Raw genomic sequence first — 118,468 nt, forward strand, 5'->3', positions numbered from 1 at the left:
TCTCTTTCCCTTGTACTTTCACCATGCCTTGCCCAAAGGGTGACCAATCATCCCAGTGGACCCAGGACTGAGGAGACATGGGACTTTCAGAGCTAAAAGTGCAGAAATCCTGAGCAAACCAGGATGAGTCAGTCACCCTCCCTGCCCAAGAGATGGGCGCATTGTACCTGCTTGTTGATGGCTCACTATGGTAGACATTGCTGCTGTTCACCAGTGTTTCTCGTTCTCCTCTCCTTCTGGGTACACATTGTCCTTTCCCATCCCCCTTAAGTTGAGCATGACCATGTGACTTGCTTTGGCCAATAAATGTGAGTGGACTTAATGTGTGTCACCTCTGAGTGGATGCATTTTAGACCCTTTGCATCATTCTCTGTACACGCTCTTCTGGTGCCCTGGCAAAACTTGAAGGCCTAGTGCTGAGATGCGTGCTTCACAGGCTGGTGTAGAATGCCTGTGTGCAGCAGAGTCCCCTGCCTCCCCATGCTGGACATGTAGTGGGAGCAAAACTTAGCTTCACTCATGATAAGTCACTGCATATTTGATGTTACGTTACCTCAGCAAAACCTAACCTAACCTGACTGGTACATCAACCACTGAACATGTCATTAGCCACTTACTCAAACTCAAGTTACTTTAAAAAAAAAAACAAAAAACAAAAAAAAAACCCACCTCTTTAGAGTTTTTTCTTAGACAGGAGCTTTAAAGCATATCACCAAAAAGCCAGTTGTTGTATGAAAGTGGGAAATCTGAGCCCGGGTCTCCCAGGAAGCTCAAAGAAGCTGGAGGCAGGAGCTCTTGAGAACAGAGGCTCCAGGAATAGAATTTGCCTTCCTAGTTCCTACCCACCAGCCCAAGCCACCGATTTCAATTGTTGGCACTAAAATTTCAGATCCATTTTGGAAAGTGCAACTCTTCAGTGTTCAGATGGGAAACTCTCCAAAAGGGGAGGCAACTGGTTGAGGATCAAACAGGGCACTTGTGGTTATGATCTCCCCACACATTTTTGGCTGTTTTGCCCTTTATTTATTTTTTTTCTTTTCTACCTAGTTAATTTTACAACGTCCGTTGTCCCTTTCTTTGGGATTTCATATATTAACCAATGTAGTCACTTGGTGGTGAAAAACTAGTCTCAGTCTTATGAATGGATTTAGAGACATTTTTTTTAAACTTTTCTTCTCACAATAGTGATCTTACAACAATAGTCATAAGTATATACTCATTTTTTAAAATATCTAAAATCTCACCTCTACAGAGGTAATCACTATTAATACTTTTTAAAAATAAGAGTGGATTTGTTATTTCTTTTAATTAAAAGAAAATTCATCCTCATCAGTATTTTTACTGGTTACATGACTTTGTGTTTTTATAGATATGCCCTAATTTATTTAAACAAGCTCCTTTTTCTTGGATATTTTGATTTTTTTGGGTTTTGCCTGTTAGTTCATTTAATTTGTTTTTAAATCCTGAGCACTGTTTCAATAAACATTGTAAATTGAAGGGGATACTCTTTCCTCATTATCTGTTTAGCACATCCTACGCAGTGGTTTTCAAACTTTAGCAGGGGTCAGAATCACCCGCCAGGCTTGTGAAACTAGATTCCTTAGCTCCATCCCGAGTCTGGGATCTGTAGATTTGGGTGGGGCCTGATAATCTGTATTTCGAACAGAGCTGTCCCCGTAGTGCAGATGCTGTTGATTTGGGGACCACACTTTGTAGCCTATATTTGTAGCCACACTTTGTCCTATATTATTCTTCCTTCCAAGGACCTCATATCATCTGTGTCCTTGGTTTCCTTCCTTAGAAAGTGCTACAATTGGTCTTACACTCTGTGGAGGAGGAAGTTCCCTTGTAGTCTCATACTCTTTCCTTATTCATGACTGTAAGTCCCTCTCGAATTTGCATACCTTCCCAAATGTCTCTGGCCTGGTATCATTTGCTAATAGACACACAGATACACATGCACACTGATTTTCAAAGATAGGTGTGTTTTTGCTGCATTGCCACTCTCAGAAACCTCAGCTAGTAAGAGAGTGAGGGTAAATAAAAGTTCTCTTCCCCAGGCAGTGACATGTCCCTTATTCCCAGGGCATCTGTTGTCTGCTTGGCAAGGTGTTGTAATGGGTAACAACTATCCAAGGTGGACAGAGTGTTACAGATGCTTGTGAGCTGGAAAGAACTACTCACCCAGAAGTGAAGAGGCATTACAATTAAACTAAGTATCATTATGTATTTGTAGGGAAGTGGTTCAAAGCTTCGTTTCTGGAGTGAGAATTGGAATTTATTTGGGCACTGGTTCTCACTAGCAATGCGAACTTAGGCAAATCATGTCTCTGAGCCTCATCTTCCTGACTTGTAATGTGGAAGGAATAATACCTTTGTTGCAAAGAGATGGAAAAAGATAAAGTAATATGTACAATGTAGCCGGCACAGAAACAGCTCTAAAGAAATGGTAGCTGTTGTGTTTTCCAAGTAACTGTTTTAATTTTTTTCCTGGCCTTTTCTCTGCCAAGGGCCTGGAAAAGCAGCCGTTGTTTCTAGGGATCTCTTCTGCCCCGGCCCAAGGTTGTTATCTTTTACAGAGGTTCTGGTCACCTGCCTCGGGCGGCGGCACCGCGAACCCCGCGGGCTTCGCGGAGGCCCTGCTCTTCGGGTATTTACGGCGCGCGGCCGCCCCAGCTCCGGCTCAAGTCTGCGCTTCCAGGTTCAGTTTCAGGGTCTCGCCGGCAGCCCCGGCCGGCGGGCGGGCAGCGTTCAGCGGGGCCGCGACGGCTGGGTCCTCCGGGGGCGTCCCCGGAGTTGGGAGGCGGCGTCCGGGAGTCCCCGGAGGAGGATGGGCTGCAGACACAGCCGGCTGAGCTGCTGCAAAGCCCCCAAAAAGGTAAAGGGCTCGGGCGGCGAAGTTTGCCTCGGGAGGGGAGGAGGGTGCGGAACCGCTCCGCCGCAGGGACTCTGGGCGCCGCGGGCCCCCTCCGGTCGTCCCGGGGTGCCGCGCGGAGGACGGCGAGAGGCCGGCGCGGAGGGAGGCGGGGAAAGCTCGGCCGGGCGGCGCTCTTAGCCCCGGCCCCGGGCTGAGCGGTGCGGGGCAGCCGAGTTTACCGACACGGCCCCGGGGCCGGGGGAGCGCAGCTCATTCCGGCTGCCCGAATGGGGAAATGTCTAGTGCTATGGCAGGTGCCCTTTTCCTTCCGTCTGGGGCTGCTCGCTGTGTGGCCACGGATGAGTGACTTGACCTCTCTGGGCCTTCCGCTTTTCCCACCGCTCTGAGGCACACAATCTCTGAGGCGGCTGCTCGCAGAATGGTCCACGGATTTACGGCAGCGGCACCACCCGGGACCTGTTTGCAATGCAGAATCTCAGGCTCTGCCCCGGACATGCTAAAATAAAACCTGCCTTTTAACGAGATGTCCAGGTGATTACAACAGGCTCTAAAGTTTGCGACGCGCGGGTCTCGAGCCTCTTCAGGCCCCAGAGCCGGTGCCTGTGGGCTGTCCTGGGGGTAGCTGGGAGGGGCCAAAGAGGGAGGAGATCTACCGCCTGCTGCTGCCCTTCCTTTCCTTCCTGCCCCTCCCCCGAGGGGCCTCGGAGCTGGGTTAGGGCCCAGGGGACTCTACTCGGGTTTCTGACAGTGGGACCAGGTGCCCCTTGGGTTCTGACCAGCACAGAAGGTCAGATCCTGGAGCCAGAGGACAGCTTCCTCGGGGGACACCCGAGGCGCAGAGAGGGAAGGGAGGACCCTCCACTTCTAACCCTTCTTCCTACTACTCCCTGCTTTTCAGCCAGGTGGGAGTAGGTGGTCCCATAAACTTGATGAGCAGTCCTCTAGAGACCCCGAGAGGTGCCACACTGCAACCAAATGTAGTTATTTTTCATAAAACTTGAATCTCTCTCTCTCTCTCTCTCTCTCTCTCTCTCCCTCCCTCTCCCTCTCCTTCTCCCTCTCCCTCTCCCTCTCCTTCTCCCTCTCCCTCTCCCTCTCCCTTTCTCTCTCTTGCTTTACTGGGGCCAAGGCAAGCTTTCCCCGCCCTGTGCCAGTTCAGGGAGCGTTTTCACCCCAAGTACAATGCCTCTTGCTCCTCCTTTATTCCTAGTTCCAAAAACCTCACCAAGCTCTGACCAGGAAACCCTCCTGTCTTCCCTTACTCCAACAGGGAAACTGAGCCTTGCCTGCAGCAGTGGGAGCAGGGGGCTGGCTGACAGGGATGGTGAGCAGAGAAAGCTGAGCCTGGCTTGAGACCCAGAATGGAGCCAGTGATGATTTCTAAGGGTCTGAGAGTCTGTGTTCTCTGTCCCTGTGTCAACGTCTCTTTCTGCAAAGTGGGCCAAGAGTGAATTCCAGGCCTGACCGTTCCACAGTGAGCATGGGTTCCCCTGCCTCCTTGCCCTTCCACGAGCCTTACCAGCTGTCCCTGTCTGTTCTTGGCACAGCCTGAACTGGACGACCCCCCCCCCACCGCCAAGCTGTGAAAGGCCAGTAAAGCCCACACAGACTCTCCCAGTGGGAAAGGGCCCTGGGTACCACCTGGGCTGATGCACAGATCAGAGGGTAAGGCCTGGAGATGGGAAGGGTTTTGACTGAGGTCACAAAGTAACTTAGAGTGGAACCCAGGTATCCAGCCCCCTGGTCCAGTGCTCTTTGTCTCTACCTCTACTCTGTGCTTCTAGTGGCTTCTTATTGATTCCAAAGCCCTTTGGCATTAAAGCCTTCAGTCTGTTGCCTCAGGGCAATCTGGCATGTCTTCCCTGCCCCAGCAATGCCAGGCCCCTGCCCCTGTGTGGCAGGATTTATAAGCCAGTTCATTTAAAGTTCACGCCTGTTTCCATCCCTCCGGTCTGTGCTTCTGCCCAGTTTCTCATCCAGGTGCCAAACCCCGGAAGGCCTAAGCTCCCAAGGCCAACCCCGCCAGCTGTCAGTCCCCCAGGGGACACAGGGCTGTAAGGATGGGATGTACAGAAATGAGCTCACACCACGGAAGGATTAGGTCACGGCAATAGTGACTCACCCTGAGTGGCCGTGTACAGAGAGTTTTCACATCCCACGGGCCTTACAAAAGCCCTGGAAGCTAGGCTGGGCTGCCGAATCTTCGCCCCTCCACAGGTGAGGACACAGAGGTTCAGGGAGGAGTGACGTGCCCAAAGTCATAAAGCCAGTTGATGACAAAGCTGTTCAACGGAGCCTGGTTTTCTGCACCCCTGTCTGGTGCTCATCGCCTCCTACAGACCAGGTGTGCGGAACTATTTGAGTGAGCAAATGAGGGCCAAACAGCCAGGCTAGGGGTGAGCCCGGGGTGGGGTGAGACAGCAGTACCTCAGCCAGCCTCAAGAGATACAGGAAGACTCCTTGGACGGGGGAGGAGGGGCTGTGGGGATGTCTCGACTGCATGTTGAAGGTTTGGGAGGAGTTACAGTCGAGGCAGAGAGAAGAGCCCGAGGGGAGGCTGAGTCAGAGAAAGTGCGGGATTTGGGGGCTCATTGTGGAAAGGGGAGGTGGCAGGCAGCAAGGAATGAGCCCGGAGTTTTCAGCAGGGACTACCCTGGCTACGGACAGAGGCTTGACCAGTAGGACCTCTCAGTCCTTCCAAGTTCAAGGATTAGAGGGTTTGCTGAGTTCTGTAGTCTACTGTGCCTGGTGGCCTTAGCCAAGAGACCCAACCTGAGGCTAAGTCACCGCCTTATTGGGATCAGTTGAAATCCTGATGGGTGCTTGAGTGGGGTCCCTGGCAGGTGGGTGCTCAGGAAGCCATCCGCACTGTCTGGTCCTTCCTAAACCTGTATTGACTGAGACCATGGGTGATGTGCTCATGTCCCCAGGAGGACCTGGGAGGAGGATGGACAGAGAGGGGAGGGGCCGAGGAAACAAACTTGCCATGAATTTGCCTGCAGGAGTGACATGAGAGTCCAGAGGGGCCTTCCATCCCCAGTAGCTTACTAGGCTCCCCTGGGCAGGGGTGGGGAGGGGCACCTAGTGCCTCACCGTCAGCCCCCTGTGTGTGCGCCTGGTATGACGTCTGAACTCCCCAGTCCCCAGGACTTTGGCTCTGGCCACGACACCACAGCCCTGAGCAGAGAGTCAGAACCCACACAGCACTGCTCCCACAGCTGGCCTCAGGCAACGAGCTCTCAATGGGTCCGTCTTTCGGGGAGCCCTTCATGAGCACTTCCAGGTAGCAGGCCAGGGGAGAGAGAGGGAGGGATGCAGAAGTGAATGAGCCGGAAGAGCCCGGCATAGGCGTGCAGAATTCTGAAACAAGCCACGGACACTGAAGGTGTGGGCCTTAGAGCTGGGGTCCTGCATTCAGTTACTCACGGGGCACAGAGGGCTCGGTGCCGCTTCAGTCCTCGCTTGATCGCACTTCCGTTAAGTGACGGTGGAAAGAACTTGGCTTCTGCATGCTTCACTTTCCTCATCTGTGAGACAGGTGTGAGATTAGCTCCTGGGTCATAGGGTTGTTGTAGAGATTAGTTGAAAGAAGGCCTGCAGCATTGCCCCGATACACTGGCAATCGCCTGCCCTCGATAAAATGTAATGTGGGTAATGCCACGGAGACATAATTATACTTTCCAGACATCACTGCCTGGGTTGTACCCAAGGAAAGCAAACAGTGATGTGGGAGACAGGGGGACACTAATGTCCTCTGAAGGCTGTTGGGGTTAGGGACGTGAAGCCTGGAGCCTGGCCGTTGCCTCCAAACTTCTGAAGTGTTGCCAAGGGGACGTGGGAAGCAGCCTTGTTCTCTGTTGTCCAGAAGGCGGAACTGTGGCCTGTGAGGGGAGCTAGAGGAGGCCAGATTCCACTTCTCATGAGGAAGAAAGGTAGCAAGTTCCCCATCTCCGGAAGAGTTCAAGCAGAGGTCAGGTGACATTTTGGCAAGAATAGAAGAGGGGATGCAGCCCTAGGACTAGTAAATATTAGGATTCCACTTAAGAAATCTAATTCTGAAAAAAAAAAAAAGAAATCTAATTCTGATTATTATAATGTTTGAGGCAAAATTTCAGAACTTGGAAAAATATAAAGAAGTTTATTCTTTTTTTTAAGATTTTATTTATTTATTTGACAGACAGCCAGTGAGAGAGGGAACACAGCAGGGGGAGTGAGAGGAAGAAGCAGGCTCCTAGCGGAGGAGCCTGATGTGGGGCTCGATCCCAGAACGCCAGGATCACGCCCTGAGCCGAAGGCAGACGCTTAACGACTGCACCACCCAGGCGCCCCGGAAAAATATAAAGAAGTTTAAAAATCACCATTAAGACATAGCCTCCGTGCACATTTCAGTGTCCCCCTGTTTTTCCTACATATATAACATACATGAGGGTGACTATTTTTACGTGATTGGGACTATATTTTAAAGTGGTTATGTTCTAGTTAATCTTTTGCTAGGGGCACTCCTCTTCCGTAGTTCATGGAAACGTGATTTTTAATGGCCACCTAGTATTCTGTGCATGCTCCATGGCTTATGGAACCAATTTGGACGCTTGGTTGTTTGCATTCCCCACTCCTACCCTCATTTTGCATGAGCATCCTCATGTTTTCAGCCTAATGGGTGCGGGAGGGGTGGCTTTGAGCTCAGAGGGGAGCGGAGGGGCTGAGGGAAGGCCTCCAGAGAGATCTGGCCTCTTGGCTGGGTTTTGAAGGTTGGTGGGGTGGGGCTAGAAAGTTGTGTTGGGGGGAGTGGGATATAGGGACGTCCAGGCTCCTGACACCTGGGCCATAGGAACAGGGCAAATCTGACCTTTGAGCCTGGTTTGCCGAGGGTGGGATGGTTGCGGAACCTGAGAGGAAGCTGACTTTCTGGGCGCTGAGCCCTCTGCCCCAAGCACTGTGGAGACATGGGTGTGTATGCAGCCTCTGAGCTGGTGATTTTTGCCCAGCCCATAAAATCATCACAGCTAAAGCCAATCTTGTGAGGTTGAAAGCCAGATTTCTATTTTATGAAGGGACATCTGTACCCAGTGACCTAAGACCATTCGAAAACTTTCTAATAACCCTTGCCTTAGAGACACAATCTTTGGCCACACATTTTCTGCACATGTATGTGGTTTTAGTTCTGTTCTTTTCCTTTGTAGTTGAGCTCCCAGGCCGTTAGTGTAGATCCCTCAAGGGCAGGATATGCCCCCAGCCACCCGAAGACTTCCATCCTTGCCTCCATTGGGCGTGGCATTTGGGGCCCATGCTTCACGTCTTTTTTGTTGTAAAGAGGGCAGAAAAGATACAACTTCAAATGAGTTGCCCGGAAGCAGGCTGCTATGTAAGCCAAGTTGGTGACGGTCCTGGGGGTGGGGGCGCTGCCACATGTGCTCTCGGGCCGGATGGTTGGCCCGAGTTCTGGCTCTGACATCTCGAGGGCACTTGCGTTCCCATCTTTGTCCCCTCAGTGTCCTCCACCCTCAGAGCGCTGTGAGCCCTGCTGGACGATCAGGGAGAGCAGGACCCATAGGTGGGGGAGGAGGAGCGCCTGTGAGCCTGCCATGGGCAGAGACTAGGAGCAAGAAAAAAAATCCATCCATCTTTAGCACGTATAGATCTAAATCTGTCCATTACCTGAAGACAAGTCATCCTGCTTCTCTTGCCAGGTGAATTTTAATCCCTAAAAATCGTTTATCTTGTCACTTTATTTTCAAACCTGAATCTTCCAGAACATCTAGGCCAAACACCTTACAATACATAAAACATCCATCCTGTGTCCATGCCTTCCCCCAGATAAGTGATGTACAACCTGACCTACTTCCACTTCGCCCTCTCCCCCAGTGGTGGAACTCTTCTTTCCCTGAGTATACGAGGGAACTTGAAGACCTGCTTGCCATTTCTCCATGGCTCCGCACAACCCTACCCGCTGCTCACTCCTTAAGGATGAAGCCCTGACATTAGATGAGGAAAGTGATCTGTACTGGGGTGAATAGTGCGTGCACCCCCCCCAAACTCACATACAGCCAGAACCTATGAATGTGACCTTATTTGAAATAGGTTTTTTGGAGATGGAATCCAGTTAAGATGAGGTCCTACTGGATTAGGGTGGGCCTTAATCCAATGACTGTTGTCCTTATAAGAATAGGACACTTTGGACAGGGAGAAGGCCATGTGATAACAGAAGCAGAGATCGGTGGACTGCAGGTACATGAGCCAAAAAACACCAAGGATTGTGGCACCTGCCAGTAGCTAGGAGACAGGGATCGAACAGATTCTCCCTCAGAACCTCCAGAATGAGCCAACTCTCCCAACACCTTGATTTTGGACTTCTAGCCTCCAGAACTGTGAGAGAATACATTTCTGTTTGGGGGCTCCAACTCTATGGTAATTTGTTACGGCAGCCCTGGGAAACTTCTAGATCTTCAGGTTAATGACTCCCACCCCCGCTCTCATCCTCCACCATCAGTCAAGGTGGGCAGCAAGAACCCAAGGCCTCCCGTTTGGACCCATGGCTCCCCAGGACAGTAGGGAGCATGGCAAGCAAGGAGGCACGTGGACAAGGCCCAGAGGCTTTTGGCCACCAGCCTTGGCATCCGTGGAAGAAAGCACCACCCTGGGAGTCAACCATGGTCTGACTCCTGCCTCTTCCATTAACTTGTTGGGGGGTCTCTCCCTGGGCCTTGATGTCCCCATCTGTAGAATGACTGCCTTGGCTGCTTTTAGATTTCAAGAGAGGTCTTTCTTCTTGCTGTTGTTAATTTCTTTGCACACAAGTAAAACTTGAGTACATCACTGTTTAAGAAATTCTGAGAATCCAGGTAACACTAAAGCTCTCCCTCCTTGGCTACAACGATCTCAGTCCTTTCTCTAAAAATGACAAGTGCCATCGGTCTGTGCTTTTCTACGTACTTTTCTCTGTTCGTTTGTGTGCATTTAAGTACCAAGAAAAATAGTTGATTTTGCATATTGGCCTCCTACCAAATGCCTTTCCCACTTTGCATGTAAAATGTACTTCATTTTTTATATGACGAGTGACCTTGCATGGTATTATGTCCCTTCGTGTATCGAGCCAGGCTCCAGTCAGACCTGAGGCTGGTTTCCGGTGTCTCGCTATTACAAACGACTCTGCCCTGAGCCCCCTGGGGAGGTGCCGCTGTCCTCACTAACGGGTGTCTCTCTGCTAGCGGTGCGACTGCGGGGTGGTGGGGCATGCTGCCTATAACCTGGGGGGGTAGCTACTGACTCCCTGTCACCCTCTGTTCCAGGCAACTACTGCCTCCCCTTAGGGGCCGCTCGAGAACAGAGGGTGGTGTGAAGGGCTCAGGACATCTACCCGGGGCCCTCCTGAGCAAGGGCGTGTCTTTTCTTCTCCTCTGAGAAGCCCTCTTCACGCAGGGGTTGACAGCTGAGTGTGTCAGATCGCCCGCCCTGCTCTGCCCGGCGCAAGCGAGCATGACAGGATTGATACAGGATGAGGGGGCCGGATGACCTCACTCTGCCTCTTCTACATCTGAAGCATTTCAACACTAGAAGGACTCTGATGTATGGCATTGCCCAACTCCAGGCCATAGAGAAGAGGAAACAGAAGCCCAGAGAGGGTCGGGTACTATCCCAAGGTCACACAGCAAGTGGCAAGCCGGGATTTTGACTCTAGACCCCCACTGGGGAGTTTGCCATTGGGGTGGGGAGACCGGTGGGTGTCTGGCATATTATCTGTGCCCTCAGCATATCTCTTCCTCTGCCCCAGCCACTGACCTCATTTTCTGTCCCACTGCTTCAGGGTCTCGGGCTGACCCAAATGCCGAGGTGGTGCTGAGTGCTTTTGCCAGCTCCAGGCCCTCGAAGTTGACCAGAACCGCGGACACCCTGGGAAGCTGGAAGGGGATGGGAAAACGTGGGTTCTGGGGAGAAAGACAAGGAATATTGTGCACTGGAAAGCCTTTCTCTAGGCCTCACCTCTCCGTCTGTGCACGAGGCCGGCCCGTGCTCAGGGCCTCCCTCAGGGGCTCCCCCACGGTCTGCCACGGCCCGGCTGGGAGGTGCTGAAGAGGGAAGTGGTCCTGTCCTCCTCTGAGATGTCATTCCTCAGTCGATCAGATAGCAGCCCTAGAGGCCACATCCGCCCCTGACTGTGGCGCTGGGTGGGGGTGGGGGGCATCGCTGGTGTTCTGAGAAGGGCCCGCGCCCCCCAGCACAGCCCAGTGGTGCCGGCTGGCCCTCCCACCGTGAGGCCACACGGATCTCATAGCCACGCGGATCTTTCCCCGGGCAGGCAGTGGGCGATGCCCACGCCGCACTCCGTAGTATGAATGAGATGAACTGAATCTTGAGGGTCCTTGGCACGGTGAAAATGCAGTCAAATTCAGGCATTACTTGGCCAGAATCCTTCTGTCCGTCCGTCGTGGAGCTAGGCCAGCGGAGCCTGGTGTTCGGCGCTCTTCCGTTGGAACCTCTGTGATTTGGGTGTGAACGCTCCGATTTCTCAACAGCCCTGAACATTGAGGCCCTGCCTTTCCTCCCCCTTCTGGAGGGGCCCTTTGGGCCTCCACCCCCACCTCCTTCCTGCCTCTACCGTCAGCCAATAGGCTCTGCCAGTGGTGGTTAAGATTCTGAAACTACTAGTACGGGGCCCCACCCGTGCCGAGTCCAGACACCGGAAAGGCAGCTCTGATACTGCAGAGGGGTGTGACCTGAGTCCTGGGAGGCCCAGAATCAGTGTCCCCTACACTTCGGCTACTGGGATCAATCTGGTGTATGCAGAAAGGAAAGGAAACGGAAGGGCCTCCAGGCGCCACCTTGCATCTGGATTCTCATTAGGGCGCTGCTCCCCTGCTGTCTGGCCTCTGACAAGTGTTGTCCATTCCACCTCTGGGCCTCAGTTTCTCCATCTGGAGATAGGAGGTGGGGATTGGAATAAACTGTCTCCAGGGGCCCTTCCAACCCTGCCTGCTGGGTCCCAGGAAGCATTCCTGAGCCAGAACGGGTATGATAGAACTCTGTGGCCAAGGGAAGCCAGGGAACAGGAAAGGAACTAGGTAACTTTTTTTTTCTAAGATTGTATTTATTTATTATTTGAGAGAGAGAGAGATTCAGAGAATGAATAGGAGGAGGGGCAGAGGGAGAAGCACTCTCCCCACAGAGCAGGGAGCCCCACATGAGGCTCGATCCTAGGACCCCGGGATCATGACCTGAGCCAAAGGCAGATGCTTAACCAACTGAGCCACTTAGGTGCTCAGGAGCTAGGTGACTCTTAAGGGTCCTTTGATTACTAAATTCTCTAAGTGAAGCAGGAATAATGAGGACACAAATGATACCACTCGATCAGAAATACACAAAGCCCAAAGGCCGGAGGAAGGCATGGAGTGATGGCCCTACAGCGAGGTGAGACCAAGTGTGGTCAGGAAAGGCTGAGCCATCCTCAGGGCTGCTCTTGGCTCCCATCCTAGCGGGAGCCCCAGCATAAGGAAGAGCCGAGCACCTTCCGTCTGGGCTGCTTCTGCCTTACTCGCCCTTGCCTGATACGGCTCACAATTGAGGGAAATTGAGGAGTCTGCCCCAAAGGCTTTAGTACAGGACTACAGAAATTCACCCCATGGGGCGCCTGGGTGACTCAATCGTTAAGCATTGGCCTTCAGCCCAGGGCATGATCCCAGGGTCCTGGGATCGAGCCCCGCATCAGGCTCCCTGCTCCACTGGGAGCCTGTTTCTTCCTCTCCCACTCCCTCAGCTTGTGTTCCCTCTCCCGCTGTCTCTCTCTCTCTCTGTCAAATAAATAAATAAATAACCTTAAAAAAAAAAAAGAAAGAAATTCACCTTCAACCTGGGGAGTACTCAACAGAGCCCTCCAAGACCGTGTTCATGCTGGTGGCTTTCACAGACCTCCTGCACTTTAGGCTTACCAGAGGGCTTAACTTGCTGAACATCAAGGATACTTTATAGAATTATAGACTGTGGGAGTTGAAGGTCCTCTGTGATCCCTCCTGCGGAATGAAGTTTGCCTCTTCTTGCATGCTACCAGTGACAGAGAACTCACTACCACCACCAAGCCCCCACCTCTAGTAAGGCAGCTTATCTCTGGGACAGTTCTGAAATTCTTCTTCATGTTGAACTGAAACTTCGTAAAACTTCTGGTCTTTAGACACAAGCCTGCCCTCGAAGGCTGTGGGCCACACACTAGCAGCTACTTCATGACAGTCCTGCAGGGGTTTGAAGGCAGTGGCCAGGTGTTCTTGCCTGTTCTTGAGGCTGACCAACTGTTGTTAACAGTACCTCCTATAATTTGGTTTGGGGTCTCCTTCCACTTCATGTCATCTCCTTTTGGTACCTTTTAGTTTGTCAATTTACCCTTCAAAATGCAAGCACGTTCTAGGGGGTCTCACTGGACCCGATGTGAGCTCATCGGGCTTCTGTCCTCCCTGCGGACAGTGTCCACAGGTCTGGCCACTGTCCTCCCACCAAACCCGGACTCTGCGCCTGTATTTGGAAGCCACATCCTGCCGCAGACCAGGCTTGTTTCAGGTTGAACCCAAAGTGGGGCTCCGGCCTGCTTGACAGCAAGGAGCTGGGCCCCAGAACTGTGTGTGCTACCAAGACACAAGGGCCCACTTTCCAGCCTCCATGGTAGAAGAGCTGTCCCGGAGTTCAGAAGAACTGAACAGAACACCTGTCCCAATCCTGACGCGTGGCAGATTGAAAAACTAAGGCCCAGCGGAGGCAAGGGGCTTGCCTCAAGTCTCATAGGAAAGCTGGAATCCAGGTCTCCTGGTGTCTCCCCCAGTCCTGGGTTCTCCCTACATCCTGCGCTGCCAGCTGCGCCCCTCGCTCTCTTCTCCCAGTTTCTGTTGACTCAGGAAACCCCACTGACCCTGCTATCCCTCTTCCAGAGCTCAATCCGGATGCCCCACCCCAGCCCTGGGTCCCCGCTCTGCTTTTGGAAGGGGAAATTCTTGTGTCCCCCTCCCAGCTCCCGTCCTCTGTCCCTGCAGCGTGAGCTCTGCTCCGTGGCCTCTGAGGAGGGGCTGCAACAGCCCCAACCTGGGGATTTTCCACGTAGTAGTTGCTTGTCGGTTCCTACTCAGCTCTGGGCTACGTGTCCTCAGGCTTTTGTGAGCATCAGAACCACCTGCAGGGATTGGCAGACTGGGGCTTCCAGGCACACCTACCACCCTCGGATTCTGTGGGTCTAGAACTGGGCCTGGGGGCTGTGTTAAGCAAGCATTCCAGGTGGTTCTAATACAGGAAACCCGAGACCACCTTCCTAGAAATAGTGCTCTGGGCATCATAACAGATGCTGGGACAAATCCAAAGCAGGTTTCAAACATGGTCCCTGTCCTCAAGGAGCCCCTTGGCCTAGCTGGAGAAACCCAGGTAACCAGCTAGGTACTCACATGGGTGTCCGAACAGGCACTGGGGCACAGAGCTGCCAGGGGCCAACTCAGCGCTGCGGGGAGACGGAGGGGAAACGTGACGTGAGCTCAGCCTGGAAGCTGGAGGACCTGCGGAGGGTGTGTCATGCTGGGACGAGCGCCTGGGGATGGTCTTGAACACGGGGATGCACCTGTTGGGGCCAGGATTGGGTTGGGCCTAGCCAATCTGCCAACTGTTTTTTAAAAAGTGATACTATTCCACGTTGGCAAGGTTGCCGCAAAGCTGGCCTTCTCGTGTGCCCATAGTGGGTGCGTTCGTCGGTAGACTCTTTCTGGAGGGTAGAGCCAGTAGCTTCGGGTGCATAAAAAAATCGTATAAATCAGTAAGTGATTAGTGAAAGCATAATTTGGAAATAAAGAAATGGAAATAATCGAAGTATTCATGCAGATTGTTAAATGACTGAATGCATTCACAAGGATGAAATATTTGAGTCGTTAAAATTAATATATCTACAGAGTATTTAATGCCACGTAGTAAATGCTTGTAACGTATTTGAAGAAGTAAAACATAGGGAAGTATGTGTAACGTTCCAATAAGGAATAAGTAGATGTATTATTACTGCTACTATAATTGGAGGAAGAGGGTTACAAATATTTATTAAGGAAACAGAGGAAGAGGAGGATGCTTGCCTGAGGACAGACAGCGATGAGTCTTTTTTTTTAAGTTTATTTATTTATTTATTTGACAGAGTGAGAGAGCACAAGCAGGGGGAGCAGCAGGCAGAGGGAGAGGGAGAAGCAGACGTCCCCTGCTGAGCAGGGACCCCCCCCCCCCCATTGCAGGGCTTGATCCCAGGATCCTGGGATCGTGACCTGAGCCGAAGGCAGACGCTTAACCGACTGAGACACCCGGACGCCCCGGTGATAAGTCTTGCATGTCACTGGAGGCCGCGATCCTGGGAGTGGTTTTGTCAGGATCTGGGGACTCGAGCTCAGGGTCCTGTCCTGCCTGTGGTCTGGAAGCTGTTCGTGGAGGAGAGTTTTTCACCTTTCTGTGGTGGTTGTTTGGCAGAAGACAGTTTTTCATGAGCTTCATGATCTTACGCAGGGCCGGTCTGAGGGAGAGCTGCCACAGCCCTGCGGGCCTTTGTTCTTGCCCTGCTTTTCAAGCAGGAAGTAGTCAACTCAGGCAATGTTTGAGCTCTCAGAATATGCCAGACATTATAGGTGCATTATCCCATCTGATCCTTAAACAATCTCATGAGGAAACCAAGGCTTGGAGAGGCCATGCAGTCACACAGCATAAGCTTTAAGATTTGAATCCGGGTCTGGGTAATTCTAGAATCCCAGAGTTCTGTTTTGGTGTTTTGGTGTTTTTTTTTTTTTAAGATTTTATGTATGTATGTATGTATGTATGTATGTATTTATTTTAGAGATAGAGACTGGCAGGGTGGAGGGGCAGAGGGAGCGAAGCAGACTCTATGCTGAGCCCAGAGCCTGACGAGGGGCTTGATCCCACAACCCTGAGATCATGACCTGAGCTGAAACCAAGAGCTGGACACTAACTGACTGAGCCAGCCAGGCGCCCCTAGAATCCTGGCGTTCCTAAGCCACACTGCTCCAGTCTCTAATGTGCTGAGACCTGGTTCTACTGTTGAGTTTGCCATCAAGGCACAGTGTGACCGTGTCTTACCTCCCTGGGTTTCCTCGCTGTAATTACCTTGCCTGTGAGTGCTACTGAGAGGAGCCGAGGTCAGAGCTCAGAGTTGGAACACCACGGGAACCCACTAAGACCTTCTCGACTCTACTCTTAGCGAAGGAGGGAGCAGGAGCCCAGAGGAGGGAAGGGATGTGTCCAGGTTTGTAGCAGGGCCGGGACTGGAACTCAGGAATTCTCAGTCCCACAAAAACATCCCCAGATGAGCATAACCAGTGGTGGCAATGGGGATGAGACAACCATTGATCTCCCTCCTTCCTACAGCCCAGGATAGAGAGGCTGGCTCCTGTCACTTCCCCAGATTCTTGCTTTGACAGCTTCCCTGCTTGTGCCTGGGCCGGGCCTCCCCTCTCCCCTGGGCAGGGAGAGCCGAGTCTTCCCGGGGTGGAAGAACTCAGTTGTCAGGCATGCCCAGCCACTGAGGGCCGGGGAGAGGCGCCATGTCTTGTTCAGTTTGCCAGGGGCTCACGCTGCCCCAGGCTCTGTCTGTGGGGCAGGAGCAGAAGGTTGTAGAGGCCCTCCCTTGACCTACCTTTCTTCCCCAACCAGAAGTATGCTTTCTAGCAGCATCTCAATCATTCCTGAGTTCAGGAAATTGTTAATAATTTGATGCCATAATTTACTTTTAAAATCTGTGACCATAGTAAAAAGTACAGTTAATCGAACATTTTTATAGCCTTTCCATAGGCTGACATTATTTAAGTGTCTCTCTCTTTTTTCTTTTTTTTTTTTTTTTAGAGAGGGTGAGAGGGAGGAGGGGCAGAGGGAGAGAGAGGATCTTAAGCAGACTCCACACCCAGCGTGGAGCCGGACGCAGGCTCCATCTCACCACCCTGAGATCATGACCTGAGCTGAAATCAAGAGTCAGATGCTTAACTGGCTGAGCCGTCCAGACACACCTCTTAAGCGTTTCTTAAAATGGGATCTAAATTTTTTTTCATTTTTTTAAGAGCATCTTTTTTTTCAAAGGGGTAGTTGACATATAGACATTTTATTAGTTTCAGGTATACAGCAATGATTCCATGTTTGCACATATTGTGAAATGATCACCACAATAAGTCTAGTTACATCCAAGAACATCTTAAAAAGTTACAGAATGGCTTAATTTATTTTTTCTACCCCAGATTCTGGTCCAGTGGCTACTGCCAGGCCTTGGCTGACTTCCCACCTATCTGGGGTGAAATGAGAAAATTAAAGGTGTAAGTGTGTGTAAAACATTGAGTAAGGATGTCAGTTCCCCTTTCCTGGAAGAAGTGTCTTGAGCTTTCCTTACTATATTTTGGAAGGTTATAATATCCTCTATTTTATGAAATGATAGTGTTAGCCTGAAAATAATTTTTTCAGCATCCTTGCTTGTCAACCCATATCAACTCTCCTATTAGAAGATATTATTTACGAAACTTGAAAATCTGGGAGCCACTGACACTGCTTCGGGATTCAGCCTTTGGCATCTGTTCCCTCCTTTGGTCAGATTCAACCAACACTGGCCAAGTATGGCTCAAATCCTTGACTCTGCCAATTATTCACTAATCTACCTTGATTGAGTCCTAACCTCACTCAGCCTCAGCCTCCTCTTCTGTAAATTCGGGATATTCAGATTTCCCAGGATCGTTCTGAAGATTAGCTAGGGTAGTGTAGATAAGACGTCATAGTGCCCAGCACACCCTGAGTGCGGCATCTTACCCCATCTGTCCAGGTAAGTACCACTGCCTCCTTATCACTGGTGAAACACCCCCTCTAACAAAGAATAAGCCTGGTAAAACCATGGCTTGATGATGACGACTTCTTCTTTTTCTCCTCCTCCTCCGCCTCCTCCTTCTTCTTCTAGAATTTATTTATTTATTTGAGAGAGATGGAGAGCGCAAGCAGGCGGAAGAGCCGAGGGGGAGGGAGAGGGTCAAGCAGACTCTGCACTGAGCATGGAGCCCAACACAGACCCTGAGATCATGACCCCAGCCGAAACCAAGAGTCAGATGTTTAACCAACTGAGCCACCCAGGCGCCCCCCCAGGGCTCGGACTTCTGATGTTTTGCCCTGAATACAGGGAACTTGGAAGGAAGTTGTGGTGACCATAGGGTACCTGAGAGGAAAGGGTAATTGTCTCTGAACTAGCAGTTGGGAAGTTTCAGCCATAACCAGGGAGAGGGTAATAGCAAAAGGTCTGGCCAAGAGCTGGAAGAAGGAAAGGTGGGCAGGGAGGGCCTCATGGATGGTGGCACAAACCACAAGAATCTAAGGAGAGGTCAACCAGCATCAAACTCCCCACTGAGGGTTTCCCTGGCGATGATGAGAAACGCTGCTCTGGGAACCCCTTCCCCACAGAGCGAGTGCTGCCTTTGGCTAGTGAGGGAGGCAGCCTAAGTAACTGGATCCAGAGCCAGGTCTGGCATAACTGGACGTCAGTCGTGTCTGGGCTTTGGAAGGATCCTACTAGAGCACCCATCCTCACATTGACCTCCTACCCTCTACCTTCACCTCATTGTTGTCTCATTTCTTCCAGAGGCGCCAAAAACCAGATCAGCCACCCAGACCAGAGCCACAGGAACTAGGTCCCCTCAATGGGGACACAGGTAAGTAGCCAGCCCTATAAATGCCCTCCCCACCATCCATGATGTTTCCTACTTTATAATCAACAAAGCTGATATAGCTATTTAATTATCTCATGAGACCTTAGGTAGGTTTCATTAATAGGAGTATCATATCTAAAATCAGGGAGGTGATTCTCCTGACCTGTACTTGACTGTCCCTGGCTACTGATGCCATGCCTGGAGTGCTGAGTTTATTTCTGGAAAGTACATTTTCAGGGGAATCCAGAAAAATTGGAGGAAGTGCAGTAGAGACAGATCAGGCTGGTGAGGAATCTGGAAACCAAGTCCTGTAAGGAACAGTTAAAGGAGCAGAAGATATTCTCCCTGGAAAGAAGATGTTGCAATAAAACACAACAGTTCTCTCCAAGTGTCTGAAGTGCCCTCATAGAGAAGAAAGATAAGCCTTGTTCAGTGTGACCCAGAGGTCAGCACAAGGGCCTCAAGGTGGCAGAAACAGGCAGGCAGAATTCAGTTCAATCTCAAAGGATTTTTTGTGTGATTGTTGGTTTAAAACCATCAGAGCTACCTAGTACTGAAATGAGCTCTCCATCTCTGAAAGTGTTCCGTTACAGACTGGAGACTGGCAGGGCCATTGTAGACGACGTTTAGGTACCAGATAAGCAATTGGACCAGAACTCAGAGGTCCCATAATCTGCCTGTGCACGGAATTACCTGGGGGAACTTCAAAGATACACATTCTGGGGCCCCACCGTGCAAGAGTCTCTGGGAACGGGGCCGAAGACCCGGTGTTGGTAGTTGATGTATCTTTTCTAAAAGCTTCTCCCTGGTCTGGGCTAGTCCGGGTACTGGTCTTGTGGACCATCGTTTGGGACTTTGAGCCAAGTGGTTTGGGAGAGTCTGGGGTTCTCTGAACTGGACCACTGCCGTCCCCCAGGACCCAGGGCACTGACTCACTCCCCCCAGCCCCCGTCCTGACAGGCAGCCCAGGGCAGGCGTCCTGGCTAGCAGCCCCACTCCTCGCCTTTCTCCTCATGCCCTTTGCTAAGCCTGTCTGTAGCGCTCTGTAATAATAATACCAGCAATAATAATGCCAACTACACCAGCAACGCCAGCCCCTCTAGTGCTTGTCAGGAGCAGTGATGACTCTCCAGAGAGCATTCAGTCACAGGAAAGCATATCCACGGAGCTGTCTCTAAATGCCCGGCACGGCGCTTACGGCTTCATGTGCGTCAGCAGGTGGAGTAAGGGGGCAGTTAGGAGGGCTCGCCATGGGATCAGACTGTGCAAGTTCATAGCCCTTCCCCCGACTGTGATCCTGGGCCCGTGGCGTAACTTCGCTGTCCCTCAGTTTCCTCATCTGTGAAGTGGGGATAAGCATAGTACCCATCACACTGGGTTGTTGTGAGGACTGTGCATTCCCCGTGAGGCACCTGGAACAGGGCTGACATGTTCCCGGGCACGGTTTCAGCTCTCAGTCCTCCTTACCTCGCTGGTATTATTTCTGTCACCGTCGTTTCCTGATTGAGTCATCTCCATAGCCCTGTGATCTGGGTATTATTATTATCCCGATTTCCCATATTGGGTAACTGAGGCACGGAGAGGGCGGGTCATGCCTTAGGTCCCACCCAGAGCCTGTTGGACTCAGAGTGGCATGGGCAGGGCCTGTTTCGGGGTTTCCTAAGCAGGGGCCAGACTTCCCGTGTGTGTCTCCTTCCCACTCACAGCAGCCCCTCTGCCTCCAGCTGGGGGGGGGGGATGCTAAAGGTCAGGGGTCACACAGTCAGACACAGGCCCCAGCAGATAAAGCAGGTGGCAAATGGCAGAGCCACGTCCTGGAGGAAGTGGGAGACAGCTGTGCGTTGGCTTCAGCTCCTGGCTGGCCCGAAGGTACACGCTGCCAGTTCTGTGGCTTCGTCAAGAAAACTTGTTAATCTGTATATGAAGTAAAACTTGCCCAGTTATTAAATCTCAGCAACTTTTTTTTTACTTTTTTTTTTTTTTAAGATTTTATTTGTTTATTTGAGAGAGAGAGAGAAAGCATGAGCGGGGCTGGGGGGCAAGGAGAAGCAGACTCCCTGCTGAGCAAGGAGCCCGATACGGGACTTGATCCCAGGACTCTGGGATCATGACCTGAGCTGAAGGCAGATGCTTAACTGACTGAGCCACCCAGGCGCCCCCCTTTTTTTCACCTTAGCTATTAGAGCAAATAGCACCACCTGTATGGGCTGAGTCCATCCTGTGAGCTACCAGCTTTGCTGTAGATCGTAGGGGGCAGAATGAGACCACTGGCTCCTAAGTGGTCTAAGGAGTGTCTCCAAAGCCGGAGCGATGTGAGGGGCTGCTGCCGGAGGTTGATCTCCTGACTGAAACCATTCTTGAGGTGGAGACTGGACTTCTCACCCCTTGACCCTGGCCTCCCACATCCTCTCCGCCAGGCCCTGGCCTCCCCTCTGCTCTGTGTGAATTTTGTGCTTCCTCGCCTGTAGCCACAGCTGTCCAGCTCTGTGCATCCGAGGAAGCTGAGCAGTGCCATAAGGAGATAACCAGAATTCTCCAGCAACACGAAGAGGACAGGAAGAAATGGGCAGAACAGGTAAGTCAGGGGACACACAGCCCTTCTCTTTTCCTGCTCAGCTAACCTTGCTCAACGCCAGAATGAGGACCACCTTTCAATTTTGGTGTTGTTTCTCTTACTCCTTTACCAAGAAGGAAGTCCTTCATCTTTTGAATGAATATTTGTAACTGCTTGCATGTAATTCATTATATTCATTGTATGCAGTGAAAGATCAGAAAACACTAACACAGTAGAAAGACTTCCTACCTGGAGCGGGCATCAGGATTTGAAGACTTCTACAGCCCTTCCACCTAGACAAGTCTCTGGGAGCCCCCTTCTAAGATCTAAAGAAGGCAGAGTCATTCACACCTGCTGTGATTTGTGCCCACTCTGAGCTCAGGTCGTTCCCGTCACTCAGGCGATGGGGTGGGATTCTGATCACGAACCTCTGCAAGGCTCCAGGGTTTGGTGTTTGAGCAAGTGAGGCTGAGCTGCACTGACACTGCCCAATATCATACTGCTGGCCACCTCCCGCCCCCAGGTGGAGAAGGAGAGGGAGCTAGAGCTTCGAGAGAAACTGGATGAACAGCGAAGAGTCCTGGAGGGAGAGCATGAGGAGACCCTGCAAGGTAAGGATGGAGATGCTTCGCTAGCAAGGGTGTGGAAGCGTCCTTCTTTTGTCCCCACCTCCCAGTTCAAAGGAGGACTCCCACTGGCCCCCACTTCCTGCCTCTGGCCCCTCCCTCCTACCACTGGCCCCGCCCCCTGCCTCTGGCTGCCCCCTCCTGCTTCTTTTTTATTTATTTATTTTTTTTTTAATTGATTTTTTATTATATTATGTTAGTCACCATACATTTTTTTTTTTTTTTTTTTAATTGATTTTTTATTATATTATGTTAGTCACCATACAGTACATCCCCGGTTTCCGATGTAAGGCTCGATGATTCATTAGTTGTGTATAACACCCAGTGCACCATGCAATATGTGCCCTCCTTACTACCCATCACCGGTCTATCCCATTCCCCCACCCCCCTCCCCTCTGAAGTCCTCAGTTTGTTTCTCATAGTCCATAGTCTCTCATGTTTCATTCCCCCTTCTGATTACCCCCCTTTCTTTATCCCTTTCTTCCCCTACCGATCATCCTAGTTCTTATGTTCCATAGATGAGAGAAATCATATGATAGTTGTCTTTCTCTGCTTGACTTATTTCACTTAGCATTATCTCCTCCAGTGCTGTCCATGTTGTAGCAAATGTTGAGAACTCGTTCTTTCTGATAGCTGAGTAATATTCCATTGTATATACGGACCACAACTTCTTAATCCAGTCATCTGTTGAAGGGCATCTCGGCTCCTTCCATGATTTAGCTATTGCAGACATTGCTGCTATGAACATTGGGGTGCATATGGCCCTTCTCTTCACTACGTCTGTATCTTTGGGGTAAATACCCAGTAGTGCAATGGCTGGATCATAGGGTAGTTCAATTTTTAACTTTTTAAGGGACCTCCACACTGTTTTCCAGAGTGGCTGTACCAACTTGCATTCCCACCAACAATGTAGGAGGGATCCCCTTTCTCCACATCCTCTCCAACAATTGCTGTTTCTTGCCTTGTCTATTTTTGCCATTCTAACTGGCGTAAGGTGGTATCTCAGTGTGGTTTTGATTTGAATTTCCTTGATGGCTAATGATTTTGAACATTTTTTCATGTGTCTGTTAGCCATTTGTATGTCTTCATTGGAAAAGTGTCTGTTCATATCTTCTGCCCATTTTTTGATTTGTTTATTTGTTTCTCGTGTATTGAGTTTGAGAAGTTCTTTGTAGATCTTGGATACCAGTCCTTTATCTGTAGTGTCATTTGCAAATATCTTCTCCCTTTCCATGGGCTGCCTCTTAGTTTTTCTGACTGTTTCCTTGGATGTGCAGAAACTTTTAATCTTGATGAAGTCCCATAAGTTCATTTTATCTTTTGTTTCTCTTGCCTTTGGGGATGTGTCATGAAAAAGGTTGCTTTGGCCGATGTCGTAGAGGTTGTTGCCTATGTTCTCCTCTAGAATTTTGATGGATTCCTGTCTCACATCGAGGTCTTTCATCCATTTGGAGTTTATTTTTGTGTATGGTGTGAGATAGTGGTCAAGTTTCATTCTTTTGCATGTAGCTGTCCAATTTTCCCAGCACCATTTATTGAAGAGACTGTCTTTTTCCCACCGGATGTTTTTTCCTGCTTTATCAAATATTAGTTGCCCAAAGAGGCGAGGGTCCATTTCTGGGTTCTCTATCCTGTTCCATTGGTCTATGTGTCTGTTTTTGTGCCAGTACCATGCTGTCTTTGTGATCACAGCTTTGTAGTACAGCTCGAAATCCGGCATTGTGATGCCCCCAGCTTTGTTTTTCCTTTTCAACAGTTCCTTGGAGATTCGGGGCCTTTTCTGTTTCCATACAAATTTAAGGACTGTTTGTTCCAGTTCTTTGAAAAATGTCCTTGGTATTTTGATCGGGATAGCATTGAAAGTGTAGATTGCTCTGGGTAGCATGGACATTTTAACTATGTTAATTCTTCCGATCCATGAGCATGGAATATCTTTCCATCTTTTTATGTCTTCCTCAATGTCTTTCAAGAGTGATTTATAGTTTCTAGAATATAGGTCCTTTACGTCTCTGGTTAAGTTAATTCCAAGGTAACGTATGGTTTTTGGTGCTATTGTAAATGGGATGGATTCCCTAATTTCTCTTTCTTCGGTCTCGTTATTCGTGTATAGAAATGCAACTGATTTCTGAGCATTGATTTTGTATCCCGCCACGTTACTGAATTGCTCTATAACTTCTAATAGTTTGGGAGTGGCTTCTTTTGGGTTTTCCATATAGAGTATCATGTCATCTGCAAAGAGAGACATTTTGACTTCTTCTTTGCCAATTTGAATACCTTTGATCCCTTTTTGTCGTCTGATTGCTGTTGCAAGGACTTCTAGTACTATGTTGAATAATAGTGGCGAGAGTGGGCATCCTTGTCGAGTTCCTGATCTTAAGGGAAAGGCTTCCAGCTTTTCCCCATTGAGAATAATATTTGCAGTAGGCTTTTCATAGATGGCTTTTATGAGATTGAGAAATGTACCTTCTATTCCTACACTCTGAAGGGTTTTAATCAGGAAAGGATGCTGTATTTTGTCAAATGCTTTTTCGGCATCGATTGAGAGGATCATATGGTTCCTGAGTCTTTTCTTGTTGATATGATGTATCACGCTGATTGATTTGCGAATATTGAACCACGCTTGCATCCCAGGTATGAATCCCACTTGATCGTGATGGATAATCCTTTTAATGTACTGTTGGATTCTATTAGCAAGTATCTTGTTGAGGATTTTGGCGTCCATATTCATTAGGGAAATCGGTCTGTAATTCTCCTTTTTGATGGGGTCTTTGCCTGGTTTGGGGATCAAGGTAATATTGGCCTCATAGAATGAGTTTGGTAGCTTTCCTTCTGTTTCTATTTTTTGAAATAGCTTTAGGAGAATAGGTATTATTTCTTCTTTGAATGTTTGGTAGAATTCCCCAGGAAAACCGTCCGGGCCTGGAGTTTTGTTATTTGGAAGGTTGTTTATCACTGACTCAATTTCTTCATAATTAATTGGCCTGTTTAAGGAATCAATTTCTTCCGGTTTCAATCTTGGTAGTTTATAGGTTTCCAGGAAGGATTCCATCTCTTCCAGATTGCTTAGTTTATTGGCATATAGCTGTTGATAAAAATTTCTAATAATCCTTCCAATTTCAATGGTGTTCGTCGTGACCTCTCCTTTTTCATTCATAATTTTAATAATCTGGGTCCTTTCTCTTTTCTTTTGGATAAGTCTTGCCAGTGGTCTGTCAATTTTATTGATTCTCTCAAAGAACCAGCTTCTAGTCCTGTTGATCTGCTCTACTGTACTTCTGGTTTCTGCTTGATTGATTTCAGCTCTAATTTTGGTCAACTGCTTCCTCGTGCGTGGATTAGGCCTGTCCCTCTGTTGCTGTTCCAGCTTCTTGAGGTGAGAATATAAAAACTGCATTTTAGATTTTTCTATTCTTTTGAGTGAGGCTTGGATGGCTATGTATTTCCCCCTTAGGACTGCCTTTGCAGTATCCCATAGGTTTTGGACTGTTGTATTTTCATTCTCATTGGTCTCCATAAATTGTTTAATTTGATTTTTGATTTCCTGGTTTATCGAGTCATTCCTGAGCAGGATGGTTCTTAGTCTCCAAGTGTTTGAGTTTCTTCCAAATTTTTCCTTGTGGTTGAGTTCCAATTTCAGAGCGTTGTGGTCTGAGAATATGCAGGGGATAATTTCAATCTTTTGGTATCGGTTGAGACCTGTTTTGTGTCCCAGAACATGGTCTATTCTTGAGAATGTTCCATGGGCATTAGAATAGAATGAGTATTCTTTGGTTCTGGGGTGTAGTGTTCTATATATATCTATGAGGTCCAACTCGTCGAGTATGGCATTCAAAGCCTTTGATTCTTTGCTTAGTTTTTGCCAGGGTGTTCTGTCTATTTCTGATAGTGGAGTGTTGAGGTCCCCTACTATTAATGTATTTTTATTTATATGTCTCTTTATTCTGGTTAAGAGTTGGCTTGTGTATCTTGCTGCTCCCCTGTTGGGGGCATATATATTTATAATTGTCATATCCACTTGTTGAATACTTCCCTTAAGAATAATATAGTGCCCTTCTGCATCTCTAACTATAGTCTGTAGTTTAAAATCCAATTTATCTGATATGAGAATTGCTACCCCAGCTTTCTTTTGAGGTCCATTTGCGTGAAAGATGGTACTCCATCCCCTTACTCTCAGTCTGAATGCATCTTTGGGTTTGAAATGAGTCTCTTGTAGACAGCAAATGGATGGGTCATTTCTTTTTATCCAATCTGCAACCCTGTGGCGTTTTATGGGATGGTTCAAACCATTTACATTAAGACTGATTACTGAGAGATATGATTTTAATGTTGCCATGTTGCCAGTCCATGTTGCCTGTAAAGTCTTTGTTTCTATAGATTGTGACTTTCTGTTCTGTATCACTCTTGGGGCCTTTTTACTTTTATAGAACCCCCCGTAATATCTCCCGTAGGGCTGGTTTCGTGGTTACAAAATTGGTTAGTGACTGGCGATTCTGAAATGTCTTTATTTCTCCATCAATTCTGAATGACAGCCTTGCTGGATAAAGGATCCTTGGCTGCATGTTTTTCTCTGAAAGAGCTTTAAATATGCTCCCCCAACCCTTTCTCTCATTCCAGGTCTGTGTAGACAGGTCTGACGTAATCCTGATGCTTTTGCCTTGGTACGTGAGAAATTTCTTTGCCCTGGCCGCTTTCAATACTGTATCCTTGCATCTAATATTTGCGAATTGCACTATGACGTGACATGGTGTAGGTTTGTCGTGGTTGAGCTTGGGAGGGGTCCTCTCTGCCTCTTGGACACGAATGTTTGTTTCCCTTGCTAGATTAGGGAAGTTTTCAGCTACAATTTGTTCAAATATCTCTTCTAGACCTCTTGCCCCCTCCTGCTTCTGATCCACAAATAGTTGGCTGCTTTAGGGCGGGAGTCTTCGGGGTCCTTGGACTTGTCCTTTTGGACATGACTTTAAAACTGACACCATGCTTTGTGTAACCTTAGTTGAGAGGGTTTTTTCCCCCTTTCCACTTAAAAGCAATTCATATTCCTTAAAGGAAATTTGAAAAATCTAGACAAATAGGAGAATTTTTAAATATCCATATTCCTTCCCTACAACAATGACAGCTTTCTGGGCCCTGGGTGGCTCAGTCGGTTAAGCGGCTGCCTTCAGCTCAGGTCATGACCCCAGGGTCCTGGGATCAAGCCCCGTACCCAGCTCCCTGCTCAGCCAGGAGCCTGCTTCTCCCTCTGCCTCCTCCCCTGCTTGTGCTCTCTCTCTCTCTCTCTGTATCAAATAAACAAAAGCTTAAAAACAAAAACAATGAAAGCTTTTACAATTTATAGTTAGGTTATTTTTTTCAAATAACTTTTTTCCCTTTGATATGGTGACCATCATAAAAAATTAGAATCTATGGGTTAAACAAAATGATCTTATAGCATCGTTGTTAGGACCTCAGGCTCTGCAGCCACAGTCCCTGGGTTTGGATCCCAGCTTCACCTCTTCCTCTTACTGGCTGTGTAACCTTGAAGAATTGGGTTGACTTCATGTATAGGGTCTTTATGAGAATTAAATGATTTGATGTACAGATACATAAAATTTAGAACGGTGCCTAATATTTCACAAGATACTTAGCAAGCAATTATTAGTACTTATTATTTTCTTATTGAGAGAATTAAAGTTGTGTAATTCCACCCAGAACTAGTCACTGTTACCCCTTTGATATAGATCCCTTTCATTCTGTGTGTGTGTGTGTGTGTGTGTGTGTGTGTGTGTGTGCGCGCGCGCGCGCCTACCTGGGATATTCATCTATACACATAAACACACAGACTTTGGGGGAGGAGATAAATTGTTCTCACTCTGAATTCTATTAACATCTTGTCATTAAACTTCCGTAACGTAAGTTTTAGTAATTACACAGCATTCCAATGTCAGCCCTTGTTCATGTAACTGAGGCCCAGTGGTTAGGCGTGTAGGTGATCTCAAACTTCTGCCAGTGTTTATAATAGCAATGATACTTACACAGTGAACCGTTTTGTAAAATCTTGGCCACATTCATGATTTTATCTTTAGAATAACCTTCAGTAGAGTTGGTGTGACAAGATTTATGTATTTTTTTTCTGAAAATACACGTAAGACCATTACCATTAGTGACATTTCATACATTCAGGGTGTCCTGCAACCGCCACCCCATCCCGTTCCAGTACACGCTCATCACCCTGAGAGGAAGTCCCATCCCCACCATGCAGTCACTCCCTGCCCCTCCCCAACCTCCTAGCCCCTGGTAGCCACCAGCCCACTCTCGGGCCATGGTTCCGTCCATTGTGGACACTCAGTAATGGAATCATGCCATCTGTGACCCCACGTCTGGCTTCTTCACCAGCATGAGGTTTGCAGGGCGCATCCTTGCTTCACTGTACGTTTGCACTGTTGCTGTTTTTCTCTCCCATTTTAAAAGCTGCTCCATTCCTTTTTATGGCTGAACCCTATTCCATTATCACTGGCATGGACACACCACACTTTGTTACCCGTTCGTTAGTTGATGAACACCTGGGCTGCCTCCACCCTATGGCGACCGCGAACAGTGCCGCTCTACGAGCACCTGCTCGTCCGCCCACTTCCGGTTCCCCCACATGCACACCCAGCAGTAGCATTGTGGGGATCATACGGCCGAAAGGTCGGCCACAGCAGCTGCGCCTCTCTGCATCCCCAGCAGCGACGCCCAAGGGTTCCAATCGCACCACATCCCCGCCAACACTTCTCATTTTCCATTGTTGTTGTTGTTGCCATTGTTGCCATCCTGTGAAGTTGGAGGGGTATCTCATGGTGGTTTTGATTCGCATTTCCCTAATGCCTAATTGTGCTGAGCATCTTTTCATGTGCTTTTTGGCCATTTGTATATCTTCTTTGGAGAAGCTTATGTAGATTTTTAATGTTATTGAAACAGACCTAGAAAATGTTATACCAGTGTTTCCTTTCATCATTGGTACTTGCATGATCTTTTCTGAGAACTATCTTTTAAAATTACAGGTAGGATTACTTTTTTAAAGATAGATAGATAGTGGGGCGCCTGGGTGGCACAGTCGTTAAGCGGCTGCCTTGGGCTCAGGGCGTGATCCAGGTGTTCTGGGATCGAGCCCCACATCAGGCCCCTCCGCTGGGAGCCTGCTTCTTCCTCTCCCACCCCCCCCGCTTGTGTTCCCTCTCTCGCTGGTTGTCTCTCTCTATCAAATAAATAAATAAAATCTTTAAAAAAAGATAGGTAGATAGATAGATAGATAGATAGATAGATAGATAGATAGATAGATTTGAGAGAGACAGCACAAGCAGGGGGAGGAGCAAGAAGGAGGGAGAGGGAAGGGGAAAGAATCTCAAGGAGACTCCTTGCGGAGCCCAACCAGGGCTCAATCTCATGACCCTGAGATCACGCCCTGAGCCGAAACCAAGAGTCAGATCCTTAACTCACTGAGCCACCCAGGCGCCCCCAGTTAGGATTATTTTAGATGTAAAATTTTAGATCCTGTTCTTTTCATTTAACATTGTTTCCAACATGTTTCCAAATAATTATGCTGCTTGTAAATGTTAGGTTAGACCATGGCATATATGGTTTTCCTTATATCCTGTGAGTCTAGACTTCCAGATTTTAACTGCTGTAAATAACACTGCACTAAACGTCTTTTGCATAAAGATGTGCCCACATTTCGCGATATGTCCTTAGATTCCCAGAAATGGAATAACTAGAACAGAGGTCTGAACAATTTTAAGATTCTTGAAACATATTGCAACATTAGCACAAAATGTTTTGGAATGGATTTGAAGCCCTCGCCCTGGGAATTTGAAGAGCTGTGTTTTAATTCTAACGTGCTGTGCAATGTTGGGCCTGTCACTCAACCTCAGCTCACTTTCTATAATTCTAGAATCTACCTTGACTCTCAGGTCACTTTCCATATCTCTAAAATCTACCTTCCACTTGTCAGGAGGCTCTTATAGGAAAACAGCTCTGTTCTCCTTGCATTGTTTTGATACTATTTTTAGGATTATAACTATATTGATAAGAAAATTTTCCTGTTGTAAAAACCCCAGAGGAGAAGGGACAGCCTATCTTGAGTTCTTCCCACCACTCAGAATTCCTTCATACTTATTTCTAAATCACTTGGCTTATATTAGGTGATACGTAAGTGTGTGTTAAATGAATGAATAAAAGCATAGTGGGAAGGAAAATATAAGATGTTATGTGTTTGGGGGACGGTACATAGATAACTGGGAGAAGCTAGGGGTGGTTTTTCACCTTTGATGACCCTTTGCTGTCTTTTATTTTCTCTTTTTGTTTTTATTTTTTAAATGATCATAAAAGTTGACTTTTTTGGTGTATAGTTCCATAAATTCTAACACAGGTGTACATTCACATAGTCATCACCCTAATCTGATACAAAACAGTTCCACTCCCCCCAAATTCTCTCAGGTATCCTTCCTTTTTTTTTTTTTAAGATTTTATTTTATTTCATTAGAAAGAGAAAGAAAGCACACGAGCAGGAGAAGGGACAGAGGGAGAGGAAGAGAGAGAAACCCAAGTAGATTCCACACTGAGCGAGAAGCCTGATGGGGCTCGATCCCACAAGGCCAAGGTCATGACCCCAGCGGAAAACAAGGGCCAGACGCTTAAGCGACTGAGCCACCCAGGCGCCCCTCAGGCTATATCCTTCTGTACTCGCCTGCACCCTACTCCAGTTTCTGGCACCCACTGATTTGTTCCCCATCACTATAGTTTTGTCTTTTCGAGGCTGTTTTATAAACAAAATAATACCTGATTTTTGGTAGTGGCCTCTTTCACTCATCATGGCATTTTTTTAAAGATTTTATTTATTTATTTATTTACTTACTTATTTACGAGGGGGAGAAAGAGAGAGAGAGAGAGAACAGGGGGAGGGGCAGAGGGAGAAACAGGCTCCCTGCTAAGCAGGGAGCCAGACGTGGGGCTCCATAGCAGGACCCTGAGATCATGACCGGAACCGAAGTCAGATGCTTAACTGACTGAGCCCCCCAGGCGCCCCTCGTCAGGATGTCTTTGAGATTCATCCAAGTTGTGTGTATTAATAGTTCAGGTTTTTTTTCATTGCTGAGTTGTATTCCATTATTTACTCATCTACTTGTTGTAGGACATTTGGGTTGTTTCCAGTTTGAGGCAAATATGAATAAACCTCTTCTGAACATTCATGTATGGATTTCTGTGTGTGCATAAATTTCCACTTCTCTTGGGTAAATAATGCAGGAGTATGTTTGGCTTTATGAGAAATGGGAAACTGGTTTCCTTAGGGGCCATCATTTTGCATTCCCATGAGTGAAATAGGAGTTCCACTGTTCCTTCTCACTAAACACTTGCCAATTTTTTTTAATTTTAGCTGTTCTGATTGGTGGGTGTCGATATCTCATCATGGGTTTGATTTGCATTTCAGTAATGACTCATGATGTTGGCCGTTTCTTCTTGTGCTTACTTGCTGTCTGTACATCACCTGGTCAAATGTTCATTCAAATCTCTTACCTGTTAACTAGCTTGCTTGTTCTTACTGTTGAGTTTTGAGAGATCTTTATATATTTTGGATACAAGTCCTTTGTATTTGCAAATATCTTCTCCTAGGCGATAGGGTTTCTTCTTTTTTTTTCTCATTCTCTTAACAGTGTATATTATAAAGCAAAGCTTTTAATTTTGATAAATTCCGATTTATTGTTTCTTTTATTCATTATACTTTTGGTGTCATATCTTAAAAATTCGATGCTGAACCCCAGGTAACAAAGATCTTCTGTGTTGTCTTCCAAAATCTGTATGGTTTTAAGTTTTACATTTACATCTATGATCCCTATAATTGTGTGATTTTTCTTCTGTGGACTGTTAATATTGTGGATTACATGGATTTGAGTTTCGAATTTTGAACTAGCCTTCTATTCCTGGGATAAACCCTACTCGATCACGTTATATTATTCTTTTTTATGTATTGCTGAACTTGACGTGCTAATATTTTACTGAAGATGTTTGTGTCTGTGTTCGCGAGGGCTGTTCTGTACCGTCTGACTCGTTTTAGTTTCAAGGTATAGCTTGCCTCATGGAATGAGGTGAGACCTGTCCCTTCCTCTTTCATTTCTGGAAGAGATTGTGTAGAACTGGTATTGTGTCATTTTTTAAAATGTTCAGTAGAATTTGTGAATGAAACCATCTGTTCTCAAACATTTCTTGTCCAGAAAGTATTTAAGTACAAATTCGAATTCTTTAGTAGTTATAGGAATGCCCAGGTTATGTGTTTTACTTGGGTGAGTTTTAGTAGTCTGTGGTTTTTCAGGAATTGGTACATTTCATCTAAATTCCAGAGTTTATATGCATAGAATTGCTCGTAGTAATCTCTTACTATTGTTTTAAATATCTTCCGTGTCTGTGGTGATATTCCCTCTTAAATTCTTGATATTGGTAGTTTGTGCATTCTCTTTTTGCTGTGTTAGTCTTGCTTAAGGTTTTTCAACCTTATTAATCCTTTCCAAATCCTTTCTAACTTTTGGTTTCATTTATGATTTTCCTGATTTTTCCATTTTCTTTTTTTTTTAAAGATTTTATTTATTTATTCGACAGATAGAGACAGCCAGCGAGAGAGGGAACACAGCAGGGGGAGTGGGGGAGGAAGAAGCAGACTCATAGTGGAGGAGCCTGATGTGGGGCTCGATCCCATAGCACCAGGATCACGCCCTGAGCCGAAGGCAGACGCTTAACCGCTGTGCCACCCAGGCGCCCCTGGATTTTTCCATTTTCAATCTTGTTGATTTCTGTTATTTTTATTTCCGTCTGCTTGCTTGCTTTATATTTAGTTAACTCTTCTTTCTTATTATTTCTTACACTGGGAGCTTAGATTACTGATTTGAGACCTTTCTCCTTTCCTAACAGAAACATTTAGTGTCATAAATTTCTCCCTGAGCACTGCATTATCTGCCTCCCACAGACTGATGTTTTGTATTTTCATTCTTGTTCAGTTCAAAATATTTTCTAGTTTCCCTTAAGACTTCCTCTTTGGCTCATTGAACACGTGTAAGTGTTTGGAGATTTATAGTTCTCTTTCTGTGACTGATTTCCAGTTCGATTTCATTATGGTCAGAGAACATAGTTTGAATTTTGCTCCTTTTATAATTTGTTAAGGCTTGTTTTATGATTCGGAATATGGTCTGTCCTGTGAATGTTTCATGTGCACTTGAAAAAAATGTGTATTCTGCTACTGTAAGATGTAGTTTATAAATCAGTTAAATCAGCGTGTTGACAGTGTTCAGTTCTTCTATATTCTTACTGATTTTATGCCTCCTTTTTCTACCAAATGCTGAAGAGTGTTGGAATCCCCTACTATAGCTGTGTGTATTTATTTATTTTGCATTTTAGTTCTGTTAGTTTTTGCCTCATGTATTTCAAGGCTCCTTTGTTAGGTATATAAATATTTAGGATTGTTATGTTTTCTTAGAGAACTGACCTCTTCATCATTATATAATGTCAATGTCTTTATCCCTGATAATATTCCTTATTCTTAAGTGCACGTCATCTGAAATGAATATAGCCACTACAGCTTTCCTTTGATTCATGTTGCTTTTTCTACCTTTTTACTTTGAATCTACCTGTGACATATATTTAAAGTGGGTTTCTTGTAAATAGCACATAGTTGGGTATTTTTTTAAAGATCCATCCTGACAATCTCTGTCTTTTCCTTAGGATGTTTAGACCATATAGTTTAGTGTTCTTTTTTTTTTTTTAAGATTTTATTTATTCATTTGAGAGAGAGAGAGAGATACAGAGAGAGCACAAGCAGGGGGAGAGTCACAGCGAGAGGGAGAAGCAGACTCCCCGCCAAGCTGGGAGTCCAATGTGGGACTTGATCCCAGGACCCTGGGATCATGACCTGAGCCGAAGACAGATGCTTAACCGACTGAGCCACCCAGGCGCCCGGTTTAGTGTTCTTACTGATATGGTTGGATGTAGGTCTGTCATTTTTGTATTTGTTTTCTGGTTGTTGTTTTAACCTCTCCTTCCACGCTTTCTTTTGGAGTACTTGAACATTTTTTAATATTCCATTTTAACTTGTCTCTGGTCTCTTTTACTATATCTCTTTGTATAGTTTTTTGTTTTGGGGTGTTTTTTTTTTGTTTGTTTTGTTTTTAGTAATTGCTCTAAGAATTACAAAATATTTAAGCATCTGTTTAGAATTCACATTATGCCACAGGATGTAGCAAGCCTACCGTCATGTAGGTCCCTATCCTCTCTCCTTTTTGTTGTACTTGTCTTAGATAATACATCCACATACATTGAATGCCCCATCTGACAATGTTACACTATTTATAACATTGATTTACCATCAATATATTTTAAAGAGCACAAGGGGAGAAGAAGAAGAAGAAGAATAGTCCATTATATTACCCAGGCACTTCCCAGTTCTGTCACTCTTCCTACACTCCTGAAGTTCCGAGTTTCCCTCTGGTATCATTTGCTTTCTGCCTAAAGAATTTCCTTAAGCCATTCTTTTAGTAGGTCTGCAGATGAGGAATTATTTTAGTGTCTCTTCCTCTGAGAATGTCTTCGTTTCACCTTTCCTGAGGATATTTTCATGGGCTATAGGATTCTAGATTTACAGTTCTTTTATTTTGGCAGTTTTTATTCCTGATTTATGTTCTTAGTTTCTCTAGTCTCCAAGGTTTCTAATAAGAAATCCACAGTCATTCAAACTGTTGTTTCCTCTAAGGAATGCACCGTTTTTCTCTGGGTCAGTTCCAGATTTTTTCTTTGTCATTAGTTTTCAAAACTGATGTGTCTGGGTGTGGATTTCTTTGGTTTCCCCTGTGTGGGGTGCAGTGAGTGTCTTCAGTCGTAGGTTTATGTTTTGCCAGATTTGGGAAGCATTCAACCATTCTCTCTCCCAATACAGTTTCCGCACTGCACTCTCTCTCTTTTCTTTCTGAGACTCTGATGCACAAATGTTAGACATTTTTTGGATTGTTTTATAGGTCCCTGAGGCTTTCTTCATTTTTTCCCAATCATTTCTCTCTCAATTGTTCAGACTGGATCATCCCTATTGATCCGTATTCAAGTCCACTGGCTCTTTATCTGCGTCATCTCTGTTCAGTTACTGAGCCCACCTAGTGAGTTTTGAAAATTTCATGTATTACATTTTTTAGTTCTAAAATATCCTTTTGGTTCTTTTTAATAGCTTCTATATATTTTCTAAGGCTTTCTATTTTTCCATGCTTTTCAAGGGTACTCCCTTACTTCATGAGGCATTTTTATATCAGCTGTCTTAACGTCTCTGTTAATAATTCCGACATCTGTAGCATCTCAGTGTTGGCATCTGCCGAATGTCTTTCTCAGCCAAGTTAAGATTTTCCTGCTTCTTTGTACGCTGAGCCGTTTCGGATTTGTATGCTGAGCCATTTGGATTCATATGCTGAGCAATTTTGTATTATATCCTGAAATATTTGGAAACATGAGATTCTGAGTCTTGTTTAAAACTTTTGGTTTCATGGTACTTCAGATTCTGGTCTTCTTGCCCAGCCTCCCTGCTAATGTTTACTTTTCAGAGTCTGCAACTAACTATTCCACTCATTCTGTCTCGGTTTTATAGCCACGGTCAGTAGGACAGTCTGTATGGAGGGCACATCCTCTAGCTTACCTGGAATCAGAACCTGTCTTGAGAGGCAAATTAACGAATTTGGCCCATAATTGGAAAAAATCGGCCTGTAATTTTTATACAGCCGGTCTCTTGAATTTTTGTCGGCTCTATCACATTTGTATTACTGAACGTTGTTTTGTCTGTGACACGGGCCCGCTGTATGCCTGGGCCTTTGGTCATATGAAACTTTTTTTTCCCCTATCCTCTCTGTCCTATTTCCCATCCTACCCATTGATTGGTCACTTCCCCGTTGTCTTCTTTCAGCTGAGACAAGGTTGGAATTTTCCACGAGGAGCTCTGAGGGGAGGCGGGATAAGAAATAGAACTCTATTGATTTGAGGGAATGCTAGCAAATCTGCAAGCACAGCCCAGTCTGGAAGGCCCTTGTGTGTCCTTTTCTCACGTCATTCATGGATCGTCCCTTAGCACAACTCATTTCACAATTGAGGCAGTAGAACATTTCAATATTTGAAGCGATCTTCTCAAGGTTCCTCTGTTGTGGAAGAAGCTGAACGAGGACAAGGTAGGTTTCCTGGCCTCAGATGGAACATACTGACTGCAGTTTTGTGCCATGGTTTGCGAAATAATGATTTAATGGTTTCGAAGTTTGGGTAAGCCAGCTTGCAAAACATTGGCCCTATGCATTTTCACGGCAGGTGAGCCAGACGAATGAGCTTGCTGCACGATCTTTGGGTCTTAGCCTCAGTGAGGCATGGGTGGCTCCCATAATCTGGTAGGGTTCACAGTTCCTCCCAGGATAGAATTTGTTTCCATTTCCATGAGCTTTTCTTAAATATCTACTATATTTCTGGCACAGCTGCAAGCCTACTAAATGAAAGATGAATAAGGCCATCCCTAGCCCCCCCCCCCAGTCACCGTGGGCCCCAGNTCCCTACAGTCCTCCGGGTCTCACATGAGCAGGAGAAGGAAACCCTTACCCACTCCTTCCAGGAGGCCAAGGCAACCCTGCAGGTGAGAGGAGTGTCATGGCCGTCTCTGCGGGGGAGGGGAGGACCTGTGGGAAAGCCGCCTGGCCTCTACTTAGGTATGAGGGACAGAGGTGAGTGTCTTCTGTGTAGCCAGCCCCTCGATGTGGTGACTGGGCTATTAGCTCAAGAGGACTTGGTGTGAGATCAGGGTTGGCCTATTTCTCTGAGGACTGTGGCTGGAGGATCTTGGAGACCCCATGGGCCAGGTCCCACGGTGTGACCAGGCTGGCAGGTGGGTGCACGGGAGCTGCAGAAGCACTAAGGAAGGCATCTGAGCCAATTTATCAGGTCAGGGACTTCCCAGAGGGAGGAAACCTTAGCTGGAACTTGGAGGATGGGTTAGAATTCTTCCGATGAAGAAGGATAAGAGGGGTGTCCTAGGTAGAAAAAAAAACAACTGTACTTAAAGGCGTAGAGAAGAGGGGAAAATATGGATTACCTGTGGTACTGAAAGAAGTCCAAGATGCCCCGGGATGAAGAGTAGGAGTGAGAGGGAACTGAGGCTGGAGAGGAGATGAGGGCCCAGTGGTGGGCCCGTGAGCCATATGAAAGGTGTGCTCTATCCTGAAGGTATTGAGCAAGGTTTGGGTGGGGGAAGCTCTTGGCAGGAGAATGTAGGAAGCAAGAATGCACCTGGCAGTGGAAGGACTGAGAGGGAAGGCTGGGAAAGTGCAGAGACTGGCTTGGGTGGGCTTTGAATGCCAAGCTAGCACTGCCAGCCTTGAACACCCAGACATTGTCCCTGCGGGGATTGGGAGTCACTAAAAGCTTTATGGCCAGAGATGGGGCTGGTATGTTTCAGGCGGTGGTTAAAGCTAATCAAAGCCGCATTGGTGAGTAGAGCAGAGCGAAGATAGATGCAAGAACCCAAACTGCCCCCTCTCTGGGATGAGCAGAAGTCCACCTCCAGCCTTTCTGAACCACGCTTTGACCATCTCTCTCCCACTCCCTTCTCCAGGAGACCATTGATGGACTGTCCTCGCAGCTGGAGGTCTTCCAGGCCAAGATGAAGAGGGTAGAAGAGTCCATTCTGAGCCGAGACTATAAGAAGCACATCCAGGCAGGTGGCAGGACACCTGGCAGCTTTTCGTTCTCGAATCTCCGGGGAGGTCAGGGTCTGGGCAACGGGAAAGGCCAGGCCCTCTTCAAGGCCAGGGCTCAGACCTGACACTCTTACTTTCACGAAGGCCTGGAAGAAACAGGGTCCCCGTGTCACTGAGGGGGAAAGTAAGGCTGAGAGAGAAGCATAGGGAATAGTAAAGTGCTTGGGCTCTGGATTTAGAAGAAACTAGATGCAAAGAGCTAACATACCACTTGGCATAAACAACTTAACCTCTCTGAACTACAGTTCCCCACCTATGGTGGTAATAGGGCTTGCAACAGAGGGATTATTAGGCTAGAAGGAGATCAAGCATATTAGGCACTTCCCGTGAGCCAAGGGAGGGAGGTGACTTATGAGAGGCAAACAGGGATTTGGAGGCAGAATGGGAAAGAGGCAGGTAGCCCGTGCCGCTCTCTCCCTGCCTGCTGGTCTGATGAGATCATTCTGTGTCCCTGTCTAGGATTACGGGAGCCCCAGCCAGTTCTGGGAGCAGGAGCTGGAGAGCCTACACTTTGTCATCGAGATGAAGAATGAGCGTATTCACGAGCTGGACAAGCGGCTGATCCTCATGGAAACAGTGGTCTGTGCTTGGAAGCAGCTGGGGGTGGGGGGGGACGTAGCCTCAGCCTTCTCCTTTCTGGTCATTTTCTCTGTAAAGCGTGTAGAGGAAAGGCGCTTTGAGGAGGCTCCGGCCTGGGCCACACCAGTGCTGGCCCTTGAGACAGCAGAGACTGGTCTGTGGCCAGTCTGGGTCAAGCAGGGGCCCCTTCCCATATGGGCCCTATGCTTTTCTTGGCTATTCCTGTGGCTCTAACTTGGGTGACACCAGCGTAGATACCCTGGCTGACCAGGAGGGATTAGCAGGTGTTTTATGTCAGGCAGGGGCTGGGGAAGAAGGCAAGGCTGAAAAATCAGACAGAAAGGAGGTCAGAATCATCAAGGACAGGCCTGGGGAGTGGTGGCCATTGAGCACACTGATGGCTTTGTCTCCAGGAGAAGGGAGGCCTTGGGAAACCAGGGTGGACTCCAAAAAGAGATTATGTTACTCCAGAAGAAATCTGCCACACAACCTATATTCTAATCAGACCATCTCAGATGCTCCCTGTGAATTTTGTTCAGCCATTTTTGTGGAATAGCCTAACAGACCCATGTAATTTTATTTATATAGATTATATCCTTCTGACTTTGGAGAACCAAAAATATCCTCTCCCTTACGCACTGATGGAGACGTTAGATGGGAGTGGCTGTATCCTTTTGCTGTGTCTCATGTGGCAAAATTAAAAATTGGCAGCCCTGTGTTCACTCCTTGGTTATGTTCTTTAAAGTAATCTTACTGCTTCACGAAATGTAACATTGAGTCCAGAATGAGTCAGTGTTTTCAGCGACCACAGATAAGAGGGAGGTGATGGCATACGTTGTGCCATGTGAGGTCAGTGGCTTTCTGAGCTCCTTCTGATTTGTTACAGAAAGAAAAAAATCTGATGTTGGAGGAAAAAATCAGCACCCTGCAGCAGGAGAATGAGGACCTCCATGTCCGGGCCCGCAACCAGATGGTTATGTCAAGGTAGCTGTCCCCCTGCCTCCTCTCCTCCCATCTCCACCATTTGGTCAACACCGCCAGTTGGGAGGGTCTCAGAGAACCAGGGGAATGGATTGGCAGGCGGGCCCAGGCCTTTCTGGGGAATGTGGCTCCCTCTCCTTGAGAGTCAAGAATCCCATTAGACCAGCTCTGCCCAGAAACCTAGGTCTCGGTGTTCTGACTGGTATCTGTCCCCATCCTGGCTGAGTAGGCTGCGTGGCAAAGCCCCATACAGGAAGAGGGGACAGGAAATTTCTAGCTGGGGTGACCTAATGAATGAATGAATGAATGTGAATGAATGAACCCGTTCTGAAGGCTTAGGAAATGAGAGCCAGGATCATGTGTTAGACATAATTCATTGAATTCTTTACATATTATCTCACCTAATCCTCCTACTTACTCTAAGAGCTGGTCCTCCTATTATCGCTCCCATTTTACAAATGCGGAAACTGAAATTTGGCAGGAGTAAAGAACTTGCTCAAGGTTACACAGCTAAGCGGTGGGGCAGATCTGAGCCCAGGGCTGTCTGCCTGTGAGGGCCGCGCTCCTCCAACATGGGATCGAATGACCTCTTGCATCCAGGCGGAGGACAGGGCGACAGGGCGGTGGGGGCCCTGACGCAGGCTGGTGGCCTGTCTGGGCAAGGCCTCCTGGAGGAACGGGTTGGTTCCTCCAGGAGGACAGGCCGCTGCCCACCGGCTTATGGGGGCCCCTGTCTACATCCACAGGCAGCTCTCGGAGGACCTGCTTCTCGCCCGCGAGGCCCTGGAGAAGGAGTCCCAGCTGCGGCGACAGCTTCAGCAGGAGAAGGAGGAGCTGCTGTACCGGGTGCTCGGGACCGATGCCTCCCCTGCCTTCCCCCTGGCCTCTGTCACCCCCACCGAGGTCTCTTTCCTCGCCAGCTAGGGCCCAGGGCCTGGGCCCGCCATGACGCCTGTGGCCACAGCTCCCTCTTGAGGACTTACCAGAGAAGACAGCAGGAGCCTCTCCTTTTCCCAGGAAGGGCGGAGGGCAGGCGTGAGATGGGAGCCAGGGTGTGTGCCCAGTGAGCCCTGGGGGCTTGGGCCATGCAGGATCACCCATGGGGCTTCCCTTGAGTTGGCCCAGGGAGTAAGCAAGAGGAGTCCTTCCGTCCCTCCCTGTTCTGTCTGTTCAAATCAGGGAAGTCCTGAGCTTTTCCCAGGGGCAGCCCGTGCGGCTGAGGCCATCTGACAAAGAGACAAACCCCCTGGTCCTGACTTGTTAGCTTCCCCCAGATGTTCTCGCCTCTGCTCAGACCATCCCTTAGCCTCAGTTTACCTCTCTAAAACAGCCAGGGGGACTGAACGAATGATTCTTGAGTCACTACAGTGTCCCATTCTAGGATTGTCTGAAGGTCAGACTAGGGGCTGGGGGACAAAAGAGAAAGTGGGCCAATCCCTGGGAATCAATAGGGAAAAGTAAGCAGCTGTAAAGGGGGTCACTAGAGGCCCTCGGGGCTGACAGTGCCATGGCCCAACCCAGCCGAGGCAGGGGCTGGGCAGGACCTGGGGCATGCCACTGCTCCTGGTCGCAGAGTCCAGTCAGCCCAGGGGCTAAGCCAGAGCTCCTCCTCCCTGACCAGGCCAGGCTCACTCCCTCAGCCCTCTGGGTCTCTCAGTCTCGGTGCATGGGCCACCTCGTGGGTCTGGACACACCTGACTGTCAGAGTTGGAACCTCACCCCTGCACAGATGAGGAAACCAAGGTGGGGAGTGGGACCCACAAAGCCAGGACTAGGACCTCATCTGTCATCTGGCTCTTTTTTCTCCACAGGCTCTGGAAAGATCAGATGTGGGGCTTAGTCTTCCTCCTCCTTCCTCCAGCTGTCCCCACCCACTTCCAGGCTCTCTCTTCCTCCTGCTCCCTACCTTTACTCCTTCTACCACCCCTGATGCCAGGCGCCAGGACCCCAGAGCCTGGCCCTCAGCTTCCCCATCAGTGCAGAGGGGTGGCCATAGTCACCAACCTCAGCAGGCCTGTCCAGCCCAGACCGTCTGTGGATTCAATATTCTCAGGAAGCTTTGGGTCAGAGGGACACTGTTATGAGAACCCCTCCCCTGCGCAGAGCATTTTAATTCAATGCTCTCACATACACCCCCCTCCTGTCAGCTACCTAAGATTCTCGAGGCCAGTTCTTAGCCCTCTTCAGCAGCAGAGCAAACTGAGATCACAGGAGCCGGAGGGCCTTGCCTGAGATTCCCCAGCTGCAGCCCCAGGCCCCAGACCAGCGGGTAAGAAAGGTCAATCCGGTAGAACTGAGGTTTGCTCCATCATCCCAGACTGCCTTCTTCATTCCCCTGGATCTGGTCTTCAGCCATTTCTTATTCTAGGAGTTCAGACGTGACTCCATTTCTCCATTTCTCCCCTAGTAGGGCTAGGGGAGGTTATCTATCTGGGAGCCTTGGGAACAGCTCTGGAGTGAAGTACACACGTACTTCTTTATGCAACTTTTCCCAAAGTTTGTGTGGGATACACTAGTTCACTGCACATTAATAGGCATGACCAAGAAAAGAATTGATAGCCAAGTAATTTGAGAAGCTCTAGATTCAGTCAAGTTAAACAGATCTGCAAAATGCTGGACTTCTCAGAACCTTTAATATATGCTGACGTGAACTGCAAATTTCCAAGAAGGAAGCAGAGTGTCCAGCATTTTCTAAACTCCTTTGACCAACTTCCTACCCCAACCTAAGCACTTCAGGCTGCAGAATGCACTTTAGAAAGCATCATTTTAATTGAGAGGGGCTGGGCTGGAGAAGGGGCAAATTGTGGGGAGCAGGGTTTCCCTCATGCAGCCTATGGCAAATATGAGGACATAAACTGTGGTCACGCCCTCACCCTGGGCAGACAAGCTGTGGGAACTATGGCGCTGTGTTTATTTGGCCCCTGTGTTTTCCTGGGAGAGGGAAGAGGTGGTTCCTCACCGAGGACCCCTGCTAGTGGCAGGGATCATTGAGGAATATGTCCCGGGCCTGAGTGACTTGCCAGGGGCTCTGGGCTCCCTCCTCGAGTGTTGGTGCCCCACTGACTCTGGCTTTGCCCAGCCTTGGAGTGGGGCCTGACGCTGGAGTCAAGGCTGGCCATCCGAACAGGTCAGGGCTTGGAGGGAAGCTGTGAGGTTGATGAAGGCATGGAAGCTGTGATGGGCGGGCAGAGTGCAAGGGGTGAGTGCAAAGGTTCTTTTTGCACTCTTTTGGGAGTGACAAGTCCTTGGCATCAAAAACACCAAGGTTCACACAGTTACCCACCCCGTTTCTGGCCATTGCTCCACACCAGGATACCTGCAGTGAGGGAGGGAGCTAGGAAGGGGCAGGGGAGACACGAGGGCCTCTAGTCACGCAGACATGGGTGGTGGCGGTCCCCGTAGCCTGAAGATTGGTGGCCCCACAGGTGTAGATGCCAGAGTCCCCAGGCCAGGCCTCTTCCACATACAGGGTGCTCCCTGCCTCCTGCTGTACCTGGCCCTCTAGGCGATCGACACTGGCCCACCTGCTGACATAGGGGGGTCAGCCCAACTGCAGGGACAAAAAAATAACTGTCCTCAGCCAGCCCAGGCATCCTCTCTGACTCAGGCACCAGCAGGCAAGTGAGAGGCACTGTGTACTCCTTCAGGGATAGGGGCTCGTCCAAGGTCATACCTGCAGATCAGAGCACCTGGAAGGCCAGGTTCTTTGTGGCAAATGTGAGCTTCTCAAGACCCTGGGGAGAAGCTGGGGTCTCCTCCCTGACTCGAGGGGACGCAGGAAGTAACTTGGCTGGGAGCAGCACCCCGCGGTGCAGCACTCTGGTTTTGCGTGGCTGTCGATGGGTGCTACCTCCCCGGGGGGGGGGGGGGTTCTATTATGACAATTGTTTGGGAAACACTTGAGTCAAGCAAAATTAAATTGGAGAGACTCAGACCACTGAGTCTATCACGTGTCCGTGTGAGTTATGAATCTCCAAGGTGGGAGGAAAAAAAAAAAACACGTCTTTTCAGGGTTTGGGGCTGGATTTGTTGGTATCCTACCATTCCAAGGAACATATTTGGGGAAAGGCTAGCACAGCAAAGCCATGTCTCCCAACCATCTGTGTGTTCTTTTCCCCTTATTGGGTTTCCATTTCCATTTTGGACAAGCGGGAGAATGATCCCCCACTCTTTCCCTCCTAAGGCCTCTGGGGAGCTCACCTTCACCATGTCTTTGCTGGTCCAGCCCTCCCGCCAAGGCTCCTGTCAAATTCCAGCTCTTCCAAGAAGCCCTTTTAAGAATTCCTGAAGTTGTCTTTGCTGGCGGATCTCCTGTGTGACCCAGCTGCTCTCCAGGTGTTTGAGGGCTCTGGGGCTAAGTTCCTTCAGAGGAAGGAACATCACTACCACCCGTCGAGAAACACCTTAGGAAGGTCTGGCCCACGCAGGTGCCCAGGAAACACTTGCTAATGGATTTCGCCCATCTGTTCTTACACACCAGCCGGAAGGCCTGAGCACTTGCCCCAGCCCCGTGTTTGTGAGATCCGGGCCGGTCTGGTCTCTGCTTGAATGTCACCTCAGAGAAGACTGACCGCTCTGTCTTAAGAAGATCCTATCAGGTTGCCCTGTTGTATGTACCCTCGATGTAGCGCTTCATATGCTCTCCATGATCATGTTCATTTCCCACGTCTTCCTCCCTGTTTAGATTGTGAGCTTGCAGACAGCAGAAGCCAGAGTTCTCTTTGCCTCATCCTTGTGGTCTCTGCACTAATTACGGCGTCTAGCACGTGGTGGGTGCTCAGTAACTATTATTGGACAAATTAACAAAGAATCACATTACACACTTTATACAGTAACTAAACAAGGAAACTGAGGCCCAGACAAGGGAAGTGACTTGCCCAAGTTCACTCAGAGCAGCAGTCCAGCAGTGGTTCCACTCTGCCACGATCGCTCCTGACCCTCATCCTAATTCCTCACTCCTGGGCTCTTGGCCAACACACTGTCACCACAGACACACACACACAGCCTTTTCTTCCCTTCTGCTTCCCTTCTGCCCTGGATATTCCCAGATAAAGTCCACAGCCATCTCCGACTCACCCAGAGCCGTACAAGTCACGCTGAAGTTCTCTCCCAGTTGGACTGGTGTGGCCGAAGCTTGGACGGTGGGTTTGAGGGAGGAAGATGGGTCTGCCATGGAGAAGATGGGAGAGAAATGGGGACAAACATGTTGAACTGATTGTTAGAACGATTGAATGAACAGCAGAATGGTTAAGCTCACAGAGGATGAATGGTTGGGTTGGTTGAATTGATAGAGGATGGGTAGTTGATGGAACAGGTGATCTGATGGAAGACGGGTGAATGGATTGGTGTGATATGATTGAGAATGACTGGATGGACTGAAAGGCTGCTGGATGCAACGTCGCTCAAGAGCTGGTTGGCTGGCTGTCTAGACAAGATAGTTGACTATATGGGGTGTTGTTGAAAGCTGGTTGGTTAGATAGAGTTCCATAATCCACAGAACCCAAATCTGAGGTCCCTGAAGGAGACATGTCTCCCCATTGCCCCGCCCACCCAGGCCCCAGGCCCACACACAGCTGACATGGATCAGCATGTACTTGGTGGAGATTTGTCTCCAGACGCCCAGGCTGGCCGAGCAGAAGAGGGAGCCAGGCAAGGAAGCCCAGGGCCAGCAGACGGTGAAGCCCTTCTTCACGTCGAAGGACATGGCGATCCCATCCACTGGGACTTCCTCCGGGGGGAACTCCCGAAGCAGTGTCACCTGGGCCAGAGGGTTGGTCACCTGGCAGGCAAGCAGGACCGGCTGATGGCTGCGCCACTGGACCACCTCATAATAATCCTCAGTGGGCCCAAAGAGCTCCTCTGGGTCTGGGAAGGAAGGAGGGAGAGAGAAGAACGAACGTGGCCTAGATTAGTTATTTCCTGCTGCTCCACCACCCACGGGCATGAGGTCCCTCATCAGGTCTTAAAATCCCACTTTCCCTGCCCTTCTCAGTCCTGGACTGAGAGCTGAAGGCCGGCCTGCTAGTTCCAGCTTCGTCATTTCGATTGACGTTCTTGGAGACCCGGACTTCAGGGCACCTGCGATGAAGATGAAGGTCTTCCGCTGGCGGGCCTCGCCGTCTGCGCACGCGCTGTCCTGGCAGTGCCGAGCCGGCAGCTGTATTCCCTGGTGTCCGCGCCCGTGGACTTGACCAGCTGCAGCTGGCCGTGCTGGCCGAAGTGCTTGATTCTGAAAGACAGTCGTGGGGCTGGACCAGGGTGAGGCGGGCAGGAGATGGGGGTGGCCTGAGACACCTGGTGAGCAGTGTTTAGCGGCCTGACCGTCCCCCTCCCCCGTGTTCAGTATGCTGCCCACCCAGTCTTCTCCCTTCCCCACTGACAGCAGGAGGATTCACAGTGGCCCCACCTGGTTTCTGATGGCTCACCTCTCACTGGCCCCATGCACATCTTCTACTGGGTCCATCTACTCGTCCCAGAGCTTGTCCTTACATTGCAAACGGCATCCCCCAAACGCCTCTGTGCTCCTTCCTCGGCTCCTTCCGTGTGTCCCTCTGTTCAGAACAGCAGTGCCCTCTAAGCAACTCCACCCCCTAACAGAGGTGGGGGCCCAGCGAATCTCACTTTGAGAGGCTGAACTGAGAGAGGGTAGACAAATCTCCTGGCCCAGTTTTATATCCCAGACTCTGCCTTCTTCTGGGGTGAGCAATGCTGGTGGGGTCAACTTTGCTTCTATTTCTGCCTTCCCAATGTTGGCGTCCCCGACGTAAGGGTACCTCGCCTGACATTCAGGCACAGACAGGCGGGACAGTCAGCCTCCTTCCCTTCCCATTGCCATCTTTCTCCCTACAGGCACTATTTGCTGCCTCCAGAGCTGACATCCCGCACCGTGGGAAGCCACGTCTCCCCTTCTGTTAAACCACTATGCATCTGATGGGTCTTGTGAGCCCATCTTACTGTTTCTTTTTTTTTTTTACATTTTTTTTTTTAAAGATTGTATTTATTTGAGAGAGGGAGAGAAGGAGCAGGGAGAGGGTGTATGGGGGAGAGAGACAAGCAGACGCCACCAAGCCCGGAGCCCTTCACAGGGCTCGATCCCAGGACCCCTGGATCATGACCTGAGCCGAAGTCAGACGCTTAACTGACTGAGCCACCCAGGTGCTCCCTGTTTCTTTTAGACGCCTGTAGTTCTACCTAATAGAAGCCCATCGTGGGTTCTGGAACACTCAAATCAGCATCAAAACTGTCCTCAAATTGTGCACTGCTGCCACACTCCTGGACCCATTCATGCTGTCACAGGAGTTCCCCCAGCTCACACCTCAGGCATCCCTCGCCTTCCTCCTCCAGGTACGCAGGTGCCCTCCAGCGAACTACCTTCCCCCAGCAGCGCAGCTCCAGGGCATCCCCAGCCCGCAGGCTCAGTGAGGCCTGCCTTCTGGAAGCAGCCCCTCCCCAACACCTGGGTCAGGATGGAGGTGGCTGGGCAGCGCAGGGCTGCCCCCTCTGTGGGAGTCTTCACCCGCAGGGACTTCTGGCTCAGGTCTGATTTGGGTTTCCTCCTGCCTGTGGCTCCGGAGGCCTTCACCTCTCCAGGGATGGCGGCTTTGAGGCCTCTCTTTTTCAGAGCCTTCGGAGTTCTGGCCCGCTCCTGGACTTCAGCTGCAGGGAGACGGGTGGGTGTGGGGCCACAGCCTTCGCCATTCATCTCTCATGGGGTCCTCTCCTCCCCCCAGCAGCTGGCAGAACCTCAGAGCTCTGTAAAGAACCCTCAGTCTGTAAAGTTATAAAATACAGACAAGCCAAGACAAAGGATTAAATTTGCCCCCAAACTTACCATCCAGAGATAACCACCATGACTATTTGAAGCATACTTTTCCAAGGCTTTTTAATGCAAATATTTTAAAGACATTGTTAAAACAAAACAATAGAACACATATTTTTAACAATCTGCCTTTCACTTAGTAATATGCTGTGATTACTATTCCGTGTCAATAAACACACGTGCACCAAAACGTTCTGAACGGTTGGCATGGTATTTCATGGTAGGGCTCTATCATGATTTATTTCTTCACTGTTGGGTGTTTGGGTTTTTCCGAATTCTTTGCCAAAATAATCAACTGTGCCATCATCATCTCATGCATGCACCTTTGATCAGATTGCTTCCTTAGAATGCATTCCTTAGCAATGGAGCTGCTGGTGGGCTACGGAAGGGAACTTACACACTTTCTTATCCGAGTGGCCACCAGTATTTCAAACCTTCTAGAACATGCTCCAAAAGAGGTCACTTAACCTGCACTGAGATATGTCTAGCAATGGGGAGCTCAGTATTTAACGATACTAATAGTGACCATTGATGGTGCCTGCAGTGTTTCTGGAAGAGTACTAGCCCCTTTCTATGCATTTTCTTATTTCATCCTCCTAATGGCTGCAAAGTAAGTGTTATTCTTATTTTACAGATGAGGGTCTTGAGGTTTACAGAGGCTCAGCCTCCCCAGGCTCTGTGCCAGGGAGCAGGAGACCCTGAGCTCAGACCCAGGTCAGCCAGGCTCCAGAGCCCATAGCAGCTCCCCCAGGAGTGTATCTTCAGGCCAAATGGCTCTAACTGCTAGAAAGACCTTTCAGATGCGGACCCACTATCTTTACCTTTAACAACTGATCCATTTTTCTTCCCTGTGGAAGAGGACACAGCCATTCCACATGCCTGCCTGCCACCCCAGCCCCCAATTTTCTCTTCACGCAGAGAAGGTTGTGCAATTTGTACCAGCTTCTGAGACTCTTTTCTGTCCTGAGAGTTCCCGGCTACATCCTTCCCTCTTCGTCCCCACTGTTACCACAACTCGGTCCAAACCCTGGTCAGATCCCAATGGAGTTTAGCAATTATCTCTTGTTATGGCCCCAAACCACCAGCACCAACACACACAGGTGCCAATGGGCAAAAAACCAACAAAACAACAAAACAACGAAAGGACCCAAACCACCACTTTCAAGCCTGAGTCCTCTAATTTCTTGGAGTTGTTAAGAAAAAACTACACACCTTCTGTGTGTGTCATTTACTTGCACACAACTACCACTCACAACACTTCTGACACCAGATTAGTGGAGGGGGTGTTCCACACCAAGCAATTCTCTGAAACATCAGCGGGGTGTCCCACCGGTTAACTCAGTTCTGACACTATTTACCTGGAACAAGCATCAGACCCCACGGGTTAAGGGCTCCGTCTCACAGGGCTTCCCTCCCCCACTTCGGATGCCAATCCCAAGTCCCAGGTTGTCACCTGTGCTTCTGACCCACTGGCTATAAACTGGGGCTCCCATGACCCCCAAGCTGTGTTCGATAATTCGCTAGAATAGCTCGCACAACTCAGGGAAACACTTACCTTTACCTGGGAGAAAAGACAGAGGTGAGCATCCAGATGGAGGAGATTCGTAGGACAAGGGGTGTGGGAAGGGGCTCAGAGCTTCCAGGCCCCCTCCCGGCGCACCGCTCTCCCAGAACCTCCAGGGCTTCAGCAACCCGGAAGCTCTCCAGACCCCATCCTCTGGGGACCATTATGGAGGCTTCTTCACACAGACACGATCCGTCATTACCTCACTCTCCAGCCCCTGCCTCTCCCCCTCCTGGAGGATGGGAGGTGGGGCTGAAAGTTCCAAGCTTCTAATCATGGCTTGGTCTTGCTGGTGATCGCCCCCATCCTGAAGCCCTCCAGGAGCCCACCCAGAGCCGCCTCATTAGAACAAAAGACACTCTTATCACCCAGGAAATTCCAGGAGATTTAGAAACTCCACGTCAGGAACCAAATATTAGAACAAAAGATGCCCCTAGTACTCTTAACACTTAGGAAATCGCAAAGGTTTTAGGAGCCTGTGCCAGGAACTGGGCAGAGACCAATATATTTAGTTTCTATTATTTCACAACAATGTAAAAGGTCTCCCTAGTGGGAACAAGGCCTTGCCTGGCCTTGGAGGGATAGGGTACTCAATAGTTTGGGGAAGTTTTGGTAGTTTGGGAGCAGGTTTATTGTGAATTTCTTACATGGGAAGAGCACTTAGTTTCCAGAGAATTTTTCCAACACAGTCTGGTTTAATCCTTTCCATAGCCTGGAAAGAGCACCCAACAAGCAGTATTATTCCCTTTTTACAGGTTGAGAAACTAAGCATCAGAGAGAACAGCTGGGCTCAGCATATTAATGAGGTGACCTAGAACAGCACAGTCCAGCATCTAAAAACGAAGATTCTCTAAGGAGTTATCTAGGCCACTCCAGAGAAGGGGTGGCAAGCCCGGGTGAGCTGATGGAACGTGGACTTTAGAGCCAATGGTGCTAGACTCTGAATCTTTGCTCCACTCCACACAGCTAGCTGTGTGACCTTGGCCAAGTCATTTCATTTCTCTGAGGCCCATTTTCTTCATTTAGAAAATGGGAATGAAAACACCTGCCTTGCAGGACTGTTTTGTGTATTAAATGAGATAATACCCATGAAGCAGTGAGGGCAGTGCCTAGCTTATAACAGAAGCTCAATAAATCCTTGTCATCAAGAATACTGTATTCTTTTCCAACTGTCACTGTAACAATTACCAGACTTGGTGGCTTAAAACAACATAAATTTATAATCTTATGGTTCTGGGGGTCAGAAGTCTAAATTGTGTCTCACTGGGCTAAAATCAAAGTGTCAGCAGGGTTGCAATCCTTCTGGAGGCTCTTAGAAAACCCGTTCCCTTGTCTTTTCCAGCATCTGGAGGCTGCCCAGATACCTTGGTTATGGCCCCATTTATCCATCCTTGAAGCCACCACTGTTGGACACCACCACCTCCCGGGATCTGCCATCTGGCCCCTCTTCCGCTTTCAAGGACCCTGGTGATTACTTTGGGCCCACCTGAATGAATGAATAATCAAGACCACGTCCCCACTTTAAGGTCAATTGATTAGCAACCTCGATTCCATCTCCAGCCCTAATGCTTCTTTGCCATGTAAGGTTCTGGGGATTAGGACGTAGATATCTTTGGGAGACTGTTATTCTTCCTACCGCAAATAGTATGTTTTTTGAAATGCAAATATAAAGCTAATGCTTTCATAGCCAAACTTCCATAGATAGAGGCCTTCCATGAAGCAGAAGCAAGCCAATCACAGGGCAGGATAAGAGAGGGTTCGGGGTACCTGCTGGGTCTTTGATTGCCCGGACTGGGCAGCTGTTGTTACAGCCTCTGGCTGGAGGTATCTTTGGGTCCTGGGTCTGGAATCCTATTTGATCCGGAATTGAAATTCAACCGAGGACTGGGCTAGAGTGGCCACCAGAGTTGGGGCTGTGCTGGCTGGATTCTGACAGGGCCCACAAGGACTCTGTGTTGGGGGAGCGTGCTGTAAATACATCTTTCTGAGCAGAGGCTCCACTGCCCAGCACGAGGGCCGCTGGGCTCTGGGGGAAGTGACTCTGCGAGCCATCAGGCCCTCAGCTTCGGAGCCTCTGGGTTTGCCCAGCCAACAAGTCGCGTAGGAAAACTGACAGAAGATGTCAAGTCTGCTCTCTGGACCCGAGGCTGATGAGAATGATCTTAACTAAGACCTGGTGGGCACCCAGGCTCTGTGCAAAGTGCTTTGCATGCATTGTGTTATTAAACACTCACAAAGGGGTCTGGAAAGGGTTTCGAAGATCACGCAGTCCAACCCCGTCATTGTGCCGATGAGGAAGCTGAGCTCAGAGGGGGGACTCTGCCAAGATGGCGCAGACAATCCGTGGGAGAGCTGAGCTCACTCCCCCCGCATCCCTACCATGCCGTCCACAGGGTACTCCTAGGAAAGGCAGAAACAAGGGGTCTCAGGATACCCCAGGGGAGTAAAAGATTCGAGATAGATGTCCATACCTGAAATGACACAGAGGAGCAGGCAACAGGACAGCCAGCAGAGCGCTCGGGGTCATTGTGGAGGACCCGCAGCTCAGACCTCAGAAGGTGTGGCATTAGGGGCTGCAGGGGAGAGATGGATGGGGACGGAAGGGTGGGAGCAGGGAAGTGGCAAGGGACCCCTGGGAGTGGGAGGGGAGAGGGGAGGGGCTGCCCCAGTTCAAAGGCAAATCCAAATCCTGAGTCCTGGCTTCTCTAGGACTCCAAACAAAATGCTTTTCTCTGGGTTCCCCCTGCCAAGGTGAATGGAGCTGTTCAGAGCTCTCCCTGCTCAGGAAAAAACAGTCCTGCAGCCAGGAGAGGAGTGTCCCCCAGGGCAGACAGGCAGAGCTGGGATGCAGCTGGCCGGGCACGGAAGGTCACAGGAGGGTCGTGAGGGGGCCTGAAGGACAGGACTACTTGAGGACCGAGCAGGTGAGTGTGGCTGGGAGGGAGTGCGGCTTGAACTGGACTTCAAGCAGGAGGGTGGCTACAGCCACCAGCCGGGCCAAATCTGCAGGCGGCAGCCCACTTCTGCATAGCGCTGAGCTAAGAAAGGCTTCACATTTTTTAAAAAAAATACATGGAACCCTTCGTGAATGTCCTTGTCATCCCTGTGCCACACTAGACTTCTCTGTCTGGTTCCAATTTTAGTGGGTGTGCTGCCAAAGGGAGCACTTAACCATTTCTAAATGGTCAAAAAAATCTACATTTGGCGACACATGAAAATGATATAAAATTCAAATTTCGGTGTCCATAAATAAAGCAGAATTGGAGAACGGCCACACTCGTTGGAGTACGTACTGTCTAGGGCGGCTTTTACCCCCCAGCCGCAGGATGGAGCAGCTGCCAGAGTCCCAGAGTCGCGGGGCCCCCAGCGCCCAAAATATTTACCGTCTGGCCCTCTGCAGAAAGTGTTTGTCAACTCCTGCTTGAAAGCTTGGTATTTCTCTCTCTCTCTCTCTCTCTAAGATTTTATTTATTTGAGAGAGAGAACACGAGCCGGGGGGTGGGGAGCAGAGTCCACAGATCAGGAAGCCTGACATGGGGCTCGATTCCAAGACCCAGAGGTCATGACCTGAACCAAAGGCAAACGCTTGACTGACTGAGTCACCCAGGTGCCCCAAAGGTTGGTATTTCCAAAAAATAATTTTACTGAAGTAAATAATATGTAAATAAAATTCATGCTCAAAAAAGATAACAGATGAAGCATAAGTTCCCTTTGACTCCCCCTCCCTACCCCCTGCGCTTTCCAATTTCCTCCAAGGTCACAGCCTGGGTGTGCGTTCTAGACCTCCTCCTGCATTTCCATCAGCCTATGTACCTATCCCTAGAGAAGTAAAGGGTTGTTTTGTGAATTTTTCTTTCTGTAAATGCTTTTAGACTCTGCATAATTTCATTAAACTTGCTTTTTTTTTTAAGTCGGCCGTGTTCCTTGGCCCCCTCTGGAGACCCACCTTGATACATTTCGCTACATAATATTCCATGACTTGGCTCTACGGTTTATTATTCCCTCCCCGAAGGACACAGAGCATGTTTCCTTTCTGCTATTGGAAACAATGCTGCAAAGAGCAAGGAGCATTTCAAGGCTCAACTAGCTACGTGTCCTTGAAGATTTAACGCTTGTTAAATGAGGGAATGGTGTCCGTACAGACATGTGGGCAGATGTAGTCTCACTCATCTGTGTGACTCAGGACACACCACCAGGCAAGTCCCTCTCAGTGCAGCCGGAAGGCTCCTGCTCTCCTGCAGAGTTCTGTGTACCTGCCAACTATTTGGTGTAAGCAGGTAGAAAGCCTCCTGGCTTCCGGTTGAAACAGGATTCCCTCTGTACAAACACAATGGTTATTCTTGGAAGGTAGTGTGCGGGGGTGGGAAGTCGCAGAGAATGGGGAGCCTGGGAACTTGGGGCCTGTTCTCACCCGCCCACTTGCTGTGTGACCTTGAACAGCCCCTTTGGGCTTCAGTTTCCCCAGCTGTTTAAGGAGAGTATGGGACACTTAGAGCTCTGGCTTTTCAGAGCCCTAACATCCTCTTTTCAGTGACCCAGTCCTTCAAGGAGTGTAAGGGCTCTGAGAGGTGATGGTGTGGGTGCCAGCCACACAGGCACAGTGCTCCCAAGGGAGGTGCTGGGAGCTAGGCAGGGCACCACGCTGAATCCACGTTCTCACTGATCGTTCCCCAGGGGAGAGATTGCAGGAAGAGAGTATCCATGCAGCCCAGCCCAGCCCCAAGGCCCTGGAGAACGTCCATTGCGGCCTTGAGCCCAGGGTCCGGGATCTGGAGCACCCTGTCCCCCTCCATCCTACAGCACTTACCACAGTTTGTTGTTCATGGGAATTTGTGTGATTGTGTCATGAATGTCCATCTCCCACCCTCTAAGGTGTGAGTTCTGTGAAAGCGGGGCCTGGTTTATACTGCTCTACTCTTTATCCCAGTCTCCTGACACAGTGCCTAATATTCTGTGGGCACTAGACGAGCCTCTGCTGAATGAACAAATGAGCTGCTCCAGCCTGGTTTCAACAACAGAGACATAGCCTTCTCTCTAACCCAAGGGCTCCCAAAGAGACAAATAAGGAGGCGTGGAGAGCAGAGGGGGCGCGGTACAAACAGTCCAGACAACATCTCGCAATTAGAAAGGTCACTCCCTTCCTGGGTGTCAGCCCTCGGGTGGGAGTGTCTGGAATAGTAGACCTCGGTGGGAAAAAATACTCACTGAAGCTTTGAATTGTAGTATCCATTCATTTAGTCATTTATTTCATTCACCAAATATTTACAGACTCTACCAAGCAATGGAGACATGAAGACAGGTATTAGCCAAAATCACACAAATAAATATCGAATCACCAGCGAGGACAGTGTTATGATGGGAAAGAACAGGATCCTAGGAGAGGCGATGGGGAGGGGTGTATAAAGTGCACTGGAGAAAGGATTAGGAAGGAATTTCTGAAGAAGTGCTATTTAAGGAGAAACCCACAAGAATAGTTAAGCTTCTACCAGGCTTACAAGAAGAGCTTTCATTCCATGGAAATGGAATGTTTCAATAGAATTTTGAGTGAGTCATGGAATCTCAGAATCCCAGACAGAGAATCTCAGAGTTATAGAATCTTTTTTTTTTTAAGATTTTATTTATTTATTTGACAGAGAGACAGCCAGCCAGATAGGGAACACAAGCAGGGGGAGGGGGAGAGGAAGAAGCAGGCTTCCAGCGAGGAGCCTGATGTGGGACTCGATCCCATAACACCGGGATCACGCCCTGAGCTGAAGGCAGACGCTTAACGACTGCGCCACCCAGGCGCCCCCAGAGTTATAGAATCTTAACCCTGCAGAATCCTGAAACAAACACTTAAAGACTCTTCAACAGCAAATGGTACCTTAGAATTGAGTGTTAGAGATTCAGAGTCTTCACATGTGAGAGCAAAGGGAATCGTTAAGAGGAAACTGATTCCTATCCCTTTCTCTACTATTGTACAGACAGCAATAGAACAAAACAGAAGTGCACAGTCATAGGACCCAGCCAGAACTCTCACCTCTTATTATTCATAGATTAGGACTCTATCCATTTAATAAATAATAATAATAGCAACAATGCTTATATTTATTATCTCATTACTAGGAGCTAATTGCTGCTAAGTGATTTATATCATGATATCAGTGAATTCCGACACCAAACTCGTGAGGCAGATGTTTTGTAATACCCATGTACTATAACTAAGAAAACAGAATCTCAAGGGGAATAAAAATGGTTAATGGTCACTCAGCTAGAATGTCATGGAACCAGAACGCTAGGGTTTTTTTTTTTGTTTTTTGTTTTTGCTTATTTGCTTCTTAATTTAAACACTGTGCTCTAAAGCATGGTGTCACGCAGTTTGTCCTTATTACAGTGGCTTTCAGGCCTTTTCACAGGGACCCCAGCCTTCTTGTAACTCCCTCCTTAGGGGTCAAGGTAACTTCCTGGCCCGACTTTATTGGGGGACTTAATTGCACACTCTCACCGTCAAAGGAGACTTCTGAGACTTAAATGTGCTGTTAAACCCAAAAGAAGCGAGTCTGCTTCTGGGATCCAAGAAACAGCACCTTAGGGCAGGCACTAGATAGCTACGTTATGGCCGCTCAGTGAATGAGCCTCCCTGGGTCCCAGGTTCCACGTCTTTGAGGTGAGATGATTGTGCCTGCTCTGCTCACCTCGGTTGTGGAGAGATAATGCGTGCAAACTTGCTTCGTGATTTACGAAGTATACGTAAGCCTTCTAAGGTTCAGTGGTTTCTCTTCTACCTTGTGCCTGAGACTGTGGATGGATCTCCTCTCAATGCGGGGTGGAGGGGAGGGCAGTTTGGAAATATGAGGAGCCTCAAAACGTATTCGTTACCCTTTTATCTGGAATTCAAGTTTTAGGAAACATCTCGAAGCCGTGCTGAAAAATTCAGAATCAACCTAAATGTCCAACAATGGGGGGTTAGTAGATAAATAAATTATATTACCATAGAAGGGAATTTGATAGAGTTATTTTCAATGTTTTGGAGAATATTTAATCACACAAAATAGTGTTCACAACAAATTAAGGTGTATCAAGGAAAATAATATTTACAGTAAGTTTCAGGTTTTTGCAAATAAAAGTATACGTGTGTGGTACAGAAGTGCTCCAGCAGCGCTGTTGTTAAACTCATTGTTACTGTCGTTGTTGTATAGTAAAGGAATGATGTTAATCGTTGCATTGCTGTAGGCTATCTTTGGATTGTAGGATTATGATTTTAAATTATTTTCCTCTTTTGATTATCTATAATGAGCACCCAATATTTTCACAATAAGAGAAAAAAAATAAATTAAAAAGCGGTTCTGTGATTTTTAAGCCTATTTTTTGTTTGCAGACTGTTTCTCCATCTCTCCACCGTCCAAGTGACCCACCTGTCCAAAACTAACTGTCCTCCCGTCCCTGAGACCCTATGGCTGAAAATAATCTGCTTCATGCCAAGTGGTTAGAAACTCCTTCTGTTCTTCCCCACAGAGGAGCAATCCCCAAGTCTTTCAGAGGAATACCAGGCACTGAGAATGTGGAAGAAGAGGGTCTTCCTGGTGGCCCTGTGAACGGTACCCCTGGGGGCGCCTTCCTTTAGTGAAGGTGAGAATGGGAATGCGCCAGGCCAGGCACAGTCCCCTGATGGAGGCCGGCAGAACTGGAATCTGCCAGCAGGTGGCAGTATCTGCCCACTTGCAGCTTCTCCAGGGAGCAACCCCGAGATCGCCAACATTTCTCCCCTGAAGACAGGGAAAATGCAGTCCAGAGAAAGCAGGGGAGAGAGTCTGCAATCACAATCCGTTGTTCTGCCCACATCTCCACACCACATTGTCTCTCTTACAAACACTTTAGAGAGGCCACTCTATGTAGGAAGGGGCTTGGAACAGCACCAAAAAGATGAAGTCATCTTAGCGTGCTTCCGTCCCACATTTGCCTCCTTCCAGGCTTTGTGTCCACCAGCCAGTGAGGTTCTGTGACATATGCTTATTTGCTATTCCACAGTCCCTGGATGTTTACGTTGTCTCCTTTCTGTGGGTAAAAATACGATGTGGAACCTAAAAAGCTTTCTCTGTATCTCAAATTATTTTCTTAGAACTGATTCCCAGAAATGACATGATCAGTCAAAGGAAACAAGCAGTCTATTAACCCTTTTTTCTGCAGCTCAGGGGATAAGGCCCTGGGCTCAGCAGTCAAGGGGACCAGGCTTTCAATCCTGGTTCAGTCATTGGGGCTGACTGGGGGCAAACACCGTATTTTCTCTGAACGTCGGTCATCTTTACTGCAAATGAAGGATGCTAACAGCCCCTACACTTGTACGTTAGAGCCCGTTCTCTCTCCAGATATTGCTCCCTCTCTCTTCCATTTCTTCACTCGATCTGATCATTCCCATCAGTTCACAAATATGCTGTGATGTCACCAACCCTAAACAAATAAACCAAAACCCTCCTCTTGATCCCCACCCCCAACCAGGGACGCCCCATTTTCTTTGCTGGCCTTTGCAGCAAAACTCCTGAAACAAGCAGTTGGCACTTGTTTTCCTAAGCCCGTTCCCGTAAGGCCCTTGCCCCCAACACTCCACCGGGCCTGCTCTGCACAGGAAACGTCAACCTTCATATTGCTAAACACAATGACGGATTCTTGGGTCTTGTCCTACTGGACCTAAGAGCAGCATTGGCACAACGGACTGCTTCCTCCTCCTTCAAATGTTTTCTTCCACTTGCTTTCCAAAACACCACACGCTCCTGGGTTTCCTTACACTTCACTGCAAGCTCTTTCCCAGTCACCTTTGCTGAGTTCTTCTCTTTCTGATTCTTTTTTTTTTTTTTAAGTTTTACACTTATTTAAGTAATTTCCACACCCAACATGGGACTTGAACTCACGACCAGATCAAGGGCTGCAGGTTCTTCCAACTGAATCAGCCGAACACCCCTTTTCTTTCTGATTTTTTTTTTTTTTTTTAAGTAGGCTCCTTGCCCAGCACAGAGCCCAATGCGGGGCCTGAACTCATGATCCTGAGATCCAGACTCTGAGATCAAGACCTAAGCTGAGACCAAGAGTCGGATGCCTAAATGACTGAGCCACCCAGGTACCCCCTTTCTGATTCTTAATGTAGGAGTGACCCGTGGTTCTCTTCTCCTTTGACAAGCTCATCACTTTCTCTGGCCTTGAACAGTAGTCCTATGCATGTGACTTTCAAATCTGTATCCCCAGCCCTGACCTCTTTCTTGAATGCCAGATGTGTCTACACAACCGCCTCTTTGACATCTCCTCTTGGATATCTAATAGAAATCTTAAACAAACTGATCAAAAACAAGTCATTTTTCCCCCACTTCAACCACCCAAATTTCTCCTCCTGCAGTTTTGTTCATCGCAGTTCATAGTAACTCCATCCTTCTAGTGGGTCAGGCCAAGATCCTTGAAGTCATTCTTGGCTCCTCTCTCTGTCTCTCACCTTATATCCAATCCTTCAGGAAATCATGTTCATTTTGCCTTGAAGTCTATCCAGTCTCTAACCACTTCTCACCAACTCCATTTATGCCACTCTGGCTGAGGCACCAGTATCTCTGACCCAGATTACTCCAAAAGCCTCCTACCAGATCTCTAGCTCCTATTCTTGTCCCCCATTTAGTATTCAATATTCTTGACACAGAAATATATCATCTCCAGAATATATAAAGAGCTCTTACAACTCAACAACAAAAGCACAACCCAATTTAAAGAATGGCACAGGGAAAAAAACCAAAATGGGTGAAGGACTTGAATAATTTGAATGGGCAAAGGACATTTCTGCAGAGAGGATGTATGTACAAATGGCCAATAAACACATGAAAAGTTGTTCAATATCGTTAATCATTACCCGGAGACACCAAAAAGAGAAAAGAAAAGAAAACACTTAGCTATACTTCAGTTATAAAAACAGAACACAAAACCACAAAATACCATTTCACACCAACGAAGATGGCATTAAAAACAAAAAATAAAAAATGGAAAATAACAAGTGTTGTCAAGGACATGGAGAACGCCGTGTATTGCTGGTGGAAACAGCTCAGCAGTTCCTCAAGCAGTTAAATATAGAATTACCATTCAGACTAGCAATTCCACTCTCAGCAAATATGGAAGAGAATTGAAAACAAGCCCTCACACCAGTATTTGTACACAAATGTTGATAGCAGCTCTGTTCACAATGGCCAAAAAGAGGTAACAACCTAAATGCCCATCAGCTGATGAATGGATAAGCAAAAGGTGACATATGCGTTCGATAAAATATTATTCAGCCATAAAAAGAATGAAGTACAGACACACGCAGCAACACGGAGGAACTTCAAGACCATGGTCATGATGGTTAATCTTCCATGTCATCTTGACTAGGCTAAGGGACGCCCAGAGAGCTGATAAAACATCATTTCTGGGTGCTTCTGTGATGGTTACCATCTGATTCACTGAGAGATTAGCATTTGGTGCAGTAGACTAAGGACCTGCCCTCACCCATGTGGTCAGGCATCATGCAATCTATTGAGGGCCAAATGGAACAAATGGCAAAGAAAGGGTGAATTCAGCTCTCTCTCTTCTTGAGCTGGGATGTCTATCTTCCTGCTCTTAGACACACACACACACACACACACACACCCCGCCCCCGCCATTCTCCGGCCTGCTTATTCTAGCAGAATCACACCCCTGGCTCTCCTGATTCTCCAATTTGCAGACAGCAGATTATGGGACTTCTCGGTCTCCATAAACTGCCTGAGCCAATTCCCATAATAAATCTCCTCCTATATCTATTTCTATATACCCTGTTCGTTCTGTTTCTCCGGAGAACCCTAATACAATTATGCTAAGTGAAAGGAGCCAGACACGAAACCGCTTCATTTATATGACACATTCAGAATAGGCAGATCCATAGAGGCAGAACGCAGTTGGTGGTTTCCAGGGGCTGGGGGAGGGGAGAGTGGAGAATAATCACTTAATGGGTTCGGGTTTTCCTTTAGGGGGAGGAAACCGGTTTGGAACTATGCAGAGGTGGTGGTTAGATAAGAATGTGAATGTACTAAATGTCATTGAATTGTTCACATTAAAATGGTTAATTTTATGTTACGTGAATTTTACTCCCAAAGAAAGAAGAAAAAAAAATGTCATGTCCCTCCTCTACTCAGCACCCTGTAACAATTCCCCAAATGCCTCAGAGTAAAAGACTAAGTCCTTACAAGGACCCACAAGCCCTCTCCTCCACCCCCATTTGATTTGGTCCCTCCTTATCTCTGTTCTCCCGGTACTTTCCCTCCCCCTCACTCCACTCCAGCCACACTGGTCTTCTTGCTGTTTCTGGAACATTCCAGGCCTACTCCAGCCTCCAAGCATTTGCTCCAGCTGTTTCCTCTGGCTGAGACACTCTTCCTACAGCTTGGCTACCTTCCTTACCTCTTCCACATTGTTTTCAAATCTCCCCCTGTCATTGAACAAGAGGTCTTATCCTGCGGGGCGCCTGGGTGGCACAGCGGTTAAGCGTCTGCCTTCGGCTCAGGGCGTGATCCCGGCGTTATGGGATCGAGCCCCACATCAGGCTCCTCCGCCATGAGCCTGCTTCTTCCTCTCCCACTCCCCCTGCTTGTGTTCCCTCTCTCTCTGGCTGCCTCTATCTCTATCTCTATCGAATAAATAAATAAAATCTTTAAAAAAAAAAAAAAGAGGTCTTATCCTGCAGATTACCTCATCTTTCTGTGGGGGTCCCAATGGCAGATTCATTGGCACTGATTGAAAAATCCCTGATTGACCAATTAAGACTACATTTCTGGAGGAGGTTGAAACAGATTAGGTATTAATCCCCAAGCCACGGTTTGTGAATTCAGTCTCAAAGACACTATTTTGGGCCAGTGGTTTTATTTTTAACAGATTTCATCATAAGGTAATTATGTTCATTTCTTCTTAGTCTCCTACTAGATTCCATTCACCTTTCTGGTCACAACTTAACATCACTCTCATTTGGATACCCAGGTTGGGCTTGGTTCATCTGCTGTGGGCCAGCATTGCACTTTAGAGATTACAGCTGTACAAACTTTATTGTAACAATGACCTAACCATCTGTCTTCCGTGAGAGTGAACACTCCATGTGGGTAGGTCAGGGCCCCACTTCCTATGTGTTCACTTCAGTCTCCAGGCTCAGTGCCTGGCATGCAACAGGGACTCAATACATTTTGTTGGGGGAATGAATATGTTGGGGAAGAAACAATTCCTCAGCCCTTCCAAGGTCCTCCTAGCTGGATTAAGAATCAAATAGACATGAGACAGATTAACAGGAGAAAATCAAATTTAGTTTCATACGTAAGGGGAATCCACACAGACATGGAAATCCCAAAGACACTGAGGCAACATTACACTTATACGAGCTAGGCAGAGGGGTAGGGGTCTGAGGAAGACCATTAGCAGGAAGGTGAGAGATGTCTGGAAAATAAAGTTTGCCCTGTTATGAAGATAAGTTTCTTAGGTAAATTGGAATGTCTTGTTAAAAATTCTCTTCTTGGCACCTGGGTGGCTCAGTTGGTTGAGTATCCAACTCTTTTTTTTTTAAATATTTTATTTATTTATTTGACAGAGAGAGGGAGAGAGCACACAAGCAGGGGGAGCAGCAGGATCATGACCTGAGCCGAAGGCAGACGCTTAACTGACTGAGCCACCCAGGTGCCCCTGAGCATCCAACTCTTGATTTTGGCTCAGATCATGATCTCGGGGTTCTTGGGGTTAGCCCCCTGTTGGTCTCCATGCTCAGTGGGGAATCTGCTAGAGTATTCTCTCCCTCTGCTTCTACTCTTCCCCCAACTCCTGCAAGTGCACTCGCTCTCTCCCCCTCGAATAAGTAAATAAATCTTTTTAAAAAAGTTCTCTTATTGGTACAGGCTCTTGCCAATGTAAATTTAGGCAGTCGAGGGGGAGGTAAAGAGCTTTTCCTGACTCTGGTTTTAACTCAAAATAATCTTCATGCCAAAGTGGTCCATCTTGGAGCAGCCTGCCCTTGGCCCCTATAAATAGATGAAAGGACATAGTTTCCAACCAGGTCTCCTTGTGGGAGACATAGAGGATTCTGAACTAGTGACAGATTGAGGACAGCCATTGGAAAAAGCTTTGGATATCACTATCTTTTGGATGAGCAAATTTATAATCAAAGCAGTTACGTGTCTTGCCCATGCGAACTCAGCAGGTGAGTGGCAGCCCAGGTTGCCATCCGTCTATCTTTTCACCAAAGCAGAACTTCTAAGGAGGTGTAGGGGATGGGAAATACTACTGACCTTTGCTGCAGGACCACCTCTTCCAGGAAGTCTTAACAAATATCCTGGAGGACAATCATTCTGTTTCTTCTGGATTCGCAAATAGTTGATCATTTTCTGTGTTCCAGCATTTGCCACACAGCCCTGGGTTTTAACTGCCTGTCTCTTTGCCTTTCCTCTGAACTATGCACTCCCCAGAGCCAAGCTCAAGTAAGTGTACCTCTGGAGTCACTAGACCCAGGTTCCCCCCGCAGCTCCACAACTTACTAACGTTGCCACATTGGTCAAATAACTGGACGTCTCTGGACTCTCCTACTCTGCAAAGTGGGTAAGTAATGTCACTAGCCTAGTGGGGCTATTGAGGAATGTTATCTAATCAGGCAGATAAGTGCTCGGCCTCAATTTTGTCAAGTCTCAATGTTCTGTTTCTCAACAAAGCTTTGGCGAGTGGTAGGAATTTGGGGGGAAATGTCCAGTTCAGGAAATCGGAAGCCCTGACTTCTGGTCCTGAGTGGCCCTGTGACCCTGGCCAAATCCCTCTACCTTCTCTAGGACTCGGTCGGGGTCTGAGCACTGACGTAGGTGCTGGCGGGGCCCTTCTCGGCCGGTGACATTCTAAGATTCCAGGAGCGAATGAACTTGGGGGGTGGGGATGGAGGAGGGAAGGTGGGGCGAGCCGGATTGGCCTCCGCGCGCCACGTGTCCGGCCCGCGAGCCTCCGGCTGTCCTCCCGGCCCGCCCCGCGCTGCGGCTGCTGCTACTGCTCGGCTAACGGGCTCCCACCCTGCGAGCTCTGTGTCCGTCCGCTCGTTCGCGACAGGAAGCCTCCGCCGCGCGGTGAGTGGGTTGAGGCCGGAGAGGGGATCGCATCAGGGGACCCTCCCCACTCCCGGGGGCTGCAGAGACGTGGGGACAAGCGATAAACGCCCTGTCATCGCTGACCTGTGCCTCCCGCAGGGCTCCAGGGAGGGGCGCGGGCAGGGGGCGGGCGCGGGCAGGTGGGGGGCCGCGGGAGCGGGAACCCGAGGGCGCGGGAATCCGAGAGGGTCTCGGGCTCGATGTGTCTGGGGGAGCGCAGTGGAACAAATCTAGAACTGCGGGCGCAGAAGCGAAGGCTGGGGGATGGGAGGGGAACAGGGGAGGGGAGGGGGGGGCGGACTCTGCCGCGGGTGCGGTCCAGGGGCTGGGGGCACTCGGGAGGAGGCAGCGCTGGATGCTGGACGTGCTTTGGGAGGGGTAGGGGGGCTGGAGAGACTTAGAAGACCTGGGGTTGGGGGCAGCAGGACGGGGGGCGGGGGGGCGGGCGGTCCTAAGTACCCACAGGGAAGGGTGTGGCTGAGGAGGCCAAAGACGGGCTGCAGGAAGAGGCAGACCCTCCAGCCGCTTGTGAAGTGGTTTCTGTGTGTTGTTGGGGGGAGGGCTCTCGGTGTGCAGACCCGTGGGGAACTGGCATGTTCACACCCCAGGGACCCTCCCGTCCCTTTGGACCACCGCTGGCCTGAAGGAGACTTGCAACTGGGCCCTAAGGCCAGATGCCCCACCCTTCTGCCTGCTCCCCGCTCTCCGGAAGCCTAGTTTAGGCCCTACCAAAGCTTAGGTCTTCAGATAACTCCCGAAATACCAGCATGGGACTGAAATACCCTGAATCCAATCCCAGCTCCATCATCGACTTGCAGTGTGACCTTGAATCAATAGCTTTCCCTCTTCGAGTCTCAAACCACTCCAAGTCCAGAGCTGATACAAACCCAGCCCCTCTCCGTGGAAATGATGGCTATTGTTAAAATTGATTAATTTGTCAGCTGCAAGGAATGATTACAAGTTTGGGAAGTCTTGATTCCAGGCTTGGGAAGCCTTGTAGGCCTTGTAGGCCCTGTAAGGGGAGGGGCGGGGTCCTTTGGGAAGAGAATCCAGCCTTTGCTTCCTTCCTACCCCTCCTTTTCTCTAAACCCCCTCGGGTCTTCTTTGACAATTCCAAATTTGGACATATGGCTCCGGGGTTGGCCAAAGGACTCTGGTTTCCTCAGTCTGCCCTTTTCACTCACTTCCCCCTCCCGCCCCACCCAAAGCACACCTGAAATTGCTGGCCCCACTGACCCAGAAGGGATATCCTGTCCTGCTTTGCCCTTCCAGGTGAATGACCGTTCCAGCTGCTGCTCCCACAGACCCTGCCCTTCTGGCTGGCAGGCCCAGTGCCACACAGAGGGCACTGGCCTGGGAGTCCGTGGAAAGCAGGGTTACAGTTCCCGGGCGCTGGAGGGCTCCTTGGGCAAGGTCCTTCCCCGCGTGGGCCTTCGTTAACTGGCTGTAGCAAAGGCCGCTGAACCGGCTGCCACTTCCCGCGCTGGTATTCTAGGATTCAACTGTTCTGAGTAGGATTCTGGGAGTTGGGTGGGGCTGGGGAGGGAGGCCCAGGCCTGCATCCCCCTCTGCAGCTGTGACAGTCACTCATCCATCTTCCTTTGCCTTCCACCCTTTGTTCCCAAGGCACTGGCTGCTTGGATTCAGAAAATATTTGTGGTTTCTGGGTAAGGGCCATAGCTCTTGCTGGGGCAGAATGTGGATACCAGTGTGTAGAGTAGGGGGCTGTCCTTGGGAAGTGTGGGACCTTGCCTATTGCAGCTGACCCTGGGAAGGGGTGGGGGACGCTCTGCAGTGTTGGGGAGCTGCCAGCGTCTGGAGCCCTGGAGCCACTGCACTGCAGCACCCAGCAGGAGCCCTGGGCCACCAGGCTCCCGCCCCAGCCGCTGCCCTGCCTCTGAGCAGCCAGGCCCTGGGCGCACCTAGCCCTCCAGGCCTTCGTTCCTTCCTCCCTAGAGGGGCAAGAGGTGTGCCCAGGGCACCCAGCTGGTAAAATGGGTTGGGGCTGCATGACTCTTCATGTTGCATTATTCTAGGATTTTCTGGGGAGGCCCGGGGGGTATCACTTAGCCTCACCCCACCCAGCTTCTCCAAGATACTTCCTGGGTGGGGACAACGTGCAGGATGTGGTCTGTACCCTGATTTCTGAGCATGCAAGTCCGGGGCTTATCCGCACCCCTGCCACCCCCACAACGGAGGAGAGGAAGTCTTGAGGGGGGGGCCTTTATGCTTAGACACTTCTTGGCTTGGAACCCAGCCACACTGCATTTCCTTTCCTCCTGGGATCGAGAAGCTCCCGTTCTTTGAGCCTCAGATTCCCCATCTGTAAAAAGAGGATGCGGCTGGCACTCACCGCCTGAGATTATAAGACGGCAGAGGTGAGCGTGCCTGGTGAACCGTAGAGTGCGGCACACCGAGAAGCAAGGGCTCCCGTTGTAATCTCGGAAGGGTGTGGTGCTTGAGAAGGCAGGTGACCTGAGCCTCAGTTTCCTCATCTGTAAAACGGGTGTCTCGGTACCTCTTAAACCGTAATTAAATCATAACCTCCTTTACTTATTGAACCTTCCAACTTGCCAGGCCCTGGCTGAACCCTTGGTGTATTGGATGCTGCTTCCCTGCCCATTTTGCAGATGTGAAAAGTCAGCCCTCAGAAGTTTAGGGGAGAAATACTACTAAATGCACATGTGTTTCCTATGCGTCAAGGCCACTTCTAAGCTCTAGATGTGTCTTCGTTTCATCCTCACCACAACTCCTCTGAGATCGGCACTATTTTTATCCTGTTTTACATACGAGGCTAAGTACTTACCCAAGTCCACACAGCTCCTGAAGGGCAGGTCAGGCTTCAGTCTCGGGCAGTGTGGCTCCAGCCTCTGTCCTGTTGGACTCTACAATTCCTACTCTCACAAAAGTGACCTGAGCTGGGATTCAAACCCCGGCCCATCCATTTCCAAGCCTGGGGCAGCCTGATGATCTCCTGGGGCCTTGCCCAGCCCTGAGATCAATGGTTCTGGGTCAGGAGAGGGAAAGACACTGCTCTCTAAGAAACCTGAGTGTCTCGAGCTGGAGGGGGTTGTGCCCAGGCTCAGGGCCAGGAGTGGCATTTCCCCGGGCTTCGTCAGAGGCTAGCTCCTGGAGGACAGTGGGGCTGGTCCTGATGTCTTCCTGCAGCCTGGGGGAGGAGCCATCTGCAAAAGGGGAGGGGAAGGATCGTGATCTTACAGGCCTCGGGCCTCTGAAGTCCGGTGCACACATCCTGGGAGGTGCTAAGATGATTTTCTGGGGTACAGGAAGAAACTATGAGGCCTCTTACTACATATGCTTTTAATCTCATGCTTATAAAGTTTATTTTTATCATGGTAAATACTCAATTTTTGTTCCTTTGGTAGCTGGGGGTACATAGGAACAAAGCAATGATGGATGACAGCAGTAGGTTGCCGGCCATGAAACAATGACGGATGACAGCAGTAGGTTGCCGGCCGTGTGTGGGTGGGCGACTCCTCTGTCTCAGTTTTTGTTCTGTCCCCATCTCCTACCAAGGGTCATGCTCAGTAAATATTTTTTTGAAAAATGAGCTCCTCCTTAGTCACTAATTTTCTTTATCACATTGGGCAAATTATACTTAACCCCTCAAGTTATTTCCTGTCCTGGCTATATGATGAGGAATCAAGCACAGTTCGAAGACCCCTAGGCTGGACGTCCTTTTATTGTGTGATTCCCCCCCCACCCCAATGGGGGTTCCTAAGGAAGCAGTAAAACAACTCAGTGCATTTCACCCAACAATCCTAATGAGCCACACCCTGTGGTAAGGGGTGCAGCAAAGAAGCAGACACAGTAATTTTTAAGAAACAGTAAAGTCATGATTCAAAAGATAGAGAAAGATCATGTGCCAAAGATTTTTTTCTACTCACTGACTAATGACTGGACAGGCAGATATTACGGCCAGCTTGAAAGAGACTCAGTAGACACTTTTATTAAAAGGAATGTATAAATGGAGGCAAACTGGTTTTTCTGGTCAAAGGGGAGAGAGATTAATTGGACCTTCACCAAATAGGACAGTATGAGCATGTCTGTTGAGAATTATTTTGCATTACTACCATTTACCTACAAATGACTGAGCTGTAAAATTGCTCAGACAGACTGGAATCATAACCTGGAGAGTTTGAAGTAGGGATTTTTTTCCTAGAATACCTTGGAGGTGGGCAGCCTCCATCTGCTCGAGGAATGGTAAATCCAGAATGGTTGAATCCAAGTCAGTCGAATGTAGATGGCTTCTGAGTACTGTGGGGGTTCAAAGGAGAGAGAAATCCATGTTGGCTTCCTGGAAGAGTTGGAAGAATCACCTAGGAAAATTTTTAAAAATTACCAAAGCCCAGGCCTCACCCCAGAACTGATGAATCAGAATCTCAGGGGGTTGACCTTAGGCTTTGGTAAATTGGAAAAACTCCCCAGGTGGGATTCATGAAGCTGGAATTGAAAAGCAATGGTTTTGATGCTCCTTGGCTAGATAGAAAAGGCTGGTGAAAGAGGTTCTTGGCTTGGGCGGGTGGGAGGCGGGGAAGGGGAGTGGTGGTGGGTGAAGAGGAAAGAGGGGATGGCAGATAAATCAGGAAGGATGTCGTGGGCCTTGAATGCTGAGCTGCGAGGGCCCGCATTGAAGGGGGTCACTGGGGCCACGTGGGCAAGCAGTGACACAGCTCAAGTCAGAGTCCCCCGGTCCCTCCTGGGGCACAGAGGTCTGGGTGAGTTTTTGCGTGACCTTCCACGTTACTTTTTGATTTTTCTCAAATTGCCTTCCCCCACACATATCTGGTTTCACCCCCTAAAACTCAGCATCTCCTCCCACCCTAAATCACGCTCTATTCCTCCAAAGCATGCAACGTACCTTTGGAAGACAGAAATGCTTTTTCTTAGGCCTGTGTTTCTGTTCTGTCTGACATCCCCTCTCTCCTCCGTCCGCTTCATTCCATGACATCCAGACTCCTGATTGTGCCCGAACCCCTAACCTGTGTCTTTAACTCGATATATACAACACACGTGCAACAGAAAAGGACAAGGTAAAAAAAAAAAAAAAAAAAAAACATTTAGAAAGTTGTAGTATTTTTGCTCATTGTGCCCGGTACCCCACAGATGGTGACTGGGATGACAGAAGCCACCACTTACTAAACATTTAATGTGTTGCTGGCCATGCTGAGCATTTTACCTGCCTTAGCCCATTGAATTTTCACAAAAAAACCTTATGAGGTTAGCATTTCCTAGATGAAGAAACTGAGTCAGAGAGAAATAACAGAACTTGCCCTAAGTCATGAACTAGGAATTTTCTGGAATGTCTGAATTTGAACTCAGGCTAGGACTGCAGAGCCTGTGTTCTTTATTATGAGGCCACACTGCCTCCGTTGTAAATGTTTGGGTATATCATAATAAAAGCTATCATTTCTTGAGCCTTTACTCTGTAATAGGCACTGGGCTTAGGGCTCTTCACCTGCTGTTTCATTTGTTTCTCAGTACTTGGAGATTATTTTTATGTGCATTTTGCAGATGTGGAAATTGAGATTCAATGAAGGTAATTTACCTAAATCACAAACCGGGGGCAGAGCTGTGACTCACAGCTAGGTCCGACCTCAAAGCCCATGCCTCTCTCATGAGTTGGACAAGCCCCATCCCCTGTCCAGTTCTTGGTTTCCCCAACTCTTGCACTTTGGGGCCAGCGGCAGCCCACGAATCCTGCCAGTTCTGGTGTGTTCTCTGCCCCAGAGCATTCCTGCTGGAATCATTCTGGAGCTCCCAAAGGGAGAGGAAGGAAACATGATTGCTTATGGGCTGAAGAACTAAGGCAGGGGCTGGCCACAGTAGCACAAAGCCAGTAGGAGACTCTACCCTAGAATGAATTTCTGGAATGATCAGCCACAATGAGCCCTCCTGTATATCCAGGTCCTGGGAGGAGAGAGACACAGGTTTAGAGTGGCCACACCTGCCAGTCTTGAGAAGCTGTTTCAGCCAGGATGATAAAACTTGCATACTGGATAAGGGGGAGGTTTGGAGAAGAACCCTCCTGGGACTGATATTCTGAGATTCTACTGTGAAAATCTGTAATTGGAATCTATAAAAGCCTTTCTCATCCACTCTGGATTTTCCCAAAGAGAAAGTGATATAGCCCCATTTTATAGATGAAGAAACTGAGGTCCAGAGAGGGAACCTGACTTGTCTAAGGTTACAGATAGATTGGGAACCAGACCTAGGTCTTTTTCTTTGGCCCCTTCCTAATGTCCTGTTGCAGCCAGGGTCCACAGTTGTGTGGGGGTTTTGACCTGGGGTTTGGAGGCACAGATATTGGCCATGGTCTGGGCCTTGGCAAGTCACTTATCCTCCCTGAGATGTCTTCACTGCACCCAGAAGATGAAGGGCCTGAAGTAGTGGATGGTTAAGAGCCCTCTGGGATTCTGAAACTTTGTGCCTAAAACATTTATTCAGCCAAATGGAGAGGTAGGGTCTGCGTTGCTCTGGAAGGGAGCAGAGACCCTTGTAAAGCCAGGTTAATGGCACCGGTGTGATTAGCTCCAGAGCTCCCCTGAGCCCACAGAGGAGGGGCTGTTGGAGATGCCCTCCCTCCTCCCCCACCCCTGAACTGCAGTCTCCACATCTAGTTCTGGAAGAAGCTTGCTTTCTGTGTATACACAAGACCTACATTCGCATGAAGCACATATAAACTGCTCTCTGAGCTGAAAATATTTTCCCGAAGACTCAGAGGCCCTTCCTCTAAGCCATCTCTCCTTGGAAAGGGGCTCTTGTCCAGATGGGCCTGGGCTGCAGCCAGCAGCTGAAGTTTCCAGCAACAAGGCCAAAGGAAAATGCTTCCAGACTTGAGGTGCAGGTGATAGGCCTCAGCCCTCCCTGCCCAGAGGACTTTCCGGGACTCCTTTGGTCCCTATTGCTGTGCTGGCCTTGGGGGTCCCTCACCCTCTGCCCACACCATGCCCCTGGCTGGAAAAGCTAGAGCCGGCTCCTGGCCAGACCCTGGGGTAGATGTGGTTTCCCGTCCCCTGCCCACTTTCTGATGAAAGTTGCACATTTGTACAGAGGGGCCCCTGGTTGTCAGGCAAACAGCAGAGTTTCCTCCAGCTCTGCTGGGGTTGCAGACGGATCTGTCTCCTCTGCTGTTCACCCCCAGCCCCACCTCCTGTCTGTCTGCTGACTACAATTTGGGGGGTTCATGATCAGGCACTGGGGCTACAGGCAAACACAACAAAGCCCCGTCAGAACCCCCCACCAGTACAGTGAATGCCTGGCGTCCTGGGCTCTGCCCTTGACACAAGCTACGGTCTCATCCTCCAACAGCCCTACAAGGCAGGAAAGGGAAATCCCCAGCTTTGTACGTGAGGTGACCTTGAACTCAGAGGTGAGCAATGTGCCCAAGGTCACGGAGCTAATAAGTGACAACATGTATTTGAATCCAGTTCTGTCCGTCTGACTCCAAAACCTGTGTTTTCCCCACTGTGTCGCACCGTCTCCAGCGGGATTATGGGCTGAGGTCAAGAAGGGCCGATTTCCCCTAAGTCGTTGTGTGTTTTGTTGTTGTTTGGTGGTGGGGGACGTGGGGAACTGGAAAGCACTGAGCCAAAATGCCACCCCGATTTCTCCTCTTCTAGTTCAGCTCTGTGTAGGTCTTACTGAATAAGCCAGATAGAGTTTATTATTCTTACTTTTAAAAAGTAATACACAGACATGGCTTAAAAAGATCAAATGATACAGTCCTGACCGAAATGGAAAGCAGCGGCCCTTTCTCCTCTTGTCCCGGGAAAGTGACTTCACTTCCACCTTTGCCTTCCTGCTGGCAGGGCTCGCCGGCCCGTGCCCCCTTCTCTTCCCCTTTCCAAGCCGGGGACAGCCCTTTCTCCATTTCTTTTTTGGTATAAGACGTTTTTGTTTATTTCTTCCCTCTAGACCCTGTCTCCTACACCCCCTTTGATAAGATCTTGTGTCCTGTTTGTCCTGACGGGGAAGAATCTAGAGCCTTTACTGTGGCCTCAGGCCCTGGTCCCCCGCTGTGGCTTTAGCCACCCTGAGTCCCTTGACCGCACACCCCCACGTACCCATGTGGTTCGTGATCCTCTGACCACGCGGCCTGGGCTTCTACTCCTGACCAAGCGTTATCTTTTCTCCTTACTTTTTGCCATATGCTCTTGTTATTCTTCCCCATTATAGAGTGAGCTGCAGAAAAGCAGGGTTTTAAAAATCTCTTTTATTGATTGCTGTATCCGCAGTGCCTAGAGCCATGCCTAATCAGAGCAGGTGCTCAAGAAATCCTCACTGACTTAACACGGGAACACTAGCCCTGCAGATATTTGGAGCAGGTGGCCCAGAGCCCTTTGAGCGTTCTCATCTGCAGAATGTTAAGCCATGGCTTCTGGAACCATGCTTGGTGACTTCAACATAGAGCGTGCGTGGTGCAGATAGCTTGGACTCTGGAATCTGGACTTTGTTGAATTCAGTTTTAAGCTGTGTGACTTTGGGTAAATGATGCAACCTCCCTGACTCCCCATCCTCCATTTTGTCCTCTGGGGGGAAGGGAGAATCGGATGGCTGTGAGGATTGAGTGGGACATGTGGGAAAGTGCCTGGCATGGCCCAGAGGCGGCGTGTGTTCAGGGGTCATGCCCTGTCTCCCGCTCAGTTCCAAGTCCCTCTCCCATCCTGGTGGGAGAGTCTGGACCCAGGCCAGTCTATCCATTGTCTTGAGGCAGGTCTGGGTGGACTTGAACCTAAAGGGCTGGAGGCAGCTGGAAAGCAGCAGGAGGAGCATAGCTTCCCTCAGGAGGCAAGAAGGCTGAGGAAACTGGGGGAAAGCATGGAGGGGACCACACTCATGGGTCTCTTTCTTCTCCACAGTGTTACCACTGCAGAACCTGAGACCATGGCCAAACCAGCACAGGTAAGGAGCCTCTCCCCTCCTGAAGGCTGTGCTCTGCCTTTCCTGGGCTCCTAGAGCCAGTAGGCCCGCTCTGCAGATCCCTGGTACCTTCATCTAGAAAGGAGCAGGAGAGGTTCTCAGGCTTTGCTTGCTCTCCTTACAAGTCACGTCCTGCTTCGTTGCAAGTGCCCATGACAGCACACCACATCCTAAGCAGAAGGGTTATGTATTGGCTTCTGTGACCGAACAGCCCAGGGCTTCAGGCTTGGCTGGTTCCAGGGACCCAAATGATGTTGTCAGGATTCTGCCTCTGTGAGTTGAACTTCTATGGGTGGCTTCACTCGTGGGCGTTTCTTCCCTGATTTGGCACTCTAGCCACCAGCGGGCCCAAGCTTCCGTTCTGCCTCCTGGGCGGCCTGGGGGAAGCAATATAATTTATTCGCAGTGATTCCAGGGAAAGGCCTAGGTTTGGTTCTTATTGGCTGGGCCAATGGTGATTTGGATTCAGGTGGTAGAGTTGGTCCGGCCTGAACTATGTGGCCCAGAAGTGGTTCCCCGGGAGAAGGCTGTCGAACAGGCAAAAGCATGAGAGGGTTCTCTCTGCCGTGGAGGTGGGAGTATCCCTTGTCGCATGCATCTGGGATTACGTTTCCCTGGCTTGGGAGGCCCCCGTCTTTCATGCTGTGCGACCATTTTGCTGGGCAGTGGCAGTTGAGGTGTGGCGGAGCTTCTACTCCTGGGTGTGGCCAGGATCGGGTTCTGTCCTTGGGCAGAGCGAGGTGTCCTTCTGTGCCAGCCTTCACCCGAGAGTGACCCCTGTTGGCTAGCATCAGAAAAGGAGATAGGGCCGCTGCAGTGATGAGATGGGGAAGGGAGAATGAAACCAAGGGACACCTGACTAGGCCCCTTTTGCTCCTCACTTCGGTCACAGAGCTACTGGCCACAGACATAACACAAGTGCTGTGTGATCCGGGGAGTTCTTTACCCTCTCTGGGCCTCAGTGTTCATGACTTGCCACCCAGTGAACGAGGGCCTGTTCACAATTTTTGAAGAGCATGGTGTGTTACACGATACAGGATCAGTATTCAAGAGAGTCCCAGCTGTGGCCTCCCTATCCGCCTCTGAGTAGCGTACTTTGCACAAGTGTCCTCTCTGACCAGGAGGAGAAAGTGTTAGTGGTTATGGGCAAAGGTCCAAGGTATAACTTGCTGTTCCCCATTTTCCGTATGTAGTCCTACCAGAGCTCCTTCCGGGGAGGCAGTCACATTGCAGGGTTCTGCATGACCAGAGTGCACAGAGCAGATCGTGGGAGGTCAGAGGGGCCAGGACCTCAGGCACAGATCTTTGGAATCCAGCTCCAGTGCTCCCAGGCCACGCTTCTGCCTGGCTGGCCCGTGGTTTCTTGTTGCCATAGACCAGGGGCCAGTAGACAGTCTGCAAGCAAGAGTCCCAGGGTGGCAGAGCTTGGGGGTCCCTTGTCCCATGAGAGGAGCTGGAACCCCCACGCACGGCACTCATGTCCGGTGGAGGCAATGAAGGAGCTTGGTGGGCACACAGGTTGAGGAAACTGGGAAAGGTGCCTGGAGAGAGCTCCTGGGGGAGTGAGGGGCTGATGTGCTGCAGGGGGCAGGCATGCTGGAACAGAAGGCCAGAGAGGAGAGGCTCAGTGGGGGTGGGGGTGGGGCAGCAAAGGTAATTTGGCACACGTGGAGTGCAAGGGTTTGGGTGAGGGAGGGGGTTGCAGAAGACAAAACCGGAGAGTTTGAGCAAGGTCTTCCTTCCATTCTTGAGCTGAAGTTCGATTCTCTTGCTTCCAGTGATTAACACCTCCATTCTGCATCTCATGCACCCCCTTCCCCACACACATACCCCCACGCACACACGCACAGAACAAGCCACTCTTTTCTCTGTTCCAGATCACCCCCAGTTATTTCTGCTGTGTTAATTGTGCTATTCTCTCTGTCTTTCCTCCTAGAAGAGGGGAGCTTGGGGCCCAAAGATGTGAAGAAATAGCGTGGTATCAGAAAGGTCCCAGACGCATGGCTCTGTGGTGTTCATTTCCCAGGGATGTTCTGGATTGGAACTTGCTGATGGGCATGAGAACACTGAGGACCGGGCAGGAGGGGCAGGCTGGTGCCTGGAACTCCAGCAGCTGCAGAGATGAGGCCCCGGTCAGGTGTGGTCACAGCAGCTCTGAGGTGGAGTCCTGGCCCGGCAGCCGTCTCTCTCTCGGGAGAGGCCGCAGGCTCCTATTCTAGCAGCAGCTGGGCTGGGTCCCAGGACCTCAGAGCCCCAGGGGCCAGGCGCTCACCAGCTGGCAGCAGGACCTGCTGAATATTTCAGGGTGGAAAGTCCCTTCTCTGCTCTCCCCTCCCCTGGGCCATGGGTGCCTGAGGCCAGGAGTCTGTCCGCCAGAGGAGCCACAGGCCGTCTAGGTGAGGAGAAGCAGAGATGCAGACTTCGTGAGGTTGGCATGAGGATGACCGATGGTGGGAAACCAGGCCTGGGTGATTGGAAGGACTGTCTCTGTGCCTCTAAAGGTGACCAGTGCTAGGATCCCCCCGTGTCCGCCTCTTCTAGTGGCCGTGATCCCGAGGGCCCCTGGGAGAGTTTATTATCTTTATGCAAAGATGCACCTGGGAAACTGGCCTCACTTCTCACTGAACCGATCTCCAAAGGAACATTTGGATCCAGCTCCCTGCCAGTCATTAGACTGCCCCTCCCCGGGAGGACATTGCCTCATCTTTCAGTTGCAGCCCTGTGCTCAGCCACGCTGTGGGAAGAGGGGCAGGCTGAGGTGGAGGAGACCTCTGCCCTTCCACCTTCTCCTCTTCTCGTTCCTTCCTGGCAACTTGGAGTCCCATGGTCTTGGCGACTTTCGTCGTCTGCACCGAGCGCTGAAGAATCTGGGCTGCCTCCCCGAATGTTCTCGCTTGCTCTTGCCTCCAGGACTTGACCATGCTGTTTCCTGCCTGAAGCCTTCCCCCCTCTGCTCTTCTGTCCCCCGCCCCCAGCCCTTGGGGCCCGCTGTCACTCATCCTTTGGGTCTCAGCAGTGAATTCCCCTCCAGGAAGTCTTTGATCTGCTCAGAATATATTCAGTCCTTCATCCACGCATGTGCCTGTCCATCCAGGAAACAGATATTCAGTGGGTGCTTGGTTGTGCCAAGCTGTGTGCTGGGTGCTGGGATGCATGGGGCGGGGGGGCCGGGGAAGACAGGCACTCCTAGGGCTTTCTCAAGGGACTGTCTCTTCTCTGGTCCGGGTATTTGGCATGTGTTTCTCCTTCTCTGCCCAGGGGTGTGATCAGGTTGCAGGGGACTCACGGATGGCGGGAAGAGGGCCGTGTCACCCGCCCTGTCAGAACTTTAAATAGCAACCCTGCGCCCACGCATGCATACCTCAGAGGAACAGAACTGCAAACATAAACCAAGGAGCATCCAGATGTCTGGCCAGGTCCTTCAGGGTGGGCACCGGGCGACGCAGGAGATGCTTGGAGGCTCATTTTTGCATTTGCTTCTTACTCCTTTAAGGCACGGTGTATGCGGGCCACCCCCAGTCCTTGCACAGAGCCTTTGCTGGTTCCCTCCCCCAGCTAGAATCGGCCTCCACTGTTTTCCCAAATTACCCAGCCTCTGTCTTAGGTATTTATGACGAGTTCTATGCTAATTTGTGTGTTCGTCTCTTTCCTCTGGGTCCGAAGCTCATGAAAGACAGGGGCAGGTCTTCCTTCTTCCTGAATCTTCAGCGCTTAGCATTGGGCCTGGCCCAGGCTAAGCACCCTTGCACCGTGCCGTGTGCTCATGGGCTCCAGCCCTCCCAGCTCTCGGCCACTCTCCTGGTGCCATACTTCTCTGGGGCCATGTAGCTGACCCACATCTGACTTCTCTGTGAGGCAGCCCATTGTGCATTCAGATTCAGTGTCTAAGATCCTCTGGCTCGGCCTCTCCTCCCTTTTACCCCAAGGACCCAGCCAGCTTGTCCTCAGATGCCAGCTGCTAGCTCAGTTTACTGGGCCCAAAGGGCGGCATCTTGTCTTGGCATTGATTCCGAGGATAGCTCTGGGCTTCCCTTGGGCCACGACCTCACCCTCAGAAGCTGGAAGCTGCAAGGTTTCTGGAGCTGGAGAGCAGAGGGGAAGAGGCCAGAGATCTGGGCTCTGTGGGACCCTCTGCTGGAGGCTTTCCTTCTTTAGGCTCCGTTTCTTTGTTTCTGTGATACGGATCATCTTAGGGCTTCTACAAGTTGGAATCAGGTTAATGGAGGCCAAAGGGCTTTGTAAACTGTGAAGTGTCATAAAGGTATGAGGAGCTCTCGTTACTCTTACAGGCATCATTTCTACCCCTTGCACTCAGCCTGGCTTTTTCCTCTCTCCTGGGTCCTGGCAAGGTTGTACGGTGCTGTGGGCTGGACGGAGCCACCATCCTGCGGGGAAAGGGCACAGTCCTTGGGGCAGGCTCTGGCAGGCGGTACAGGGAGAGTCGTCCCTACCCTTGCCTGGGCTTTCTGTAGTCAGGGCTTGATTTTAGGGGAAGGGAATTCAGCCTAGACTCTGCCTATGGCCAGGGTTGAGAGTGTGATCTGGGGTTGGGGCTGGGAGCCCCGTTTAAGTTAAGGTCAGCAGTTTACCTTCTGTTTTTTCTCTCCACAGGGTGCCAAGTACCGTGGCTCCATTCATGACTTCCCAGGCTTTGACCCCAGCCAGGATGCCGAGGCCCTGTATACCGCCATGAAGGGCTTTGGTGGGTGCTCGGCCACCAGCAGTGGGGCCCCAGGAAAGAGCAGGGGAGTGGGGATATTCCCAGTGGGGGTGAGGTGTTGAGATGTGCTCACTCGTTCTTTTGTCTCCTCTTTTGATTATTTTTCATTATTTTATAATGAAATATTCCAGACCAACCAAAAGGTCTAAGGAATAATAGAAGCTTCACCCACAGACCTGCCACCCAACTTGAGAAACAGCACTTGCTTCCTCATAGAGTCGAAACGTCTTCGGTGGGTCCCCTCCTGAAGCATCACCGCTACCTTTCCTCTTGGGAGTCACTGCCACCCCGAACTTGTTGCTGCTTATTCTCTTTTATTTTTCTTGTTTTTGAAAGAACCCTGTCTTGGGTGTTAGGATACCTGTGTTTTTCTAAACCAGGTCTCAGTGTGAAAGCTTGGATGAGTCCTTGCTCCTCTCTGGGCCTCAGTTTCCTTATGTGTCTGATGAGGGGCTGGATCACAGGCCCTCCGACCTCAAATACTGTGGGTGCTAGGATCCTTCTCAGTGGGCGCTTGACAGTCCCCATAGATCCTCCCCCACCGACACCACCGCCTGATGAACAGAAGCCCCTGGTGGGCTTCCTGGAGGCAGATTGGGGGAGGGTCACCAGTGCCCTCCTATCTTCCAGGCAGTGACAAGGAGGCCATCCTGGAGCTCATCACTTCTCGGAGCAACAGGCAGAGGCAGGAGATCTGCCAGAGCTACAAGTCCCTCTATGGCAAGGTAACCATGGCAACCGCAGGGCCCATGGGGTGGGGCTGGGGAGCTGATCTCATTCACCTGGTCTCCTGTTGTATTCCGGCTCAGCCTCCGTGCTGACAGTTCTGCCCTCCTTTGTTCTCCCCTTCAGTCAGGCCCCATTCGGCCACAGATACATCTACGATACTTGCTATATGCTTGGGCCCCGGGCTAGGGGTTGGTGCACACAGGTGAACGAGACCTGTGAGGTGTCAGCCCTGTGGACCCACAGATAGTGGGAGAGACACCCAGTCAACAAGCGAACAAACAGTGCTGGGGGGAGAGGCACGGTGCCACGGGCTCGAATCCTGCACCGCCATTGCTCGCTGCGTGGCTTTGGGCAAGTTCCCTGATGTCTCTACGCCCATTTCTTAGGGTTGATGAGAGCCCATACCTCCCAGAGTGGCAGGTCCACGGGCTTACTGAGCCCGGTGCCTTACAGAGTAGGGGCTCATTACATGTAACTCTTACCATAAGCGCTCGTCCCCTTCCTCCTCCATCTCCTCCTCCCTCCCCGACCCCGACCCAGGACCTCATTGCTGACTTGAAGTATGAGCTGACGGGAAAGTTTGAACGACTGATTGTGGGTCTCATGAGGCCACTTGCCTATTGTGATGCCAAAGAAATTAAAGACGCCATCGCGGTAAGAAGCACGGGTCTGCGTGTGTGTTGCGAGTGGGGGTGTGCTGAATGGGAAGATTCTGGTCTCTGCCACGGGCACTCACTGGGCCCTGCGCCCACCAGCAGTGTGGCCTGCTGCGAGAGGCAGCTTGCGCAAACCCTGTCCCGGGGGGTGCCGCAGTCTCCTCCAGATGGCCAGATGTGGGACAGATGTTGGTGTGAGACAGATCTCATAAGGGGGGCCCTGGGCCCAGACCCCAACACAGCAGCTTACAGCCCTCAGGAAGCAGGATCCAGGGGCGTAAAGACAAGTTGTGCCCGACGCTCCAAGGCCAAGGGCGTAGTAAAGGAGGGCAGGCCCAGGGTGGCTTGAGAGGGCATCGCAGAAGATGAGGGATCAAGCTGGGCCCAGAAGCCCCGGGGAGGGTTTGGTTGATCAGAGTGGGAAGGTCATTCCAGGCTGGGTAAGATGTCAGGAGAGGGGGTGGAGGTGTGTGTCCAGGACAGGAAGTGCGGCTCGGTCTGGTTGAAGGAGAGGGTGGCTCGCTAGCAAGCAGGGAGGGATCAAAGCCCTTCAGTGTACCTGGCGCAGGACAGTCTGTAAAGTGCTATGAGCTTTGCCTCAGATGAGGTGTTCAACATGAATTTACTTGATGTATTGGGAAGTTTAGCGATGGGAGAGATTGCCTTCTCGATGTCCTTGTGAGTTTGGCAGAGCCACTGGCATCATTTCCATTTTACAGATGAGAAAACAGGCCCAGAAAGACAACGTTTCTTAATGAGAGGTCACAAAGCGAGCTGCTGGCAGAGGCGGGACTAGAACCTATGTGTTTTGATTCTCAGGACAGTGGCTCCAGTCTGGCGCGTAAGAGCTATGGTAGGAGCTCCCTGAGTGTTGGGGGTTCCATAGCTCTGGCCACTCCAGGAGCCCAGCCCATGGCTGGTGGTGGCCTCCCATCCCAGCCTGACTCTGATGTCCCTTCTGTTCTCCCAGGGCATCGGCACTGATGAGAAGTGTCTCATTGAGATCTTGGCTTCTCGGACCAATGAGCAGATCCACCAGCTGGTGGCAGCGTACAAAGATGGTGAGATGGGCAGGAGGGGCCATCAGGACTTAGATATGAAAGGAGGGTAATTGCAAGGGTGGGGATCCTAAGACTGTCCATCCACTTTCTTTCCTCTTGCCCTCTGATCTATCCATCGTTTCTCCTTGTCAGAAATAGCTGCTCTGTGCAGCAGGGTTCTAGGTTCTCAGGATATGGTGGTGGGCAGAACCCATGTAGTCCCTGCCTTCTAGAATTTACAGACTAATGAGGTAACAAGGGATACAGGCAATACACAGGTAAACACGATGATGACACATTGTTATACAATGAAGTAACAAGAGTCCGACTTTAATTCGGAAGGACCTGGTCCAGACAAGTGGTCAGGGAAACCGTGTCTTGGGAGGGAATAAGAAGGAGCCAGTTGTGTAAGGGGTGGGGAGAAGATCCTGGCAGGCAGAGGGAATGGCAAACCCAAAGGCCCTGGGGCAGAAATGAGCCTGGTACTAGTGTGAGGTGAGAGTGGTAGAGGGCAGGGCAGGATCACACAGTGCCTTGCAGGCCAAGAGAAGAGGTGATGTTTGCAGAGGAGCCCGTGATTGGAGAGGGCTTTAAGAGTCACCCTTGTTGCTGTGGATTGGAGAAGGAGGGGAGCGGAAGGAGGGGAAATAGTTAGAAGGCCGTAGCCATCATCCAGGTGGGCGACCACAGTACCTGGAGTAGGATAGCACAGGTGGGGATAGAGAACGTGGACAGATTCCGTCTCGGTGTGTCAGGGGTCAGTGCAGAAGCCTGTGAAGATACACCCTGGGTCTTTCCATGACCAGCCCGGAGACTGGGTGCTGGGATCATATTGGAGGCAGCAGGGACCTTTATCCTGGATTCCCAAGATCTCCTGGGGATGGGACTAGAGCTTGCGTTCCTTCCCTGCAGCCTATGAGCGAGACCTAGAGGCCGACATCATCGGTGACACCTCTGGCCACTTCCAGAAGATGCTCGTGGTCCTGCTCCAGGTTGGTCCACACTGGGGTCCTCCCGGAAGCTCTCTACCAGAGTGCAGGCAGAGGGCTGTGGGCACCTTCCGCCTCTTGCCCCAGACGGGTGGCCTGTGAGGGGTTCCTTGGTGGCTCCTTAGGTGTAAAGTCCTCATAATCTGTGGCCATTCCCCAGTTGCCCATTTATCCTTGAACTTGAGATGTTCTCTCTCTCTCTCACCTGGGTATAGAATCCGAACACCCAGGGGTCTTCTGGGTCACCCCTGGTTTGCACAGGCAGTCACCCGCATTTCCCTTTGCACACATCCCTCCTCTTTTGTGCCCAGGAAAATTCCTCCCCTGTGACCTCCGTCCTCTCTTCACACCCACCCCTCCCCCTCCTCTCCAGGCCTCCCTCCTGCCATTGCTTCCCCAGCTGTGGCTGGCACGGCTGGCACGTCTGCAAGTCACCAGCAGGGATATGGCATTTCTGGGGCTGCCTGCACTGCGTCTCCCACAGCCAAGCCCTGCCGCTCCTGTCTCCCACCCCCAGAGACATAAAAAAGGACCATGAAGAGACTGTAGACTGGCTTTCATCTGCCAAGTTGTTTTTTTTCCCCCTTGGTTTTCCTACACAATGTGTTTTAAAAAAAAAATACTTTGAGTTAGTTGCTAACATTTAAAAGTGGGGAGTTTTGCTCAAAAGCCAGTTTCTAGGTTCTTCTGAATAATGGAAAGTTCTGGTACTGGCAGGCCTGCATTTTGTATGGCTACAGGGGGCTGGAAAACATGCCCCACCCCGCCGCTTCCCCTTCACCTGGCCGGCTCCCCGGAAATCTCCGGTATTGAGCTCAGGCATTGAGCAGTTTCAAGCCCCAGCTCCAAGGGCCACGCTTGTCGGAAGCTTTATATAGACATTAAGCCACTTCTTTGTTTCTTCACTTCCTTCCCTCCCATACACAATGTACCCCAGCTGCTCCCTGGTCTTTTTCTCCATTGCCATAGCAATCCCCGTCCCGTATTAAGCAGCTGGGGGATTACCAGAAACGTCAGGAATGGGAAAGTGTGACCTTTGCCCCCATGTTCAAAGCCATTTGTTCTGGAGAGTTCCAGCTCCTTCTCAACATCTAGCACCAGGTGGGCAGTGCCGCAGCATGCATTGTCAATGTGCGGGCTCTGTCTGTTGAAGCTCAGTCCCCAGGAGAACCAGGGGCTGTGAGATCCTGAGATGCACACTCCAGGGAGAGGAGGAGAGAAGCATAGGCCTGACCCGTGCCCGTGGAAGCACGATGCCTGCTCGGGCTGGCCCCGTCCCCTACGAGTTCCATCCTTTGTCACGTGGGGCACAGGGTGTGGGTGGAGCAGCAGAAACACCAGTAGGATTTGGAGCTTTCCCTGCTCGTGAGCTCGGATCGCAGGGCCCACGTCTCAGATCCTCCCTGATGAGTTGTCTGGTTAGGGTCTGGGAGCCCCCCGTAGAAGGCAGATGTGCAGACCCTAGCCCTGCACTGTCATTGTTGGTAGGCATCGTGAGCCCTACCGGGACTTGAGCAGGGTCCTGTTCTCAGGACAGGCTCTGGCTTGCCCTGGGATGGGGCACCTGGTGGGATCTGGGTCATTCCCAGGACTCCCCTCTTTGGTCCCAACTCCGAGGATGAGAGGAAAAGCCAATAGGAGGGACCCTATGATTCCCCGCAAAATAGATGCTTCGGTCTTGATGTAGGGGCAGCTGGGGTCACTGCTCCAGGGCACATCTGGGCCACTACGCTTTCTCTACCCTCCCGGTCTCCACCCCTGGTATCCACGCCTCTGCCCCAACCCCCACCCCAGCTCTGGTATTTGAACCCTGTGTCCCTGTGTCTCTGCCCAGGGAACCAGGGAGAAGGACGATGTGGTGAGCGAGGACTTGGTACAACAGGACGTCCAGGTAAACCAGCACAGACCGAGGCTTCTTGGGGTACAGCAAGGGAGCCCCAAGAGCGGGGAGCTTGGGGATCCTGGGAAGGGCTGGGCGCCAAGTAATTTGCATCAAATATCAGAAATAACTGACTCACAGCCAGCATTTTATACAGTGCTTTGTTGAAGAAAGGACTTAAGTTGTCTTTCAAAGGTACACAACACATATAAAGTTGGTGAGATCTATTTGGGAGCTTTTATCATTTGTTCCTTTGTTTATTCAGTTAATTAATGTGTGTTGAACACCTGCTATGTGCCAGGCACTCTGCCAAGCACTGGGGAATCACTAATGAATAAAATCAGACAGTGCTGGGAGAAATAGGCCTATATGGATCGTACAGACACCTCCTCTAGGGATATAGCATTACATTCCAGGTGTTTTGGGCCCCACTATGCACGAGACACTGCAGGGTAGATACAGAGACTGCTAAGACATAATCTCTGTCTTTGAGGAGCCCATGCCATAGTGGGGAGACAGGCATATAAAGAAGTCATTATAATATACAGTAGAGCAAAGCAGTAAAGAAGCAAAAAACTATAGGAGCTGAGAAGAGGGAAGGAGAGGAAGAAAGAGAATTCTGCCTTGGGGACATCAGAAAGTGCTTTGAGAACAAATGGGACATTTAATCTGGGCCTTGAAGGTTGAGTAGGAGTTTCCCCAGAAAGAAAGGAAGGTATACGGGTGTGTGCAAAGGTCCTGAGGCTACCAATTACTGGTATGTTCAGGGATCCAGCAGCAGTTGATAAGTGTGGCCAGCGAGTTCTGTCTTCTTTCAGTGAAGTCCTTCCTCTTCCCCTTCAGGACCTGTACGAGGCAGGGGAACTGAAATGGGGAACAGATGAAGCCCAGTTCATTTACATTTTGGGAAATCGCAGCAAGCAGCATCTTCGGTTGGGTAAGTTCCAGAGAAGAAAGACCTACAGCTGCTCCCTTGGGGTTGTGCCAAGAACTCCATTCTTTTATCCTTTTCTGCTCATGGAGCAGGATAGTTACTTCATCTACAATGCAAGTACTAGCCCTGATTTTATTGGATGGTGGTTTGTGTAGTCCCTCGGCAAAGTCATTAACAGGGTGCTCAACCTTCCCATCTGAGTGCCAGTCCTGTTTTCATGTTGGAGTGCGAGGTACACACGGTCCCTCACGTCATACGTGGCATGACGGCACGGTGGCTCGTGGTGTGTGTGACCTCGCTGCCAGCTAGCCCCTCAAATACCGGCTCTACCTTCACTGGGGGCGCTCAGGTCCTGGCCTCCCCTTCTGAGGTCCTGGTTTCTTCTGCGTGCTGGGGCACTCTCCACATCCCTGTCTCTCCGACCCAGTGTTTGATGAGTATCTGAAGACCACCGGGAAGCCGATCGAGGCCAGCATCCGAGGGGAGCTGTCCGGGGACTTTGAGAAGCTGATGCTGGCCGTGGGTACGTGCTCACCTTGCATTCCCAGGGGCTTCGAGGGATTCTGGGTTTCTGGCCCAGGAACAAGAGGCCAAGAGTGGAAAAGGGGGATTATATAGTCTGGAGGCAGGAAGGAGAAAAATCAGACGGGCAGTGAATTCTGTGGGTTGGCCAGGGCAGCATGAAGTCAGGGAGGCAGGGAATGGAGCCTCAGGCACTGACTTCCTGCCGCTCCCTCCCCCGGTGTGTGTGGCGGGGCTGGGTAGAGCCGAGGGCCCGGGCTCGGGAAAGAACCGGCAGGAGAGCAGACTGGTGTGGAGCGTGTACTGTGTGCCGGGTGCTGTGCGGGGTGTTTGATCTCTAAAAACACACCCGGGGGTGGACATGAGCTCCATTTCACAGATGAGGAAACCACATCTCACAGAGGCTGGGCCACTTGCCAAGGGGTAGTTTGGTCATGACTTGGGGGTCTTCCAGGAACGGGGCATGCCAGGAGCAGAGTAGTCAGTGGTGGAGTCAAGATTCAAACCCAGGGCTTCTCCCAAATCTGCTGTTGACGTGGAGCAGTCCCCGTCCTCGCTGGGCTTCAGTTCCCTCATCTGATAAACGGGGGCGGGGGGAGGGACTGCCTGACCCAGAGGCCCTTACAAGCTGGACATTGTGAGAGTCGGTGTGTCCGAGACTGGGCTGGGTTGTATGCGTGTTGTCTGGGGGAGAGCTCGATCCCCAGCCTCATCCTCCTGCCCAGAGCCGGCCCTTCCCAACTTGGTTTCAAGCAGTCAGGTTCTGGCCTGCTCTGCTGGCAGGATCCAAAGTGATGTTGCTGCCCGTACCTTTCTGCTACAGCAGGATCTAAAGAAACACCTCTCCCAGCTTCACCCCCAGCACTACCCCCACCAGGCCCGGTTCCCTGCAAACCCCCCAGAGGACTAGAAAGATGAAGTGGATCTTTAAGATACACAGTCCACATTTCAGCAGCCCAGTTCCTGATTTCTTCATGCTCTGGGTGTGCCTTACAAGCTGGGGGGGGCAGGGGGGGCGGCAGCCTCAGGGTATCGGGAACCTGGGTTCTTCCTGGGTTTGCATTTGGTGGTCCCCAAGGGGTTAAAAAAAAAAAAGAAGGGGTCAGGCCAGCCCAAGCCATTCTGAGGCAGCCAGAATAACTCTACCTCTTCTTCCCTCTCCTCAGTGAAGTGTATCCGGAGTACCCCAGAGTATTTTGCAGAAAGGCTCTTCAAAGCCATGAAGGTGTGTGGTGGGGTCGCTGGGAATGAGCTTGTGGGAGGGGCTCTCTGCCCATCCCCAGGGGACTGTAGAGACTCTCCGACCAGTCTGTAGGGCCCCCTGGCCAAAGAGAGCCCTCAGGGGATTGGCCACAGGAGAGAGTGATGGCCTTTTTCCCAGGTGAGCTCCCCCGAGCCTGGGACGCTGTCCAGTCGCACACCCATCCACCCCCACCCAAATACCTGCCCCGACCTCATGATTGGTCACAGGGAGTTAGGACAGCCTGCACTTGATTCATCCATCCAGATGGGCTGGAAACCCATACATTTCAAACGTAGTAATTGACCAGAATGGTTCTGTACGGTGCACTTTGGAAGATATTTATCATTGTCTCCTAAGGCTCGTGCTATTTATCCCTGTGACCCAGCGACCCTGCTCCGAATGTGTATGTGAGAACTGTGATTCCCACTATGTCGCACACAGGACGCACGGAGCCTGACGGTCATTCCATAGCACAACGGGTACATGAATACGGGGGCCACAGACCCAAAGCCCGGGAGCTCAGGCCTTCCCGGCCCTGGCTGACCATCTCACAAGGGCAAGGGAACTGTGGCCCATTCACTGTCCTTCCGAGCGAGGTCGGGCAGCTCAGCCTGGGAGAGAGGGTGCCTGTGTACGTGCGTTCATACGAATGTGGCAGTATTGTCTGTGTTAGGAAAAAATGAAAAACAACCCGATGTCCGTCAGGAGTAGCAAGAGAAATAAATGCGAAGTGGTATAGTTACAGCGTTCCAAGATATGCACACGTACACAATCTGTGCTTAGAGTCACAACGTTATGATAAAATTATAAGGGAAACCAAGGACGGGCCTGATGTATGAGGGGAGGAAGGAAATCAAAGCAAGGGGGACACATAGGGAGCTTCTGGGGGAATGGCAATGTTTTGTTTCTTTTGTTCTTAATTTTAATGTTCTATCACAAAAATTGTATTTTCAACTCAGCTGGGGGCTCTCAGCACTCCGGCCTCCTCTCAAGTCCCTGTCCCCCAAACCCACTTGTCTTTCAGGGCCTGGGGACTCGGGACAACACCCTGATCCGCATCATGGTCTCCCGCAGTGAGCTGGATATGCTTGACATTCGGGAGATATTCCGGACCAAGTATGAGAAGTCGCTGTACAACATGATCAAGGTGAGCGGAGCTAACAGGCTACAGAGAGGAGCAGAGGGCTTGGGAACCACTCCCAGGGGAGAAGAACTGTCCCAGAAAGCTCGGAGTCTCTTGGGAATTCCAGGAGCCCCTGCTTCGTGGCACATTCAGGGAATGTGAGACAGTTCAACAGAGAAGCAAGTTGCCTGGTGGTGCTGGTGAGTCATGAAGCTCCAAAGGAAGGCAGGGCTGGGTCAGGAAGGGCATGCAGGCTGAAGTCAGGGTGAGGCCTCCATCCCAAGGGCAGTGAGAGGTCAGGCTGCAGAAGCGGGGAGAACTCTTGGCCCCGGGCCGGGTGATCTGTGGATGACTGGGGTGTCCAGCCCGTGACACTTGGCAAAGAGACAGATAGAGAATTGGGGTTTTTTCTCTTTTGGGGGGCAAGTGAGATAGAGCTTTATGAGTCCAGCCATGTTCCATACCCTGAAGTATGTTTCCAAAGAGGAATTTTGTAGGCATTACATGCAGAAATGTTTCATGGGAAATATTTGGGAAAAAACGAGTATAAGTAAAGACAAGCCAGTGTGTTTACTTCAGAACTTCTCACAGCCTTTAATATGTTAAATCCATCATGAAGCTCCAAGAGGGGTATAAATACACTACATCCATTTGTTTGGGTTTGGCATCTCCCGGTGTTTTTGCTCATGGAGCCCTATTTTCACGGACTGTTTCACGTGGGAGGGCCCGGCTGGGATTGTCCGGGGGTAGTGGTGTGCCGGGGCCGGCTCGCAGTGGCTCCCAGTTCGGTGCAATGTTGGTAGCTTGAAAGTACCCCTTGTTGGACGTATTTACAGCACAGAGATTGCTAGATGTGACAAATCAGGGCTTTTTCACTTGTGCCCCCCCCCAAGAGCCGGTTGTGAAGTGCTCACCAGCACACCAGCGTTTGGTGGTCTCAGCCACCCCCAGACCGGAGGGGAGTCCGGGCTGCTAGGCATATGTGCAGCCTTCTCCGGCCTTCCCTAGTTTGGGCTCTGCAGAACCTCCCCTCCTTGTCCGAGGGGAGCCCAGAGGTGAGTGAGACATCACCTTTCTCTCTCTCCCCCTGCAGAATGACACGTCTGGCGATTACAAGAAAGCTCTGTTGAAGCTGTGTGGGGGTGATGATGAGTAAGTGGCCCCCGGGCCCCAGGCTGGAGGGAGTGGCCCCCGGGGGTGGCAGGCCTGGGCCCTCGTGGCCTTCATCCTGACAGATGGATGGATTGGGTGAGCTTGGGGAGTCCTCGGTGCCAGGAGCTGCGCACAGGTGAACGTGTGTGTGTGTGTGTGTGTGTGACGGGAATGTGCACTCCCAGACGGAGGTGTGTGCTCCCGTGCACTTGGAAAGTCAGTCTAGGGGTGTGGACTGGGAATCAGAAGGGGGGTCCAGGCCCTGTTACCTCATAGCCGCTTCTCAGTGTCATCGTCTGCTCTACAGAAGAAATACGGGGCCTGCTCTGCCTGCTCCTTTATTCAGCGTGTTTGTCCCAGGCACGTGCTGCGAGCAGGCCTCATGGGGGAGTCCTGGTGGAGCCCCCAGCCCAGTGAGGCAGACGGACCAGGGCCCACCTGTGGGGCCGACCTGGGATGGGGAAATTGTGTGTGCCTGGGAACGCACAGATCAGGGCACTGTGCCAGACTGAGGGAGGCTCCTGGGCGTAAAGAAACAGAGGCCTGAGGAAGACGGTGAGGAAGGGGAGGAGGTGAAGACCCGGTCTGAAAGAGAGTGGTGGAGGAAAGGCCGAGAGATGGGCAGGTTTCAGCCTGGTTCATTTCTGTCCCTGACACCAGGGAATAGAGGAGGCTGAGAGGTGGGCAGGGCCTGGGGGCCTCCTGCTGGCAGAAGAACCTCTCCTGGGGGTAGTGGGGAACCGTGGAAGCGGTGACACTGGGCATGACTTGACCAGATTTGTGTGTGAGGAGGGGAGCGACGGGTCCTCTGATTTTCCCTCCCGGATCTTTTAAGGATCCAGTTAAGTCAGGGGTATGAGAGCCTCCTGCTAACCTTTGACAAGTGTCCTGGGGGCTGACTTCAGTTCACAGAAGTTTCCTCAGCATCCCGTACACCCGGGTGCTTTGCAGGAGGGGATATCAAGGTGACTTGGCCGTAAGCTGGTCACCGACTTGTTTGAGAGGGGAGATGTGGAGAGAAATCATTCAAATCATGAGGAAGAAAGGGGAGGTCAGAGGATTCGAGAGCTCCTATCCTGCATGGAACTTGGAGCCATGAGGGCTGCTGGGCAAAGCCAGCATGGCAGGGGGTCTCAAGAGACCGTAGAAGGTTCTCAGAAATGGAGGGGAGGGCTCTGAATGGATGAGGCTCGAGAGAAGGTAAAGCCAAATGGATTTACTTAAAGTGTGTGGCTGTGTGTTTATGTGTGTCCATGTGCATACGTGGCTCTGTGTGTGGCGTGCATGTGTATACGTGGCTGTGTGTGTCCGAGTGTGCGTGTGCTTATGTGGCTGTGTGTCCGTGTGTGTGTGCATACGTGCCTGTGTGTTGTGTGTGCGGAGTGTTGCCCATGATGACGTTCCCTCCTATCCTCTCCCTAACCCCCTCCATTCCAGTGCTGCTGGCCAGTTCTTCCCGGAGGCAGCGCAGGTGGCCTATCAGATGTGGGAGCTTAGTGCAGTGGCCCGAGTAGAGGTCAGACCCTCCCCACCTCCTGCTTGACCTCTTGACCACAAGCTTCCAGTCTTCTGCTCGCACCTTCCTGCTGCTCTGGTTGGCACCCAGCTGCCCCCTGGCGGCCAACCTGAGACGTTGGTTCTCACATCTGAAGCTTCCTTGTCTTCCAGGAGTGATGAGTTGGGGGGCCGGCACTCTGGTGTGGGCCTCTGATTCCGGCATTAACCTCTACCACGCGGGGAAGCGCTCTGGCCCACTAACTACTAACAGGGCTTGCTGAGTGGAGACATGTCTGGTTCTGGGGAGGGGCCTGTGTCGTCCTGGGTCAGTTGGCCTTTGGAGGCAGGAGAACGTGGAACAGAGGGGCCCTCCTCGGTGCACTGGATGACTCAAGGCTGTTCTGACCATTCTGAGACCCCAGGTCCACAGAAGTACTTGGGCCAAACCATTCCAGGAACTAGTAGCACTTGGTCCACGTGAAAATATTTGGAGCCTTGCGTTCTATCTGTTACTCACGGAGCCATTTTTGGCAGGTCCCTACCTCTCTGGGCCTCTGTCTCCATCTTTAGAATGAGGTGTTAGGCACAGCAAGCTCAGTGCCTTCCAAGGGCTCTTGAGCTCTGACGTTCTAGAACAGCATTTCCCAAATCACAAGGCAAGAACTCTCGTTGCACATGAGCTTAAACTGTGTAAGAAATGAATTCGTTTGGGTGGAGGGAGGCTCCATGGCCTTCAACAACGCGGAAGCTCACATAGTGAGGGGGCGACTCCTTTCCGATTGCATCCACCTTCCTCATTCTGTCAGAGAATCCGGTTTGCCGCCACACTCGCTGGCTTTCCTCTTTCACAAACAGCTGAGAGAGCTAGCTTCAAGTTCAGAGCTTTTGACAAGCAACAGCATCTTGTGAAATTGGGTGGTATTTGGCAACACGGTTTTTTCTCTGTATTACATGTATTTTTATGGCTTGTCATCTGTGGATGGCACATAATATCCATTGTCTCCTTATGATAGTGATACAACATTATTTTTATTCATTCATTCATTCATTTAGCAAATATTTTTTGGGTGCTTACTTCCATTGTAGGCACTTGGGATCTATCCAAGAACAAAATAAACAACACTCCTTGCCCTTTAGGAGTATTTAAATATGCTTAAAAATGAATGCATTTCAGTAAAACAGAAAAGAAGTTGCATTAAGTAAAAACATTAAGAAATAGCACAGGGTGTATGCAAATAGGGAAACACTGAGAACCCCACTTAGGAGTGACTGAAATTTGGGAGATTCTGTTCTGGTATTTCAGATATTTTGGTCGCCTTTTCAAGGGGAGGGGCTCCTGAAGAGGCAGGAGGGCCTTGGGGACAGGGCAGGATTCTGAGGGACTGGGGAGGCCCCAGTGCAGCTAGGACAGAGCTGACTCCTGGGGCAGGAGGCTGGCTTGACCAGCACTTGCCCTGCTCCCGGACCTGGGTCTGTCTCTTCTCCCTCTCCCCTTCTCAGCTCTAGGGCAGGGGTCTGTCTGCTGTGCCTTCACCCCTGCCTCTTTCCCCTGAAGCTGCTTGGTTTGGAGCTCGTGGGGAAAGCTTCCCCTCCCTTGCATGCTCCTCTCTTGGCCGGGCCCCCGGGGGGGCCTCCAGACACCTGCTGAGTCTCTTTCTGCTTCTCGCAGCTGAAGGGAACCGTGCGTCCTGTGGACAACTTCAACCCTGACGCTGATGCCAAGGCACTGCGGAAGGCCATGAAGGGACTTGGTAAGGGGACAGGAAAGGGGCGGGTCGGCTTCTGGGGCAGCAGGTGTGGCAGGTTGGCCAGTGGGCCAGGCAGGAGTGAGAGCTGAGGCCTCCAACTAGGGTCCACAGAACGAGGAGGGTCCTGGCTCCCTGAGTCTAGGGAAGGAGGAGTGAGGGGGGTTATGAGGAACTGGGCACAAGCCCTTCCTAGAGACCAGGGTGTCCCCAGCCTCTCAGGAGCAGTCTCCTGGTGTAGAAGAAAGTACTAGGTCTTAAGGCCTGGGTTCTCCCCCTGGGTTTGCCTTAGACTTACTGTGTGACTTTGGGCAGGTCCTTCAGTGCCTTCGCGTGTCCATTTCCCCAACTGGAAAATAAGAGATACGGACTCAATTCTGGGATGGGAGCGCGCCCCCTGCTGGTTCCCCCTTCAGGGCCTCCATTTAGAATTAGTGGGAAGAACTACTCTATGGGCGGATGCCCTGTTCTCAGAAAGACCAGCGGGGACGGAGAGCCGAGGTTTGGCCTCCATCACTCCTCCCTGCCCACCCCCACCCCCATCTAATGAGGCCTTGGCTTAAATCCTCCCCCTTCTGGGCCTCATCTACATTTGTCACTTGGGAATGATAACATCCACTGAGCATATCTAGGACCGTGAGATGACAGGTCCTTTTGAAAGGTAGAGTCCTGTTCCGGGTCTGAGGTTGAGGGCATTAATCTGAGAGGCCAGAGGTGGTATCCTGATGTCTTCCAGAGTCAACCTACACCAGTCAGAAGGACTTGGGCTCTAGCTCCTCGGGAGTTGAAGAGAAAGGACACGGGTCCCTGTGGGATTTAGATTGCCAGTTTGGAAGGATCCCGTAGTAGCTACTTGGCCTCTTTGTGGTGTAGGTGTGGAAATGGAGCCTCAGGAAGGGGCAGGACTTGCTCCGCCACGACCAGAACCAGGGCTGGATCAGAGGCCCTGACTCTCACCACAGGCAGGGCTCTCTGCTCCTCTGGGGGTCGTCTTCTCAGCAGTGACCTGACCGAAGGCAGTGCAGGGAGGAACCTGGGCAAAGTCGGTGGCGTGGGCCAGAGGCAGGGCTCCTGCAGGCCCTTGGAGCTCTAGCCGGCTTCTGCCCTGGCAAAGATTAGTGCAGCCCATGGCGGGGTGGGGGGCCGGGAACGTGGGGAAGCTGGGCCCCGGGCCTTCCTCTGAGCCATGCGGCTTTGGTGATTCAGGAACTGATGAGGACACCATCATCGACATCATCACGCACCGCAGCAACGCCCAGCGGCAGCAGATCCGCCAGACCTTCAAGTCCCACTTCGGCCGGGTGAGGCCTCAGCCGGGCCCCGCCCTCACCTTCCTCCCCAGGGCTTGGCCTGTCACAGCCAGCTCCGCGCAGCTGGGCGCCTGAGTCTTCGTGGCCCTGGGGCCCCCCGCGGTCACATGTGCTTGGAGGATCTCCCTCATTGGTTTTGAGCTGCCTGCAATGCATTCTCTCCGTCCCCCAGTTCCTTGGGATCAACACCTGTGGGAATGGCTCAGCATGGGGCTGAGATGAGGGGCATGAGTCGTTTTCATGCAGCATTTTCTGGATCTCGATGTTCCAGAGGCTTCAAGGCCCCAAGGGGGAGTGTCAGTGATTATTATGGCTTTGTGTTGAACTGGCGAGTTTCCCCAGGGTGGGAATGATGTCCTTCGGCCCTGTCCTCTTTCCTGTCCTGTCTCCTTGCCTCCAAGGAGAGCGGGTCTTCCTGCGGCTTGGGTTTTTTTTTTTCCTGCCTCCTTTGACGTCTTCTAAATAGTAAACATCAGCAAAGACAGACACGGGCTCCCACTATGCCCTGCATTCACATGGAGCCGTTTCCTCATTCCGCGTCTCCTCCCTGTCCTGGGTCACACGGGAGCACGTGCTGATGTTGGCGTGACCTCAGCCCTGTTCCTTGTAGGACTTGATGGCTGACCTGAAGTCTGAGATCTCCGGAGACCTGGCGAGGCTGATTCTAGGGCTCATGATGCCACCGGCCCATTACGATGCCAAGCAGTTGAAGAAGGCCATGGAGGTATGGTGGGGGCACCAAAGGGATGGGGTCCAGTCTGCAGGTGTTGGGGGGACATAGATGCTCCCCACAGGCCCAGGTGTGGGTTGGCTGTAGCTCCTTGGCAGAGCCCTTCCCACGACCAATTCAAACCAGCATGAGCACCAAAGGGGATGTTGGTTCCTATAACTGAAAGGTATAGGACTCCACCTGGTTTTAGACGTGGCTGGATCCAGGGGTTCAAATAATGTTATACGGACTCTTGTCTCTCCCCTACCTTGGTTGTCTCTTTTCTGTGGTGGCCTCACTCTCAGAGAGCCTTTCTCCTCATGGTAGTAGGATGGCTTGTGTATGTCCTACCAGCGAGCACCTCTGTTCCTTCTTCCCAGGAGTTCCACCAAAGTCTTGGCTTCTGCTCTGGTTGATTCAAGTGAGGTCACACAGTAATGAGTGGTGTCAGAGGGATCTCAAGGAACAGCTAGAGGAAGCAAGATGGCTCTGGAAGGGAAGCAACGGCAGTCAGAGTCTGTATTCTAGTCAAGCTTGCCACTAGCTCACTGTGTGATGTTGGGCCCTTACACTTTCTAAACTTCCATGCCTTCAGCTGTGAAGTGGGGGACGATCACCCCTGCCCTTCAGGCAAGGTCGCAGGTGAAGGGCACTGTTAACTTTGAAGACCAGCCCTTGTGATTGATTAGCAAGAAGGGACGTGATATCCCGGCCCAGCTATTGCTGGAACCGCTTTGCTTCCCAAGGCACCAGCTGTATGGGGCCCCTCTCCGTCATCAGAGCATAAGGTGACCCATCCTGGGCTCAGCTCCTTGTCTCATCAACCCACAAGGCAAGGCTATTATTTTGTCCCAGTTTTACAGAGGAGGAAAGTCAGGCTCAGAGCCTAAGTCACTCAATCAATGTCACAGCATTATGAAGTTTAACGGCTGGGATTCAGACCAGCTCTGTCTGACTCTGGAGCCTAACTTGACAACCACATGGGACCACTAGGGCTTTGGGCCCCTGGAGGATTCTGAGAAGAACAGACATTCCCTGGGCAAAGCAAATTGAGGTTCTCATCCTTTTAAAATGCCTAGGCAAAAAAAAAGCAAAGGATTTGAAAACACGGAGGTTAGACGTTGGAGGGCCCAGTGAGCTAACCTGACCCAACTGTTTCCATTCCCACAGTTTACAAATGGGAAACCGAGGGAGGCTCAGTGCACCTGTGAGCTAGGGGAAGGCTGGGGCTAGACCCTGGGTCTTAGGATGCTCTGGGGATCGGGCTCTCCTCCCCACGTGCCTGCTTTGAATAAAGCGCCTGCGAAGATCTCCGTCAGCCTCAGTCTCCGTCAGGTCAGGGCACCCACGGACTGGGCGCCCCGCAGGCAGTGACCTCTAAGGGCAGTGGACGTGCCTTACCTGTTTTTTACAGTTGTGGCTGCAGTGGCTTATGCAGCAACTGGCACATTGCAGGTGTTTAACAGACATTCAAATCCATCGATCTGTCTATCTCCTTCACCTCCCCCCCCACCCCAAAGTGAGGACCTTTGAGTAGCTGTTTCCCGGAGCTGTCTCAGTCCAGAGGATCTGACGTGTCTGTCCCTAGATCACTCCTCAAACGCAAATATCAACAAATACAGCATGTTTTCCCTTAAAGCACAAAACCTTTTTTTCTTCTGACAAAATAATATGTGAGAAAATCTACACAGAGCAAAAAAGAAGAAACAAGAACTTGCCTGTGATCCTTCGCCCACCCAGAGACCACAATCACTGTTATACTGTGATGCATGACCTCTGTTCTTTTTATATACTTACACATAAATATTTCTATTCGGATATATATGTGTGTATGCCTTTTAATATACACATGCCTATAGACCCTATATTCTTTTCTTTTTAATCTTTGGTCCAAAGCAATTCTCATGGGAGGTTCTGGAAATCTTGACAAACTGGCATGTTCCGCCCTGATTGTGCTGTCTCTGGTCTAGGGGTAAGGAGAAAGTCCAGGAAGGCTTGGTGGTCTGAGCGTTTGCCTCCTGGGTGGTTCCTTGAACAGGGGCCTTCTTGGCCAGGGCCCCTCAGGTCTCTGCATGGGGGTAAGGACTGTGGTTCAAGTCTTCTTGGTCTTGACATTCTAGGGAGCTGGCACAGATGAAAAGACTCTCATCGAAATCCTCGCTACACGGACCAACGCAGAAATCCGGGCCATCTGTGAGGCCTATAAAGAAGGTGGGTATGGGACGCCCCGGGCCCAGTACCACTGGGAGGTGGTGAGAGAAGCACCACCTCACCCCACAGCTCTGCCCATCTCCCCTCTCCCGGGCACGAGGCTTTGATAAGCCCTGGGTATGCCCAGCCCTGTGTCCGAGGAAAGGGTACCCCAGGCAGAGAGTCCCGCCTGGAGGGGAAGAGTGAGAGGAAAGCGTGTCCAGGCTGCTGGCGAGCAAGAGGGTGGCCTCCTGGGTGGGCGGCCTCTGCAGTCACTCTGGGCCCTCAGTCAGAAGGCCTGTGTTTGGTCAGAATGTTGTTTTGAAGAATCTTAAGTACCAGTCAAAAACATTTAAACTTTTCCCCTTGTAAGCAGCTCTAAAATGGGAGAAATTTTGAGCGGGGGAGGGACATGGCCAGAGCTGTGGGCAGAGCTTATGGGTCTGGCACCTGTCCTACGGGAGGGAGGGTAGAAGATGGAACACAGGGTGGCCAGGAAGCAGGAGAGGAAGGATTCCAGGAGCCCTCAGCTGGGACGGATAGGGAGGTGATGGACTGGGGCGTCAGTGTGTCAAGACCCACTGTGGCATCACTGGGTGCTGACAAGAACCAGCTACAAACTCCTACATCCGCACCAGCCCTGCCAGCATGCTCTGGCTCAAGTCTTAAGCTTCTAGAAGCACCCCCCCATCCTTAGCCAGCAGCTACCCACACCCCCCTTTCTCTGTTTCAGACTATCACAAGTCCCTAGAGGATGCTCTGAGCTCAGACACGTCCGGCCACTTCAAGAGGATCCTTATTTCTCTGGCCACGGTGAGTGAGTTCATGGCCCCAGGCCCACCTGGCTCCCTGGGGGCCTGAGAGGAGGGCAGGGAGCTAGGAGCCCACTCCTGATGAGAAAAGGGTGTCCTCTCCATTTGCCTTCTCCGTCCCACTGCTGAAGCTGTGACTGGCTCATGTAAGGCCTTCTCCCGCTGTTTACTTTTCGAAGCTGGCTTGGTGCCACCTTCTCCAGGCAGCCCTCCTTGATGGCCCTCAGCCTGGGCTTTTTGGGCCCCCTGCTGACAGGACATGTGGGCGACCCACATGTTACCCGCAAATTTCCTTCACCATCGCTTGTATTCCTGCAGCCCAGACGCTAGGCCCTGAACACAGTATTGAAGCTCCCTGTGTCTGAGTCACCTTGGGCTGAGTGCCTTCAAATGTAATATTCACCATGGCCTCCCCTGTGAGGGCAGGATCATCGTCCCCATGTTATAGCTCAGGAAGAGGGTTCAGAGAGGCAGAGTGGCTGAGCCAAGGTCCTGTGGCTGCTGAGGGACAAAGAGGGTAGATGTTTGGGGACTGACCTTTCTCGCTGGTCTTGCTGCAGGGGAACCGCGAGGAGGCAGGAGAAGACCGGGACCAGGCCCGGGAAGATGCTCAGGTGAGAACCGCCCCCTCACGTGGCTCCAGCTGGTGTCTGTCCATGCCAGGCCCTGGCTGTCCAGGAGTGGGGAAGGCTCCTGGCAGGGACATGGCTGATCTAATTGGTGACTCCTTAGATTCGTGGACCCCTTGCGCCTCTCTGTCCTTAGAAGCGAAACTTTGAGTATTTTCACAACTTTCAGGAAGATTCTCATGAGTGTGGTGCTGGTCTTACTGGCATTTCCTGTGTGAAGAGTAGGCTGAGAGCCCCCAGACCTTCAGAGCTGGAAGGGACTTACAGATCAGCCAGGTCAAACTCCTATGTTACAGTGGGAAAATGGAGGCCCAGAGAGGGGGAATAACTTCTGAAAGTCACACAGCAAATCAGTGGCCTAGGTAGAATTGAGCCAGAGGGAGCAGGTCTGGGAGCTTGCTGGAAAGGGGGCCTGGGTGCTAAAGGTCTCAGTTTATTATCTATAAAATGGGACCTAGATTGAAGGAAGTGTTCTGAGAGAGCCTAGAAAGTGAGTTCATCAAGGGCTGGGATCTTTGTTTTGCTCACTGATGTATATCCCAAGTGGTCACATGGTCAGAACTCAGTAAATACTTGTTATTAAATGAATAAGGGAGTCGGGGGTTCTCTTGGGTCCCTTGGCTGCTCTGTTCCTGATATGCTCCTTAGGCTGGGAAGCTTGAGGTCTGGAGATGGTTTCTCATGGAGGCTCAACAACCCCAAATCCCCTAAGGGTCCTTGTGGTTGGGCAGTCCCTCCTCAGGCCATTTGCACTGTCCCCACTCCCCTGTGCCTTGCTCCCCGCACCCTGTGGCCTGGCCCAGGTCCAGGTGTTGGGCACAGACACCGCCAAATGCGGATCTGGCCCCCTCCCTTTACAGTTGCTGGGTTGAAAAGAGCCCCGTTGGGTTGGGAGTGGAGGCACCAGCTCTGTGCCCTGCTCCACTGGTAGGAAAGTGTGGAGTGTTACAGCAGCATCTGAGCTGGAAGAATCCTGAGCTAGAAACCCAACAGTTACCTACTATAAAATGCGTACTAAGTACTAAGCATGATGCTAAGACTGTTTTATACTTTATTATTCCCCCTTTTTTACTGGAGGAAAATGAAACTCCTATCCAAGGGTATAGTTTCTAAGTGGCTGTGGTGTGATTTGAACCCAGGCCCGCCTGACTCCAAAGCCTGTGTTAATACTATTTGATGTCCTCCAGGACCCAGTACAGCAGTTTCCCTGCAGCGTCCAGACCAGGTGGCTGCTGCTTTCCAGTGTGCAGCCCCCGGTTTGGAATGCAGCTGTCCGAAGCTGCAGGGCTGCATTGAACTACGGTTTTCCAGCTGCCAGTGGGTGTGTTCATGAGGGCTAGCCTGGGAAGCCACCCTCGAGGGTGACCTGTTGAGGCCACGTTTCATTCACTTACTCAACGTATATGTATTAAGTACTACTATTAATATTTGCAGTAGTCTCATTGCACCCTTGAGGGTCTTTGAACCTGGCTTCCTCCCTAGAGCTCACCCCAAATCCATCCTCTACCCTGAAATTCATCCCCAGGGAATGCTTCCACCCTGGGCCTACCTATGAGGCTGTGCTTCTGGTCATTGCCAGCAGGGGGCAGTGGTGGGCTGCACGGGCAAACACTTGTAGGCGAGAAGGGGTGAGAGAGAACCTGGGCGGCGGAAACAAGGGAGCCCTGCCCAACTCAGCTGCCTGTCCAGATTCACAGATGCTGGACTCTGATTAATCTTAGTATGGACTCATTTTCCTAGAGCCAGAATATTCGGTTTTGAAAGTAAGACATATTCTTTTGTAGAAAATCTAGAAAATAGAGACAAGCCTAAATCAATCAATCATTCAATCCATAACCTACCAGTGACAGCCATTGTTAATATTTTGGAATACATCACTCTAGTTGTCTTTTTATGTGTATATATAAAAGTGCATCCCTGATTTAGAACAATGTAGAATAATTAGAAAATAATATTCCATGAATACCGTTCATACTATTTTTAAAAACCAACGTCACTTAATGCCCATGTCCTATTCCACTTAAGAAGCTGCTACCAAGCTTTATTTCAGCAGCCCTCTTCCTGGTCACCAACTCTTCCATCATACGCAGGAGTGTTTTCCTTAGATGGGTTTCTCGAGGTGAAATGGGAACGCCAGAGGAGAATGTACACAGAAATGGGAGGCGTTTGACCTGCAGAGCCGGGTTCCTCCCGGGAGGATAATGCACCGCAGGACTTGGCACCGTCTGTGTCACGCTTCCTCCTTCCCACTCTCTACCCTGGGCGTCCAGCACACCCCCGAGCTCTGGGAGGTCCAGGTCTGCAACCACAGTGCGTACGGGTGTGCGGTGTTCGGCTACCATCCCACAGGGATCGCTGACCGCTTCCCTTCCGCCCTCCGTGCTCCAGTTTGAGCAACAAATAACATAGGCAGTCTAATCCAGAGGGAAGTGGAGACCTGTGGCCAGTTTGGGATGATTTGATCCCCAGGCCGTTATTTTTTAATATAATAGTTTTGTTGAAATAGAATCCAGACACCTGTTACCAGCCCATGGAAAACACACACTCTAGTGCCTTGTAGCACCGTGACAGGCGCGTGCGGCCATCGCCACAATCAATTTCAGAACGTCTCATCACCCCCAAGGAAACCCTGTACACGTTCCTCATTTCCTCCCTGCTCTCCAGCCCTGGGTAACCACTAATCTACTTTCTGTCTCTGTAGGTTCACCTATTTCATATAAATGGTGGCCTGTAGTACGTGGCCCTTTGTGACTGGTTTCTTTCACTTAGTATTCCCAACATTCATATTTAGCCTGTATCGGTCCTTCTTTCCTTTCCGCCGCCATAATATTTCATTGTATGTTTATATCACCTTTTGTTATCCATTCATCAGCTACTTGACTTTTGGGTGACTTCTCAAGAATAATGCTGCTTGCTATAAACATGCGTGTACATGTTTCGTGTGTACGTATTTTCTCATGTCTCTTGGGTAGATAGGAGTGCAACTGCCGGGTCATAGGATAACTCTGAGGTTAGCTTTTGGAGGAACTTCCCGGAGTAATTTTTGAGCGAAGTAGCTAGGCTAATAAGCAGAAGCCTTTGTGCTGAGTATTTGGAAAATTGTTTTAGTAGCCTACTGCATGTATCATATCACACATGTTACTGTCTTAAAGATGCTCTGACAGAACAATTATGTCTAGGGTTCTCTGACCCAAGTACATGAAGAATGGCACATTAGATTCTTTTCTGTTTGATTTTTTTTCAGACCAAGAGAGAAAAAAGGGGGCGGGGCACAGGGAGAGATTGAATCTCAAGCTGGCTCCACGCCCAGTGTGGAGCCCTTGCAGGGCTCAATCTCAGGACCCTGAGATGGTGACCTGAGCCGAAATCAAGAGTCAGAGACACTTAACCGATGCAGCCACCCAAGTGCCCCTTTTGTTTGATTTTTAAAATCTCTCCCTCTCTTAAAAAAAAAAAAAGGAAAGAACAGGTATTTTTTAGCATCGCTTTTTAAAAATTGTGGTAAAATGCACCTAACACATAATAAAGCATGACACACAGTAAAATTTGCCATCTCAACCATTTTTAGTGTACAGTTCAGTGACGTCAAGGACATCCACATCATTGTGCAACCATCACCACCATCCATCTCCAGAACTCTTTTTATCTTGTAAAACTGAAACTGTGTACTCATTAAACGGTAACTGCCCCTCCCCCAGCCCCTGGCAGCCACCAACCAGTTCGGCCTCTGTCTCTCTAAATCTGACTACGCTAGGGACCGTGTGTAATTGCAGTCCTACCCATTTAAAACTGGCTTATTTCACTTACCATAATGTCCTCAAGTTTCAACTGGTTTTTTAGGACAGAAAGGGATGAATGAAAACCCGAAGTATCCCATGATCCCAGTAACCCTGTTAACTCCTATTTGACATTAAAATAAAACATCAAAAGAACATATTTGCATGTTGAGAAAATATAAACATAAAATTTCAGGAAAAATCAAATGCAAAACTTTCCCAGTTCTTCTCCTCAAAGGTGACCACTTCCGTGGCATCTTGACCATGCCTCTAGCATGGCTTCCCAGCAAATATGTAAGAGTGTGCATTTATCTTTTCTTATCTAGGTAAAAGGAGCGCTGTTATAAACAATATGCTATACTTTACTTTTTTTGCTTAATTTAAGGGGAAACTCTCCTTATCAGCACTGTAGTCTCATTCTTTTTAACAGCTGCGTGGATTTCCATTGTTGGATAACCGTAGTCTGTTTAACAAATCATCTATTAGTAGTTTCCAGTTTTTCTCTATTACGAAGAATGCTGCAGTGAACCCCCTTGCATCATATCTTGAAAGGCTTTGGCCAATGTATCAGTAAAGGCACATTCCTAGTAATGTAATTGATCGAACATCACATGCATTTAAAATTTTGAGAGACTTTGCCCAGGTATGTAACGCAAAGAGCTTTCTAAAGCATAAGGCTGTTGGAATAGAATCAAGTGGTCGGCAGAGTTTCAGGGAGACAGGTAAGGGCAAAACCCAGTCTGGGGCACACGGGCCGGCTGATTTTGTTCCCAGGCACTGCAGGACACAGCTACTTAACGGAACAGCGTCCTCACGACTCAGCGTAGTGCAGCCGTCAAGTCACCCTTGTAAAATGCCTGCACAGCTGGCGTTTTCCCACCTGATTTTGGCTATGTGCCCCCCACAAGTCCCCCCCCCCACCCAGCCTCAGCTTCCCTGTCTCAGACCCCTTGCGATAAAGGGAGAGGGTGTGAGGGATTCAGCCCTTCTCTTGTTCTCACTTCTGGGCAGCTCTGTGGAGGCAAGCAGGCTGAGGGCTGGAGTCACCCTAGGTGGCTGGGAGTGACAGGCAGAGTGCCCTGTTCTGTGTCCTCCCTGGTCCCTCAGGCGAACACTTGAAAATTAATTCCCAGGCCTGTCCTCATCTGGGGCTCTAGCCCAAAGATCATAGAAAGGTGTTTTCCCTCCTCCCTTCCCCACCCCCCACCCAGCCAGACCCCTGCCCCAGCCCCCAGGGCCCCAGAGCCACCTCTCCCAGCCTCCTCCGGCTCCTCTGACGCAAGCCTTCCCTCTCTCCCTCCTCTCTCTCCTCCCTGCTCTCAGGTGGCTGCTGAGATCTTGGTGAGTGTCCTGTTCTTCACGGTGATTTTCGTGGCTTCTCGAGTGAGGGCTGAGCGGCTGTGCCTCTGGGCGGGCTGAGTGGCCAGGCAGGCAGTCGTCGGGGGGCTTGCCCGTAGGTTCTCTCTCTCCCTTTCACGGCCTCTTAGGAGCCCACGGTAAAAAATGAGCCAGGCAAGTGTTTCCCAAATTCCAACCACTTACCTCCCACATGATTTGTGCTACATCCCACCAGCTGTGAGTATTTTTCTTTAAATGGACCCTTTTTAATCTGAAATGAATTCTTTTAAAGGGAAATTTAATGTTGATATAAACAGAGCTAGTAGCTGGCTGGAAGATCCTTGTGGAAACATATATGTGCGGCGTGTTACAGTGTATTTGCCTGTTTGCCACACTTGGGGAAGCACTTGGCTAGGCCATTTTCCTTGCACACCAGCAGACCTGCTTCCCCCGGGGGCCTTTCAGAAGGGCTTGAGAACAGAAGAACTCCGAGTCCCCATGCCTAGTGCCTGTTGGCCTTCCCTTGGGCGCCAGTCTCGAGGTCCTGAGGCCAGATTAGAAGTGCCCCACGCTAGGCCCTCCTGTGTCCGTCCAGAGGGTTCCTGGGAACTGGAGGAGGGGACGCGGAGGCTGAGGAAGGGGCCAGTGTCAGCCTTCTTAGGTGGGCTGGCCCAGCTTCTGACCTCCCTTGGCCCAGGCAAAGACATGAAAGTGAATAATAACCAAGGCTTTCTGGTGTCTTCCCTCCCAAATCCTTGCCCCCACCCCCACCTGGGATCCGCAGGAAATAGCAGACACACCCAGTGGAGACAAAACTTCCCTGGAGACCCGTTTCATGATGATCCTGTGCACACGTAGCTATCCACACCTCCGGAGAGGTGAGGTCTCAATCCCTCCCCTTCCCGACGTAGCCGAAAGGTCCCCAAATCTGATGGGAGCTGCTCAGCTCTCTATGACAAAAAGGGCTGGGTGTCCAGCCACCCATTCCTTACCCCAGCCATGGAGTATTGTGGCTGGTGGGGAGTCTGTTCCTGGCTCTACTGCTAACACTCAGCTTTGGGCCAACTCTCTTCACCTCCTTAGAGAAGCAGGTGGGATGCCTGGGATATGGGATGGCAGGTGGCCGTCACCTCCAAAGCCACTCCAGCAGATTGGTGGTGGCTCCCTCCAGTGCTGCACTGAGGACTCAGAGGTTCAGTGTCAGGACCCTTTGGGGATGTCTGCCAGGAACAAGGCAGTGAGGCATGCTAATGGTGCCAGGACCACCTACAGGCGGCCACATGCACAGGGCACAGCTGATAATAGGTGCTGGTGAAGTGCCCTGGTCACTAGGACATTTATATTTTGACATGGATTTGCCTGGCACTTTCCAGTAAAATACTGAAGGTGCTCTAGCATAGTGGCTGGAAGAATGGACTTGGGAGCCAGATTGCTTTGATTTGAATCTCCCACTTATCAGCTGTGTGACCTTGGGCAAGTTAGTGAATATCTGTGCCTTAATTCCCTTATCTGTCAATTGGGATTTGAGTTCTACCTCACATGATTGTTGTAAAGATACAAAAAATATAATGCATGGAAAGGACTTAGCATAATGCCTGGCACATGGTAACTTCGCCGGTGTCCTTCTTACGATTACTTACATTAATCTCTATCCCAACTTGACACAGAAGGAAGGGGAGGCCCAGAAGGGAGGAGGGGTTCTCCCGAGGGGTTCTCCCGAGCTTGAGCTTAGGGCAGAGCCTTTACTAGGACCCAAGCTCCTTTCGCTATCTGAGCCCGGGTTCCTAGAACTCGTCTAAGGCTCCGGGGCAGCGTGTGACTTGACACAGATTTGGCTCTGAGCAAGGCAGCCTTGAGGTCAGAATTTCCCTCCTACTACGATCCTGCCCTTAGGCCTGAGCTGCGGCCAAACCTGCTATCCCTTTCCCCTTTCTGGGGCACGGCCTGGGAGGGGAGCTGGGTGGACAGGGAAAGGGTGATCCCCCCCCCCCTCTGAATTGAAGCTCACCACGCCCACCTGTGGGGCTTCTCTTGGGACCAGTCTTCCAGGAGTTTGTTAAGATGACCAACTATGACGTGGAGCACACCATCAAGAAGGAGATGTCCGGGGATGTCAGGGACGTGTTTGTGGCCATCGGTAACTGATGGGGACCAAGGGAAGGGGATGGATGTCCCGGGAAAGGGCTAGGGGCACTGGGAACGTGGCCAGATTCCCTGGACAAGTGTGGCCTTGGCAGCTTCCTGAGCTTCTAGTACTGGAGAATAAACCCCAGCACTGGGGGGTCCTGCCAGCATGTTCTTGGGGGGGAGGGGTTAGCATAAAAGCTTGTTCCAGGCTGCAGGGCGGGATGACGGAACAGCTCTCCTGGGGGAGGTCACAGGTCACGGGGAGGGCAATGGCAGCGAGGGGAGGGGCCCGGTGTTCTGCTGGACTAGGATGCGCGCGCGCGCACACACACACACACACACACACACACACACACACACACTATACATGAGGAGGCAGGAAGGTTGATGTACGATGCAGCCTTTCCCATGGATTCCTGAGCCGGTACATGACACATACCCCGAGTGACTGTGTCCTTGGGGCGCGCAACTCCGGCCTCTTGCCCCCTGCCCTCCTCACACAGACACTTTTATATCCAGAGTCATGCTGGCTTTCTGGTGCTGGTATCTGATTCCTGCTCCTTAAGCTGCCTGAGACACCCCTGTGTGGGCCCTGGAGCCTTGAAATTCAGCAGCGGCAGGGCTAGAGCCCCCGAGGCCTTGAGAAGGGGCTGGGACTGGTATGGCTGCAGACTTTATCTGGGGTGGGCGTGCGTGGGGAGCAGGGGCTGCCGATGCAGCTGGAGTGTGCAGACTCTGGGGCGGCACAGCCCCAGGGATGGGCACAGTGCCTTAAATCATACCAACAGACAGTCATTCTTTTTTTTTTTTTTTTAAATTTTATTTATTTATTTGACAGAGAGAGACACAGTGAGAGAGGGAACACAAGCAGGGGGAGTGGGAGAGAGGAAGAAGCGGGCTTCCAGCGGAGCAGGGAGCCCAATGCAGGGCTCGATCCCAGAACCCTGGGATCGCGCCCTAGGCCAAAGGCAGACGCTTAACAACTGAGCCACTCAGGCGCCCCAACAGACAGTCATTCTTGGCATAATCTTTCTCTAAATCATTAGTCGCTCTCCAGCATGAGGCTGTACCAGAGCAGGGAGACAGACCGTTCTGGTTTGTACTAAAACCAGGAATGTCCGCGGCAGAGTGGGACAGGTTGGTCACCTCCCTTCAGAGTTGCAGTGTGAGCACATCTGGGGTGAGCCATGAGAATTTGCATTTCTACCAAGGTCCTAGATACTGCTGCTAGAGCCATCCAGGAACCACACTTTGCAAACTGCTGTATAAAGTATTTCTTGGACCTGAGTCTATAGGGTGGCGCCTAAAATCCAAGTTTTAAACGTGTTCCCCAGTCATTCTGGAGGCCCTTAGAAGTTTGAGGCTCTGGGCCTTGGGTTAATGAAGGGTTTCTTCCCTTCGAGTTCTCGACTGACCTTGGTTAGCTGCAAGCCCTTCAGCAGGAAGGGAGTTGCAACCCAATGAGAGCCAAGTCGAGGGACAAGCCAGACGAGGTGGCATCGGGAAGGGGGAGTGAAGGTGTTGGGCCCTGAGTATGACCCTGGGGTTGGCCATCACCTGCAGGCCCAGGCTGAAGGGAGAGGGGGTGGGAGAAGACAGCCCAGCCCATAGCGTGGGCACACCGCCTCTGATCAAGTTTCCTCATCTCTCTCTTCCTACCAGTTCAGAGTGTCAAGAACAAGCCTCTCTTCTTTGCCGACAAACTGTACAAATCTATGAAGGTAAACAAACGTGTTTGTTTGCTCCTTTCCCTTCAGGCCCTTCTGCTCACCCACAAACACAGATGTGTGCAGTCCCCCCCCCCCAATCAGGACTGGTGACCACTGTTTCCACCCCCTTGATGGTTATTAGCATCTGCCCTGTATCTGGCTCTCGGACAGTGATTTTGTCCCCTGGGGAACATTTGGCAATGTTCAGATGCGTTTTGGTCGCCACTGCTTGGGGGGTGTTGCTGCTGACATCTGGTGGGACAAGAGCAGGGGTGCTGTTAAATGTCCTACAATGCACAGGGGACAGATCCCTCAACAAAGAATGATGTGGCCCCAAAGGCCAAGGTTGAGAGACTTGCTCTGGGGACACGGGGCTGAGTAGGACTCAAGTCTCTGCCCTCTTGGAGCTCACCATCGAGCAGGTGACACCGTGTCTCCTGTGACAAATGCTCACAAAGGTAACCAAGGCTGGACGCTGGGACTAGCCCTGGCTTCCTGGAACCCCAGGCCACTCTGGCCACCTTCTCGGCCCAGCGAGTAGAGTCTCAGCTGCTGACAGAGCCTGGGCAGGCTGTGTGGGGGAGCGAGCCAGAGACCCGTCTCCGCCTGCGGTCCCCAAACATGACGGCCCTCTATTGAGCACTCACCATTGCCAGCTTTGACTCCTAAGCTGGTGTTCCTGAGCTCCCTCGGGGCAGAAGTGGGCCCTGGCTGCCCACATATCCCATATCCTGTGCCTGCTCCTTGGGCCCCCTATTAGTTTCCCAGGGCTTCTTTAACAAAGTACCACAGATGGAGTGATGATGGAAGTTTTATTTTCTCATGGTTCAAGAGGCCAGACATCAAAAATGAAGGTGTTAGGTTCCTTCTGGAGGCTCTGAGGGGAAAACTCTCCCACGCATCTCCCCCAGCTGCTCCTGGTGGCTGCCGGGAGTCCTGGTGTTTCCCGGCTTGTGGACGCGTCCCTCAGGCTCTGCCTTTATTTCCACATGGCCTTCTCTGTGTGGTTACCCGTGTGTCCTCTTCTTATAAGGACACCAGTTGTTGGCTTGGGGCCCACCCTAATCCAGTGTGCCCTCAACTCATTACATAGGCAAAGACCCTATTTCCAAATTAGGTCACGTTGTAACGTTCCAGGAGGACATGAATTTTGGGGGCACACCATTCAACTCTTACAGATTGTTTTGCCTGTCCGTCCAGTCCTAGGCACAGGGGAATCTGGGTCAGGACTATTTGTGGAAGACAGAGGCAGAATATCGCACCCTGGTTTGGGAGGGAAAAGGAAGAGAAGCAGATGGACACCCATAAGTTCTTGCCTGACCTGACCCTATTTCCCCTCCTGCCCTGTGTCTCCCTCTCCCCTGGCCCCACCAGGGTGCTGGCACGGATGAGAAGACCCTCACCAGGATCATGGTCTCCCGGAGTGAGATCGACCTGCTCAACATCCGGCGGGAGTTCGTTGAGAAATACGCCATGGGATTACAAGTCCTTTATCCTCCCAGTCTTTTTCTCCATGAGCTCTCTCTGACAACAGCCAGCATGTTGATAAATGAAAGACCTACTTCATTGTATATGCAAAAATAAATTCCACATGGCTCCAAGGTTTATAATGAAGGACTTCTAAATGAAATAGCCCTTTGGGGGGCTTTTTAAAGACAACTTTATTGAAGCATAATGTATATCCCATGAAGTGCACCCGTTTTAAGGTGCGTTGAATATTTTTTAGTAAATTTCAGGAGTCATGCACCATGGCCACAGTGCAGTTTTGAAAACATTTCCGTCACCCCGCTCAGATCCCTTGTACCTGCTTACTTATTTCCACCCCTGCTGTAGGCACCCATCAGCTGACTTTCTATCTCTATAGATTTGCCTTTTCTGGGTATTTCATAGAAACAGAATCATGTGATATGTGATCTTTTGGGTCTGACTTCTTTCACTTACAGAGCCCCTTTTCAAAAGTCTTTGAGGTTGGCCAAGATCTTAAAGTTTGATACTGTGCTTGCTTGACAGCCCGTGGGAAATCTCACAGTGGCTTCTCGCAGACTCGTGCTACGCCGGTAGCACATCTCTGAAGGGTAGCTTGGCAGTTTTCAAAATTTTAAACGCATACACTTTGAACTTGGTGGTTCCGCATATGGGAATCGATCCTACAGACATAGTTACACGTGTGCTTGAAGATGTGACTATTTATGCCGGCACTGTCTACGGGAGCAAAAGCCTACAAGCCTTCCCTACAGAGCTGGTTAAAGAAAGCGTGGGACTTCCATAGGATAGGACACAACACATCCGTGAAAAAGCACGAGGAGGCTCTATCTGCTGATTTGGGATCTTCTCTAAGTCAGAAAAGTGTGGCCCAGAAGAGGGGGAATGCTGTGTGTCCGCGTGTGTAGAAAAAATACTTGCTAGCACACGCACAGACTGTTGCTGGAAACCCAGGCAAGAAAACAGTCACCGTGCCTCTCGATTTGGGGAAAAAGGAGTCAGGGATGGGAGATTTTTATTGTATAATCTTTCCTTTGACTCACCTTGTTTATAATAATGATTTTTGAAATCAAAAATTACAAAAGAGAAGAAAAACAGCATATATCATAAAAATGACAGGAGCCACTATAAAAAGAAGGAGAGTCTGGCCTCCCGTTGCTCTGCTGTAGGCCGGACATCATGATGTGTCATAAACACAATGATGTTCCCGTGAATTCCTGCAAGGGCCCGGTGCCCAGTAAGTGCTCCGTAGTGTTTGTTCGAATGAGGGGTCTCGTTCACACATGTGTGAATGGCTGTGGGAGGAGGAAGGCAAGACTCGAGGGCAGGGAGCAGAGAAGGGGGCATCGGAGGGCAGGCAGGATTTGGGGGTGGTGCAGAGGGCATGCTGGTCAGGGGCGTGGTAGGTATTAAAGTAGGAAGATGAACCAAGATGCTCCCAGGAGGGAGGGGGGACATGAAGCCAGACCACAAAAGGCCTCGAAGCCAAGCTGAGAGCTTGGACATTTGCCTGAGGGTAGTGGGGAGCCACAGAAGGGACACAGTCACATCGATGTGTGGGGATACATTGGGCTGACAGCAGCTGGGAGGAAGGGGCATTGAGGCCATCAGGATTGCTTTCACTCACTGCTCTCCCTCTGCTCCTGCCAGGGTGACACCTCTGGAGACTTCCTGAAGGCCTTGCTGGCTATCTGTGGAGGCGAGGACTAGGGCGACTGGCTTTTTGCCAAGAAATGGTCAGCACCAGCCGCCATGACCAAGCCTGATTGCTCCGGCTCCAGAGACTAAAGAAGGGACAGGGGTGGGGGGAGGGGCTCAGGGGTGGGCTCTTGTCTTCAACTGGGGTTTAGGGAAGGCTCCCACTCCCACAGGCCACTGAAGGTCCAGCACGGTCACTCCTGCTCCCATGTGAGCAGCTGAAGACCCGCGGCCACTAATCCCGTCCATCTCCACTCCCCATCTTCCTTCTCAGCCCTTCCCAGCTTCCGTCCCTTGCTATAGCCACTGCCCTGGTTTGGGCTTTGTCAAATCCGAAAACATACTGAGCCTCTGTCTGTGAATGAGTGGAGTGTGTGCTTTGAATTGTGGGGCGTGGTGGCCAGTGCCAGCTGAGGGGAGGGGCGGTCAATGTCTTCCCACCAATTGCCGGGCCTCCCACAGTTTCACCACCCGCCCCCATCCGGGTTTTTGTGCAAGAGACAGAACCAGGAACCTGGATACCTGGGTTCAAATTTGCATCCGCCATGCATGTGCTTTCTAGCTCCCTCCTTGAATCTCTACTTTCTTATCTACAGAATGAGAGAGTTGGACAAAAGGATGTTGACTTTCTCTTCTAACATTGACATTGTAGGATGTGCCCACAAATATTCCCTTTCCACTTCCCTCTTTAAATAAAAACAGACCTACAGACACACACACACACATTTCTAGTGGGGATCTGTGTTTTTGACTTAGACCTGCAGCCTGAGGCATTCACCTACCCAGGAGTGAAGTCCTCGCCTCATGTTCTTGCCTGGGAATCCCGAGTGAGAGTGTGAGCTAACATCCAGCCTGGGTAGGCTGGCCCAGCCCCCTCCAGGTCTCGGCTCCCCTCTCCTCCCTCTGCTGCCTGGAAGTTTCTCTGTGCGTTCTTCATCCAGTACAACCAAACCCAAACTTCCTCTTTTGAGCCCTTCAAAGGCACCAGATGTGATCGTGATGTGGGGAGGCCTCTGGAAAGTTTCTACTTTGTGAAGATCACTGATAAGCAGCAGGCCCAACTGCAGCTTCTGTGTCTCCCTGCCTTGAGTGGCGTTTCTGCTCTGAGACGTGGGTGTGAAGCTGGCCCGCGCCCATGGCATGAGGGTTTGGCTGGCTGGAGGGCTCTGCTCCCTGTCCTGACTGGCCTGACCTATTTTGGCAGCTCAGAGCGTGTCTACGGTAGTGGCTGTGCAGGGAACCCGGGGTTTGGACCAGCCACTGCCCGCGCTGGGCATTTGTACAGTGAGGGGTTGGACTCCACAGTTTTAAAGGGCCTCGTCTTCATCCCTGCCATAATGAGGCTGAAAGCAGGACGGTTACCTTGTTCTGTCCTCCACTTCCTTCCCTCTACCAGGCCGTGAGCCCAAACACCAAGAGGGTCCACTGGGAGCTTTTTGGGGGGATTTACCTGACTTGATGCAACTGTTACCAAAAGACATAAATTAACAAAGTGGTTAAGAGCTGTGGAGTCAGATCTTTGCCGCTAACTGACTGTGAGCCGGGTGTTTCTGAGCCTCCAGTTCTACCCAGCTGCTAGCCTTCGGGGAGGATAGGAGGGGACACCTGCAAGCGCTCAGGGAGTCGGCTGTCAGCACCAGCAGCCCGGAGGCAGGCCCCGTTGTAGGGGCTGATGAGTGGATCCCGAGATGTTTTCTGAGCTCTCTTGTCCGGAGCAGCAGATCGCTGAGGCATCCAAAGACACACACGAGAAAGTGCCTTAAAGATACGTGCCAAGGGAAAAACAGCTCTGGAGCGGAAAGGACAGAGTGATGGAATGTAAGGGGATAGAAGTGGGAGGCCCCCTGAGGCCAAGGGGGACACACAAGCAGAGAGACCAGGAATTTCTAGAATTCCCATAAAACGGCAACGAGGGGAGCTCAAATGGAGCGCTTGCAATGTCCAAGACTGTTCTAATTTCCCACCGTGTAATTTTCACTTCTCAGTTCAGGTGGGCTGCAGTCTGGGATTGGTCTCTAGTAGGAGGGAGACCCTCGGGGGTTGTGGGGAGGGAAAAGGACATTAGAAATGGAAGTTTGCATCCAATTACAGAGGCTGTCAGGATTTTCTCTTACAAAGCAGGGGGGGCCTTCGGAGGTGGTTCTTGAGAGGGAAGGTATGCGGCTTGCCATGCTTGAGAACAACGTGTGAAGGGGGGGGCATCTGGGAGGTGTTGTAACAATCCCACTTACGACCCAGGTGCGTGCAGAAGAGACCACATTTTTCCCTTGGAGCTGTGGCAGAGAGGGGAGTGGCCGCTATTCCGAACCCCAGGCACCTCCTTCGGTCATTCACGAGGGGAGCTTGTCCTTACTGAATGCCACCTCGGTGCCCTGCCTTGTGCCTGATCCTAAAGCCATAACACGTTAGACTGTTGTGTCCTGATCCCTAAGCGCTGACACGTGAGTGTCCCTCCCACCCAGCCTTCTCCAAAACACAGTGTTGAGTGACACTGGAGATCGTTTCTGTGGCCAAAGTTCAACGGAGACAAGTGGCGGGGACTAAATTAAAACTAAAAGGAAAGAGAAAGCAGAAGCCCAAACCACTGCTGTCTCAAAGCGGGAGAAAAGGAGGATGGTGGTGATGTTCTCAGTGTGGAAGGGGCCCTCACAAAATCTCACCTCCCTCTCCCACTTACAGACAACTGTCACTTCCACAGAGGAAGTAACTGGCCCCAGGGCACTTGGCATTTCAGCAGAGGACCGAGCTGGAACCCTGCAGTCCTGCCGTCCCAACCTTCATCCCACTGCCTTCCCTCTTGCCGGGGACCCTCGCTTCTCCCTCCCGCAGCCCTGCTCCCCTGCTCCGCCTCTAGCTCCCTGATCTGCCTCCTGCCTCCACCCCTGCATTTTCCCTTCGCAGGGAACAATTCTCAGGAGCTCTACACCAGGCTGCTCCAACCTCGGTCTCTGGGGGCACAAGGAAATGTCTCAAGTGACTGGCTGGGAGGGGGTTGCCAGGAACCACCGCGGCCACATTTCCAGCTGTTGGAGAGCAGCGTGGGGACAGCTGGCTGTTGGAAGCCCCCTGACACGTACTGTGCCCCAGCTTTGCTGAGCGACCAGTAATCCCGTGGGAGGAGCTTCTCGGCAGCCAAGACGGCCACTGCGGTAGCGCAGGGGTGAACACCCTGATTCTCCTAATGAGGAAACCAAGGGACCAAGTAGTGAAGCAAACTGCCTGAAAGGTACAGGCAACACATCATGGATTGAGCTGGAAATGGTCTGAGAGCTCATCCAAACCAACGCTCTTGTTTCACGAGTTTGGAAATTGAGGCCCAGGGACCATGGTATTGCTAAAGGCCAGATCTGCGGTCAGCACCTGGGTCTCCCGCTCTGCTCACTGCTAACATGTCCTCCTCCTCCTCCTCCTCTCGATTAACGGAAGCCAGACTGTGCTGAGGATGGGAGGGAGAAGTGTCAAGTTGCCCAACCCGAATTTCAGAACCCCAAAGCAGAAAATCGGTGTTTCTAGCAGGCCTCTGAGACCTCAGGTTTCCCCAGGCAGACTTCCCCACTTTGCGGCTGAGTGAGGCAAGCAGGAAATTCTAGTTCCTAACTGAGCCCCCTACTCAGCAGTTAATCTGTGGAGGCAGGCAGCCTGGCTGGATTGGAAACCCAACCAACCACTTAGAAGTAGCTAAGTCACTTGGCCTCTCTGTGCCTTGATTTCCTCATCTGTAGAATGGGAATCACAAAGGTTTCTATCTCACAAGGTGTTGTGAATGTTAGATAAGGCAATGCGCGGATACCTCTGAGCACACTATCTGGGACCCAATAAGGGCCCCATATTGGGTCTTTGATATTAATACATAGGCTGGATTCCATCTCCTAGAGGAGAAGAACTCGGAGCGGGAGTCTGTTTCAACAACCTCTGATGACCACTGAGTCCCTACACTGTGCCCCTTACCCCACAAGAGCTAAGTGGGGAAAGAAGATAATGAGAAAAATACAAACAAGACACAGAGCAAGGGGTACCTCGTGCAGAGGCCACAGATAACCACAGAAGGACTGACACAGGATCCTTAGAGACGGGGCATGTGAGAGGCACCTCGAAAGATGAGGAGAGATGCCTTCAACAGTGAAGGATATCGAGGGAGGAAAGGAGCTCCAGGCAGAGGCAACAGAGGTGGGAAATGGAGCAAAGGTCCAGAGGTGGGAAATGGAGGCCCAGAGGTGGGAAATGGAGGCCATGGGAAGTGCCCCTGGGGGCCTTGCACCCCACATCACGTGTGTGAAGACACTGTCTGGGAGGGTCACAGAGAGTCCAGGCTAGAGTGTGGACCTTACTCTCCAGGCCCTGGCCAGCCCCGAAGGTGCCAGGGGCAGGGGTAGCGTGAGTAGAGATGTCCTTTAGAAAGAGGTCTCTACAGCCAGCGTGGAGAAGGAAACTGGCTGGGAGACCGTTGGACAGGCTTGCAGTGTTTCCCAGAAATAGAGGGATGGAGACATGAGCCAGGGAAGAAGCAGACATGGAGAAAAGAGAAGGAAGACATGGTGGTGTGAGAAACCAAGGAAGCTGCCCTATCTGTTGTGGGGAATTAGAGAGGGAGGCAGACATACAAAGCCAGATGTCATCACCTGGGAACCCAGGGGCAGGAAGTGCTTTTAAAAGCCGGTATGGCACCTGCTTTTCTGGTGCCCGCCTCTCAGGTAAGGACTGAAGAAGCCCTGGGAACGAGCCCTTTCCCTGAGCCCAGCCGTTGTAGCAGTTTCCAGAACATGCATTTCCTTCTGCGAGATGGTCTCACCCCTCCCTCCCAGCTACTGCCATCTGCCTATTGGGCTGCCAACTGCAGTCAGAACCGCTGGGTGGCCACCTCGTTGGGATGGCCATGGACCTTGACCTGGAAACAGTCATGGGTGGAGACAGGATGGCCTGATAGGTGAGCAGGGAGGGTGGGGATGGACCTAGAGATCCCAAGCCTATGCTGGGCCGGGGATTTCTGTTCTCCCACACAGCTGGTGTCCACTCAAAACCCATAAATCCTATTTATCATGCACGCAGAATTCCAAATTGCTGCCAGTCATACCCGTGGCAACACACTATGTATATATCCAGAATCGGAAAGAAGCACACCGCTGGCAACACACACACTGTGGACCACATGGGCAAAAATCAAACGATTGGGCCCTCAAACACACTGCTCAGAAGTACAGCTGTTGTCGTCCATTCACGTACTGCTGGCCATACAGGAAACTCTTCACACAGGTACCCAGACTTGCCTTTCACACACACTCAGTGTGTAGCTCACGACTCCAGAAATCAGTGACTTGCCTGCTCTCATGTACGTTCTTCCACAGGAGAATGAGCCGCAGGCATCCACGGAGGGCAGACTTTGCACCCAGCTGCTCTGACGTGAGCTCTGCTCCTACTTCCAGCCCTGCCGGGAGGAGGCAGGAGCGTCTCAGAGAACCAGGCCGTAAGTGGGATCAGCGTTCGGAAGGAATGAAATCCCTGGGGAGGTCTTCCTGGAGTAGTGAGCCTCAACATCAGTGAGATGAGAAGAGGCAGGAGGGAGAGATTTTTCCTTCAAAAGCCCCCATCCCATTCTGTTCCCTTTTCTAGGAGTGTTCTAGAAGCTGGCAGTGAAAGGGTTAACAGTGCCACCTCCGCACACACCCTACCTGTGGGCTTTGGAAAACCTGAGTGCAGGGATCTGCCCAAGGGAAGTCAGGGTCACTACCTCCCCATCTGCCTTTTAGCTGTCCCCAGGATAAAACTCCCCAGGTGAGTGAGATGGAAACCCAAAATGAAACTTTGCTCAACTTCTCTGACTCTAGCCTTGTTACTGAGTCTTGTCAGTGGCAGCAGCAGCTCCAAATCCCCACCCTCATCTTGGCTCTCCCAGGCCTGCGCTGCGCTCGGGGTAGTACTGCGTTCTCTTGGGCAAAGGTACCTTCCCCTCGCTGGGCCTCAGGCTCCCAGCTCTACTACTGAGGCTGTCCCGGGGACAAAATGAGATGCAGTACACAAGGAGCCTGGCCCAGGGCTCTGTTGTCAGGCTCTATCACTCACCGCGTTTCCCTGTCACCTGGTCCTCCCCCCCCCCCCCCCGCCCCTCTCCCATCCTAGGGTCCAGGTTAATTGGAGTGCATCATTTGCATAGACATGAGACCTCACCCCCGGGGAAATTCCCCCTGGTGACCAGGCTTCCTTTCTGAGGTCAGGCCACATCATCAGACGCAGCTCCTTCCTCTCCAGCTTGCCCCAGCCTCCCGCTGGCTTTGGCCCCTATTATCGGGCAGGTGGAGATCCCGGTTCACAGATTTAGTACCATCGTGTGATCTGGGGTGCTGTCCAAGAGAACGTGGTGTAGAAGGTGGGCTGGGGTTCTGGAGCGAAGTCAGAAATGATAGATACTGGAGGACTAGAGGAAAGGCAACAGGCAGGAGGTAACTGAGAAGCCTAGTAATACTAGCTCGGTCAGCAACTCCCAGCCAGACCTGAGGCACGTGCCTTCCCCTCCCTGGGCCTTAGTTTCCCTTTCTGTCCAGCCAAGGGAGTGGTCAAGATAATCTCTAAATTTTGTTCCAGATTGAATGAGCTAAAAAACCACTTCCTTTAGCAGCATAATCTTGCAACATTTGTCCTTGGATCTTCTTCTTTTGACAAGAACCTTGCGACATACCGCCCTGAATCCATTTCCTTTCCTTTCCTTGGAAAACACAATTTTGCAAAATGCATTCCTGAATCCCATTTTCTTCAGATGCTGACAGAATTACATGCACCTCCTCTCCTCGTAGTGACTTGGATTGAGGGTGAATTTTTCCTTTCATATCCACTATGTATAATGTCCTGTGACCCACTAAACATGGAATAGAGCTCTCTTCTCTCCGGATTCTAAGATCTGTTGTCCTCTTGGTCTCTGGTGCTGGTACAGAGAAGGCACTTTCCCTAGAACAAAAAGGGGAACAGTGAGGTTCTGGGACCACCTGCATCAGAACCAACTGTTAGAAAGGCAGCCTAGAGAGCAAGAGTCACAACTTGGAATCACCTGGGGAGCTTTTAAATGCCAATCCCAGGCCATACCCCCTACCCCCCAAGATCCTGATGTAACTAGTCTGGGGTGGGGCCTGAGCATCTGTATTTTTACAAAGCTCCTCAGGTAATTGTAACACACAGTCAGGATTGAGAACCACTGATCTCAGGCTCCAGCCCAGACTAACCTGATTAGATGATTCTGGCAGACACTCAGATTGATGACCCCCTGACCTATGATATTCTTTATGAAATAATCTCAACGGGCACTTCTACGCACACAGGTATTCCCGGGATTATAGATGGGCAAAGAGAATCGACCCCCTTTCGCAGATGAGGAAGGTGAGGGACAGAGAGAGGAATTGCTGCCCATGTCACACAGAGAGGTAGCAAGAGTAGTGGGCCTGGCCCCTAGTGGAAGAAGACTCAAAGCATTTTTACAAAGTCATGGATTTGGTGCATGGGTGACCCAGAGAAGTACTAGTACACTAGGTACCCCCCACTGGTCCATGACAGTGAGTTCTTGGCTGCCTTTAGACGAGCAGATCATGCTCACTATGGAGTTGGAAGACCCAGTCAGGGAGCTTGGGCCTCTCAAACTACTAAGTACTAAGATAACCCCTGGGAGCTTACTAAAAATGCTGCCTCTAGGGCCCTACTCCACCCCCCATGCCCCCCCCAAAGTGTGATTTCTTGGGTCTATGGTGGGATCCAGAAATCTGCCCAGAGTCCTAGACTAGGTCTCCGTGGCATGAACAATTCCCATCCTTGGGGGGCATTCAACAGATTTGGTGAATCAGGAAACCCATGGAGTCAAATCCATTCATTTGCTAAATAAATATTGATTGACTATGATGAGACTGGGCCAATGCTCTTCCCATGACATCAGCGAGACCAGAAATGTCAGGGTGGGAGAGGTGGGGTGGGGCATTAGGTATCAAAGGAGAGGTTCCCTGTGTGTATCCAAATTTCAGCCATCTTTGAGGCCCAGTGTGGATCTCATCTCCTCCCCCCCCCCCCCCCCCCCCCCGGGAGCTCTGCAGACATGACTTGAGTTTGAACTCCAGCTGTGCTATGTATTAGTTGTTGGCTTAAGCCATGTCATCCGTGAAGCAGGGGTACCAGTCTCATAGAGTTCTGACGAGGAACGCATGAAACAGCTTGTTTAAGAGCCCTTACTATCATGCCTGGTACACGTCAATCTTAAATATTAGCTATTAGTGGCCACCTGGCTGGCTCAGTCTGTTAAGCATCCGCCTTTGGCTCAGGTCATGATCCCACCTGGGATCGAGCTCTACATCGGGCTCCCTCCTCAGTGGGGAGTCTGCTTCTCCCTCTCCCTCTGCCCCTCTCCCCTGCTCATACTTGCTCGCTCGCTCTCTCTCAAATAAATAAATAAATAAAATCTTTTTTAAAAATTAGCTATAAGTGTTATTATTTCCTGACCATCTTGGCCTGCCCTGATTTCTCCTTTTTCTGAACTTTTGGACTTCCTTATGTGTCAAAATGGAAGGTTCCTTAGTGATCATCTAGTCTGATTCCTTCACATTATAGAGGGGGAAGCTGAGGACCAGAGAGGGGAAGGGACTTGCCCAGGCCACACAGCAGAGGCAGGACTCAAACTCGGCTCCTCTGATGTGCATTCCAAGGGCCCCTTCCTCCTTGATGTCCATCCCACGGTCTGAATAAGGAAGGCAATTTCAGGGAATTGATGGCTGGAAGAAGAAGAGGTGTGAGAGAAGGTGGGAGAAGCTAATTGTTCTCAGCATTTCAGCACAGAGAGCCTAGAGCTGGTCATCCCCCAGGATGTGCAAGCCAAGTGTTCATCAAGCCAAGGTTCCTGCCTGGAGATTCTAGTTCACGTGGGGCCGGCTCCTTGGGCCTCCTTAGCCCATCAAGGTCCTTCCACCATCTAAGACGCCATGAGCAGGAACCAGTCCAAGCAAGGCTTTGGGAACTCACAGAGGACCTATGATTACTATGGCCTGTGGAGAGAAAATGTCATGTTTAGAGGAAACATTGCAATCCAGGAACATCAGGGCTGAATTACCCGCTATACTGACGATGAATCTGAAACCCGGTTTCCTCAAGGAAGGGACATTCCTCAATTTCACAGAAGGCCCTGGCTGACCCAGATGGCTGATCACAGGCCACCAGGAGGCTTCCCAGAGGGAGGCAGGGACAAGATGGTTCTCCCTGATGCTGAGTCCTGCCACCAGCTTGAGTGCCTGTTCCTGCCCAGTTGGGGACATGGGTGAGGGAGGCCCTGCAAGTTGGTATCAGAGGGCAGAGAGGGGAGCATCTGACGCTGTCAGCGGGAGGTGTGTTTTTCCTCCCTGCAGAAAAGGGTCTATGTGCAGAGAAGTGCATCATCCTTTGCACCTGATCTAGCCAAGGACTGGTGCTGCTAGCCCTATAGAACTTTCTGTGTTGATGAAATCCCTGCACAGTCTGGCATGGTAGGCACTTGCGTCATGTGGCTATTGAACATTGAAAAAGTGTCCAGTGCGACCAAGGGACTGAGTGCACTGTGGGAACGAGCACTGGACTAGGAGTCAGGAAGTCCCTTCATTTACTCACTTGGAAAGTCACTTCCCCTGTCTGGCCTTCACTTCCTCATCTGTTGGGCCAGGAGATCTCTCCAGCATTCCCCACGGACTCCCAGTCTGAAGGACATAGAAACAACAGAGGATTGGATTCAGTGGACGCTCCCCATCTCTCACTTCCTATCCTCTGCCTCCCAACCCTCTGCTCAAGCTGAATGGGGTTCCTTGTGACTCGGCCTTGTTTATTTCTCCAGGCCCACCTCTGTGACTTCCCCCTTGCTTCAAAGTCCACGTTCCACTCAGAGCAAACAATTTTCAGTTCCCTGAATGGATTCTCTCTTTGCACATTCTATTCCCTTTGCTAAGAACACTCTTCCTTGTGCTCTTGCTTGGCTGCTTTCAGGTCTCAGTTGGTGTGTCACTTCCTCCAGGAAGACTTCCCAGATCCCCAAATCCTGACTAGATGCCCCCCTGTCCAGGCTGCTGTAGTTCCCTGTATTTCTCCTGTCATAACACATCTCTACCACTCTATTATAATTACCTATTAGCCTACAGCCCCCAGAGCGATGTTATCCAATAGAACTTTCTGTGATAATGGAAATGTTCGATACACGTGCAGCCCGCTGGGATAGGCACATGTGGCTACTGAGCGTTTGAAATATGGCGAGCACTACTGAGGAACTGAGTTATTAATTTATTTAATTTTAACTGATTTATATTTAAATAGCCATGGGTGGCTTAAGGCTACCGTGCTGGGCAGGGCAGCCCCAGAGTCTGTGACCTCGGAGTGGGCAGGAAGTGGGTCTGACTCGTCCATTCCTGTATCCTCAGCAGTCTATAATGTTGCCATTAAGAACAAAGAAATTCCGGAACCTGAAATGATCAAGAAAGGCCAGCTCATCCACAGATAACCCACCCCTCCCCAAGCATCTTTTCGGTGGATAATGAGCTAAGATGTTACGTTTGTAAAATACTCAATCGTTCAGAAAGGATGTCTGCGAATTATTCTGTTTTAATCACCATCACAGGAGGCAGGCCCAGCAGGACTCATTATCCCCATTTTACAGCAGGGGATCACTGAGGCTCCCTCCGGTTGGGGAGGCATGGGAGAACCAGCTGGTAAGTGTAGAGCTGGGCTGCTCCGTGGTGGGTAGGTCGCTAAGGCCCCACTTGACATGGAAATGAGACCCAGCACAGAGGGAAGGAGTGGGCTTTTCCTTCCCTGTGGAGAGTCCACAGACACTGAGTGGAAACAGATGGAATAGGGATGGGGGAGGAGGATGTGGGCTGGGCATCTGGCCCTTTCCTGAGGGCCCTGGGCTCTGGAATCCCCCACCTCAGGCAAAGGAGGAATTAGCGGTCTTCTGGAGAAGTGGCGGTGGGGGGGGTAGGGTGGG

At 50.5% G+C, this 118,468-nt stretch overlaps 2 protein-coding genes, 1 long non-coding RNA gene and 1 pseudogene across 4 annotated transcripts; 2 read left to right on the forward strand and 2 right to left on the reverse strand.

Moving 5' to 3' along the window:
• Nucleotides 1–2,482: 2,482 nt before the first annotated feature.
• CCDC69 (coiled-coil domain containing 69) lies at nucleotides 2,483–43,003 on the forward strand (the record flags this gene model as incomplete). The annotated part of the gene is made up of 9 exons (XM_040630390.1): nucleotides 2,483–2,878; nucleotides 18,483–18,552; nucleotides 21,018–21,124; nucleotides 21,627–21,714; nucleotides 36,297–36,370; nucleotides 37,346–37,447; nucleotides 37,950–38,069; nucleotides 38,956–39,053; nucleotides 39,797–43,003. Coding segments are annotated over 9 exons (1,233 nt in total), but the record flags the coding sequence as incomplete, so codon positions are not given.
• On the reverse strand, nucleotides 5,218–14,759 carry LOC121102756. The gene is made up of 3 exons (XR_005834847.1): nucleotides 10,856–14,759; nucleotides 10,655–10,773; nucleotides 5,218–6,405 (listed from the first exon to the last, which is right to left on the reverse strand). It is a non-coding gene; the product is annotated as an uncharacterized LOC121102756 (long non-coding RNA).
• Nucleotides 43,004–51,499: 8,496 nt separating the features above from the next.
• LOC121102807 lies at nucleotides 51,500–51,600 on the reverse strand (annotated as a pseudogene).
• A 10,793-nt stretch (nucleotides 51,601–62,393) lies between these two features.
• On the forward strand, nucleotides 62,394–108,228 carry ANXA6 (annexin A6). 2 transcript variants are annotated; one of them, XM_040630392.1, is made up of 26 exons: nucleotides 62,397–62,532; nucleotides 71,436–71,478; nucleotides 76,108–76,198; nucleotides 76,847–76,941; nucleotides 77,486–77,599; nucleotides 78,572–78,662; nucleotides 79,554–79,633; nucleotides 81,465–81,521; nucleotides 82,353–82,446; nucleotides 82,871–82,966; nucleotides 84,132–84,190; nucleotides 85,233–85,355; nucleotides 86,425–86,483; nucleotides 87,921–87,999; nucleotides 89,650–89,731; nucleotides 90,932–91,026; nucleotides 91,646–91,759; nucleotides 93,865–93,955; nucleotides 94,668–94,747; nucleotides 95,307–95,360; nucleotides 100,475–100,492; nucleotides 101,274–101,367; nucleotides 102,531–102,626; nucleotides 104,279–104,337; nucleotides 105,700–105,809; nucleotides 107,445–108,228. In XM_040630392.1, the coding sequence occupies exons 2-26, from the start codon at nucleotides 71,461–71,463 to the stop codon at nucleotides 107,515–107,517; spliced, it is 2,022 nt and encodes a 673-aa protein (XP_040486326.1). In that variant the 5' UTR covers nucleotides 62,397–62,532; nucleotides 71,436–71,460; the 3' UTR covers nucleotides 107,518–108,228. The 2 variants fall into 2 exon arrangements, with proteins under 2 accessions (XP_040486325.1, XP_040486326.1); XM_040630391.1 differs by lacking the exons at nucleotides 100,475–100,492; nucleotides 101,274–101,367; nucleotides 102,531–102,626; ... (1 more) ...; nucleotides 105,700–105,809; nucleotides 107,445–108,228 and adding an exon at nucleotides 96,601–97,365 and having other exon boundaries at nucleotides 62,394–62,532.
• Nucleotides 108,229–118,468: the final 10,240 nt, after the last annotated feature.

Source organism: Ursus maritimus, unplaced genomic scaffold (assembly GCF_017311325.1).
Source record: "Ursus maritimus isolate PB19 unplaced genomic scaffold, ASM1731132v1 scaffold_15, whole genome shotgun sequence".
Lineage (NCBI taxonomy): Eukaryota > Metazoa > Chordata > Mammalia > Carnivora > Ursidae > Ursus > Ursus maritimus.

Coding starts and splice junctions, on each gene's coding strand:
- ANXA6 (XM_040630392.1), top strand. Junction 79,634..81,464: donor TGCTCGTGGTCCTGCTCCAG/GTTGGTCCACAC, acceptor GTCTCTGCCCAG/GGAACCAGGGAGAAGGACGA. Junction 105,810..107,444: donor AAATACGCCATGGGATTACA/AGTCCTTTATCC, acceptor ACTGCTCTCCCT/CTGCTCCTGCCAGGGTGACA.